This window comes from Carcharhinus amblyrhynchos, chromosome 35 (genome assembly GCF_965287045.1).
Source record: "Carcharhinus amblyrhynchos chromosome 35, sCarAmb.v2.hapA, whole genome shotgun sequence".
NCBI classification, from domain to species: Eukaryota; Metazoa; Chordata; class Chondrichthyes; order Carcharhiniformes; family Carcharhinidae; genus Carcharhinus; species Carcharhinus amblyrhynchos.
In genome coordinates this window covers 7,174,694-7,318,872 of record NC_137358.1, presented here as the reverse complement: position 1 = coordinate 7,318,872, position 144,179 = coordinate 7,174,694, and the positions used below count along the sequence as shown (strand labels likewise).

The window sequence follows — 144,179 nt, the reverse complement described above, 5'->3', positions numbered from 1 at the left end:
TTTTCCTTTTCTTAGTTGGCAAAGGGCTTTGTCAAATATGTATTGAATTAAAACATTTGGTCTCCTGTTGTTTTTCAGATATGGGAATGTAAATAGCAAAAAAAAAACCTGTAGAGACTGAATAAAAGCAAAACTATTTGATAGTCTGATGTAGTGCTGAGCCAAGCAGTGGGAAGTCCCTGGTTGGATTCCTAGCCTGATTTGAATGAGCAAATCACATCCACGGCAGCATGCGGGAATGCTGCATTTGGTTTCAGTGCCCTCTGGTTAGGCGAGGGATTTGGACTGCCATGCTCACGATAGCTGTCCACAACAAGAGCAGTCGATGCCTGAGCGTCCATGTGACAAATGGTTGCCTGGCTGCGCAAGTGGCAGGCGGCCCCCCCCCCCCCCCCCCCCCCCCCCCCCACTCCCCGTGTGGCATCACACACCTCCAGCAAGGAGTTGATAAGCGTCAGGAGAGGCAAAAGGAAGAAAGTCAGCTATCAAACACAAGTGGTCTGCCTAGAAAGCTAATGACATGCAGCAGTGATGTGATAAAGCATGCTCTTGGCTGACCTTGCCGGAAGTAAAGCTGCTTTACTATCCTCCTGATGAAATAGCCTGAGAAGACTTGATCCAAGAGCCTTTAAATATGATTATTTTGAGATGTATTTTATAGGGAGAAAAATGCCAAAGTAAGTTCAGTGCAGTTAGAATTTTCCTAACCGTAGCATTACCTGTCATTACAGAGAAGAGTTGCACAGTGTGCTGTGTTTGTTTAGGAAGAAAGAGCTTTAATTTATGCCGAATCTTTCGCAACCTCAGGGCACCCCAGAGTGCTTAACAGCAAATGAGGTTCATTTATTTTGAAGGGCACTTGGTGTAGTACAAAAGGGAAACACAACAGCCAACATGCGCACAGAAAGGTTTCAAACAGTGATGAGATAAATGGGCAGACGATTGTTTCTGGCAGCTTTGGAAGTGTTAACCGAGAAATGGCACCACGGGATCTTGGGTTAACATCACAACCAAAAGATGGCATCTCTTGATCAGCACTCAATGCCAGATTCTATTACATGCCAATATCCCTGGATTGAACCTGTGACCCCCTAACACAGGAGGCAACTGCTTCTCAGCCGAGGCTGACACTTTAGGAACTTTGGAATGCCATGGTTGGCACAGTGGTTAGCACTGCTACCTCACAGTGCCAGGGACCCGGGTTCAATTCCGGCCTTGGGCGACTGTCAGTATGGAGTTTCCACGTTCCCCCGTGTCTGTGTGGGTTTCCTCCGGGTGCTCTGGTTTCCTCCCACGGTTCAAAGCTGTGTGGGTCCGGTGGATTGGCCGTGCTAAATTGACCCTAATGTCAGGGGGATTAGCAAGGTAAATATGTGGGTGTTATGGAATAGGGCCTGGGTGGGATTGAGGTCGGTGCAAACTTGATAGGCTGAATGGCCTCCTTCTGCATTGTAGGGATTCTATGAATTTATGAAACTTGAACATAATGTTTTCACTACTAAGCTGTGACTTGCTTCATGATTGCTCTCACTCAGTTATTGCAGCATGTTTCCTTTCTTTTCCACGTTCATAATCAGCCTCTGGCTTTGTGTCCCTGACTTGTGACTCTGAATTCAAACCGACAGAAGGATCAGGCAGCATCTGGGACCCAACGTGGCCATGTATGGGGTATCACTGGGCAATGAATGTGGTTGTCGTGGGTTAATATCACAAAGTTAACACTGCATTACAATGAAGCTACTGCGAAAATCCCCTAGGTGCCTGTTCGGGTCACTGAAGGAAAATTTAGCACAACCAATGCACCTAACAGTGTCTTTCAGACTGTGGGCGGAAACTGGAGCACCCGGAGGAAACCCACACAGACATGGGGAGAATGTGCAAACAGTGACCCAAGCTGGGAATTGAACCCAGGCTAGCGCTGTGAGGCAGCAGTGCTAACCACTGGGCCACCAATGGGGGAGGAGGACAATGAAACCTGAGCCCTATTTTGTCCTGTCCTCAACCGGTGTCCATCTTGGTGATTTACTTTGGCCTTATCAAGGCTAATCATAACCTGCTGCCACCTTAACTGTACACAGCAGACTCTGTGTTGACCGTGAATGTGACATGGCACATTACTGGTAATTGTGGTTCAGTTCTAATCCTGACAATATATTTATCACCTGGACCATTGCTGGAGCTCTGGCGATCAAGCATTCAAACAGCACTATGTTTAAAGTAGGGAGTTGATCTAAAAATAAATCTCCCAAAAAGTGACTCCAATAAAATATACCTTTAGAAATGAAATGTTCCGATCTTTAATCTGGTGGTGGTCCAACTCAAATAGTGCTGAGTAGCATTTTTTTAAAATCCTGGTGCGTCCTTTATTTTAGAAAATGTCATCATTGAACAATGTGGCTTCACTGAATGATGTTTGCATTTGACTCTGTAGCACAAGAGTGGGAGAAGCAGCATTGTATAACACGTGAAGGTCACGTACCCACCTGAATTTCAGTCAAAAACCCTTTCACCACAAGAGAAACTGCTGCAAGATCTTTGCAGGTCTGGCAGCATCTGTAAGGAGAGAAAGAGCTGATGTTTTGAGTCAAAGCTAAAAGGCTGAGAAAATGGGAGATGTTTATACTGCAGGGTGAGAGAATATAAGATGAGTCATAGCCACAGAAACTGGGGGAAAAGACAGCTAACGGCTGTCCACAGTGAGAATAAAGGGTGTAAATGACCAAATGGCAGAGAAGCTGTAAACTGTGACAGATGTTGGGGGAGGCAGGGAGGAAGTGGGACAGAGGTGAAATGTCGAAAAGGGGAAGCAGGAGGAGAAAAGGTAAGGAAAGGGGAATAAAGCAGGGAGGGGAAGAAAATTGAAGAAAGGCAATAAAAAAATGAAAGGTAGGGAACAGTAAAAAAATTAGAGTGAAAACAACAAGGGTAGAGTGAATCATCTGAAATTGTTGAATTTGATGTTGAGACTGGAAGGCTGTAAAATGCCTAGCCGGAAAATGAGATGCTAACATAAGAACATAAGAAATAGGAGCAGGAGTAGGTCATCTAGCCCTTCGAGCCTGCCCCGCCATTCAACAAGATCATAGCTGATCTGAAGTGGCTCAGTTCCACTTTCCAGCTTTCTCCCCATAACCCTTAATCCCCTTGCCTACCAAAAACCTATCTACCCGCGTCTTAAATATATTTAGTGAGGAAGCCTCAACCACTTCAACAGACAGAGAATTCCAGAGATTCACCACCCTTTGAGTGAAGAAGTTCCTCTTCAACTCCGTTCTAAACTGCCCCCCCCCCCACCCAATCTTGAGGCTGTGCCCTCTAGTCCTGCTGTCCTTTCTGAGCGGGAAGAACCTCTCCACCTCTACCCTATCCATCCCTTTCATCATCTTATACGTCTCAATGAGATCTCCCCTCATCCTTCTAAACTTTAACGAGTACAAGCCCAGTTTATTCAGCCTCTCCTCATAGCTCAACCCCCTCAATTCCGGTATCAGCCTAGTGAACCTCCTCTGCACTCCCTCCAAGGCCAAAATATCCTTGCGCAGGTGCGGTGACCAAAACTGCACACAGTACTCCAGCTGCAGCCTCACCAGTGCCCTGTACAGTTGCAGCAAGACCTCCCTACTTTTATATTCAATCCCCCTCGCTATGAAGGCCAGCCCATTTGCCTTCCTGACCACCTGCTGCACCTGTAGGCTGGGTTTTTGTGACACATGCACAAGGACCCCTAGGTCCCTCTGCACTGTAGCATGCTGCAGCTTTTCGCCCTGTAAGTAGTAGTCCTTCCTACTATTATTTCTACCAAAGTGGATAACCTCGCACTTGCCAACATTGTATTCCATCTGCCAGGTCCTCACCCACTCGCTCAGCCTATCTAGATCCCTCTGCAGACTTTCCACACCCTCCGCACAATTTGCCGTTCCACCAATCTTTGTGTCATCAGCAAATTTCGACACCTTACACTCGGTTCCCTCCCCCAGATCATCTATATAAATGGTAAGTAGCTGAGGCCCCAGCACCGATCCCTGGGGCACTCAACTAGTCACCAACCGCCAATCCAAATAGATGCTGTTCCTCCAGTTTGCGTTGAGCTTCACTGGAACACTGCAGCAGACCAAGGACAGATATGTGGGCATGGGAGCAGGATCATGTATTAAAATGGCAAGGAACGGGAAGGTCAGGGTCCTGATTGCACACAGATCGAAGGTGCTCAGCAAAGCGATCACCCAGTATACGCTTGGTCTCTCCGATATAGAAGAGACCACGTTGGGAGCAGCAAATGCAATACACCAAATTGAAAGAGGTGCAAGTCAAACACTGCTTAACCTGGAATGAATGTTTTGGACCTTGGATGGCTGTTCCCAATGTGATCTTCTCTATATCGGAGAGACCAAGCGTAGAACCTCATCTTCTGGCTAGGCACTTTACAGCCTTCCAGTCTTAGCATCGAATTCAACAACTTCGCTCTACCCCCTTCGTTTTCATTCTATTTTATTTAATTTTTTTCTGTTCACTACCTTTTATTCCTTTATTGTCTGTCTTCAATTTTCTTCCCCCCCTCTCCCCCCTACTTCAACCCCCTTCCCTTACCTTCCCTTTTCTCCCCCCACTTCCCCTTTTCTGCATTCTACCTCTGTCTCATCTTCCCCCCCACCCCATCCCAACATCTCCGTCTGTCACAGCTTACAGTTTCTCTGCCATTTGGCCATTCACACTCAAGCTATGACTGTAACATTACATTCTGCACCCTCTCCTTTCCCTCTCTATGAATGGTATGCTTTGTCTGTATATCGTGCAAGGAACAATACTTTTCTCTGAATTTGAGAATTTGCCAATACTGTCAGTGTGGCTGTTTACGTTTTTGTTAGAAGGTTCCAGATTCTCAAGAACCAATTACGCCAGGTGCGAGGGCTAGGAAAAAAAACACAAACTTACTCTGAGACTTCAGTGAAATTGTGAAATCTTAATTGTCCTGATGTTCTTTAAAATCATAGAATCCTGTAGTGCAGAAAGAGGCCATTTGGCCCATTGCATCTGCACCAACCACAATCCCTATTCCCATAACCCCATGCATTTACCCTAGCTAGTCCCCCTGACACTGAGGGGCAATTTATTATGGCCAATCCACCTAACCTGCACATCTTTGGAGGAAACCAGAGGAAACCTGCTCAGACACTAGGAGAACGGGCAAACTCCACACAGACAGTGACCCAAGCTGGGAATCGAATCCGGGTCCTGGCGCCGTGAGGCTAACCACTGTGCAGCCCCATGTTCCTTGAAAGTCTTTGGACGCACTGAATTATAAACATTTGGGTCTTCCCATCTAACCCCAAGTGACGACTGGGCTGCAGTGACAACAAGGAGAACTTGAGGATTGATCAGGTGCATGGCCTGGTAATGGGGTGACTACCTGCCCACTAATCCTTGGAGCAGGGTCTGTATGTGTGGAGCAATAGCTCACTTGGCAGCAATCTTCCTTGGGACTGGTTTATTTGGTGGTGATGGGTGGGGTGAGGGAGGAAGAAGAGCGAGTGTTCTGGGAGAATTAGGAAAGAAATTCTTCGGGGTTCTTGGAAATGGCCTGATAGAAAAGATATGAAAGCCAAGAAAGGGGTTTCAGTTACTCGAGGGATTCAGGATAGACTCTGTTACTTGTCAGCAGCATCATAAATCCGCTGTTAGCCATTTACCCTGGGGATTACGGGCAAATGCAATTTGAAATAACCTCTGGAAGTACAGCATTTTGAGTGAAATCCACAAGTCGCAGCCGTGGTATGATTTGAACTGGGAGACTGATTTAACTTGTGTTTGTATTAACAAAATAGTGGTTAGCTCTGCAGATTTTCTCATTTATTGCCATATAATACTTTGTTCTTGGGTTTAAATTGTTGCCTTTATTAATTTTGTACCTACTCCTTTCCTACTCATATTGCTCAGAAGCTCGAGTTTCATTTCTGTTAACAGCCTAGACTATGTGACTCTGCTGTGGGTTAAAATGATTAGCTGACAGATTAACGGTAATACCACACAGCAAGGGAATGTCTAATAAACCATCTAATAACGCCATGTGTTAATGAATTTTAAAAAGCCTCTTGCCATTGGGATGATCTTATTAAGCAAGTTGCGAAGAGTCACCGTGTGCCCACTCTTGAAGGGCGAGTGCTTTTTTCTCGGAGCAGAATTGCTGGCTGCGAAGGGTTGATGTTCCTGACTCTGATGTAGAACTGTATTATATGTTCAACCGATGTTGGAGGATCCTTACTTTGATAATTACATCGTTCTGCTGATGCAAAATGGCTGATTTTCATCATTGACAGTAATGTGTTCAGGCTTTGCTGATATTGCCATCATGGTCTTTCAGTAAGAGAAGTTGAGTAATCGGAATGGGACGTTGGTGAGAATGCTGAGAAATTTCCCATGTAAGGCTGCCCCCAGCTCTCTCCCCACTGCCCTCAAACCCCCAATAACACAGAAACTAAAAGCAGTAGTAGGCCCTTCAAGTTTGCTCCGCCAGTCATTTTAATCATAGCTGATCGTCAAATTCAGTATCCTGATTTTTGCCCCCGCCCCCCCATATCCTTTAATCCCTTTAGCCCCAGGAGCTGTCTCTAATTTCATCTTGAAATCACACACTGTTTTGGCCTCAACTATATTCTATGGTATTGAATTCCACACACCCTCTGGGTGAAGAAATTTCTTCTTACCTCAGTTCTAAAAGATTTACCCCTTATCCTGAAACTATGACCCCTAGCTCTGGACTCCCCCACCATCAGGAACTTTCTTTCTGAATTACCCTGTCTAACTCTGTTAGAATTTTATAAGTTTCTATGAGATCCCCTCTCACTCTTCCAAACTCCAGTGAATATAATCCTAACCAACTTAGTCTCTCTTCATATGACAGACTCGCCATCCCAGTAATCAACCTGGTAAACCTTTGCTGGACTCCCTCTATAGCAAGGACACCCTTCTTCAGATGAGAACACCAAAACTGGCCTCTTCAACATCCTAAGTAACTGCAGCAAAGTATCCTTGTCCCTTTACTCACATCCCCTCACTATGAAGGCCAACATACCATTTGCCTTCTTTACTGCCTGCTGTACCTGCATGCTTACTTTCACAACTGATATATGAGAACTCCAAGGTCTTGTTGAGTATCCACCTCCCTCAATTTATACACATTCAAGTCATAATCTGTCTTCTATTATTGTTACCAAACTGGACAACCTCATATTTATCCACATTATACTGCATCTGCCATGCGGATGCCCATACAGCCTGTCCCAATCATGCTGAAGCATCTCTGCATCCTTTTCACAGCTCACCTTCCCACCCAACTTTGTATCGTCTGCAAACTTGGAGACAATACATTGTTTCCTCTTCCAAATCATTAATATATAATGTGAACAGTTGAGGTCCTAGCGAAGAACCCCACTAGTCACTGACTGCCAATCAAAAAAGACCCATTTATGCCAGCTCTTTGCTTCCTACCTGCTAACCGGTTTTCTATCCATCGCATGACATTACCTATAACCCCATGTGCTTTAACTTCACACAGTATTCTGTTATGTGAGACCTTGTCAAAAGCCTTCCGAAAGTCTAAATAAACCACATCTACTGGTTCTCCTCGGTCAACTCTATTAGTTACATCCTCAAAAATTCCAATAGATTCATCAAGCATGATTTCCCTTTTGTAAGTCCATGTCGACTTTGTCTGATTCTACCACTGCCTTCCAAATGCTGAGTTATGAAATCCTTGATAATAGACTCTACCAACTTCCCCAGTACTGACATTAGTCTCACTGGTTTATAGTTCCCTGTTTTCTCTCTGCCTCCCTTTTTGAATAGTGGGCTTACATTAGCTACCCTCCAATCTATGGGAACTATTCCTGAGTCCAAAGAATTTTGGAAAATAACCACCAATGGATCTATTATTTCCAGGGTCACTTCTTTAAGTACTGTGGGAAGTAATCTTTGTAGGCAATCACCACTCAGCACTGAGCCATACATAGCAGGAGGAACCAGGTGCGATCTCTGATCTGTGCTGGCAAATTGTTGAGACTTGCAGTTGGCCTTTATGCCCCTGGGTGATTAGTGAAGGCGAGGAGAAAATTAGCCAGGCTTCCTGCTCCATATTTCCATCTGGTTCCTCTTGTCATCAGAGGGCCTGTTTGAACAGTGCATGTGGGTCAGACTTGACATGACCCTGATAAAATCAGATAGACTGACAACAGTTGGGGCTGCTACTGCCATATGAATTTGTTTGGATGCAGAGCTGGAAGGAATACCAGGCGAGAGGATCAAATGCCAGGAAGGAAGCTTGCCTGATTTTCAGTCAATCACTGATTTAATTTAAAGAGAGGGAAAGCCATGCAGACTTGCTCTGGTGTATGACCATAGAATCTCTGCAATAAAGATGGAGGCCATTGGCCCATCGAAAACAATCCTACCTAAACCCTATCCCTGTAACCCTGTGCATCCCTTACTAATCCCCCTGATACTAAAGAGCAATTTAGCATGGCCAATCAACCTAACCCTTTGGAGTGTGGAAGGAACCAAGAAGACCTGGAGGAAATCCACAAAGACACGGGGAGAACAAGCGGACTCTGCACAGTCACCCAAGGCTGGAATTGAACGTGGGTCCCTGGCAACAGTGCCCGCCACTGGGCTGTGCCTGATTTTTTTTTTTCTTCCCTGTTCTTTTCTGTTCACATGATTGAAATCAGCTGGGATAGGAAGATCTGTCCTTTAATGTCTGGGCTTGTGTCTGCAGAATGGCGCCAGTTCCCCTGGGGCCCCTGCGCAACCAGTGCCCCATTTAACAATTCTCCTTCCGGGATTGAGCTGAGGACAATTCTCCTTCCGGGATTGAGTGAGGGCTCCTCACAAATGGGAGCTTTCTCACTCGTGACCACAGGACACAATGCATGCAGCATTGACCTTTGAATATTTAGTGGGCAGTGGAGGTCTACTTTTAGCTCAGAATTATTTGTTTGGTGTGGTAATTGGCATCAGGAAAAAGATACAGAAGTCTGAGGTCACCTACCGACCAACTCAAGAACAGCTTCTTCCTTGCTGCTGTCAGATTTTTGACTGGACTTACCTTGCGTTAAGTTGATCTTTCTCTACACCCTAGCTATGACTGTAACACTACATTCTGCACCCTCTCCTTTCCTTCTCTATGAACGGAATGCTTTGTCTGTACAACTCACAAGCAACAATACCTTTCACTGTATCCCAATACATGTGACAATAATAAATCAAATCAAATCAAAAATCTAGATGACTGAGTCAGGAAGGCTTACAGCATGTAAACAGGCCCTTCAGCCCAACTTGTTCAACTGGGTCCAGAGGGACAGTTTCTTCACTCAAGAGGGTGGTGAGTGTCTGGAACAAGTTGCCAGAGGTAGTAATAGAGACAGGTACAATGTTGCCTTTTAAAAGCATTTAGGTAGTTAGATGGATAAGATGGGTATAGAGGGATATGGACCAAATGTGGGCAATTGGGATTAGTTTAGGGGTTTAAAAGAAAGAGTGGCATGGACAAGTTGGGCTGAAGGGCCTGTTTTCATGCTGTAAACCTCTATGACTTTATGCCCAGTTTTTACTACTAAGCAAGTCCCAATTGCCTGCATTTGGCCCATATCCATCTGTATCCACCTTACCCGTGTAACTGCCTGAATGCCTTTTAAAAGACAAAATTGGACCCGCCTCAAATACTACCTTACTTAACCAGTAGCTGGGTCACAATTCCTGTCTCACCGTCTCTTGGCTGTAGTTACTGCCATGTCTTTAAGCTGAATCGTTGGAAAATGTGCTTGTTGCAGGTTACAAACGGACCCAGTGCTCGGGGTTACTTTAACTGTTGACTCACTAGTTGAAGGGGACATATGCTCTTTGTGTGTTTTTTGCAAAGCTTAGCGGTGACCTGTTTCCCTTCTTTCTCAGTGGATGTACATCGTCCCCATTGTGATTTTTCTGATGATGTCGGGTGCGCAGGATCCGAATGGAGGGGGAGGCGGCGGTGGATCAGCCGGAGGTGGAAGATGACATGCGCGGCCAAGAGAAAATCTCGACATCGACCTTTTCCGATTGACGGGAGAGGATAAGGAACGTCAAGTTGTAAATACAAATAAGATCGCCACATTTGCTGGACAAAGATTGAACTAACATTCGCAGGACTCCGAACTAACAGTCTCCAAACAACAAACGAACAAAGTGTGGTACGAATAGTTGAGATAAATATTGTTGATTTGCAAACAAAAACCCAGAATTGCCATGAGTTTGTTCACGCCTTGTTCATGCAGAACCCCAGTCCAGCCACTAGTTGCCAGCAGCATTCTATCATTTAAATCTGGCCAGGGAAAGAGAGGTTGAAGCTGTGCAGTCACTTGTGTAGATTGTCAGAGATAGGGAGCAAATCTATAGTGTCAGAAATGCTCACACATTATCACTAGCAGCAGCACGATGTCCACAGTGCGTTTGTATAAATGAACGCGGGAATCATTGCTTTCATTTTGGAGTCTGTTGTGATAATAAATGGAAAATGCTGATGGGCTGAGAGAGTGTGGATTTGTCTCACTGTTTTCCCCACCTGACAAATTATTCAATCTTTTTCATATTAGTCAAGTTCAAAGTTTTTTTTGGCTTTTTTCAGGCGGTACAGTGGTTAGCAATGCTGCCTCAAGGGAACCAGCTTCGATTCCAGCCATGGGTAACTGTGTGTCTGGAGTCTGCAGGTTCTCCCTGTATCTACGTGGGATTCCTCTGGGTGCTCTGGTTTCTGCCCACATTGCAAAAATATGTGGGTTTGGTGTTTGGCCATGCTAAATTTCCCCTTCGTGTCCAAAGGTATGCAGATCAGGTGGATTGGCTATGCTAACTTTTATTTATTCATTCATTTGTGGGACATGGACGTCACTGGCTGGCCAACATTTATTGTCCATCCCTAATTGTCCTTGGAGGCAGTTGAAAGCCAACCACATTGCTGTGGCTCTGGAGTTATATGTAGACCAGACCAGGTAAGGATGGCAGATTTCCTTCCCCAAAGGTACATTAGTGAACCAGATGGGTTTTTCCAACAATCGACAATGGGTCATCAATAGATTTTTAATTTCAGATATTTTTTATTGAATTCAAATTTCACCATGTGCCATGGGGGGATTCGAACCTCAGAATATTAGCTGCATTTCAGGATTAATAGTCTAGCAATAATGCCCCTCGGCCATTGCTTGCCCCTTAGTGTCCCAAGGTGTGTAGGTCAGGTGGATTGGCCATGCCAAGTTGTCCTTGGTTGACTCTGTGGAGTCTGCATGTTCTCCCTGTGTCTGCGTGGGTTTCCTCCAGGTGATCCGGTTTCCTCCCACAGTTCGAAAGACGTGTGGGTTAGGTAGATTGGCTGTGCTAAATTTCCCCTTATTGTCAGGGGGATTAGCAGGGTAAATATGTGGGGCTGCGGGGACAGGGCCTCGATGGGATTGTTGTTGGTGCAGACTCGATGGGCCAAGTAACTCCCTTCTGTACTCCAGGGCTTCTATAACTCCCCAAACCCATTAGGGAATCTGTCTGAAGATGACAGGACTATCATGGAACCTTAAATGAATAAACTGCTTCACCACATCCTACATGCTATTAACTTATAGTTCAGTTCTCCATGCAGTGGGCACCAAGCCACAATTGCATTTTTGAGGTTACATTTTAATTTTAGTGTTAGTATTTTGCCCCACACATTTGAATTGTTTCGGGTTGCTTCTTTTTTAAACCCGGAAATCCTTTTGGTAATGCACATCCATTTGGTAATGGAGTCAGCAGTTGCCTGTGTCCCAAGACTTTTTTATTTGTTCATGGGACATGGGTGTCACTGGCTGGCCAGCATTTATTGCCCCTCCCTAGTTGCCCCTTGAGAAGGTGGTGGTGAGCCGCCTTCTTGAAACGCTGCAATCCATATTCTGTGGATAGACCCACAATGCTGTTAGGGAATTCCAGGATTTTGACCCAGCGACTGCGAAGGAACAGCCGATATATTTCCAAGTCAGGATGGTGAGTGACTCAGAGGGGAACTTAACTTGCAGGTAGTGTTCCCGTGGAAATGGTCGTGCGTTTGGAAGATGCTGTCTAAGGATCTTTGGTGAATCCAAGTTAACTGGTCTCAACTGGGGTGGCAAGAGGGTTGCCACAGTTGAGCTCAGCCTCCTGAAGTGAGGTATTTGGAGAGGGGAAAAGGGGGAGCTGGAATTAGCTGATGTTCCCACCGCTCAGTGACATCCAATGAAACTGAATGTGGGTCAATATGCTGAGTGTTTGTCCTTACAGATTGCTAATTACCAGACTGCTTCTTGGTCCTATCCAGCTTACCTAGTCAGTTGAATTAAGCATTCTTCAGCACCTCAGACAATTCAAAGCTAATACTATTCAGTGGGCAAAGTGTCCGTTTAGCCATTTCAGCTAAATATAACTTTCAAGGTTTGGAGTGATTGCCAGGTGCTTTGATGCCGTTTTGTGTGACCCCATTTTAGCCACAATTTGCCATATTACCGCAGGTGCGAATGGAAGTGACTAAGTTTGTCATAGAATCCCTACATTGCAGGAGGAGGCCATTTGGCCCATGGAGACTACTCCGATGACAATCCCACCCAGGCCCTATCGCCGTAAACCCATGTATTTACCCTGCATTTCCACCGACATGAAGGGTCAATTTAGCATGGCCAGTCCATCTAACATGCCCATCTTTGGACAGTCGGGCAATTTAGCATGGCCAGTCGATCTAAACTGCACGTCTTCGGACACTGAGGCCCTGATTTTACCGGCACACTCATCCTGGAAGGAGGGCAGATGAGGCTCACAGAACAGCATTTTCTGTTAACCTCTTATAAGCCTTCGGCAGGCGTGCTTGTAAAATTCCGGCCTAAGGGTCAATTTAGCATAGCCAATCAGCCTAACCTACACATCTTTGGCTGAGCTAAATTGCCTCTTAGAACATAAGAACATAAGAACATAAGAAATAGGAGCAGGAGTAGGCCATCTAGCCCTTCGAGCCTGCCCCGCCATTCAATAAGATCATGGCTGATCTGTCGTGGCTCAGTTCCACTTTCCCGCCCTCTCCCCATAACCCTTAATCCCCTCTCTTATCAAGAACCCATCAACCTGCTTCTTAAAAATATTTAGCGAGGCAGCCTCCACCACTTCAACGGGCAGAGAATTCCAGAGATTCACCACCCTTTGAGTGAAGAAGTTCCTCCTCAACTCCGTTCTAAACCGCCTCCCCTTTATCTTGAGGCTGTGCCCCCTAGTCCTACTGTCTTTTTTGAGCGGGAAGAGTCTCTCCACCTCTATCCTATCCATCCCATTCATCATCTTATACGTCTCAATGAGATCTCCCCTCATTCTTCTAAACTCTAACGAGTACAAGCCTAGTTTATTCAGCCTCTCCTCATAGCTCAATCCCCTCAACTCCGGTATCAGCCTAGTAAACCTCCTCTGCACTCCCTCCAGGGCCAAAATATCCTTGCGCAGGTGCGGCGCCCAAAACTGCACACAGTACTCCAGCTGCGGCCTCACCAATGCCCTATACAGCTGCAGCAAGACCTCCCTACTTTTATATTCAATCCCCCTCGCTATGAAGGCCAGCATCCCATTTGCCTTCCTGACCACCTGCTGCACCTGCAAGCTGGGTTTTTGCGACTCATGCACAAGGACCCCGAGGTCCCTCTGCACCGTCGCCTGCTGCAGTTTTTCGCCACGTAAGTAATAGTCCTTCCTACCATTCTTCCTACCAAAGTGGACCACCTCACACTTGCCAACATTAAATTCCATTTGCCATTTCCTGGCCCATTCGCCCAGCCTATCTAGATCCTTCTGCAGACTCTCCACACCCTCCGCACAATTTGCCTTTCCCCCAATCTTGGTGTCATCAGCAAATTTCGACACCCTGCACTCGGTTCCCTCCTCCAGATCATCTATATAAATGGTAAATAGCTCTTAGTGTCCAATCAATCTAACTAGCACATTTTTTGGACACTAAGGGTCAACTTGCCATGGCCAATCCATCTAGCCTGCACATCTTTGGAGTGTGGGAGGAAACCCACACAGACATGGGGAGAATGTGCACAACACACATGCAGACACACGTGCACGCACACAGACACATACTGACCACACACACCCCATTGTGCCACCGGTTCCACAGCAAGGGCAATCCTTCCGTATTTCATACTATAAGGCCATAAGACATAGGAGCAGAATTAGGCCACACGACCCATCAAGTTCTGCTTCGCCATTCAATCATGGCTGATAGTTTTCTCATCCCCGTTCTTCTACCTTCTGTCCATAATCCCTGATCCCCTTATTAATCAAGAACTTATCTATTTCTGTCTTAAAGACACTCAATGAGCTGGCCTCCACCGTCTTCTGCGGCAGAGTTCCACAGATACTAGCAGTTGATACTCATGTGGGAGCCTAGAATGGTATATATTGCCAAGAATATCCAAGTGCATTACAAAGCAAATCTGAGTGTATCTATCTGACATCCATTTGCACATTGGCATTCAGGGACTCACTGGAGTAGTGAGAGCCTTGTATGGTTTCTTTCCCCTGCACGTTACCTAGGAGTACAAAAGCTGATAGCAACACCAAGTAAGTTGGCACAGGCATAGCACGGCTCTTCCAAATCTGAATGGCTTAGCCACTTAGGTTTAAACAGAGGGAGTAGCCGGGGAAGTGATGTAAACATGTCTTGCTTAACTGCTTTCTGCCAAATATACAGACGCAGCAGCAACTGGTCCTTGTTCAGCAGAATTCAAGCTAAATTGAAATTCTATTTGGATGCAACATTGAGATTTGTGTCTTGGTCTTCTTTGTTTCAATGATAACACCTTCAGAGTAATTATATTCTCATCAAATTGTGATAGTAATTATTTACACATAAAAAAGCACTTTAAGCTCATGCAATGCTGTCCCTTCAAACTTGAAATCATTAAAAAAAAATGCTAACTGTTGAAGAAGTTTCCCATTAATTTTTGCTTTCCAAATTTGTTTTACCTTTCATTTGGTTTAGATCAGACATTTTTACCCAGACTTTGAGATTTCAGACTATAACGCCCCCCCCCCCCCTTTAATTTGTAAATTTTTCTAGTTCGAGACTTCTTAAAAGATTGTTGTGCCTCTGATGATTCAGGGTAAGGCAAGACGATGACCTAGTGCTATTATTGCTAGACTGTTAATCCAGAAACTCAGCTGATGTCTGGTGTATCTGGTGGTCAACGCACCTAACCAGTATGTCTTTCGGATTGTGGGAGGAAACTGGAGCGCCTGGAGGAAACCCATGCAGACATGGGGAGAATATGAAGACTCCACAACAACAGTGACCCGAGGCCAGGAATTGAACTTGGGTCCCTGGCACTGTGGGGCAGCAGTGCTAACCACTGTGTCACCCTACGCTGTTTGGGAATCAAACCAATTTTTGGTGCACAAGTATGTATGCATGCCACCTTACCAAGTGATCCTGGGGAAGCAAACAATTTACAGGCTGGTGAGCCATTCGGTTGCTGTTTGTGAGGGTTTATAGCATAGCGTTGAATTGTGGGAGGAAACTGGAGCCCCCGGAGGAAACCCATGCAGACACGGGGAGAAGGTGCAGTCTCCACTCAGACAGTGACCCAAGGTGGCATTGAATGTGGGTTCCTAACGCTGTGAGGCAGTAGTGCTAACCACTGTGCCACCCCTAAGTCTAGTGGCCCCAGCAATGCTAACATACTTGTGTTGGAAGCAGAATTAACAGTAACTTTCAAAAGGAAATTGGGTAAATACTTAGATGAAAGAAATTGCAGGGCAGGGGAGGAAGAGCACCATGTGCATCTAATTGGATAATTCTCTCAAAAAGCTAGCACAGGAATGATGGGTCAGATGGCTTTCTGCACTGTGATTCTATGAAGTCCAGAGTTGGGGCTGAGTTTGAGGCTGGGTTGTTGTTACAGATATAGAATATAGAATCCCTACAATGCAGAAGGAGGCCATTCTGTCCATTGAGTAGACCGATCACAGTGCCACCCAGGCCCTATTCCCTTAACTCCACATATTTAATCTGCTAATCCCCACAAAACCAGGGTCAATTTATCGTGGCCAATCAACCTAACCTGCACATCATTGGACTGCTACAGGGTTACAGACACTGGCAAAGTGAAATGGGGTGCAGGGAGGAAGCAACACTCTATAATTACAGATAAAGGCAAAACTCTGCAGATGCTGGAATCTGAAACAAAAACAGAATGCTGGAAAGAAGTCTCAGCAGGTCTGACAGCATCTATGGAGAGAGAATCGAGCCGACATTTCCTCAGAGCTGACGAAGGGTCATCCCGAATCCAACCTTTGGCTCTATTCTCTCTCTCTACAGATGCTGTTGGATCTGCTGAGATTTTTCAGCATTCCCTATTTTTGTAGTCTATAATTGTAGAGAAGGCACTGCTCTGTCTGCTATCCATTGATCCCTCTGTGAAAGTGTGTAGATGGATGTGAGCTGGGATGGGGACTGGGATTAACGTGTTGCTCTTTGTGCATAGCCAGCTTGATCAGGGCCTAAGATCACATGCAAGGATAGGCACATGAGCGGAATACTGGAGGGGAGCTGGCGGATACAGAATTTACTCGAGCAGTCAGGGGTGAGAGTGATGTCCCACATTAACCTCACCTAACCCTAACCCTGCCCCAGAACGGCAAATGTGTAACCAAAAGGTCTGCGCCCTTTTATTTAATAGCTCCTTTATTTATTAGTCACAGATAAGGCTTAACACTGCAGTGAAGTTACTGTGAAAATCCTTTAGTTGCCACACTCTGCCGCCCATTCGCCAAGGTCTCAATGAGGAACAGATGCTCCATGCTGTCTCGGCAAAGCAGCCAGCGTAATTAAGGACCCTACGCACCCCGGACATTCTCTCTTCCACCACCTTCCATCAGGAAAAAGGTACAAAAGTCTGAGGTCACGTACCAACCGACTCACGAACAGTTTCTTCCCTGCTGCTGTCAGACTTTTGAATGGACTTACCGTGCATTAAGTTGTTCTTTCTCCACACCCTAGCTATGACTGTAACACTACATTCTGCACCCTCTCCTTTCCTTCTCTATGAACGGTATGCTTTGTACAACTCACAAAAAACAATAATTTTCACTAGATACTAATACATGTAACAATAATAAATCAAATATTTACTAGGATTAGAGAATCCTTACAATGCAGAAAAGGCCATTCAGTCCATCGAGTCTGCACTGATTCTCTAACTGAGAATCTTAGCTAGGCTCAACCCCTGCACTATCCCTGTAACCCCACACATTTTCTATGGCTAATCCCTCTAATTTACATTTCTTTGGACAATTTAGCATGACCAATCTCCCTAACCTTTAAGTTAAGTTTCAGTGTCACAAGTAAGCTCGCATTAACACTGCAATGAAGTTACTGTGAAAATCTCCTTGTCGCCACACTCCTGTGCCTGTTCAGGTACACTGACAGAAAATTTAGCATGGTCAGTGCACCTAATCAGCACATCTTTTGGACTGTGGGAGGAAACCCATGCCGACATGGGGAGAACATGCTAACTCCACATTGACAGTGACCCGAGCCAGGAATCAAACCTGGGTCCCTGATGCTGTGAGGCAGCGCTGCTAATCTCTAATGTCGTTCCCTTCATTATCACTCAAAAAACAAAATGTTAGTGGCAATGGTCCCACGCTCAAGTCCAAAGTTTGCAGGGACAGTCCCAGTGCGGAGAACTTTCCCAGTTTCCACCTCGAGGGAGTGCTGCACAGTCGGAGGAGCTGTTTCTCTCAAAAGGGTGTTAAATCCAGGTCCCACCTGACCTCTCAGGTGGATGTAAAAGATCCAGAGGAAGATTCACAGAAAGGTGAGAAGTTATCCCTCAACCTATATTGTAGCTAACAACATTATCAATTTAAAGTTTGTTTATTAGTGTCACAAATAGGCTTTCATTAACACTGCAATGAAGCTACTGTGAAATTCTTCTGGTCACCACACTCCAGTGCCTGTTCGGGTCAATGCACCTAACCAACGCATCTTTCAGACTGGGAGGAAACCGGAGTACACGGAGGAAACCCACATGGACGTGGGGAGAACGCTCAAACTCCACACAGGTCAGGAATTGAACCCGGGTCCCTGGTGCTGTGAGGGAGCAGTGCTAACCACTGTGCTGCCCTGAGAGCAAATTGCTGCAGATGCTGGAATCTGGAACAAAAGCAGAAGATAGCTGGACAAAAACACTCCCAGCAGGTCTGACAGCATCTGTGGAGAGAGAATAGAGCCAGCGTTTCGTGTCAGCATAACCCAAAGGTTCTGTTCTCTCTCCACAGACGCTGTCAGACCTGCTGAGATTTACCACCATTTTATGGCTTTGGTCCATTACCAGATGGTTGTCTGTGGGAGCTCTCTGTGCACAGATTGCTCGCAACACAGTCGCATGGACACATCCAAATAAAGCACTTAATTGGTTCTTTGGGACGCCCTGAGGGTGTGAAAGACATTAGATTTGTTCTTTACCTCCCCCACTCCTCCATCCTTCTCCAAACACCACTTCTATTAAATGCTTTGGGAAAAAAGGCAAGGACGAGGGTTGAGACTGTGCAAGCAAATAAGCACCTCTTGACTTCCCCACCGCATGAATGACATGTCTGCAGATCAAACTGTACAGCTGCACTGTTGGTCTGCGCGGCAAGGATTCCCTTGTGAGCCTCGCTCTCCTCGGCTAGCTCCAGAGTGTTGTGTTGAAAGGAGCTGCATAAAATGGAGACTGATAATCCCTTGCCCTCCCCCGACACCACCCCCCCCCGCAACCCACCCCACCATCCCTCCCCGGGGGCGAAAGCTGGTCAGGATGCGCTGGGGGTCAGATTGTTGTTTCAGTTTAATTAATTTAAGGAACGAAACACGCAGAGATGAGAAAGCAACGCTCGATTTCCCCCAGTCCGTGCAGTCGAGGGCTTCCTCTTGTCAATTGAGCTGTTTTGCTAGCCTCTTGACTTTCTCTTTATGTCACATTTCAAACTGGAAAAGGTGATGCCGGTGTTTCCGTGTCTCCCCCGAGGAAGTATAAAAGATTTCCACCCCGGCCTGAAATTTAGAAGCTGTGTTTGTTATGCTAATAGCTAACCTGTAGTACGTTGTGCTAATCTTGTATTTGGCACATTGATTCAGTTTCAAATTTGCAAGGATTTTCCCTACAATTCGAAACTGCGTGTTACACACTTATAAAACAGTGCAGGCTGTGTGTCAAAAGGGTGAATTGCCTGGAAAAATGCAGTACATTTTTTATTAACCGTTATTATTTTCTGCTACAATGGGTAAGGTGTTCCTTGACAGGGATTATCCCTGTGATAAATGGACTGTTCGATTTACTGAGTGTGGCGCTATGTGTGTGCGTGCGTTTATCAATGATGTTCTGCATAGAGAATTTTTTTTTGCAGGAGCATATTACACTGTGGGTTTGCTGCAGCGCCCAGTTTGCTCTTTTGTGGCCATGCAGTGACTTAAAGCCTAGCCATAGAAGCCCTACAGTGCAGAAGGAGGCCATTCAGCCCATCAAGTCTCCACCAACAACAATCTCAGCCAGGCCCTATCCCCATAACCCCCAGATATTTACCCTAGCTAATCCCCTAGACACTTTGGGGCAATTTGGCATGGCCAATCCACCTAACTGCACATCTTTGGACACTAAGGGTCAATTTAGCATGGCCAATCCATCTAACCCACACATCTCTAGACATGAAGGGGCAATTTAGCATGGCCAGTCCACCTAACCTATACACCTTTGGACACTAAAGCACGATTTAGCATGGTCAATCCACGTAACGTGCACATCTTTGGACACTAAGGGTCAATTTAGCATGGCCAATCCACCTAACCTGCACATCTTTGGACTATAAGAAGAAACCGGAACACCTAGGGGAAACCCACGCTCTCCAATGTTCTTTCTCCATACTCCACAGCCTGTTTTTCAATTGTTCAATCTCCAGAGCAGACAGTTTTATTTTCCTTAAAGAAAAAGATGCTCGGCAGGCCTGACAGTATCTGTGGAAAGAGAACAGAGCCAACGGATCGGTTCTTTTAGCGCAGCGGGCCTGGAGAATCACGCATTGGCTGATTCGTGGGATTCATGCGAACGCTTGCGCTGCACTTGCGACTCCCAGCCCTGGATTTCCAGTAGTGTCTGCTGTAAGCTATTAACAGTCTCAGGACTGAATTCTCTAGGCCCACTGGCATCTCCCACCCCACCAGAGTGTTTCACTCTAGAGGGGACTACAGCAGCTCCCCACTTTCGGAGAACTATCGGGACAATCTTGTTGGAGTGAAGTGTGTAGCAATCGGGGCCCTCCAAGGGGTCGGTGGGCGGCAAAGGGTGGTGCCCTCAAGGCATAGGCACCCTGTAAGTGCCAGCCTGTGCCACCCTGGCACTCCCTAAGGGGCAAAGTGCCAATGCCCAGGGGGCAGTTGGGAATGCCCACCAGGCATGGGGCAGTGCCAAAGGGGTGGGGCCTGCTGGGGGTGGGGCCTACATGCACAGAGTCCCACTGGTTTTAGCCTCCCGAGTTGGAATAGGCCCTGTTCCCCCCTCCCGAGCTTTTAATGATATTCACGCTGGTGGCCTCCGCAGCGCACAGAGTGTGGGAGATCCTTCTCTGAACTCCCACTGAAGCGTGAATTACTCCAGTTTTCCCACAAATTTGACACTTGGAATTTTTTTGGGAGAATTGTTTCGAGTCTGTATGACTCCTGGTCAGATCTCGCCCAATATGTCCCCCTCTATACATCCTGTCTGACATCTCTTTCCTTCTCCTCATGGAATGTCATTCCGGGCACTGAACAGATGTCCATCCATGATGGCCAGTTTCATGGGCCATCACTGGAGTTGAATTTTTTTAATCCCCAGTTCATCTCGGGGATGGACAATCCATCAATATTTTTCTTCGCTTTTTCCAGAAGGGACACATTTTCCAGCTACGCTAAAATCCTAACTGGAAGATGTTACAACTGTACAAAGCATTGGTAAGGCCACATTTGGAACACTGTGTACAGTTCTGGTCGCCCTGCTATAGGAAGGATGTTATTAAACTGGAAAGGATGCGAAAAGGATTTTCAAAGATGTGACTGGGACTGGAAGGTTTGAATTAAAAGGATAGGCTGGGACATTTTCCCTGGACTGTAGGAGAGGATACGCAAAAGATACAAAAGCCTGAGGTCACGTCCCAACCGACTGAAGAACAGCTTCTTCCCTCAGACTTTTGAATGGACCTACCTCGCATTAAGTTGATCTCTCTCTACACCCTAGCTATGACTGTAACACTACATTCTGCATTCTCTCCTTTCCCTCTCTATGTACTGTATGGTTTGTCTGTATAGCGTGCAAGAATCAATACTTTTCATTGTATCCCAATACATGTGAGAATAATAAATCCAAAGAATGAGGGGTGACCTGAAAGAGGTTTATAGAATCATGAGGGGCAGAGATAACGTCTTTTCCCCAGGGTAGGCAAGTCCAAAAATAGAGGGTACAGGTTTAAGGTGAGAGGATGAAAGATTTAAAAGGGACCTGAGGGGCAACGTTTTTACACGGTGGGTGGGGCATGTATGGAATGAGCTGGCAGAGGAGGTGGTAGAGGTGGGTACAATGCCAACATTTAAAAGACATTTGGACAGGCACATGGATGGGAAAGGTTTAGAGGGATATGGGCCACATGAAGGTAAATGGGACTAGTTCAGTTTTGGAAACCTGGGGTCAGCATGGACGAGTTGGGCTAAAGGGCCTGTTTCCACGCTGTGTATGAGGTTTGTTGCAGAAGCTTCTTCTGCCAGGCAAAATGTGCTGAGCTAAAGTTTATTTATTAATGTCCAAGTAGGCTTACATTAACACAGCAATGAAATTACTGTGAAAATCCCCTAGTCGCCTCACTCCGGTGCCTGTTCAGGTACACTGAGGGAGAATTTAACATGGCCAGTGCAACTAACCAGCATGTCTTTCGGACTGTGGGAGGAAACCGGAGCACCCAGAGGAAACCATGCAGACACAGTCGGGGAGGGGCAGGGTGGGAATGTGCAGACTCCACACAAACGGTGACCCAAGCCAGGAATTGAACTTGGGTCCCTGGCGCTGTGAGGCAGCAGTGCTAACCACCGTGCTGCCCTTCTCCATTTGAGAGTCAAACCCAATTTCTGGTATGTAAGTATGTGTGCACGCCACCTTACCAAGTGAACCTATGGGGAAGCAAGCAATGTGCAGGATGGCGAGCGATTTGCTTGCTGTTTGTGAGGAATTATAGCAGAGTGCTGAACTGAAAATTGTTGGCCTTGCGTTTAAGGGGCTGTGGGCTGATAAAGTGCAAAGTCGTTTGGGTTCTTAACAACTAGTTGCAGAGAGAGAGACTTGATTTGGCAGGTTGTCTGGTTAATTGGGAGCAATGTAACTCTGGCCTTAATGCTGAAATTATTTTGAGCCTTCTGTGAATTCTGCACATAGCTGGAATTATCTTCAGTGCTATATTTGCACTCAAATTCGCTGTAACATCATTAAATGCAGCTTTTTTAATAGTAGCCCTTGACATAATTGCTGATCCCTGCCCATGCCAACACTCAAGTTTCAGCAGAACTCTATATTTAGATTTGCTCTCTCAGAGAGATAGCGAGGCACTGTGTTTGTACATTCAGACCTACATGCTCTGTGTGGGTTGGTGAAAGGTCTGGGCGGCTGAGGGGTGAGAAGGTAGGTGGTGGGAGGCACTCTGGTTTGAAAGAAATCTGCTTTGCTGGCAACAGTTCAGCTGGCATAGCCTGGCAGGAAAGGTGTCACAAACATCAGGTTAAAGTCCAACAGGTTTATTTGGCAGCACAAGCTTTTGGAGTGTCGCTCCTTCATCAGGTGAAGAAACGAGACTCCGAAAGCTTGTGCTGCCAGCTATACCTGTTAAACTTTAATGTGGTGTTGTGAGATTTCTTACTGTGCGCATCCCAGTCCAATGCTGGCATTTCCACATCAAGAAAAGGTGTGACAGAGACTGGCTCTCCTCTGCTGCGGAGAGTCCAGAGCAGAATTTGTCAGAATCCCCTCAGTGCAAGGGGAGGCTATTCATCCAATCTGGTCGCCACACTACCAGTAGGATGTGGAGAGGGCACTGAAGAGGTTCACCAGAATGTTGCCTGGTCTGGAGGGTATTGTCTATGAGGACGGGCTGGATAAACTTAGTTGAAGGGTGATCTGATAGTGGTTTACAAGATTATGAGGGGCATGGACAGAGTGGTTGGCCAGGTGCTCTTTTGTAGGGTAGAAAAGTCAAGTACTCGGGGACATAGGTTCACAGCGTGTCGGTAGAAGTGTAGAGGCGATGTGTGAGGTACATTTTTTACAGAGGGGGTGAATGTCTGGAACGCGCTGCCCAGGGAGGTGGTGGGAGCAGGTACGATAGCGGCATTTAAGGGGCACCTAGAGGAATACATGAATAGGATGAGAATGGAAGGAAACAGACTCCGTAAGCGCATACAGTTTTAGTTTAGGCAGGCGTCATGATCGGCACAGGCTTGGAGGGCCACTGTTCCCGTGTTGTATTGTTCTTTGTTCTTTGGCCCATCGAGCTTGTACCGACTCTCCGAAGGAGCATCCCACCCAGGCCCACCTCTATCTCCGTAACCCCTGCTTCTGACCTGGGCCACTGACCGTTGGAGACGGCTGTTGGCGTTTTCCAAAAGCACTGGGAAAGAGAGCAGGGATGATCTGGCAGAGGAAGGAGGACAGGCTTGCATTTAACATAACACCTGTCATGATCACTTTCAAAAGCGCCTCACAACTCAGTCAAAGTGTTATCAATGTCGCGGTATTGGAACCGCAGCACATTGCGAACTCTCATCAACTGCAAAGTGATGATGACCAGCTGATTTGATTTTATTATGCTGGTTGAGGGATAAATATTTAACCAGAGCAGTGGGGATCTTTTTATTCATTCATGGGACATGGGTGTTGCTGGCTGGGCCAGCATGTATTGCCCATCCCAGGTTGCCCTTGAGAAGGTGAGGGTGAGCTGCTTTCTTGACAACAAAGTGTCTTGGCTCAGTCATTTCAGAGGGCAGTTGAGAGTCAACCACATTGCTGTGGCTCTGGAGTCACATGTAGGCCAGACCAGGTAAGGACAACAGATTTCCTTCCTTAAAGGGCATTAGTGAACCAGATGGGTTTTATCCGACAGTGCTTTCATGGTCATCAGTAGATTCTTAATTCCAGATTTTTTTTTATTGAATTCAAATTCCACCATCTGTCGTGGTGTGATTTGAACCCGGGCCCACAGAACAATAGCTGAACTGCTGGATTAATAGTCTAGCGATAATACCATTAGGCCATCGCCTCCTATGAGGAATTGGGCCCCAATTCCCTCATGCCGCTGATCCATGTTGGGGACTGGATGGGAATGCATGCCATCAATGGTGCGGGGGTGGGGGTGGGGGGGTGGTGTGTGGGGAGGGGGTGGTGTCCCAATGTCCATAGAGGAGGGAGGGCGTCTCCCAGGGAGCTCAGGGCGCTTTGCAAAATGGCACCTGATTGCTTTGCAGCTGGGCTCACCAACGCAGTTAGGCCCTGGCCTCCCAGAACTGCCACACAACTCACTGCTGTCCCAAAACATGACAGACAGGTGTGGACCATTGCAGTATGGTTCTCACCAAACAAACCGGCACATGTTGCTCTGGTTTTCTTGCCATTCTGACACTTATTTTGTTGTGAAATTTGCTACCATGGTGTTTTTCAGGCATTTATAGGGCATAAAGTTAAAGTTAATTTATTCGTCACAAGTAGGCTTACATTAACACTGCAATGAAGTTACTGTGAAAATCCCCTCGTAGCCACACTCCAGTGTCTGTTCGGGTACACTGAGGGAGAATTTAGCATGGCCAACACACCTAACTAGCATGTCTTTTGGACAGTGGGAGGAAATTGGAGCACCCGGAAGAAACTCATGCAGACACGGGGAGAATGTGTAAAGTGCACACAGACAGTGACCCAAGCTGGGAATGGAACCCAGGTCCCTGGCGCTGTGAGGCAGCAGTGTTAAACACTGCCACCAATGTATTTGTTCTGGATATCCAATATCGCAGTGTTCCTTTATCACAGTGTTCCTTTATCATAGTGTCCCTTTATCATAGAGTTTCCTTATCACAATGTTCCTTTTTCGTAGTGTTCCTTTATCGCAGTGTTCCTCTATCGCAGTGTTCCTCTATCGCAGTGTTCCTCTATCGCAGTGTTCCTCTATCGCAGTGTTCCTCTATCGCAGTGTTCCTCTATCGCAGTGTTCCTCTATCGCAGTGTTCTTTTATCACAACGTTTATCACAGTGTTTCTTTTGCGCATTTGTATTCTTTTTTTCCTTGGAGTCAGAAGTTGGTGAAGTCAAACCTCACTCTTTGCACCCCAGCTCAAGCTGTACATGAACCCAATGCATTGTGGCATTGTTTGGAAGACTTGGTTTAGAATTTACACTGGCCCTTGTCTGTTGGATGTAAAACATTCTGTGCCTTCAGTCAAAGAGAAGCTGAAGATATGCAAACCAAAATTCCTTCCTCAACCAATACAAAAGATGTTCAATGATCCCATAAGATACAGGAGCAGAATTAGGCCATTCGGCCCATTGAATCTGCACCACCATTCAATCATGGCTGAAAGTTTCTCAACCCCATTCTCCTGCCTTTTCCCCTTTGATCCCCTTACCAATCAAGAACCTGTCTGTCTCTGTTTTAAATACACTCAATGATCCAGCCTCCACAACCTTCTGTGGCAATGAATTCCACAGATTCAACACCCTCTGAATTGTAGAATCCCTCTAGTGCAGAAGGAGGCCATTCGGCCCATCAAATCTGCACCGACCACAATCCCACCCAGCCCCCTATACCCACAACCCCACGTATTCACCCTGCTAATCTCCCTGATGTTAAGGGGCAATTTAGCATGGCTAATCCACCTAACCTGCACATCTTTGGACTGTGGGAGGAAACCCGCGCAGACACGGGGAGGAAGTGATGACTCCGGACAGACAGTGACCCGAGGCCAGGATTAAATCCGGGTTCCTGGCACTGTGAGGCAGCAGTGCTAACCATTGTGCCACCACGCCACCCACTCTTCCTGAAGAAATTCTTCCTCATTTGCTAACCACGGGATCTTGCTGTAGAAAGGTTCACTGCTTCCAAGGCCTGCATAACATTTTTTGTATTGGTAGAGGAAGGAATTTTGGCTTGAATATCTTCTACTTCTATTTGATGAAGGCAAGAGACAATGTAAAGTCTAAACCAAGTCTTCTAATCCATGCCACAATGCATTGGATTCATGGATAGCTTGGGTTAGGGTCCAAGCTGGTTGTGAAGCATATTGAGAATTCTTATGGACCCAACATGGCATTAGACAAATGCAAATTCTTTTCCTCTCTAGGGATGAGGTGTATGGGTTATATGCTGGAAGTGGTGATGATGCTTAGCTTTTACACTGTGTCTTGCAGGGGATTGAAGTTTCAGCTCTGCGGAATTTGTGTCAAAGAACTGCATTAACCTCCCATAAAGGGCCCACGACCCTGTGAGTCTGACTAAGAGGAAGCTGATCTGAGGCTGAGGTGCATCATCAGATTAATGAAGAGCGAGTGATGAAAACGGCCGACTTAGGAAAGCCGAGAGACACATTTGTATTGCGCCTGTCAACTTTACTAACCGTTCAACTGAGCCTAAAGGACAGTGAGTGTTGTCACCAGTTTATTTCGTTTAGAGTGCCAATTTGCCGTGAGACAAATTGCACTTAGACCAGTGCACTTCTCGTGAATGATCTTAATTTGCCGCCTCAAATTGCTTTTGTTAATAGCATCAGTACCAGACCAGTGCACAGAACTACTCACAGAGCTCCTTCTGGCTTCTTCTGCATCCCCTTCTATCTGAGCCCTCGGCTGCAAAGTGCCATGTTTTGAATATCCCTCCCTGAGCTGCTGCACATCACAGGTCGCTCTCCATCTTCAAGGCTTTCCCCTTTCCTCATTGCAAAGATCAAAGGTCGGCGCAACGGTTAGCACTGCTGCATCACACCGCCAGGGAGCCGGGTTCAATTCCCGGCTTGGGCCATTGTCTGGTGGAGTCTGCATGTTCTCCCCGTGTCTGCGTGGGTTTTCTTGGGTGCTCCGGTTTTCTCCCACACTCCAAAGATGAGTGGGTTAGGTACATTGACCATGCTAAATTCTTCCTCAGTGTACTTGGGGTCAAAGTGTGATGACTAGGGGATTTTCACAGAAACTTCATTGCGGTGTTAATGTAAGCCTACTTGTGACAATAATTAAACTTAAACTGAATCTCTTTCCCTGCTGGTCCATCCCTATTCTCTATTTCCTGTCCTATGGGCCTTGCCCTACACCTAGGTTTCTCAATGAAAATTTTAAAATTCATCTGTGGGATGTGGGCATCGCGGACCATTTGAGAGGGTATTTGAGAGTCAATCACAAAGCATACCATTCATAGAGAAAGAAAGGAGAGTCTGCAGAATGTAGTATTACAGTCATAGCTAGGGTGTAGAGAAAGATCAACTTAATATAAAGTAGGTCCATTCAAAAGGCTGACAGCAGCAGGGAAGAAGCTGTTCTTGAGTCTTTTGTATCTTTTTCCCAATGGAAGAAGGTGGAAGAAAGAATATCCGGGGTGCTCGGGGTCCTTGATTGTGCCGGCTGCTTTGCCAAGTGGGAAGTGTAGGTGGAGTCAAATGGATGTGAGGCTGGTTTGTGTGAAGGACTGGGCTTCATTCACAACCCTGCGGTCTTGGACAGAGCAGGAACCATACCAAGCTGTGATGCATCCAGAAAGTCCGGACATGTAGGCCAGACCAGATAAGGACAGCAGATTTCCTTTTCTTAAGGGCATTAGATGGGTTTCAATGACAGTTGACAACGTTGATCATTGTTCAGCCTCTCAGTTGCAGTCCAGTAATAAAAGATAATACAAGTCCAGCTCCTTCCCATGCTCACTTTATTCTCTTTTGCTACTCCCCCCCCCACACACACACACACACACACACACACACACACACACACACACACACACACACACACCCTGTAACCCCTTTATTTATATATCCCAGTGAGTGCTGTTAAACAATTAATATACAAATTAGGTCCAAAGTGGAAGGTTAATCCATTCCTAATAATCATTTGACTTTCAATTCCAGATTTTTTTAAAAGTTGAATTCAAAATCTCACCATCTGCCACGATGGGATTCAAACCTGGGTCTCCTAGATCTTGCCCTGGGTCTCTGGATTACAATTTCAATGACAATACCACTGCACTACCACCTGCATACACTGTGCACTCAATTTTGTGTTGGGCACAGTTGCGACAAGATGTCATCATTGACAGTTCTCTTCTGCTTGTATGCTTGGAATCCTGGGGGTAAGTTTGCACAGTTGATGCAAAAGTTATGTGGCACAGTGGCAGAGTGGTTAGCATTACTGCCTCACAGCTCCAAGGATCCAGGTTTGATTCTGGCTCAGGTCACTGTATGTGTGGAGTTTGCACATTTTCCCGGTGTCTGTGTGGGTTTCCTCCGGGTGCTCCAATTTCCTCCTACAGTCCAAAGATTGTGCAGGTTAGGGTGGATTGACCATACTAAGTTGCCCCTTAGTGTCCAAAGATGTGTAGGTTAGGTGGACTGGCCATACTAAATTGTTCCTTAGTGTCAGGGGGATTAGCTAGGGTAAATGCATGGGGTTATGTGTATAGGACCTGGGTGGGATTGTGGTTGGTGCAGACTCAATGGGCTGAATGGCCTCCTTCAGCAGTGTAGAATTCTATGAAATCTTTAACGTTGGAAGTTCAGAAACTGTTATTTTCCCAAGCATGCCCGGGATCTAACTGACTGAGCCTTGGCCTTCTGGTGCATTCTTTCCTCTGCCTCGTGTATCCTTTCAGAAGGTAGGCGAGTTTAGAATATAGCGATCAACAAAGAGTGGAGTCGCACATGTACAACCAACCCTGCTAGCGGGTGGGGGGGCTTGGGGTTTAACACCATACTTAGACGGATTAGAGATTATTTTGCAAGTATTTATAAGTAAAACATCGTGCTGCCAGTTTGGGATGCCTGGGAGGATAGATTCTATGGATAGCGCAGGTCAGAGTTACACTAGAGAAGAGTTTCAATGCCACCATCACAGGCTGTGGACGAAATTGGATGCACGTTCCTGAGCTTATTGCTATGACCTTCACCTTCTGTGTGCAGGTTTTAATTAGCATGGATTAATTTCATGACTAATTCAGAGTTATTTAAATGATTGATGGGATGTGGGGGGTGTGGGGGGGGAAGGAATCCTCTATGTGTTCTGATATTTAACTCTCTGGCAACCAAACATCGTTAATACCCCTGACCATGCTTTCCACTGTGACTAACTAGATGATCACTTCATGGAGCTGTAGCCTTTTATTCAAGACCCAGTCCACACATGCATATTAAAATACAAGTCAGATGTGTTTTCATTTCTTGTTGCACAAGATAGAGGGCACAGAAATATAGAAGGAGGAGTGGTCCATTCGGCCCTTTGAGCCTACTCCACCGTTCATTTTGATCATGGAATTCAATATTCTGATCCCCCACTACCGCGCCCCCCCCCCCCAAAAAATGTTCCTTGATCCCTTTAGTCCCAGGAACTATAGAGTGGCTCAGTGGCACAGTGGTTAGCACTGCTGCCTCACAGTGTCAGGGACCCAGGTTCGATTTCGCACTCCATCACTGTGCGGAGTTTGCACGCTCTCCCTGTGTCTGCATGGGTTTCCTCCGGATGCTCCTGTTTCCTCTGACAGACCGAAAGATGTGCTGGTTAGGCTTATTGGCCATGCTAAATTCTTCCTCGGTTCACCCGAACAGGCGCTGGAGTGTGGCGACTAGGGGGATTTTCACAGTAACTGCATTACCACGTTAATGTAAGCCTACTTGTGACACTAAGAAATAAACTTAAACATAACTTTTTTACTGAAATCACACAACATTTTGGCCTACGTTTTACTTTCTGTGGTGGTGAATTCCTCACCTCAGCCCTAAAAGATTTACCCCTTATCCTCAAACTAGTTCTGGACTCTCCCACCATCGGGAACATTCTTTCTGTATCTACCCCTGTCTAATCCTACTAGAATTTTGCAAGTTTCTATGAGAACTCCTCTCACTCTTCTAAACTCCTATGAATATAATTCTAACCGACTTAATTTCTCCTCATGTGACAGACCTGCCATCCCAAGAAACAGCCTGGTAAACCTTTGCTGTGCTCCCTCGATAGCAAGGACATCTTTCTTCAGATAAGAAAACCAAAACTGCACACAATTCTCTCAATGCTGGGAATATTGGCATTTATGCTCCACTTGAGCCATCTTCTCTTTCTCTTCATCTGAATTTATCATTGCAACTTTATTCCCAAATCCCTCCTCTGCCTGTCTGGCTATCCCTTAAATTTATGCGATTCATTTCAATCACTCCCTGTGGTAGTGAGTTCCACATCCTCACCACTCTTTCAGTAAAAAAGTTTCTTATGAATTCCAAATTGGATTTTTTTTACGACTGTGTTACATCAAAGACCTCTAGTTATGATCTTCCTCACAAGATGAAACATTCTCTCTGTACCCACTCTATTAAAACATTTCATGATTTTAAAGACCTCTATTAGTTAACCCCTCAGCCTGCTTTTCTCCTGCCATTTATACATGCACACATTCTTGATATCACCCTTTTCAGAATCACTTTTCCTCCAATCCTGAAAGCCTCAGGTTTTCGTAGAATCATAGAATCCCTGCAGCACAGAAGGAGGCCATTCGACCCTTCGAGCCAGCACTGGGAACAATCCCAGCCAGGCCCTCTTCCCGTAACACCATGTATTTACCCTACTAATCCCCCTGACACTAAGGAGCAATTTAGCCTGGCCAATCCAAATAACCTGCACATCTTTGGACACCTAGTGACAATTTAGCATGGCCAGTCAACCTAACCTGCACATACAAGGATGTGTACAGGAATACTGTTAGAGTGCAGAGATACTGTTAGAGTGCAGAGATACTGTTAGAGTGCGGGGATACTGTTAGAGTGCAGAGATACTGTTAGAGTGCGGGGATACTGTTAGAGTGCGGGGATACTGTTAGAGTGCGGGGATACTGTTAGAGTGCAGGGATACTGTTAGAGTGTTTGACAGCACCTTCTAATCCTGAAATCCCCCCCCACCTCCTCCACCGATGCAGAGTGGCAGCAGTGTGTATCATCTAGAAGATTCACTGCAGCAACTCACCAAGGCTCCTTAGACAGCACCTTCCAAACTCACGACCTCTACAAGCTAGAAGGGCAAGGGCAGCTGACATATATAATTTCAGATTACAGCGCTGTGCTTGACCCTGAACTGCCCTCAGTTGTTTTGATTTGATTTATTATTGTCACATACATTAGTACACAGTGAGAAGTATTGTTTCTTGTGTGCTATACAGATAAAACATACCGTTTATACAGTGCATATGACTGTTCATAGAGCGCATAGTGGAGAAGGGATGGAGAGGGTGCAGAATGTAATGTCATAGCTAGGGTGTAGAGAAGGATCAGCTCAGTATAAGGTAGGTCCATTCAAAAGTCTGATAGCAGCAGGGAAGAAGCTGTTCTTGAGTCGGTTGGTACGTGATCCTGGACATTTGTATCTTTGTATTGACGGAAGAAGGTGGAGGAGAAAATGTCCGGAGTGTGTGGGGTCCTTAACTGTGTTGGCTGCTCTCCCGAGGCGGCAGGAAGTGCAGACAGAGTCATTGGATGGGAGGCTGGTTTGAGTGATAGACTGGGCTTCGTTCACAATCTTTTGTAGTTCCTTGCGGTCTTGATTAGAGCAGGAGCCCATACCAAGCTGTGATACAACCAGAAAGGCTGCTTTCTATGGTGCATCTGAGAAAGTTGGTTCAAGGACAGTAGTGATGGGGAATAAATGCTGGCCCAGCCGGTGATGCCCATGTCCCATAAATTAATCTAACAAAAAATTCTCACTGAAACAATGATAATTCTGACAGTGTGGTATTTCCAAGGCAAGGAACTCAATGATCCCTATTTTACCATTTTGATTTGAAGTGCTGGGTGGACTTGAAACTGGGAGTGTTTCAGGCCTGACCTTTAGACCCATTCTCAGGCGCCCAGATACGCACGCTACCTGAAAAAAATAGCGATTCCAAATAGTGCTACAAAAACCTATGGGCATGGCTTAACGTGCCCAAAATCCTGTAGCTCCAATCGGCACCTCCAACTGCGCATGCGCAGAGAAAGAAATGATAGAATGCGGCTCCCCTTCCACATCGCTCCTGAGCCAGATAATGCCCCCCTGTCCCCGCTGACATTGCCCCACTCCCACAACGTTACTGACCCCTCACTCCCCCTGCCACCCAGAATGATCACGGGCCCCTCCTCCCTTCTTTCTCACTGATCTCAGGCAGAGTGGCAGCGAACCCCCTTTCCCCCTCACTGATCTCAGGCAGAGTGGCAGCGGACCCTCCTTCACCCTCACTGATCTCAGGCAGAGTGGCAGCGGACCCTCCTTCACCCTCACTGATCACAGGCTGAGTGGCAGCGGACCCCCCTTCTCCCCCTCACTGATCTCAGGCAGAGTGGCAGCGAACCCCCTTTCCCCCTCACTGATCTCAGGCAGAGTGGCAGCGGACCCTCCTTCACCCTCACTGATCACGGGCTGAGTGGCAGCGGACCCCCCCTCTCCCCCTCACTGATCACGGGCTGAGTGGCAGCGGACCCCCCTTCTCCCCCTCACTGATCACAGGCTGAGTGGCAGCGGGGACCCCCTTCCCCCACCACCAATCTTAAGCAGAGAGCTGTCGGATGCTTGGCACTTACCTCCTCACTAACTGGAGCGCCTGAATCAGATTTTTGTGGAGCCTGTCTGACTCTGGATGGGCGAACGCGGTGGTAAAGGGGGAAGTAATGGTAAAGTTGGGCATGCAGCCCGTTAATTCAATTTAAATGCATGCAGATACATTTAAATAGCTGTCATGCCTGTTTTGGGCGCAGTCCTGATGGTGGCCATTTTCAGGCCTTGGTAAAGGGGGAACCAGCACAGTGCTGGGTGCGGATTGCGCTACTCACCTCACGCCCAACTTTACCAAGTTTTCTTGCCCGAAAACAGGCACACCCTGATGGTAAAATCAGGCCCAATATCTTAAAGTACCACAAGTAGGCTTACATTAACACTGCAATGAGGTTACTTCGAAAATCCCCTAGTCGCCACACCCCGGCGCCTGTTTGGGTACATTGACAGAGAATTTACATGGCTAACACAGCTAACCAGCACGTCTTTCGGATTGTGGGAGGAAACCAGAGCATCCGGAGGAAACCCCCTCAGACCCAGGAGAACGTGCAGACTCCATGCAGGCAGTGACCCAAGCCAGGAATCGAACCCGGGTCCCTGGAGCTGTGAGGCAGCAGTGCAGAGGCAGTGTGGGGAGCTGTGAGGCAGCAGCACTGTACCACCGTGCCGCCTATACCTGCTTGGATTAAGGGCTCAGGTCTTTTTATTAGAGGTCAGACCCTCAAACATCTGACTGAGGTGCTCTCAAAATGAGCTACAGATGACCCCTGTAGGTGGAGGTCAGGGCAGCTTGAGATTGCAAATGGTCGTTGTTTTCTTGCATTTCACAATTGCTAAAGCTGGCAGCGCTCCTTCTGTGAGTCAGAGGCCAACACCACTTACCGCTGGAGCTATAAGACTCACAACCATGTACAAATTTGTAATTATAAATCGCGTGACCTCAGTGACAGGTACGAGTTGCCTCATAATCTCCCAGAAATTGGTTTACCTTTGACAGCTGTGAATGGATTGGGTTCGAACACTGCCTGGAGGGTGGTTGGCAGCAGAGAACTGAGCTCCTAACCAACGCACTCAATTTCGAAAAACACAAAACTAATTTGTTGAGGAATGTTATGGTTGGATGAGGTTTCCTGCAAAGCACAGATTAAAACTAGCCAGTTGTTAGATCTTTGACCCGCAGCCCATTGCTTCAACCTAAGAAGAATCAGGAAACACTGAGGGGACTGGTGGAACAAAGGGATTTGTTTGTAAGAATGCAAAATTGAGTTGACATTTTGCCATGTGCCAACTGTATTTATCGATTTAGAAATGTGATCAATGCAATTTTACAGTTGTACCAGGAGTTAATGCACTTAATGCAATAATCAGGAAGGAGTTTGGAAATGGAAAGTAGGTCAAATCCATTAGAACAGTTAACAATGGCAATAATAACAGTAGCTTTGACATGTAAGAATTCTGTAAAACATGACTGATGGGAAAATGGATTTGGTCCATTGGAGTTCTCAACATTTGAACGAAGGACCAAGAAAATTACAGCACAGGAATAGGCCTTTCAGCCCTCCAAGCCTGCACTGACCATGCTGCCCCACTGAACTAAAACCCCCTACCTTTCCGGGGACCATATCTCTCTATTCCCATCCTATTCATGTATTTGTCAAGACGCCCCTTAAAAGTCACTATTGTATCCGCTTCCACTACCTCTCCCGGCAGTGAGTTCCAGGTACCCACTATCTCTGTAAAAAATCTGCCTTGTACGTCTCCTTTAAACCTTGCCCCTCAACCTTAAACCTGTGCCCCCTAGCAATTGACTCTTGCACACTGGGAAAAAGCTTCTGACTATCCACTCTGTCCATGCCTCTCATCATCTTGTAGACTTCTATCAGGTTGTCCCTCAACCTCCGTCATCCAGTGAGAACAAACCAAGTTTCTCCAACCTCTCCTCATAGCTAATGCCCTCCATACCATGCAACATCCTGGTAAATCTTTTCTGTACCCTCTCCAAAGCCTCCACATTCTTCTGGTAGCATGGGGACCTGAATTGAACACTATATTACAAGTGCGGCCAAACTAAGGTTCTATAAAGCTGCAGCCAAAGAAGGCAAGCATGCCGTATGCCTTTGTGACTACCTTCTCCACCTGTGTTGCCACTTTCAGTGACCTGTGTACCTGTACACCTAGATCCCGCTGCCTATCAATACTCTTAAGGGTATTGCCATTTACTGTATAATTCTTATCTGTATTAGACCTTCCAAAATGCATTATCTCACATTTGTCTGGATTAAACTCCATCTGTCATCTCTCTTCCCAAGTCTCCAATTGAACTATATCCTGCTGTATCCTCTGATGGTCCTCATCGCTATCCGCAAATCCACCAAACTTTCTGTTGTCCACAAACTTACTAATCAAACCAGTTACACTTTCCTCCAAATCATTTATATTTATTACAAACAGCAAAAGTCCCAGCACTGATTCCTGAGGAATGCCACTTGTCACAGCTCTCCATTCAGAAATGCACACTTCCATTGCTACCCTTTGTCTTCTTTGACCGAGCCAGTTTTTTATCCACCTTGCCAGCTCACCTCTGGTCCATGCGACTTCACCTTCTGCACCAGTCTGCCGTGTGGGACCTTGTCAAAGGCCCTCATGGCAAGGACTGAAGTCCATGTAGACAACATCCACTGCCGTACCCTCATTAATCATCTTCGTCACTTCCTCGAAAAACTTGATCAAGTTCGTGAGACACAACCTCCTCTTCACAGAACCATGTTGCCTCTCATTAATACGTTCACTTATTTCCAAGTGGGAATAATCCTCTCCAATAATTTCCTTACCACTGATGTAACCTGCACATCTTTGGACTGTGGGAGGAAACTGAAGCACCCAGAGGAAACCCATGCAGATACGTTCTCGCAAGTGTCTGCGTGGGTTTCCTCTGGGTGCTCCGGTTTCCTCTCACAGTCCACCGGCCTGTGATTACCTAGATTATTGTTGCCACCCTTCTTGAACAATATTGGCTTTTCTCCAATCCTCTGGGACTTGCCCTGTACAGTAAGAAGTCTCACAGTGCCAGGTTAAAGTCCAACAAGTTTATTTGGTAGCACAAGCCACTAGCTTTCAGAGCGCTGCTCCTTCATCAGGTGAATAGGAGTTCTGTTCACAAACAGGGCACCTCCCCTGTCGCCAGTGAGGATTCAAAGATTTCTCTCAAGGCCCCAGCAATTTCCTCCCTTGCCTCGCTCAGTATTCTGGGGTATATTCCATCAGGCCCTAGGGACTTGTCTACCTTAATGTTGCTTAAGAACCCCAATACCTCCTCCTTTTTGATTTCAACATGACTCAAATTATCTACAAATCCTTTCTAGACTCATTATCCACCAAGTCTTTCTCTTTGGTGAATATTGATGCAAAGCACTCATTTAGACCTCGCCCATTTCCTCTGGCTCCACACATAGATTCCCTCCCTTGTACTTGAATGGGCCAACCCTCTCCCTGGCTACCCTCTTGCTCTTTACATATGTGTAAAAAGCCTTGGGATTTTTCTTAATCCTGTTGGCCAATATTTTTTTGTGACTCCTTTTAGCCCTCCTTACTTCTTGCTTGAGTTTCTTTCTACTTTCCTTGTATTCTACACTTGCTTTGTGTGTTCCCAACCTCCTAGCTTTGACAAATGCTTCCTTTTTCTCTTTGATTAGGCTCACAATATCTGTCATTATCCAATGTTCCCAAAGCTTGCCATACTTATCTTTCATCCTTACAGGAATGTGCCAGCCTGAATCCCTATCAATTTAGACTTGAAAGCCTCCCACATGCCAGATGTTAATTTGCCCTCAAACATCTACCCTCAATCGACATTCTTCAGTTCTTGCCTAATATTGTTGTAATTAGCCTTCTCCCAGTTTAGCAGCTTAACTTGAGGACTACACTTATCTTTATCCATCAGTACCTTAAAGCTCACTGAATTGTGGTCACTGTTCCCGAACTGCTCCCCTACTGAAACATCAACCACCTGACTCAGCTCATTCCCCAATACCAGGCCCAGTATGGCCTCTTCCCTAATTGGACTATCTACTGATCTAATTTGATTTATTATTGTCACATGTATTAGCATACAGTGAAAAATATTGTTTATTTATTAGTCACAAGTAAGGCTTACATTAACACTGCAATGAAGTTACTGTGAAATTCCCCTAGTCGCCCCACTCCAGTGCCTATTCGAGTCAATGTACCTAGCCAGCACATCTTTCAGACTGTGGGAGGAAACTCATGCAGAAAAGGGAAGAAAGTGCAAACCCCACACAGACAGTGACCCAAGCCGGGAATTGAACCTGGGTCCCTGGCGCTGTGAGGCAGCAGTGCTAATCACTGTGCCACCATACCACCTAACCAGCATATCAACTGATTCAAAAGCAGCTTCTTCCCTGCTGCCATCAGACTTTTGCAGCCATCATGATGACTAAGAGAGAGGGAGAGATTTTGATTTGATTTGATTCGATGTATTTTTGTCATATGTATTAGCATACAGTGAAAAGTATTGGTTCTTGCATGCTATACAGACAAAGCATACCGTTCATAGAGAAGGAAAGGAGAAAGTGCAGAATGTAGTGTTACAGTCATAGCTAGGGTGTAGAGAAAGATCAACTTAATGCAGTAAGTCCATTCAAAAGTCTGACAGCAGCAGGAAAGAAGCCGTTCTTGAGTCAGTTGGTACATGACCTCAGACTTTTGTATCTTTTCCTGATGGAAGAAGGTGGAAGAGAGAATGTTCAGGGTGTGTGTGTAGTCCTTAATTATGCTGGCTCTTTGCAACTAATCAGCAGTCTATTGGAATTTGATACTGGAAAGAAAGAACTTTCACAATCTCAATGGGCACAGTGAAGTGTAGTCACCGTTGTAACATGGAAAACGCCAATATGTGTACAGCTGGATCCTACAAATGTGCTAACATGCCAAATAGTGCAGCACGGTGGCACAGTGGTTAGCACTGCTGCCTTACCGCGCCAAGGACCCAGGTTTGATTCCCAGCTCGAGTCACTGCCTGCACAGATTCTGCACGTTGGAATCCCTACAGTGCAGAAAAGGCCATTCAGCCCCCTTGAGTCTGTGCTGACAGTCTGACAGAGTAGCCTACCTAGGCCCTCTTTCACCACCTTATCTCCGTAACTCCCACACATTTCTCATGGTTAAGGGGCAATTTAGCATGGCCAATCCACCTTAACCTGCACATCTTTGGACTGTGGGAGGAAACTGAAGCACCCGGAGGAAACCCATGCAGATACGTTCTCGCAAGTGTCTGCATGGGTTTCCTCTGGGTGCTCCGGTTTCCTCCCACAGTCCAAAGATCTGTAAGTTAGGGGGATTGGCCATGGAAAATGCATGGGGTTACGGGGATAGGGCTGTGGGGTAGGTCTGGTTAAGACACTCTGTCAGAAAGTTGGTGCAGACTCGATGGGCTGAATAGCCTCTTTCTGCACTGTAGGGATTCTATGATTTCCTCAATGGACTGGGACTAATGGAGAGAGATTGCAGTGAAGTACAGAGGGATCTAGGTATTCTAGTGCATGAATCCCAAAATTCTAGTAAGCAGGTCCAACAAATAATTAAGAAGGCAAATGACATTTTGGCCTTTACTGCAAAGGAGTTGGGGCTTAAGAATAGGGAGGTTCAGTTGCAATTGTATAGGGTGTTGCTGAGGCTGTGCCTGGAATACTGCATACGGTTTTGGTCCCCTTACCTAAAGAAAAGATATAGTAACATTGGAGGCAGTCCAAAGTAGATTCACCACACTAATTCCTGGGATGAGGGTGTTGTCCTATCAAGAGAGACTAAATACTCTGCATTCCTTGGCGTTTAGAAGAGTGATTCAAATGTATAAGATCCTGAGGGAACTTGACAGAGTAGATGGTGAGACGTTTACACTAGTAGGGAAACCTCAAACATGGAGGCAGAGCTGCAAGATAAAAGGCTGGTCATTTAAAACTGAGGTGTGTAGAATTCTCTTCTCGCAGTGGGTGGTGAATCTCTGGAATTCTCTGTCCCAAAGGGTGGTGGAGGCTGGATCATTAGAAGTATTTAAAGTGGAGGTGGATAAATATTTGATAGATCGATAATAGAGAGCGACAGGGGAAATGCCCCTTAGTGTCCAGAGATGTACAGGTTAAGTGGATTGGCCGTGCTAAATTACCCCTTAGTGTCCAGAGATGTACAGGTTAGGTGGATTGGCTGTGCTAAATTGCCCCTTAGTGTCCAGAGATGTGCAGGTTAGGTGAATTGGCCATGCTAAATTGCTCCTTAGAAAAGGAGTTGAGGCTGGCATAGATCAGCTAGGCTGGAAGAACCTGGTGGCCAGTCCTGCTTTTATTTCTTGTTCTTGTGGTAGGGATCTGCTTCCTGAGACTTTGACACCATCTCCCTGTTAAAACACATTGAGATCTATGTTCTGTCAGGGAGAGAGGAGACAGAGGAAGGAAAACATGGCTAACTGAATATCACTCATGTGATGGGTGCTGCGGTGTACATGTGGGTGCATGTCATTAGCCGGGAGATCAGAGATTACTCCTTCGTTCTTCTTCAGAATGATGCCAAGGGATGTTTTACATCCAAATGAGGGATGGAATGTCCTGTCTAAAACAAAACACCTCCTACAGCTGAGCCCTCCCTGTGCTGGAGTGTTAGTCTTTGATTGATTATGCAAGTCCTTTGCGTGGGATTTAGAATTATAGCATCCTTACAGTGCAGAAGGAGGCCATTTAGCCCATTGAGCCTGCATTGACAACAATCCCACCCAAGGTTCTATCCCTGTAACTCCCATGTCTTTACCCTGCTAATCTCCTGACATTAAGGGCAATTTAGCATGGCCAATTCACCTAACCTACACATCTTTGGACTGTGGGAGGAAACCGGAGTACCCAGAGGAAACCCACGGAGACATGGGGAGAATGTGCAGATTCAAGGCCGGAATTGAACCTGGGCCCCTGATGTTATGAGACAGCAATGCTAACCCCTATGCCACCATGCTGTCCTCAATCTCAATTCTTCTGACTGGCAGATTACAATGTTACCCTCTGAGCCATGGCTGACACTGGAATAGTTGGGGAGAGGGGGTGAGTATTCCACTGCCTGAAGTCCACCCCCTCCCCCACTAATGGGAGCGAATGAATGGGCTTCAGTACAATGGGATTCCGCATAGAGGATGTATTGGCCGACCCGTCAAATCCACAGTATATAATCACTGGGGGCTGAGGACGGTGTTAGTGTAAGGAATTTGTTCGGAATAATCACAACTTTACAAGCCTGACAGCTAAAATATGCGCATTAAATGCCTAATAAAACAGTCCATTAAGGCAGGAGCAAACAACCAAGCTTATGAAAATAATCAGTTAATGAACAGGATAAAAATGTCGGCAAAACCAAATTTTGATCTATTTCATCCTGAGGGGAAGGGGGAAAGGAGCCGAGAGTGAATCCAAGTAAACAGGAGTGTGGTGGCAAGACATAAAGCTGATAAATTGATCCAGCAAAAACAGGACAACATGACCTCACCATCAGAAAATAGAAAGCCCCATATATAGAAGTGGGAAAGGCAGGCTTGCTCATCTTCACGGTTCTCCAGGCCTGTTTTAAAAAACCCTGACTTTGGAGTATTTTCAACTCAGCAAAAGCAGTTCCCTTTGTCAAGCCAAAGCACCATTTGGTAGAGGAATGTTCTAACAATGTCTGCATAACAAATGGTTGGCAGCGCTCGTAAATACTGAGGCTGTGTTCTGATCTTCTTAACGAAGGGCTATTCGCATTTATACGGGTGCCTTAAATTCAGGAATAACTCGGGACAGCGTGGTGGCACAGAGGTTAGCGCTGCTGCCTCTCAGCATCAGGGACTCGGGTTCAATTTAGACCTTGGGTGGCTGCCTGTGCGCAGTCTGCACATTCTCCCCCCGTGTCTGCATGGGTTTCCTCCAACACTCCAAAGACATGCAGGTTAGGTGAATAGGCTGTACTAAATTGCCCCTTAGTGTTCCAAAATGTGTGGGTTGGGGGGATTGGCCATGTTAAATTGCTCCTTAGTGTCCCAAGATATGTGGGTTGGGGGGATTATTCATTCTAAATTGCTCCTTAATGTTCCAAGATGTGTGGTTTGGGGGGATTGGCCATGCTAAATTGCTCCTTAGTGTCCAAAGATGTTTAGGTGGATTGGCCATGCTAAACTGTCCCTTAGTGCCAAAGATGTGCAGGTCAGGGGGATTAGCCATGCTAAATTGCCCTTTAATGTCCAAAGATGTGAAGGTTAGGTGGATTGTCCATGCTAAATTGCCCCTTAGTATCCCAAGACATGTAGATTAGGGGAATTGTCCATGCAAAGTTGCCCCTTAGTCTCCAAAGATGTATAGGTGAGGTGGATTGGCCATGCCAATTTGCCACTTAGTGTCCCATAATGTGCAGGTTTGGTGGATTGGCCATGCTAAATTGCACTTTAGTGTCCCAAGATGTGTAGGAAGAACATCTGAGCCAACGGAGGGAGAGAGCTGGGTGTGTCAGTGTCCATTTGCAGTTTGATACAGGTGATGTCACAGAGAGGTAGCATGTAGATGAGAAACAGGATGGAGCAAAGGTGGTTTCTCGGGGAACGTCACATGTGAGGGAAGGAACATGCAAGAGGAGAAGGCATTACTGGTGATTCTCTGCCTGTGAGTGCGAGGGTAGGGAACACAACAGGCAAGAGCTGTCCCAACCAGCTGGACATTGGAGGCTATGGAGAAGGATAACATTTTAAAAATTAATTTGTGGGACATGGGCATCACTGGCTGGCCATCATTTATTTCCTGAAGACAGTTAAGAGTCAACCACGTTGCTGTGGCTCTGGAGTCACAGGTAGGCCAGACCGGGTAAGGATAGCAGATTTCCTTCCCTAAAGAGCATTAGGTGAAACTAGATGGATGTTTTCACCAATCGACAATGGTTTCATGGTCATCAGTAGATTCCAAATTCCAGACTTTTTTTATTGAATTTAAATTTCCCCCATCTGCCATGGCAGGATTCGAATCCGGGTCCCCAGAATATTAGCTGAGTTTCTGGACTAATAGTCTGGCAATAATACCACTAGGCCATCACCTCCCACGTGATCAATGACATGGAGATGCCGGTGTTGGACTGAGATAGGCACTGTAAGCAGTCTCACAACACCAGGTTAAAACCCAACAGGTGAGTGGAGTGATGAAGGAGCAGCGCTCCGAAAGCTCGTGATACCAAACAAACCTGGTATGATCAAATTTCTGCAGGGAGGGCAGGATTTGGTTCAGCTCAGTTGGCTAGATGTCTGGTTTATGACATGGAGCGATGCCAATGGCATAGGTTCAATTCCCCTTCCAGCTGAGGTTATTCATGAAGACCGTGCCTTCACAACCTGGCCGTTGCCTGAGGTGTGGTGATCCCCAGGTTAAATCACCACCTGTCAGCTCTCCCCCATCAAAGAGCAACCTATATTAATCTGGGACTGTGGCGACATTAATTTTAATTGAAGGGCTACAGGAGGGAGCATGCGTTACGCTGACACCGGATGTTATTTTAGACTTCGACTGGGCCTGTGGCAGAGGTTGAAACCTTGTTGGAAATGTTGAGAGGGAGCGAGGACAAAAGCCTCGAGTGTATTATACTTACTGAAATCCTCTTGAACAAATCCTAGCTACAAGCCGTCCTCTGACTCACAGGGGAAAAAAGCCCTGGAAAGAAGTGTTGCAAAGCGGTGGAGTGAAATGTGTTTGCATCTCCTATTGCAGGTAACCTGGTACCAGAATGGATGCTTTACATTGCTGCAGCAGAGTTGGACTCGAAAGTAGATAGCACCATTGACGCTGATAACACAAGTCAGTGAAATCTTTACATTATTAGCATGAGGTTTTGTGGTGCAGTGGTGTTAACATCTCAGCCCACCCCCCGTGTCTGCATGGGTTTCCTCCCACACTCTAAAGATGTGCAGGCTAGGTGGATTGGCCGTGCTAACTTGCCCCTTAGTGTCCAAATATGTACAGGTTAGATGAATTGGCCGTGCTAAATTGCCCCTTAGTGTCCAAAGATGTTTGGGTTAGGTGGATTGGCCATTCTAAATTGCCCCTTAGTGTCCAAAGATGTTTGGGTTAGGCGGATTGGCCATTCTAAATTGCCCCTTAGTGTCCAAAGCTGTGTGGGTTAAATGGATTGCCATGCTAAATTGCCCCGTAATGTCAGGAGGATTAACAGAGTAAATACATTAAATTTTAAGTTTATTTATTAGTGTCACAGGACTTACATTAACACTGAAATGAAGATACCCTGAAAACGGGGTTGCGGGACTACAGTTTGGGTGTAGTCTCGATGGGCAGAATGGCCACTTTCTGCATTCTATGATTCTATGAAAGGGCCGAGCTAGACACTCAGTTCGAGGGTAATTAGGGATGGGCAACAAATGCCCATGCACATTCCATGAATGCAATTTAAAAAATTAGATGATGGTTGATGCATCTCCTGACTTTTTGCTGCGAAAAGGAGAGAAATAAAAAAAAGTTTATTTACTAGTCACAAGTAAGGCTTACATTAACACTGCAATGAAGTTATTATGAAATTCCCTTAGTCGCCACACTCTGGCACTTGTTCAGGTCAATGCGCCTAACCAGCACGTCTTTCAGACTGTGGGAGGAAACTGGAGCACCCGGAGGAAACCCATGCAGACATGGGGAGAATGTGCAGACTATGCAAGACAGTGACCCAAGCCGGGAATTGAACCTAGGTCCCTGGCGCACAGTTAACCACCGTGCCACTGTGCTGTCCCATATATCTGGAAATATATGGAGCCTAAATCCATTCTCAGGTTTAAAAAAACACTTTCACTTGTTGGGATATTAAACATCCTCTGCATATCCACATCTCATGATAAGCTGGTGCCACATTCCTGAGAGTGACCTCCGTAAAATATGCATTTCTATCCCGCGGAGTCTCAACTCTCGGACATGTTGTGAAGCCGGCTGTCACTCAGAGATGTGATGATATCTTGTTTTAAACAGTTTTAGCGTCTGACGTTGTCCTTCATGCATTTGTCATCTCGCTGAAGGGGAGCTGCTAATGTATCCTGAATGTCTCACATATGTGGAAAAAGCTTGAAGATTGCCAACTGTGGGTGAGGAGGGAAAGGGTTCGAATCCTCGGTTCTGGAGTCTGGGCATAGCTGTGAGCAGCAGGGTGATACTGACAGCCACCCACTGAACCATTTAACAAATGCCAGAAATTGAATGCCAAGGAAAATTCTTGACAATGTGGGCAGCAGGGTGGCAAGGTGGCACAGCACTACTGCCTCACAGCTCCAGGGACTCGGGTTCAATTCCAGCCTGGGTCACAGTCTGTATGGAGTTACATGTTCCCCTGTGTCTGTGTGGGTTTCCTCCCACAGTCCAAAGATGTGCAGGTTAGGTGGATTGGCCATGCTAAAATTGCCCCTCAATGTTCAAAGGTGTGCAGGTTAGGTGGATTGGCCATGCTAAAATTGCCCCTCAATGTTCAAAGATGTGCAGGTTAGGTGGATTGGCCATGCTAAAATTGCCCCTCAATGTTCAAAGATGTGCAGGTTAGGTGGATTGGCCATGCTAAAATTGCCCCTCAATGTTCAAAGTGTGCAGGTTAGGTGGATTGACCGTGCTAAATTGCCTCTTGGTGTTACAAGATGCGCAGGTTATGGGATTGGCCATGGGAATTATATGAGGTTCTGGGGATAGGGCAGGGAATGCACCAGGATAAGTTACTCTGTCAGAGAGTCAGTGCAGACTCAATGGGCTGAATGGTCTTCTTCTGCATTATAGGGATTGTATGATTGGTTTTTCCTTTTTCTCAATTACCTGCATGGTAACTTTTGTGAAACATGTGCTAGCACACTCACACCCCACTGTACTGTAGAGTTTACAGTCCTCTTTTTATTCACTCGTGGGACATGGGCGTTGATGGCTGTGCCAGCATTTATTGCGCATCCTTAGTTGGCCGAGGGCAGTTGAGAGCCAACCACATTGCTGTGGCCCTGGAGTCACATGTAGGCCAGATTGGGTAAGGATGGCAGATTTCCTTCCCTGAAGGACATTAGTGAATCAGATGGATTTTTCCGACAATAGACAATGGTTTAACGGTCACCAGTAGATTCTTAATTCCAGATTTTTAAAATTGAATTTAAATTCCACCATCTGGCAGGATTCCTGCCAAAGTGGACAAGCTCATGTTTCCTGTGTTATGGGAGGGGTTATGGCACAGTTAACCCGCTACGGGTTTTGTAACGGCAGAGGGCTACCCACCATTGGCCGCTGGGTTCTTCTGGTCCCGCCCTTGTCAATGGGGTTTCCCATCGAATGCACTCCTTGCCAGATGGTGGGTGTGTCACTGGGACCAGAGGATCCAGTCGGTGTGAATGGCTGGAAAATTCCGCCCTATATTCCCATCTGCTAAATTTTTGTCCGCTCACTTAACCTATCGATGTCCCTTTGCAGCCTCCTTACATCCTCTTCACAACTTACAGTCCCACCTGTCTTTGTTATATCAGCAAATTTCGGCCCCATACACTCTGGCCCTTCATGCATGGTTTGAGATCATTGAAATCTCAGCACTAAAGTTTATTTATTTTTCACAAGTAAGGTTTACATTAACACTGCAATGAAGTTACTATGAAATTTCCCTAGATGCCACGATCCAACGCCTGTTCGGGTCAATGCACCCTAATCAGGACGTGGGAGGAAACCGGAACACTTGGAGGAAATCCACGCAGATTTGGGGAGAATGTGAGACTTCATACAGACAGTGTCCCAAGCTGGGAATCGAACCTAGGTCCCTGGTGCTGTTAGGTAGCAGTGCTAACCACTGTGTCACTGTGCTGCCCTAGGGAGACCCATGATGTGGGGATGCTGGCGTTGGACTGGGGTGGGCAAAGTAAGAAGTCTCACAACACCAGGTTAAAGTCCAGCAGGTTTATTTGGAACCACGAGCTTTCGGAGTGCTGCCCTTTCATCAACTGACTCACCTATGCTCTGAAAGCTCATGATTCCAAATAAACCTGTTAGACTTTAACCTGGTGTTGTGAGACTTCTTATAGGGAAAGATCTAAGTAAACTTTTATGTAAGTTATATGTGTATGTGTGTCTGTTAGGAATAAGGTCTAGCTTTAAGTTTCATTTATAAAGTTAAAGTTTATTTATTAGTCACAAGTAAGCTTACAATAACACTGCAATGAGTTACTGTGAAAATCCCCTAGTTGCCACACTCGGGCACCTGCTTGGGTACACTGAGGGAGAATTTAGCATGGCCAATACACTCTAACCAGCACGTCTTTCGGACTGTGGGAGGAAACCCATGCAGTCACGGGGAGAACGTGCAAACTCCACATAGATGATGACCTGAGCCAGGAATCGAACCCAGGTACCTGGTCAAAACAAACACAAGGTAGGAAAAAAACATGCTTTTGCCTAGCAACAGGGGTCCAAAGAGAGGGATCCCCCCCCCCTGAGAAAAACAGAGAAGTAGTTTCAGTTCAGTTTGGAAGAAGGTACCAGGACATGAGAAGGACAGAGAAGCAGTCCCAGGCTGAAGTAGAAGGTTCCAGAAACTAGCGACTGGGACAGGAATGTTCCAAGGTGACAGAGAAGTCAGATTCCTGTGGCACTCCACTCGTTATAGCTTGCCAAACTGAAGATGACTCATTTATCTCTGCTCTCTGCTTCCTGTTAGCTAGCCAATCCTCTTTATATGCTTCCCTTTAAAGCGTGGGTTTATTTGAGTGGGATTATTTATAGAATTCCTACAGTGCAGAGTGAGGCAATTCAGCCCATCGAGTCTGCACTGACCACAATCTTACCTAGGCCCTATTCCCGTAACCCCCCCACATATTTATCCTGCCAATCCCTCTAACATACACATCCTGAGACACAAGGGGGCAATTTAGTATGGCCAATCAACCTAACCCTCACACCTTTGGACTGTGGGAGGAAACCGGAGCATCTGGAGGAAACCCATGCAGATACGGGGAGAAGGTGCAAACTCCACACAGACAGTGACCCAAGCTGGGAATTGAACCTGGGTCTTTGGTGCTGTGAGGCAGCAGTGCTAACCCCGTGCCACCGCGCCGCCCCTAATTGGATGACACTACCAAATATTCAGCAAAGATACGATGGGCTGAATGGCTCGCTTCTGAGCTGGAAGTTCTAGATTCCAAAAATATTGGGTGCATAAGATTGGAGGCAGATATTGGGTGCCATGCACCCTGGACATTCTCTCTTCCACCTTCTTCCGTTGGGTAAAAGATACAGAGCTCCCTCAATACATACCCCTCCACACATCCTACCTGATATCCCTTTCCTTCCCCTCATGGAATGTCATTCGAGGCACCGAATGGATGTCCATCCATGAGTACCAGTTTCATGGGCCATCACTGGAGTTGAATTTTTTTAACCTCCAGTTCATCTCGGGGATGGACAATCCATCAATACTTTTCTTCGCTGTTTCCAGAAGGGACACATTTTCCAGCTAAGCTAAAATCCTAACTGGAGAATGTTACAACTGTCCAAAAGCATTGGTGAGGCCACATTTAAAGGGTCAAGAGCTTCAATTTTTTAGGTGTCCAGATCACCAACAACCTGTCCTGGTCCTCCCATGCCAATACTGTAGTTACGAAAACCCCACCAATTCCTCTACTTCTCAGAAGACTAAGGAAATTTGGCATGTCAGGCACGACTCTCACCAACATTTATAGATGCACCATAGAAAGCATTCTTTCTGGTTGTATCACAGCTTGGTATGGCTTCTGTTCTGCCCAAGACTGCAAGGAACTACAAAAGGTTGTGAATGTAGCCCAAGCCATCACGCAAACTAACCTCCCATCCATTGATTCTGTCTACACTTCCCACTGCCTTGTCAAAGCAGCCAGCATAATCCCGGACATTGTCTCTTCCACCTTTGCCCTTCGGAAAAAAGATGCAAAAGTTTGAGGTCATGAACCATTCTACTGAAGAACAGCTTCTTCTCTGCTGATGTCAAACTTTTGAATGGACTTATCTCGCATTAAGTTGATCTTTCTCTGCACCCCAGCTATGACTGTAACACTGCATTCTCTCTCATTTCCTTCTCTATGAATGGTATGCTTTGTATAGCACGCAAGAAACAATACTTTTCACTGTATGTTAATACATGTGACAAAATCAAATCAAATCAGATTTGGAGTACTGCGTGCAATTCTGGTCTGTCTGCTATAGGAAGGATGTTATTAAACTGGAAAGGGTGCAAAAAAGATTTACAAGTATGTTACTGGGACTGGAAGATTTGAATTATAAGGAGAGGCTGGATGGGTTGGGATTTTTTCCCTGGAGTGTAGGAGAGGATACACAAAAGTATGAGGTCACGTACCAACCAACTCAAGAACAGCATCTTCCCTGCTGCCTTCAGACTTTTGAATGGACTTACCTCGCACTAAGTTGACCTTTCTCTACACCCTAGCTATGACTGTAACACTACACTCTGCACTCTCTCCTTCTCTATGAACATTATGCTTTGTCTGTATAATGCGCAAGAAACAATACTTTTCACTGAACCCCAATACACGTGAATGGTCCCACGCACTGATCTTAAAATACTATCTGCATAAGCGTGCACAAAGATAAGGAAATACATAAAAATATTGCCTCACTGATGGACCAAGAAAATGGTATTGTGATTTTGTCAATGTGGCTTTCATGTAATGCCTGAGTCACCAGATACAGAATGAAATAAATGTCAAGTACGTCTGATAAACTCCTAGAGGAACATATTGTGTGGCAATAAACCCTTCAGACTGGGCATGGTGCCCATATCTGGTATTCTCACAGAACGTAGAACATGCCAGCTTGTCTCATTTAGAAGTTGATTGTCCTAATCATTGCCTTAATTGATGATTTCAGCCAACCCATTGGGACTTGCTCATGTAGGCTGACTCTGCGATTGGTGGGAAGCGGTGCTGAAGGTGGTGCCACCATCAAAAATGCCACACCCCCAACACCAACAGTGGCTGATCGGAACCTGGCTTTGGGAGCAGTGGGCACCCAACTCGCGGGCTTTGCCAAATCAAATCTCACGGAAGGTTAGTTTCTGTGTCTCTCACCTACAATCCCTGACAACATAGCAGAATGTGGAGATGTCGGCGTTGGACTGGTCTCCAACACCAGGTTAAACTCCAACAGCTTTATGTGGTAACAAAAGCCACTAGCTTTCGGAGCACTGCCCCTTCATCAGGGGTGACTCACCTGATGAAGGGGCAGCACTCCGAAAGCTCGTGCTACCAAATAAACCTGTTGGACTTTACCCTGGTGCTGTGAGTCTCCCTATTGAACGTAGCAGAAATCTCACTCATTTTCTTTTTATTCAGTTGTGGGACATGGGCGTTGCTGGCTGGCCAGCATTTATTGTCCATCCCTTGAAGGGCAGTTGAGACCACTTGCGCCAGGGATCCGGGTTCGATTCTGGTCTTGGGTCACTGTCTGTGTAGAGTCTGCACGTTCTCCCCCGTGTCTGTGTGGGTTTCCTCCGGGTGCTCCGGTTTCCTCCCACACTCCAAAGATGTGCAGGTTAGAGTGCGTTGGTCATGCTAAATTCTCCCTCAGTGTACCCGAACAGGCGTCGGAGTGTGGCGACTCAGATTTTCACAGCGACTTCATTGCAGTGTAAATGTAAGCTACTTGTGACACGAAAAACTTTACATTGCAGTGGCTCTGGAGTCACATGTAGGCCAGACCGGGTAAGGACGGCAGATTTCCTTCCCTAAAGGGACATTAGTGAATCAGTTGAGTTGCTCCAACAATTGACAATGGTTTCATGGTCATCAGTAGATTCTTAATTCCAGAGGGGTGCACTGTCGCTGTGACCAGGGGACCCAATCTGTGTGAATGGCTGGAAAATTCCACTCTATATTCCCATAAATTGTTGTCCGCTCACTTAACCTATCGATGTGCCTTTGCAGCCTCCTTACATCCTCTTCACAACTTACTGTCCCACCTGTCTTTGTTATATCAGCAGATTTAGGTCCCATTCACTCTGGCCCTGCATCCAAGGTTCGAGATCATTAAAGCCTCAGCATTAGGGAGAGCCATGATGTGGAGATGCTGGTGTTGGACAAGGGTAGACAAAGTCAGAAGTCACACAACACCAGATTAAAGTCCAACAGGTTTATTTGGAATCACGAGCTTTCAGAGTGCTGCCCCTTCATCAGGTGACTCACCTGTGCTCCGAAAGCTCATGATTCCAAATAAACCTGTTGGACTTTAACCTGGTGTTGTGAGACTTCTCATTTGAGAAAGAACTATGTAGACTTTTATATACGTTATATGCGTGTCTGTCAGGAAAAAGGTCTAGCTTCAAGTTTCATTTATACAGTTTAAATTTTATTTATTAGTGTCAGAAGTAAGGCTTACATTAACACCACAATGAAGTTACTGTGAAAATCCCCTAGTCACCAGTCTCTGGCGCCTGTTTGGGTACACTGAGGGAGAATTTAGCACGGCCAACGCACTTAACCAGCATGTCCTTCGGCCTGTGGGAGGAAACCCACGCAGACACGGGGAGAATGTGCAGCCTCCGCACAGACAGTGACTGAAGCTGGGAATCGAACCCGGGTCCCCTGAAGCTGTGAGGCAGCAGTGCTAACCACTGTGCCGCCAAACCTCTGGCGACAGGCGAGACACTTGCTCCCGGTTTGCAAACTTTGTTATGGGAAGAGGTGAATGTCTACCTTGTGCACCATGAGGTGTGGGAACAGCAAGCAACTTCCCCACCATCCAACCACTAAACCCCTTCATTTATCAACATTTATGTTGCCTATTCATGCTGATAACACTGTTACCTTTAAAGATGCCTTGGTGGTCATTACTTTGAGTGGTCAGAAAATGTCCTAATTGAAGGGGGTTACGCTGCTACTACTTCCCCTTGGAGAGGGAGGTTGGAGATGAGGCTTTCTCATTTGTAATAAGGCCTTGCTAATCACACACCCACATTGAAAGGAGACCTGTAGAGAAGCTCTCATTAAAAAGGCGTCCTTGTTGCAAAAATGTCTTGTTAAAGGTGAGACTGTCTTGTAAAAGCTGTTCCTATTTGTGAAACGCCGTTGTTAAAAGCAGTCTTGAAGGCGAGGCTCCCCGTGTCAACAACTAGAGAATCGACAAAGGATTTGCTTTAAGTCACAGGTCAGGAAAGCTATTAAAAAAAAAGAAAATCCCAACTTTGCTGGAGGAAGTTTAACCTCATGAGAATGTGTGATATAAAGTCACGAAAATAAAGAGTTTTATACAGGACTTAGAATAGGCATCAGCCCCCACAAACCCATCTTTTTTGCAGTTAATAACCTTACCTTGTCCAGATCACCAACAATCTGTCCTGGTCCCTCCCCACACTATAGTTAAGGAATCCCACCAATGCCTGTACTTCATCAGGAGGCTAAAGAAATTTGGCATGTCAGCTACAGCCCTCACCAACTTTTACAGCTGCACCATTGAGAGCATTCTTTCTGGTTGTATTGCAGCTTGGAATGGCTCCTGCTCTTCCCAAGACTGCAAGGAACTACAAGGAGTTGTGAATGTAGCCCAATCCATCTTGCAAACCAGCCTTGAAAAAGCAGCCAGCATAATTAAGTACCCCACGCATCCCGGGCATTCTCTCTTCCATCTTCTTCTATTGGGAAAAAGATACAGAAGTCTGACATCACATACCAATTTACTCAAGAACGGCTGTCAGAATTGCCATTCTTTCTGTAGGAAGTTTCTTAAAAATTAATTCACGAGACGTGGGCATCACTGGCTGGAGTTATTTCCCCATCCTTGTTGTCCTTGAACCAACTTTTATAGGTGCACCTTAGAAAGCATTCTTTCCGGTTGTTTCACAGCTTGGTATGGCTCCTGCTCTGCCCAAGACTGCAAGAAACTACAGAGGGCCATGAATGTGGCCCATTCCATCACGTAAACCAACCTCCCATCCATTGACTCTGTCTACACTTCCCGCTGCCTTGGAAAAGCTGCCAGCATCATTAAGGACCCTATGCACCCCGGACATTTTCTCTTTCACCTTCTTCCATCCAAAAAAGATACAAAAATCTGAAGTCACGTACCAACCGACTCAAGAACAGCTTCTTCCCTGCTGCCAAATTGGACCTACCTTATATTACCCTAGCTATGATTGTAACACTACGCTCTGCACCCTCTCCTTTCCTTCTCTATGAACGGTATGCTTTGTCTGTATAGGGCACAAGAAACAATTCTTTTCACTGTATAAATAATAAATCAAATCAAATGAAAACAAATCTTCCCCCTCAAACACCTGCTCATATTCCTCTCCCTCATCAACTGTTCCGATTGTGTTCAGGATGAAAAAATTCTTATCTTTCTTTTGTTATTACTTATGTGATCTTGCTGTGCATAAAATGGCGCCAGTAATTGCCAGCAACCTTTTAAAGTTTATTTATTAGTGTCACAAGTAGGCTTACATTAACACTGTAATGAAGTTACTGTGAAAATTCCCTAGTTGCCACACTCTGGCGCCTGTTCGGGTGCACGGAGGGAGAATTTATCATGGCCAATGCACCCTAACCAGTACGCCTTTCAGACTGTGGGAGGAAACCGGAGCACCCGGAGGAAACCCACGCATTCACGGGAAGAAGGTCTAGGCTCTGCACAGACAGAGGGCAGAATTTTACTGGCACATCCGCCCCAGGTTGGTACGATGCTGACCGAGGCCAATGGAGAATGCCGTTCTCCGAGCCTCACCTGCCCCTGGAATTCAGGCCTCCCAGTAATATTCCAACTGGTGACCACCCCCCCGCAAGCCAGGAATCGAACCCAGGTCCCTGATGCTGTCAGGCAGCAGTGCTAACCACAGTCCTGCCCTGCTGCGTTTCGAATTAATTTAACCATAGCTGCAGCACTTTGTTTTGTTTCTCTCTGGGAGACATGCTGTCCTCTTGCTTTGATGTTTCTGGAACCCAGCGAATAATTTGCCTGGATTGGTTTTTTTTGCCATTTGCCTTCACGATATTGAAGAGGCGAGTGGGAGGCGAGGCAGTGTGTTTGTTGGGAAGGCAGCAGGGTGGGTTGAGTTGGGTAATGGTGTGTGGGGTGGTTGGTGGGTAGGTCTAGGAGTGTGTATGGGGTGGTTGATGGTGGGGGTGGGTATGCGTAGGGGTGTGTGCGGGTGTGGGGTGGTTGGTTGGTGGGGGGTGGGTAGGTCTAGGAGTGTGTGTGGGGTGGTTGATGGTGGGGGTGGGTATGCGTAGGGGTGTGCGTGTGTGGGGTGGTTGGTGGGGGGGTGGATAGGTCTAGGTGTGTGTGTTGGGGTGGGGTGTGTGGGGTGTTTGGTGGGGGGGGTTGGGTATGTGTAGGGGTGTGTGCGGGGGTGGGTGTGTGGGATGGTTGGTGGTGGGGGTGGGTAGGTCTAGGAGTGTGCATGGGGGTAGGGTGAGTGGGGTGTTTGGTGGTGGGGGGTGTTGGGTATGTGTAGGGGTGTGTGCGGGGGTGGGTGTGTGGGATGGTTGGTGGTGGGGGTGGGTAGGTCTAGGAGTGTGCATGGGGGTAGGGTGAGTGGGGTGTTTGGTGGTGGGGGGTGTTGGGTATGTGTAGGGGTGTGTGCGGGAGTGGGTGTGTGGGGTGGTTGGTGGGGAAGGGTGGGTGGGTCTAGGAGTGTGCGTGGGGGGGTGGGGTGTGTGGGGTGGTTTGTGGGGAAGGGTGGGTAGGTCTAGGAGTGTGCGTTGGGGGTGGGGTGTGTGGGGTGTTTGGTGGTGGGGGAGTTGGGTAAGTGTAGGGGTGTGTCCGGGAGTGGGGTGGTTGGTGGGGAAGGGTGGGTAGGTCTGGGAGTGGGCGTGGGGGGGGTGGGTGTGTGTGGGATGGTTGGTGGGGAGGCATGGGTAGGTCTAGGAGTGGGGTGTGTGGAGTGTTTGTTGGTTGGTGGGGGGGTGGGTATGTGTAGGGATGTGTGCGGGAGTAGGTGTGTGGGGTGGTTGGTGGGGGAGGGTGGGTAGTTCTAGGAGTGTGCGTGGGGGGTGGGGTACGTGGGGTGGTTGGTGGTGGGGGTGGGTGATATTAAGGCGGGATGCTGATAGGTGGAGTATAACTGGAGCGAATGATTCGCAAACTGAAGGTTATAATTTTCATTATCTTTCTTTGTTTAGGCTCCCTGCTCAGCTTGATGACTCGGTTGCATTCGTTCCTTGAATACTCTTGGTTGTTTTGACAAAACGTCTACCAGTTTGGAGATGAAGAAAGCGCAGAAAGAGAAAAGAGACTCTCTTTGTCCTCCCTGTCATAAATGCTCGCTGTATCAATGCAGATCTGTCACATTACATGCTGAAAACAATGTGTTTACTTCACAGTAAGTAACATCCTCGCTCCAAAAACACCTCAGAACACTGCATCATGCTTCAGTTGATGACTCGCTCTTTAACCCCATGTTGGTTTGGAGACAGTATCTCGGTGAAAACCCAATGTGTGTTTTTTTTTTACAGAATCCCACAGTGCAGAAGAGACCCTTTGGCCCATCGAGTCTGCACCAGCCCTGAGTTGCCCACCTACTCCTATTTGCCAACACTTGGCCCACAGCCCTGGACATTTTGGCGTGCCACAGTGCTCATCCAGGTACTTTTTAAAGGTTGTGAGGCATCCCGCCTCCACCACTCTCCCAGGCAGCACATTCCAGACCCTCACCACCCCCTGGGGAAAAAAGCTTTTCCTCAAATCCTCCCCTAACTTCTCCCACCCCTCACTTTTAACTTGTATCCCCTCGTAACTGACCCTTCAACAAAAGGGAACAGGTGCTCCCTATCCACCCTGTCCATGCCCCTCACTCTTGAACACCTCAATCAGGTCGCCCGTCAGTCTTCTCTGCTCCAGAGAAAACAACCCAAGCCTATCCAACCTCTCTTCATAACTTCAATGTTCCATCCCAGGCAGCATCCTGGTGAATCTCCTCTGCACCCCCTCCAGTGCATTCATGTACTTCCTACAATGTGGCGAGCAGAACGGCGCACAGTACTCCAGCAGAGGTTTTAGACCTATAGCCGGAATTCTCTGACCATTCATGCCAGCGGGATTCTCCAGTCCCGCCAGCAATGCATCTCCTCCCGTGGGGTTCCCTCCAGCGTGTGTTGACATCAGTGACACTTTCCATTGATGGCGACAGGACCAGAGAATCCTGCCACTCACAAACAACGCGCCACAACCCACTGGTGGGAAATACGTGGCACGACGGCACAGTGGTTAGCATTGCTGCTTCATAGCGCCAGGGACCCGGGTTAGATTCCAGCCTTGGGTCACTGTCTGTGTGGAGTTTTGCACGTTCTCCCCCTGTCTGCGTGGGTTTCCTCAGGGTGCTCCGGTTTCCTCCCAAAGATGTGCGGGTTAAGTTGATTGGCTGTGCTAAATTGACCCTAGTGTCAGGGGATTAGCAGGGTGAATAGTTGGAGTTGTGGGAATTGGGCTTGGGTGTGATTGTGAATGATGCAGACTCGATGGGCCAAATGGCCTCCTTCTGCACTGTTGGGATTCTATGATTCTGTGATGATGATGACGATACTGCAGTGTGGGGCAAGAGTGGGACAATGGAGTTAAGTTTGGATTGATACAGGGCTATGGGGAGAGAGTGGGGCAGTGGGATTAGTTCGGGGATTGATACAGGGCTATGGGGAGAGAGTGGGGCAGTGGGATTAGTTTGGGGACTGATACAGGGCTATGGGGAGAGAGTGGGGCAGTGGGATTAGTTTGGGGATTGATACAGGGCTATGGGGAGAGAGTGGGGCAGTGGGATTAGTTTAGGGATTGATACAGGGCTATGGGGAGAGAGTGGGGCAGTGGGATTAGTTTGGGGATTGATACAGGGCTATGGGGAGAGAGTGGGGCAGTGGGATTAGTTTAGGGATTGATACAGGGCTATGGGGAGAGAGTGGGGCAGTGGGATTAGTTTGGGGATTGATACAGGCCTATGGGGCGAGAGTGGGGCAGTGGGATTAGTTTGGGGATTGATACAGGGCGATGGGGTGAGAGTGGGGCAGTGGTATTAATGTGGGACTGATACCAGGCCATGGGGAGAGAGTGGGGCAGTGGTATTAATGTGGGATTGATACCAGGCCATGGGGAGAGAGTGGGGCAGTGGTATTAATGTGGGATTGATACCAGGCCATGGGGAGAGAGTAGCCCTAATTGAACATTAATTTTTGCCTTTTTTTCCAAAGAGATCATGTCCACAGTTTATAATCTGTACTTGTTCATGGTGATTGTTATAAATTGTTTTACGGGTCACTCATAGGCATAGGTTGAAAGGAACTTGTTCTGGCTTCCTTGACTTTGCAAATGATATCTGATTTAATCAGATTTCTAGGAACTTTCAGTTCTGGAGATATGCCAAGATCTGCTTCAGGTAAACAGATAAATGATGTTGTTGAACCTTGTCACTTTTAACCATGTGAGTGCTGTTTGCAAAAGTGACACCTGTAGGTGGGTGAGTCGGGAAAAGCTGTCCCCCTGGTTGAAGGGTCAATCACGGGGTGGGGGGAGCGCAGGTTTAGGGCGAAGGGCAGGAGATTTGGGGGATTTGAGTAAAAAACTTCACTCAGAGGGTGGTGGGATTCTGGGATGCACTGTCTGGGAAGGTACGGAGACTGGATACCTTACAACCTTTAAAAAATATTTGGGTGTGTGTGTGAGTGTGTGTTTGAGAGTGTGTGTGTGTGAGTGAGTGTGTGTGTGTATGAGTGTTAGTGTGAATATGAGAGTGAGTGTGTGTGTGAGTGTGTTTATGTCTGTGTGAGTGTGAGCATGTGTGTGAGTGTGGGTGTGAGCATGTGTGTATGTGAGTATGAGAGTGAGTGTGACTGTGTGTTTGTGTGTGTGAGTGTATGAGCATGAGAGTGAGTGAGTGTGTGTGTGTGTGTGGGAGTATGTGAGTGTGTGTGAATGTGAGTGTGTGAGTGTGTGTTTCTGTGAGAGTGTGTGTGTGTACAAGTGAATGTGCGAGTGTGTGTGTTTGTGTGAGAATGTGTGTGTGTATAAGTGAGTGTGAGTGTATGCATATGTGTATGAGAGTGAGTGTGTGTGCGAGTGTGTGTGTGTGCGTGTATGAGTGAGTGTGTGTGAGTGTGAATGTGCGAGTGTGCGTGAATGTGAGCGTGTGAGTATGGAACATGAACCTTGCCTCATGTTACTGTATGTCTGAAACACAGGCGCTAAAATCAGTAAAAGCCCTGGTATTATAACTCTGGCATTTAAAATTCTTGATGTCCTCGATTAAGTTTCTGCTCTTTGCCACTCCAGTTACAATGATTTCAGTAATTCCTGGAATGAGAGGGGTGAATTTGGAGAAGGTTCATGCTCCAGTCGCCCAGGAACAGAGTAGCAGTTTGGTAGGCAGTGAGTAAGAAGGATTAATTCTAATATTGATGATGATAGCAACTCCAAATTCTCAAACCACCGTGCCGAGATTAGATTTAACCTTTTCTGGATTTTGCAAAATTCTTCAACACAGTGTGGGCAGAGCTGGCAAGGCCAGTTTCTGTTGTCCATCCCTCATTGCCCTTAAACTGAGTGACCCGTTAGGCCAGTTAAAGACTAGGTAAGTGTCAACCACATTGTTGTAGGTCTGGAGTTACATAGAATCACAGAATGGAAACATAGAATCCCTACAGTGCAGAAGAAGGCTATTCGGCTCATCAACATTGCACCAACTTTCTGACAGAGTATCTCACCCAGGCCTCATTCCCACAACCCCACATAATTACCCAGCTAATCCACCTAACCTTGGGACACTAAGGGGCTATTTTGCATGGCCAACCCACCAAACCTGTACATCTTTGGACACTAAGGAGCAATTTAGCATGGCCAATCCACCAGTCCTGCACATCATTGGACACTAAGTAGCAATTCAGCATGGCCAATCCACCTAACCGTGGGACACTAAGGGGCTATTTAGCATGGCCAATCCACCTAACCTGCACATAATTTGACACTAAAGGGCAATTTTGCATGGCCAATCCACCTTACCTGCCCATCTTTGGACACTGAGAGGCAACTTAGCATGGCCAATCCAACAAACCTGCACAACATTGGACACGAAGGGACAATTTAGCATGGCCAATCTACCTAACATGCACATCTTTGAACTGAGGGAGGAAACCAGAGCACCCAGCGGAAACTCAATGCAGCCACTGGGAGAACGTGCAGACTCCACACAGACACCCACCCAAGGCTGGAATCAAACCCGGATCCATGGTGCAGTGAGGCAGCAGTGCTAACCACTATTGCCATTGTACTGCCCATGATGTAGGTCAGACCAAGTAAGGACAGCGGATTTCCTTTCCCAAAAGACATTAGTGAACCAGATGGGTTTTTTTGCAACAATTAATGATAGTTTGATGATCATTGTTACTGAATAATTACACAATTACATCACTGTCAATTCCAAATTTATTAATTATTAGCCAAGTACAATAAATGCTGGACAGTCATTTATTGTAACTTAAAGTTTGCAAAACCGCGTGCACACAAAAGTAAATTTCAATTTATTAAAGTGTTTTAAGGAAATTCCAAATATGACTTCAATGTAATACCTTGAATATGACCAATCTTCCTCATCACAACATTGTTTCCTCTTTGTCATTTTAGATAACAGTGTTTGGTATAGTGTATAATATGTCAACTGTGTCGGTGTTACAGTCAATTATATTGTGGTGTCTAAAGGCAAATTAGTTGCACAATTTCCACCCACCCTTCATTCACCCATTTCCTCTGCAACAGCATCAAAAGGAAATAACATAACACGCAGTTCTTTACAGACTGAAAGAACAGGGATACACATTGCACCTGTTTCAGCCAAATAAAATAAGTGACAGTCATTCCCTGGTTCATTTCTCGGGGCAGCGCCTTGACCAATCAGACTCGAGCTACCTTATATTTCAATAAGTTCTTGACAATTAACTATCAGTCACCCATCAGCTGGTGCATTCTCCATGGCAATGGCTCTACCAATAAAAGTCCACTGCTAAACAATTAACACCCTCTTGTCATACAGTATAAAGTTGATGTTCCCCTCCCACATTGGTATTCTTGCTATTGTCCTGAGGAGCGCAGGACAAAAAAACTTTGACAAAAGGACTTTCTTTTAGCAATTCAAAATGACTTTCATTTATATAGCACCTTCCATAATCTCAGGATCTCCTGCAGCACTTCACAGCCAATTAAGAACTTTGTAGGAAAGACAGCGACAAATCTGGGTGCAGCAAGCTCCGTCAAACGGCAAGGTGATAAATGACCAGACCTTGAACTTTTGGTGTTGGTTGAGGGATGAATGTTGGCCAGGACACCAGGAAGATCTCTGTTGCTTTTCTTTGAAAGAATGGCCACCAGAGCTTTTGTGTGTCCATCCGAGTGGGCAGCCAGGTCCTCAAATTAACATCTCAATCCAAAGACAACATCTCCAATAGTGCAGTTCACCCTTAGGATTGTACTGGAGTGTCAGCCTTGATTTATCTGTTTAAGTTGTGAGTATTGACCACACAATCTGTGGCGACAGAACCTCTAAACCTGCAATCATTTTACAGTGAAACCTCAATTTTACGTGCCCCGCTTTGGCGCGAATTTGGATATAACACGATGAATCAATGGACCTCTTTCCGGGGAAGTGAAAAGTCTTTGGTTATTGCAATCTATTTCTAAAATGAAAATAATCTGCCTTAGAAAGAAATTGTGAACAGAAGCATTTGCTCCCTACTTGCCCAGTTCAGATAAAAGGGGTTCTCACTTAGAGAAAAAAACTACATTAGACAGTTGAGAAGTACTTCACAGTTAATGGACCATGAACGTGTTTGTGTAAAGAAGCATCCCCACTGCCTGTTTTAAATTAGCCTGGACCTGCCAATCAAAAGGTTTGTAAAAGTTAATGAAGTGTGTAGTGATTGTATAAACAAACAGAGCTCTGATGGACGCCGACATCGTCCATAACGTAACTATAGCATCCCATTTAGCGCGACCCTGCTTCTTTCACAATAACATTTTATGGACCCCAACCATCGCGTTATAATGAGATCGCACTGTACTTCCCCCTTAGTTGAGAATCATTGTGCCTCAAAAATACTGTGGTTACAAGAGCAGGTCAGAGGCTGGGAATCCTGCGGCGAGTAACTCACCTCCTGTCTCCCCGAAGCCTGTCCACCATCTATGAGGCACAAGTCAGGAGTGTGATGGAATACTCTCCACTTGTCTGGACGAGTCTTGCAGCTCCAGCAACACTCAAGAAACCCAATATCAGGACAAAGCAACCCCACTTAATTAGCACGGTGGCACAGCAGTTAGCATTGCTACCTCACAGTGGCAGGGACCTGGGTTCGATTCTGGGCTTGAGTCACTGTCTGTGCAAAGTCTGCATGTTCTTCCCGTGTGTATGTAAGTTTTCTCTGGGAGCTCTAGCTTCCTCCCACAGTCCGAAAGACTTTTGATTTGATTTGATTTATTATTGGCACATGTATTAGCAGACAGTGAAAAGTATTGTTTCTTGTGCGCTATACAGACAAAAATACATACAGAAGGAAACAAGAGAGTGTAGATTGTAGTATTACAGTCATAGCTAGGGTGTAGAGAAAGATCAACTTAGTGCGAGGTAGGTCCATTCAAAAGTCTGATGGCAGCAGGGAAGAAGCTGCTCTTGTGTCAATTGGTACGTAACCTCAGACTTTTGTATCTTTTCTTCGAAGGTGGCAGAGAAAATGTCCGGGGTGCATGGGGTCCTTAATTATGCTGGCTACTTTGCTGAGGCAGTGGGAAGTGTAGACAGAGTCAATGGCTGTTTAGGTGCTTTGGCCAAGCTAAATTCTCTGAACAGGTGCCGGAGTGTGGCGTCTAGGGCATTTTTACAGTTACTTCATTTCCAGTGTTAATGTAAGCCGACTTGTGACATTAAAAAATGAACTTAAACTTAAACGTCCACCATCTCCAACATTCACTCCCTCTACTACCCTTGCTCAGCGGCAGCCACGCACCATCAACAAGAGGCACTGCAGCAGTTTGCCAAGACTCCTTCAACAGCACCTTCCAAACCCTTGGCCTCCATCACCTAGATGGGCAAGGGCATCAAGCACCTGGCAACACCACTACCTGGAGGTCCCCTTCCAAATCACGCACCATGCTGACTTGGAAATATGTCGCTGTTCTTTCACTGTCGTTGGTCGAACAGCGCTCTAACAGCACTGTGGGTGTACCTACATCACATGGACTGCCGTGTTCAAGAATGCGGCTCTCTTTCTGGCGCAACTAGGAATGCACAATAAATATGTTGACCTAGCCAGCGACAACCACGTCCCATGAAAGAATAAAAAAAAGTGGTATAAGAACAAATTTGGGGACCCTCATCTGTACATCAACTTCAATTAGCAGTCAAAGGATGGGCCAGTGCCCTCCTTGCTAAAGGACTGAAAACTAGTGCATAAGCAGAAAAATATTTGGATCTTTATCTCTAGGGGTTGGTCAGATCCAATCTTGAGTTATTTCAAGAAGAATATATTTTGTTTATTCACTTGTGGGACATGTGCATCGCTGGCTAGACCAGCATAGAGTTAAAGTTTATTTATTAGTGTCACAAGTAAGATTATATCAATACTGCAATGACGTTACTGTGAAAATCCCCTCGTCGCCACACTCTGGCATCTGTTCGTGTACATTGACGGAGAATTTAGCACAGCCAATGCACCTAACCAGCACGTCTTTCGGACTGTGGGAGGAAAACAGAGCACCCAGAGGAAACCCACGCAGACACGGGGAGAAGGTGCAGATTCCACACTGATAGTCACTCAAGCTGGGAATCGAACCCGGATCTCTGGCGTTGTGAGGCAGCATGCTAACCACTGTGCTACCCATTTATTGCCCATCTGTAGCTGCCCCTTGAGAGGGTGGTGGTGAAACGCTGATACAACTAAAAGACTTGTGATGCCCATATCAGAGGGCAGTTCAGATTCAACTGCATTGCTGTGGCTCTGGATTCACATGTAGGCCAGACCGGGTAAGGACGGCAGATTTCCTTCCCTAAAGGACATCAGTGAACCAGATGGGTTTTTTCAACAATCGACAGTGGTTTCATGGTCATCAGTAAATTCTTCATTCCAGATATTTTTGAGTGAATTCAAATTCCACCATCTGCCATGGCGGGATTTGAACCCGGGTCCACTGAACATTAGTTTCTGAATTAACAGTCTAGTGATAATACCACGAGGCCATCGCCTCCCCTGAATTCAGCACAACGGTCCCAGCCTTAATGGATTGGATTATGAGCACAAGTTGCATAAACATGTCTTGTGGCTCTTCTGACACAGATAGTTGAGGGGGGATCTAATCACGGTCTTGGAAATCAGGTTTCAGATGTTGTGGATTCAGGGCCATGCTCGTTAGTCTTGCCGGTACCTTCCAATGTGGTTAAGTCCCAATGTTCCCAGACTGTACTTTGGCTGAGGGATGTAGGAATTTCTTCATTCACGATCGACTGAGTGGGGTCACTTCATGTTATCATTGATGTTGGGGAAAGGGTTCATCGAAGGTCCCAGCCTTGCTCGTGTGTTTACAGACACCCAGGTTCCTTCCACCCATACGACTTTGCACCAAATTTGTACGTCAGTCTGCCATCCACGCGTTCCAGTATCCCGGTTTTGTAATAGTGTCTAAGGCAAAGGGGAGTGAAAAAAACATTACACTTGAACTCAGAATGAATGAGTCAAATTAATTTGGTTAAATCCTAAACACCTCGAATGAAAAACAAAATATTTACGTTCAAGCGGCATGGTGGCACACTGGTTAGTTCAGCTGCTTCACAGCGCCAGGGACGTAGGTTCAATTCTGGTCGTGGGTCACTGTCCGTTTGGAGGTTGCACATTCTCCCCATGTCTGTGTGGGTTTTCTCTGGGTGGTCCAGTTTCCTCCCACAGTACAGAGAAATGCAGGTCAGGTGGATTGGCCATGCTAAATTACCCCTTAGTATCCAAAGATGTGCAGGTTAGGTGAATTGGTCATGCTAAATTGTCCCTTAGTGTCCCAAAATGTACAGGTTAGGTGAATTGGCCATGCTAAATTGCTCCTTAGTGTCCAAAGATGTACAGGTTAAGGAGATTGGCCTTGCTAAATTGCCCCTTCGTGTCCAAAGATTTTTTAATTCATTGGTGGGACATGGGCATTGCTGGCTAGGCCAGCATTTATTGCCCATCCCTAGTTGCCCTTGGAGGGCAGTTGAGAGTCAACCACTTTGATGTGGCTCTGGAGTCACATGTCAGCCAGACTAGGTAAGGACCATAGATTTTCTTCCCTAAGGGGAATGAGATGGGTTTTTCTGACAATCGACAATGGTTTCACGGTCATCAGTAGATTCTTAATTCCAGATATATTTTATGGAATTCAAATTCCACCATCTGCTGTGGCAGGATTTGAACCCGTGTCCCCAGAACATTAGCTGAGTTTCTAGACTAATAGTCTGGCAATAATGCCATTAGGAAATCATCTCCCCATAGATGTGCAGGTAGGTGGATTGGCCGTGCTAATTGCCCCTTAATGTCCCAAGGTAAGTGAGTGAGATCAGGTTCTATTCACAAACAGGGCATATAAAGTCACAAACTCAATTTACAAAATAATGGTTGGAGTGTGAGTCTTTACAGGTAATCAAGTCTTAAAGGTTTGGACAGTGTGAGTGGAAAGAGGGTTAAACATAGATTAAAGAGATGTGTATTGTCTCCAGCCAGGACTTGCACCCACTTACCTGTGCAAGTCTTTGTACACCTGCTACACATCTTTGGACACTAAGGGACAATTTTACTACCAAATAATCTTTTGGACTTTAACCTGGTGTTGTGAGACTTCTTACTTGGATTACTAGCCCAGTTGCATGACCACTACACCATCCTGCCCCAGTGATAATTGGGGGATATGTGTTGGTGATCTAAGATTTCCAGTTTAATAACTTGCTTAATATTCAGTGAAAAGTCAATAGATTTGGATACCAATCCCACTCATTTTCTGCGACCTAGCTTGTATTTCCCTCTTTCTAAGTCAGGTAGAAAAGTGAAGGGACCTGTGGGGTAGAATGGAAGCTGGTTATTATTGGGAGAGGGTGGTGGAGAGGGGAGGTAAAATGTGGCTGAGTGTGTCCACTCAGAGATGGGGGGTTGGTGGGGGTGGGGCGCGATGAATCTGAACTTCTACCTTAATGCTCGACTCAGCTTCTCGTAGTTCATTCCTTTATTATTTTTCTTGTTTCCCCACAGCTGGGCAAAGACATTACTCTTGACGACGCGAAAGATTCCCGCTCGCCTGTCCTCCCATTGCAAGATGCCCTGGTTCTCCCTGGGACTCAGCAGCAGGTCGCGGACGAACTCCCACAGGTGAATGCTTTGCCCTGTTCGAGTTTTCGATGCAGAATGATTGAACGGATGGGAAGAAAACAAACTCCATTTTACTCATTAATGTGATTTCCTTCACACCCTCAGCAATCCTAATGGCCAATGAAACCTTTTAGAATCCGCAAGTGCCAAAGGAGGCCATTTGGCCCATTCGGTCTGCACCTTATCTGCAAAACAGCATTTTACTCAGGCCCATCCAAATCCTGTAAATCCCTGCATTTGCCCTGCTAATCCCCCTAACCTGCACATTTTTGGATACTAAGGGGCAATTTACCATGACCAATCCACCTAACCTGCACATTTTTGGATACTAAGGGGCAATTTACCATGGCCAAGCCACCTAACCTACACATCTTTGGACACTGAGGGACAATTTACCATGGCCAATCCACCTAACCTACACATCTTTGGACACTAAGGGGGCAACATACAATGGCCAATCCCCCTAATTTACACATCTCTGGACAGTAAGGGGAAATCTGGCATAGTCAATCTCCTACACATCTTTGGTGTATAGGAGGAAACTGCAGCACCTGGAGGGAACACATGCAGACACGGGGAGAATGTGCACAGACAGTCAATGAGGTCGGAATCAAACCCAGGTCCCTGGCACTGTGAGGCAGATAAGATAACTCTTCAAATCTCCAACCTGCTCAACCTTTCCTCATTAGAAAAACCCCTTCATCCCGGGAGTTAGCCCAGTGAAGCTTCTCTGATGGGTCTCTAATGCAGAGAGGCCGAGTGGTTTGGGGAGGGGAGCCCTCGGCAGCTGAAGACACGGCCATCAGCGATGGCGTGATCGGAGCTTTTGGGTGGGGCTGGGTGGTGCAAGAGGTTAGTTCTGATGAAGCATCAACTCATTTCTTCTCCTGCTCCCTGACTTGCTGAGTATTTCCTGCATTTTCTGTGCTTGGTTTTTATGTGAGATTGTATTTGCAGGATTGCAGAGAAGTGGAAGGAATGGGGACATAGGAAGCAATGAGACCTAGGGGGGTGTTTTGAGAATAGGAGTCAGAGATTGAGGCGTTAAAGTTCTCCTGAGACAGCACAGATCAGGAATGATCGGAGCATTTGCACTGGGGACTGTTGTGATTCTCTGGGTTCGAAGAAATCTGGATAATCGCCATGAACTCACTCCAACCTGATTTTTTTTTATTCATTCCTGGGACATGGGCGTTGCTGGCTGGGCGGCTTTTATTGCCCATCCCTAGTTACCTGAAGGCAGTTGAGAGTCAACCACATTGCTGTGGCTCTGGAGTCACATGTAGGCCAGACCCCATTTGGAGTATTGTGAGCAGTTTTGAGCCCCGTATCTAAGGAAGGATGTGCCGGCCTTGGAAAGGGTCCAGAGGAGGTTCACAAGAATGATCCCTGGAATGAAGAGCTTGTTGTATGAGGAACGGTTGAGGACTCTAGGTCTGTACTTGTTGGAGTTTAGAAGGATGAGGGGGATCTTATCTTGGTTAGAGTGGACGTGGAGAGGATGTTTCCACTCGTTGGAAAAACTAGAACCAGAGGGCACAACCTCAGGCTAAAGGGACGATCCTTTAAAACAGAGATGAGGAGGAGTTTCTTCAGCCAGAGAGTGGTGAATCTGTGGAACTCTTTGCCGCAGAAGGCTGTGGAGGCCAGGTCATTGAGTGTCTTTAAGACAGAGATAGATAGGTCATTGATTAATAAGAGGATCAGGGGTTATGGGGAAAAGGCAGGAGAATGGGGATGAGAAAGATATCAAGCATGATTGAATTGCAGAGCAGAGTCAAAGGGCTGAATAGCCTAATTCTGCTCCTATGTCTTATGGGTAAGGATGGCAGATTTCCTTCCCTAAAGGACATCAGTGAACCAGATGGGTTTTTACCAACAATCGACAATGGTTTCATAGCCATCAGTAGATTCTTAATTCCAGATATTTTTTATTGAATTCAAATTCCACCATCTGCCGAGGCGGGATTTGAACCTGGGTCCCCGGAACGTTAGTTGAGTTTCTGGATTAATAATCTCGTGATAATATCATTAGGCCATTACCTTCCCCTAACTTCGGCACTACGATCCCAGCCTTAATAGGTTGGATTATGAGGGCAAGTTGCGTAAACATGACTTGTGGGTCATATGATGTGGACAGTTGAGAGGGGAATCTAATCAAAGTCTTGAAAGTCATTAAGGAGCCGTTGGTGTAGATACAGAGGCGGAGATTTTCCGGCACTTGCCACTGGTGGGATCTTCCAGTCAGGGTTCCGCCCATGGTAATTTACCCTCTCCGCTGGCAGGCAAGACCCCGTGGACTTCTGTGGGACAGGAAGTCCCCTCCACCAACTAATTAGTGAACCAGAGGGGTTTTCTGACAATCGACAAGGCAGATGGTGAAATCTGAATTCAATAAAAAACATCTGGAATTAAGACTGGGTAAGGATTACAGATTTCCTTCCCTAAAGGACATTAGTGAACCAAATGGGTTTTTCTGACAATCGACAATGGGTCATCAGTAGATTCTTCCGGATATTTTTTACTGAATTCAAATTCTACCAGCTGCCAGGTCCCAGAACATTCGCTGAGTTATAGAATCATAGAGTCATAGAGGTTTACAGCAGGCCCTTCGGCCCAACTTGTCCATGCCTCCCTTTTTTTAAACCCCTAAAAGCTAATCCCAATTGCCTGCATTTGGCTCATATCCCTCTATACCCATTTTACCCATGTAACTATCTAAATGCTTTCTAAAAGACGAAATTGTACCGCCTCTACGACTACCTCTGGCAGCTCGTTCCAGACACTCACCACCCTCTGTGTGAAAAAATTGCCTCTCTGGACAGTTCTGTATCACTCACCTTAAACCTATGCCCTTTAGTTTTAGACTTTTGGGAAAAGATATTGACTATCGAGCTGATCTATGCCCCTCGTTATTTTGTAGACCTCTATAAGATCACCCCTTAGTCATCTACGGTCCAGAGGAAAAAATTAAACATTAGCTTTGGATTCCAGATCTTTTCAAATCTATTAACTGAATTTTAAAATTCACCAGCTGCTATGGTAGGATTTAAACCCATATCTCCAGATCACTAGCCTGGGCTTCTGGATTAGTAGTCCAGTGACGCTACCACTAGGCCACCCTCTTCCCTGTTTCTGGATTAATAGTCTGGCAATAATACCACCAGACCATCGCCTCCCCTCAATGGATCATTATCGAATCCGCTTACCTTGCTTGTGCCATCTCATCCTCTGGTTTGAAGGTTTCTCTTGAAGTTTCACATCTGTGTTGTATTTGATTTTACTGGGAGACATCACTGTCACATAGGTGAAAAAAATAAACACAGAGGCATCAATTAGTGATGAGGAAGGGTTTGATTTATCCTGTGTGCCAGTGATGGGCAACCTTGGCTAGTGAGAGGGCGGCATGAGTGGCCCTCCTCCATCTCAGTGGGACGTTAATGGGCTAACCATGACCCCGTGAGTTAGATAAAGTACAGGTCGAATATTTCATAATGACTTATAAAAAGTGCTTTATTGTTTCTATATTAATGGAACTCTCATCAACTTCAAGTGATAAAAACAAAAGAAATACTGACACTTTGGTCACAGTGGGGGGGCACGGCTCTCACAGTCAGTGTTGTGAGCAATCCACACACACCTCATTTCACTCGCCCATGCTTTATGTGCGAATCACTTCATTTGATTTATTACTGTCACATGAATTAGCATACAGTGAAAAGTATTGTTTCTTGCGCGCTACACAGACCAAGCATATCATTCGTGGAGAAGGAAAGGAGAGGATGCAGAATGTATGTTACAGTCATTGCTAGAGTGTAGAGAAAGATCAACTTAATGCAAGGTAGGTTCATTCAAGAGTCTGACGGCAGCAGGGAAGAAGCTGTTTCTGAGTCGGTTGGTACGTGACCTCAGACTTTTGTATCTTTTTCCTACTGGAAGAAGTTGGAAGAGCGTTGATGAAACTCTACCACCCTGCCTGCCATTGAATTGGAGCGGGCAAGGGGCCAATGATGGAAATGTCCGTTGACATCAGGCAGGACTTTCTGGTCTTGCTTGAGCAATGTCATAAAATCCCGCCCATAATGTCCGGGGGTGAAGGGGGGGGGGTCCTTAATTATGCTGGCTGCTTTTCTGAGGCAGCAGGAAGTGTAGACGGAATCAGTGGATGGGAGGCTGGTTTGTGTGATGGATTGGGCTTCGTTCATGACCCTTCAGTCACACCGGTGGGAAAAAAACTACATGGACGGGAACAGCAGAATGTGGCAACTCTGCGCATGGGTCAACAGTCAACAAAGTGTCTCGTGAGTCCACAGTCTGAACCCAGATGGGCCACATGTGGCTCCCTGGCCGCAGGTTACCCACTGCTGTTGTACGCCAGTGCCCATTAGTAGGAACTGGACTGGGGTCTGCCTGGATTGATTCCCAGGTCTGGGTGATGCAGGGGAGGAGATGAAGTGGAGGAGGTGGTGTGAGAAACACTGCGGGTTTTGGGTAATGTATGGGAGAAGCACAATGTGGGCGCTGTTACGTATGGCTGATCATCCAATTCAACAGCCTGATCCCACCCTGACCCCCATATCCTTTGATCCCCTGTGTCTCAAGTGCTATATCTAACTGCTTCTTGAAAACATTCAATATTTTGGCCTAATTACTTCCTGTGGTAGTGAAATCCACAGGCTCCCCACTCTCTGGGTGAAGAAATTTCTCCTGATCTCTGTCCTAAACATTCAGCCTTGTGTCCTTAGACTGTGACGCCTGGTTCTGAACACCCCCACCATCAGGAACATCCTTCCTGCATCTATCCTGTCTAGTCCTGTCGGAATTTTATAAGTCTCTATGAGATCTCTCACTATTCTTCTGAACTCCACGAAAACAATCCTAACCGGCTCAATTTCTCCTCATGTGTCAGTCCCGGCATCCCAGGAATCAGTCTAGTAAACCTCTGCTGCGCTCCATCTAGAGCAAGAACATCCTTCCTCAGGTAAGGAGACCAAAACTGCAGACTGTTGACTCTTGGCACAGTGGTTAGCATTGCTGCCTCTCAGTGCCAGGGACCCGGGTTCGATTCCTGGCTTGGGTCACTGTGTGGAGTTTGCACGTTCTCTCTGTGTCTGCATGGGTTTGCTCTGGTTTCCTCCCACAGTCCGAAAGACGTGCTGGTTAGGTGCATTAGCCATGCTAAATTACTCCTTAAGAGTAATGAGTAACTTATGTTCTTACGTTCCTCAGTGTACCTGAACAGGCGCTGGAGTGTGGTGACCAGTGGTTTTCAGAGCAACTTCATTGCAGTGTTAATGTAAGCCTACTTGTGACACTAATAAATAAACATAAAACTTGAACATAATTTCTTCTTGAAGTCACACAATGTTTTGGCCTCATCTATTTTCTGTGGTAGTGAATTCCACAGATTCACTACTTCTCACTTTGTCAGAGTGTGACAATTAGGGGATTTTCACAGTAATTTCATTGCAGTGTTTACAGAATATCTACAGTGCAGAAGGAGGCCATTCAGCCCATTGAGTCTGCACCGACAACAATTTTACCCAGGCCCTATCCCCGTAACCCCACATATAAAATTTTAAAGTTTAATTATTAGTCACAAGTAAGGTTCACATTAACACTGCAATGAAATTACTGCAAAATTCCCCTAGTCGCCACACTGTGGCGCCTGTTCGGGTCAGTGCAGCACGCCTAACCAGCACGCCTTTGGGACTGTGGGAGGAAACTGGAGCGCCCGGAAGAAACCCATGTAGACACGGGGAGCACGTGCAGACTCTGCACAGACAGTGACCCAAGCTGGGAATCAAACCCGGGTCTCTGGCGCTGTGAGGCAGCAGTGCTAACCATTGTGCCGCCCCTGCCACCGTGTCAATTTAAGCCTACTTGTGACACGAATAAATAAACTCTTAACTGCCCTCTGAAATGGCCCCCTGTTCAGGGGGCAGTTAGGGACGGGCACCAAGTGCTGGTCTTTCCCACACTGCATGAAAGCAGAGGGAAAAGGAACCGTAAGGGGCTGAACTCTGCGCTGGAGGTGACCACGCTTTGATTCCGGGTCGAAGCTCTTTTTAAAGCAGTGTAAATCCTGTATACTTACGAAAATCAATGCTGGGCAGAACTGGTTTAACAGGGAGGCCTGGTTGCTTGGTATTGCTGTCATATGTTGTCACGCTTGCTAGCAAGTCTGAAAATGAAGCAGGAAACAATGCAGGCGTCAAGTTACACTGCCAGCACCTTAACACTGACAGCCCAGTCCGGTACACACAATGTTGCAGATCCTGGAACTCCGAAATAATAAACAAGGACAACCCAGCAGGTGCGGCAGCCACTGTTGTGAGAGAAACAGAGTTAACGTCTCAGGTCCGTGTGACTTCTTCAGCAGAAGATTTTCTGAAAAAGAGTCATACGCACTCGAAATGTTAACTTTTTCTCTCATCGTTGACGCTGCCTGACCGGCTGAGGTTCCCCCCGCTGCTTTTTGTTTTAGTTTTGGTACACGTTCTCAGAGACACTGCAACAGTGCAGCACTGTACTGAGAATCATAGAATGCCTACAGTGCAGAAGGAGGCCATTTGACCCATCGAATCTGCACTGACTCTCCAACAGAGCATCTTATCCAGGCTCTATCCCCACAATCTCATGTATTTCCCCCGCTAATTCCCTTGACCTATATATCTTGGACACTAAGGGGTAATTTAGCATGCCCACTCCACCTAACTGCACATCTTTGGATACTAAGGGCAATTTAGCATGGCCAATCCACCGAACTGCACATCTTTGAGCACTAAGGGGCAATTTCACATGGCCAATCCACCTAACTGCACATCTTTGGACACTAAGGGGCAATTTAGCGTGGCCAATCCACCTAATCTACACCTCTTTGGACACTAAGGGGCAATTTAGCATGCCCATTCCACCTAACTGCACATCTTTGAGCACTAAGGGGCAATTTAACATGGCCAATCCACCTAACTGCACATCTTTGAACACTAAGGGGCAATTTCACATGGCCAATCCACCTAACTGTGCATCTTTGGACACTAATGGACAATTTAGCGTGGCCAATCCACCTAATCTACACCTCTTTGGACATTAAGGGGCAATTTAGCATGGCTACTCCACCTAACTGCACATCTTTGGATACTAAGGGCAATTTAGCGTGGCCAATCCACCTAAGCTGCACATCTTTGGATTGTGGGAGAAAACTGGAACACTCAGAGGAAACCCAAGCATGGAAAATGTGCAGACTCCACACAGTCACCAAACCCTGGACTCAAAGCCAAGTAACTATGTGTGCGGAGTTTGCACGTTCTCCTGTGTCGGCGTGGGTTTCCTCTGGTTTCCTCCAACAGTTCAAAAGACGTCCTGGTTAGGTGTATTGGCTGTGCTAAATTCTCCCTCAGTGCACCCGAACAGGCAGCGGAGTGTGGCGACTAGGAGGATCTTCATTGCGGCATTAACGTAAGCCTACTAGTGACAATAATAAATAAACTGTCTCCCCACGAGTAGAATTAAATACCTTTAATGCAGTTTGAATATTTCACAGCGAGTTTTGGAAAATGCTTAATCACTCATATATTCAGAGAAATGTTATTAAAGTCAAATGGCTGAAAACAAGGTAAATATTTACCCTTACCTTACTCCCCGCAGAGGGAGTGTGTGGAGCACACAGTTAGTGTTGTGTGTAATTAGCACGCATCACACATCTCAATTTATACGCCCTTGCTTCATGTGCACATTGCCTAAGTAACGCTGGTGGGAAATAAACCACGCGGATGGAAACCAGCAGAATCCGGCAACACTGAGCTTGGGCAATGAACTATCTCGTAGGCCTGACTCAGAACCCGGATGGGCCACATGTGATCTCCCCCTCGTCCCCTGGAGTCCCAGGTCACCCCAACACTCCCCTGGCTCTTCAACACGAAAGGTTTCCTCACCTCATTTTTGGATCCATTGTAGACTCTTCACTAAGGGACTGTATTGACTTTTCATTGGCATAATCCTACAGTGCAGAAGGAGGCCGTTCGGCCCATCATGCCTGCACCAACCCTCTGACGGAGCACATTGCCCAGGTTCTAACCCCGTAACCCCACTTATTTATCCCGTTAATCCACCTGATGTGCACATTTTTGGACACCAAGGGGCAATTTAGCATGACCAATCCTAACCTGCACATCTTTGGACATGAAGGGGCAATTTAGCATAGCCAATCCACCTAACCTGCACATCTTTTGGACTGTGGGAAGAAAGCAGAGCACCCGGAGGAAACTCACGCAGACACGGGGAGAATGTACAAACCCCAAACAAGCAGTCGCCCAAGGCCGGAATTGAACCTGGGTCCTCAGAGCTGTGAGGCAGCAATGCTATCCACCGTTCTATCTACAAAGTGTCACTGTGCCTCCCTCCAATGCAAGATAGCTGTGCAAATGGCCGCTGATTTCTGGTCTGCGCAGGCACATTGGGGTCCATGCATCCACAGTAAACCAATGTCATTGCTCTGCTACATGCGGCACCAGCCTATCAGTATCCCTGTGTGTATGCGCCACTTGTATCATCGCGAACACGCACAGTGATGCCAGTATGCCCACGTGTAATGGCGTGCCATTAATGGTGCTGTCCAGGAGCTGGTACTTGTGAGATCCCCATTTATCTTTTCACTAGTCACTGGGGTTGATTGAAAACCTGCCACAATGCATCCACTTATTCCACGTGGACCAGTGACACACTTTGTCCAGAGCACCCCACGCACTGCAAGACAATCACGGTGGCAGAGAGGTTAGCTCTGCTGCCTCACAGCGCCAGGGACCTGGGTTCGATTCTGGCCCGCGTCACCATCTGTGCCGAGTCTGCACATTCTCCCCGTGTCTGTGTGGGTTTCCTCCGGGTGCTCTGGTTTCTTCCCACAGTCTGAAAGAAGTGCTGGTTAGAGCACATTGGCCATGCTAAATTTTCCCCCAGTGTACCCGAACAGGCACCGGGTGTGGCGACTAGGGGACTTTCACAGTAACTTCAGGGCAGCACAGTGGTTAGTGCTGTTGCCTTACAGCACCGAGGACTTGGGTTCGACTCCTGGCCTCGGGTCACCATTAGTGCAGAGTCTGCATGTTCTCCCTGTGTCTGCATGGGTTTCTCCTGGGTGCTCCGGTTTCCTCTGACAGCCTGAAAGGCATGCTGGTTAGGTGCATTGACCCGAACAGGCGCCGTAGTGTGGCGACTAGGGGATTTTCACAGTAACTTCATTGTGGTGTGAACGTGAACCTCCTTGTGACTAATAAATAAACTTTACCTTTGAAGGTGTTGTGTTCTGTGGAAAGATGACAATCCCTCATTTCCAGTGAATCTTGTTCCATTGCAGGATGAAAAGGAGTGGGGATGAATGGGAAGAAGAATTCTGTGTCGCCAACTCCATGGAAAATATCGGGCCGTTCATACACCATAGGTTTGGACAGGACAGTGAACACTGTGGAGAAGAGACAGCAGGAGGAATCAGGTGGGATATCATTGTCTTTGCCCTCTGGATCTTCTCTCTTATTCAAAATACTGGCTTGTGCTGGAGTACTGTGTACAGTTTTGGTCTCCTTACTTGATATGATTTGATGTGATTTATTATTCTCACATGTATTAACACACAAGTGTTTCTTGCACACTATACAGACAAAGCATATTCATAGAGAAGGAAAGGAGAGGGTGCAGAATGTAGTGTTACAGTCATAGCTAGGGTGTAGAGAAAGATCAACTTAATGCAAGGTAAGTCCATTCAAAGGTCTGATGGCAGCAGGGAAGAAGCTGTTCTTGAGTCGATTGGTGCATGATCTCAGACTTTCCCGACGGAAGAAGGTGGAAGAGACAATGTCTGGAGTGGTTGGGTTCTTAATTATGCTGGCTGCTTTGCCGAGGCAGCAGGAAGTGTGGACAGAGTCGATGGATGGGAGGCTGGTTTGCATGATGGATTGGGCTACATTCACAACTCTTTGTAGTTCCTTGTGGTCTTGGGCCTCTAAATAAGGGGGAGTAGATATGGGACTGAGTTGAGGATGAACTTCTTCATCCAAAGGGTCGTGAATCTGTGGAATTCCCTGCCCAGTGAAGCAGTTGAGGCCACCTCATTGTATGTTTTTAAGGCAAAGATAGATAAATGTTTGAATAGTAAAGGAATTAAGGGTTATGGTGAGCGGGCGGATAAGTGGAGCTGAGGTCACAAACAGATCAGCCATGATCTTACTGAATGGCGGAGCAGGCTTGAGGGTCCAGATGGCCTACTCCTGCTCTGAGTTTTTATGTTCTTATATGATCCCAAGATTCTCCTAAGTGGCCACCTTTCATATTTTGGGAAACATTGTTAAGCCGATTCTGCTGCCTAACTCTCTCCTAGGCCAACAGACCAGCAATCTAACACGGGATCTTTCAGTGTGTACAGTGCCTTATCCACTAATCCATCTGGGTGCCATAATACAAAATCTTTACATTACAGAAATGGACCATTTGGCCCATGTGGTCTACCCTGGTCTTCATGCTGTACACAAGCTTCCTCCCACCTCTCTGCACTTAGCCCTGGTTAGGTGCATTGACCCGAACAGGCACCAGAATGTGGCAACTCGGGGAATTTCACAGTAACTCCATTGCAGTGTTAATGTAAGACTTACTTGTGACAATAATACACATGCTTTGAACATTTAAAAGACATTTGGACAGGTAGATGGATGGGAAAGGTTTAGAGGGAAATGGGCCAAATGCAAGAAAATGGGACTAGTTCAGCTTCGGAAACTATGTACATGGGTAAGATGGATATAAAGGGGTATGGGCCAAACATGGGCAATTGGGACTAGCTCAGTGGTTAAAATAAAGGGGCAGCATGGACAAGTTGGGCCGAAGGGCCTGTTTCCATGCTCTGTGACACTGCAAAAGGAATTATTAAAAGAAATACTAGTTGGTTTACCTGTTCCATTGGCAGCGGTGGTTATGTTGCTATGATTATCCAGTGTGCAGTGACTGGAGAACGCTGAAGGTCGCTGGCAATACATTTCACCTCCTCATGTGTCCCAGTCTGTGGATCCGTAAGGTCCAGCAACGCGACCGACAGAATTACAAATCTCGCCTCCAGATGCCAGAGAATTGAGCCGCTGGGAGACAATAGCTGACCCCTGGGTGGCAACCTTTGGGAATATCCCTACTTGTGATTACTTGTGGGTGTGACAGTGAGAGAGAGAGAAAAAAAGAATGCGTATGCTCTGGCTTTAGCAGATTCTTTCCCTGCGAGGCTGAGGTTTTCTCTGGACTGAAGCCAACTCACCTGTACGGAGAACGGGTTTAACATCTCACTCATTCTTGTGGTGGCAACATGATGCCGACAATGGGCATTCTAATCTCACGCTGGGGTCACTTGGGGAAGGGGGCTAGCAACGCACACCCACTGTCAGGGGAAGAAACTGGGAGGGAACATTGGAAAGGGGAACTACATATTTAATTATTCTGACCTTCTTCTTGGGCTTTGAGTGGTGGTGACAATGCTTCCTGAGGGTGGGGCTGGCTGCACCTTCCAACAGAAAGACATCTTGATTGGGTTGCCAAAATAAACACTGGTCTATTCGGTCCATCACACTAGCTCCTTCCTCATACCATGTATAATGGACCGTATAATTGGCTCTACCCACTCATTTCTCTCCTAGAATGGAAACCTGTACAAAAATAGGCGACCAAAAAAATTCATTAAGTGAAGCTACTGGTTATTCCCTCTCCCCTAGCCCTTCGTGAAAGTGGGACTGAGGGTTACAGAGATCTTTAACAAAACTGATTTTGAGGCAAAGTTGTTTATTTATTTATTAGTGTCACAAATCGGCTTACATTAACACTACAATGAAGTTACTGTGAAAAATCCCCCACGTCGCCACACTCTGGCACCTGTTCGGGTACACTGAGATAGAATTTAGCACGGCCAATGCACCCTAATTAGCACGTCTTTCAGACTATGGGTGGAAACCAGAGCACCCGGAGGAAACACACGAATGCACGGGAAGAATGTGCAAATTCCGCACAGACAGTAACTCAAGTTGGGAATCGAACCCGGGTCCCTGCCGCTGTGAGGCAGCAGTACTAATCGCTGTGCCACCATGCCATCCAGTTTGAGGAGAAGCTCAACTGCATTCCTGCAATTCACAGAATCCCTACAGTGCAGAAGGAGGCCATTTGGTCCATCAAGTCTGCACCGACAACAATCCCACATAGGTCCTACCTCTGTAACCCCATGCATTTATCCAGCTGGTACCCCTGACACTAATGGGCAATTTAGCACAGCCAATGCACCTAACCCACACGTCTGTGGACTATGAGAATGAACCAGAGCACCTGGGGGAAACCCATGCAGACATGGGGAGAATGTGCAGACTCCACAGAGATGGTGACCCAAGGCTGGAATTGAACCGGGTCCCTGGCACTGTGAGGCAGCAGTGTTAACCACTGTGTCATTGTGCCATTGGGGAGGACTGCCCGCCACTGGAGTCATAGCAGGTTGGGGAGGGGTGAGGGGGTCAGGGGGGGAATCATGCAAAGGTCTGTTGACCTTGGATGCAAGTTTTTGGTTTTAGGGAGAGGGCGGCTGGTAAACACCCCTGGGGTCAACAAACAGCACGGAGGGAAATTCCACATGGACACTATGTAGGTGCATAGCTGATGGGCTGAATGGACGTTGTTTGCTTCACATTTTCTTACCTCAACTTCACTGTGTTTCCCCCCAGTCTTCTTCAATATGGCAAGTATTTTTCCCACCAGAAAAGGGGCGGCATGGTGGCACAATGGTTAGCACTGCTGCCTCACAATGCCAGGGACCCAGTTCAATACCCAGCTTGGGTCACTGTCTGTGCATAATTTGCACATTCTCCCCGTGTCTGCGTGGGTTTCCTCCAGGGCTCTGTTTCCTCCCAGTGTCTGAAAAATGTGTTGGTTAGGGTGCATTGGCCATGCTAAATTCTCCCTCAGTGTACCCGAACAGGCGTGTGGCATCCAGAATATTTTCAGAGTAACTTCATTGCAGTGTTGATGTAAGCCTACTTGTGACAATAATAAACTTTAAAACTTAAACTTAATTGTTGGAAAAAACCCATCTGGTTCATTAGTGTCCCTTTAGGGAAGGAAATCTGCCGTCCCTTGCCTGGTCTAACCTACATGTGACTCCACAGCTACTGCAATGTGGTTGACTCTCAACTGCCCTCTGTACAAGGGCAACTAGGGATGGGCAATAAATGCAGCCCAGCCAGTGACACCCATGTCCCATGAATGAATAAAAAACTGTTTTGATCTCCATATATATTTACATAGGAGGTGTTATAGTGAATGTTTACTACATTCGTCCCTGAGCTTATCCTATGATGAAATGTTAATGTGAAGGAGAATGTTATTTTAAAACTAGTTTTGGGGTTTATTGTGAAATTTTGTGAAGCAGGCTTGTGGCTGTGTATTTACATGTGTGTGTGTTTATGAGTGTGTGTTTGTGTGTGTGTGTGTGTGTAAAATTTAATTAGACTGAGAACAATTGGGCTGCAAGATTTAGACCATCAAAGAGGTATAGGTGTGAAACTCTTGCGCCTTAAATAAATGTGGCCAAATTGAATTTTCTGCAAGTAAGTAAGCTAAGGACCGAAATTTGCATGAGGAGATAAAGAAGGTTTTTTGTGTTCAGATGTTAAACTTTATAGGGAAATGAAAAGGAGCTTACAACTTAGAAAAGGTCAAAAGGCAAGATTAGAAAAATTATTTTACCCAAAGGTTGAAGCAGCAGAGAGAACATAAAATATTTTAATAAAGTGGGTTTCAAGGAAGCATAAAAACAATGGAATGAAGCTGATCAGGAAAAAGAAATAATTTAGAGAAGATGTGAGAGATGTGTATGGAGTGGCCATGTAAGAGTTCCTGGTGTGGTTCTCTGTGCTGGGAAAAGAACTGTGAAGAAGCAAAGAGAGGCATGGTGGGCACAGTGCCTAGTACTGTGCCTCATAGCGCCAGGGACCTGGGTCTGAATCCCAGTTTGGGTCACTGTCTTTGTGGAGTTTGCATGTTCTCCCTGTGTCTGCGTGAGTTTCCTTCAGGTGCTCTGGTTCCCTCCCACAGTCTGAAAGACTGTGCAGGTTAGGTGGGCTGACCATACTGAATTGCCCCTTAGTGTCAGGGCGATTAGCAGTATTTATGGGGATAGGGCCTGAGTGGGATTGTTGTTGGTGCAGGCTCGATGGGCTGAATGGCCTCCTGCTGCACTGTAGGGATTCTATGATTCCCAGCTCATCCAAAAGTGTCTGCTTTTCAGATTGTTTTCAAATTTCTTGAACTTCAGTGGCAGAGTGGGAGTGGGTGAGAAGACCTCTGACCTACTTTCCATATTGTGGAGATGCTGGCATTGGACCAGGGTGGGCACAGTAAGTAGTCTCACAACACCAGGTTAAAGTCCAACAGGTTTATTTGGTAGCATGAACTTTCGGAGCACTTCTCCTTCATCAGGTGAGAGTCGTACCCCCTGTATGACTCACTCCTGATGAAGGAGCAGCACTCTGAAAGCTCGTGCTACCAAATAAACCTGTTGGAATTTAACCTGGTGCTGTGAGGCTTCTTACTATACTTTCTGTAGAACAACAGTGAGTTTGCCTTGTGGTTATATTCCTGGATTTTATTGGAGGGATGTTTAGCAAGAGGGGATGAGTTGGGAGAAAGGATGGGGGGAGGGTGAGTAGGTGATGGGGGAGGGGTTGGGGCAAGGGGCTGAGGGAGGAGAGGGGCATGAAGGGAGGGGTTAGATTAGGAAAAGGGTGTGAGCGAGGTTTTGGGGGAGTGGGTGGGACTGAGATACATCAAGGCGTAAAATGGGGGAGGAGGTGGGAAATGGGAGTTAAAGTTTATTAGTCACAAGTAGGCTTACTGTAACACTGCAATGAAGTTACAGTGAAAATCCCCCAGTCGCCACACTCCGGCGCCTGTTTAGATACACTGAGGGAGAATGTAGCATGACCAATGCACCCTAACCAGCATGCCTTTCGGATTGTGGGAGGAAACTGGAGCATCCGGAGGAAACCCACGTAGAACACAGGGAGAACGTACAAACTCCACACAGCCAGTGACTCAAGCTGGGAATTCAACTGTGAGGCAGCAATGCCAAGGGGCAGAGGGGTGGGGGTTATGGAAATGGTGTGCGCAGTTGGGTTGGGGAGAGTGTAAGAGGAAGAGATGGAGTTGGAGGTAGGGGGAAAGTGGGAAAAGGGGTATGGAGAGTGTGTGTGGGAGGGGGTGGGTTAAGGGGAGGGAGAAGGGGCTGGGGGAAGGGATGGGGGTGTGGAGAGAGTGGGGAAAGGGGAGGAGATGGGGAAGGGGATGCAAAGAAGGGTGTGCGGGTGGGGGTATGGAAGGGTGGTGGGAATGGGGGCAGAGAGATGGGGGTAAGGAGGTGGGGGAGTGACAGGGATAAGGGGAGATGAGGCAGGGGTGGGGAAAGAACAAGGATTGGGGGAGGGGACATGGAGGGGTGAGTATGGGAGCAGGGGGATGGGGGTAAGGAGCTGGGGAGTGGGAGGGGGAGAGGGAGGGGGCATGGAGGGTTGGGTAAGGGGCCAGGAGATAGGGGTAAGGAAGTGGGGGAGTTGGAGGGAGTGGGGGACGGGAAATGGAGGGGTGAGTATGGGAGAGGAGTGGGTATGGGGGAGGGGTGAGTATGGGGGCAGGGAGATGGGGGTAAGGAGGTGGGATAGTGAGATGGATAAGGGGAAGAGATGGGGGTGGGGGAGTGGGTGGTCTGGCGACGGGTGGGTACTGGGGCAGGGAGGTGGGAGGAGAAGGGGTGAGGGTGGGGAGGAGTTTATGGAAATGGGGTTGGGCCAGACCCTCCCACACGTGCGATCCTCTCATCCAATCGGCTCCTGCCACTTGGCCCCGCCTCTTCCACCGGATGGACCAATCACCGGCGGCCGCTGGAGGCATGCCGCGCGGCAGCGCCGCCGATTGGTGGGGCGGGCCGCCAATCCTTGCCAGGAGGGCGGGGCCAGGTGACAGTTTCCCACTCGCCATTGGCTGGGAGGCGGCGTCCATCAGGCGGCGGACGGCCAATCGGAGCGGCGGGGGGCGGGGAAGAGGGGGCGGGACCGGAGAGGGAAAGAATCGCGATTCGAGGCGGAATGGAGAGAGAGTGAGCGGAGAATCGCGCCGGGGGCCGCCTCCCGACTGCCCAGGTAAACCGGCCGTCCACACCCACACCGATACCCGTATCGATACTCATACCGATACCCGTATCGATACCCACACCGAAAGCTGCACCGATACCCATACTCACTCTGACACCTGTATCGATACCCACACCGATACCGATATTTGCACCGATACCCCATGAGAACCTCGGTTCCGTTCCCGATTATCGCCGATTTTCACAGTCCGCGGGAAGGAACCGAATCGATGCTTCCCCGCCGCCGTTTCGGGCCGATTTTTATTTCTTCGCCGGAACAATCGGTGCACTAATCGCTGGGTGGGAGAAACCGATTTGTTTCGATTATTCGCTCGGTATCGGTTTCTGGGGCGGGGTTGGGGTTTAAAATGGATCACAGGAGCAAAACTCGACAATATCCGTCTTTTCCATCATGAAGAGAAGCCCCAGAGCGCGAGTAATCGATAAACCGATTATCCAGAATCATCACATTGATTTATTAATATAATCAATTTTATAGTTGATTTATTAATATCGAATTATTATAATCAATTTAATATAATCGAATTTATTAGAAATATAATCGATTTAATGCTTTAATCAATTTAATATAATCGAATTTATAATATTGCTTTAATCGATTTATTAATAAAATAATCGGTTTTATAACATTGAATTTATTAATTATGTTGATTTATTATAATCGATTTTATTAATATTTAATCAATTTATTGATATCAAATTTATTGTAATTGATTTAATGTAATTGTATTAATAAAATAATCAATTTAATATAATCAAATTTTAATATTGATTTTTTAATATTACTAATACGATTATTAATGATTTTAATAAAATAATGAATTATTAATATAATTTAATATTAAATTTTATTAATATAATTTTAATATAATTGATTTTTAATACATTTGATTTTATATTCAATTTTAATAATATATTCAATTTAACAATTTGTTTTAAAATTCGATTTTAAAAATATAATCAGTTTAATAATGTAATTGATTTAACCTATAATATTAATTTAATGATTTAGTGAGAAAATGGGAATCAGGATTCCCAGTTTGACCGCTTCCCCTCCTTGTTTGGTGCTAAGAGGGAGGAATGTTTAAAATAGTAAATAAAATAGTCAAACTTGCCTCATATTGGAAATCATTTAACAACGAAACTTTATTTCTGGAGTGGCCGAGGTTGACCATCAGTTTGTCAAAGATCTGGTTAATTGCCGCGTGATTGGAAGCAGCAACCTAAAAGATTCAGGCAGGAATTGAACCAGTGAACCCCAGCCTCGGTTCTGTTATTATCGCATCCAAGGAAAGATCCGCCAAGGAAATCTGCATATCCGCTATGACTCTCTCCAATGTTTGCAGATACACCATAGAAAGCGTTCTTTCTGGTTATATCACAGCTTGGTTTGGGCTTCTGCTCTGCCCAAGACTGCAAGGAACTACAAAAGGTCGCAATCGTAGCCCAGCCCATCACGCAAACCAGCCTCCCATCCATTGATTCTGTCTACACTTCCCGCTACCTCAGTAAAACAGCCAGCATAATTTAAAACCCTACACACCCTGGATGTTCTCTCTTCCACCTTCTTCTGTCGGGGAAAAGATACAAAAGTCTGTGATTACGCACCATCCTCATTTGTGGAACTGGGGCGTCACTGGCTGGCCAACATTAATTGCCCATCCCTAGTTACCCTTGGAGGGCAGTTGAGTCTCAACCACATGGCTGTGGAGTCACATGTAGGCCAGAATGGGTAAAGGCGGCAGATGTCCTTCCCTGAAAGAGATTAGTGAACCAGATGGGTTTCTCTGACAACCGACTATGGGTCCTCAGTAGATGCTTAATTCCAGACATTTTTTATTGAATTAAAATTTCACCATCTGCTGTGGCGGGATCCGAACCTGGGTCCCCATTACGTTAGCTGGGTTGCTAGATTAATAGTCTAGCGATAAAACCACCAGGCTATAATCCAGCTTGTTCCCTGCTGCCCTCAGACTTTTTAATGGACCTAACTTATATTAAGCTGACTGTTCCCTCCCCGCTAGCTATGACTGTAACACTACATTCTGCACCCTCTCCTCCTCCCCAAGTACTCTATGAACGGTATGTTTTGTCTGTGTAGCGTGCAAGAAACAATACTTTTCACTGTATCCCAATACATGTGACAATAATAAATCAAGAAAAAATTACTGAGAAGATGTTGGGTGAAGCCACTCCCAGTGGTTAAGAGTAATGTGCAAGACACCACCGCAGTGGGTCGGATCTCAAACAATGACAAGACAGAGTACAGGAATGAGATAGAGAATCTGGTGAACTGGTGCGGCAACAATAATCTCTCCCTCAATGTCAACAAAATGAAGGAGAATGTCATCGACTTCAGGAAATGTAGTGGAGAATGTGCCTCTTTTCTACATCAATGGGTAGGAAATAGAAAGGGTCGAGAGCTTCAAGTTTTTAGGTGTCCAGATCACCAACAATCTGTCCTGGTTCCTCCCACGCCGACACTATAGTTAAGAAAGGCCACCAACACCCCTAGTTTCTCAGAAGACTAAGGAAATTTGGCATGTCAGTTACGACTCTCACCAACTTCCACAGATGCACCATAGAAAGCATGCTTCTGGTTGTATCACAGCTTGGTATGGCTCCTCTGCCCAAGACCGCAAGAAACTACAAAAGGTCGTGAATGTAGCCCAGTCCATCACGCAGACCGACCTTCCGGCCATTGACTCTGTCTACACACTTCCTGCTGCCTCGGCAAAGCAATCAGCATAATTAGGGACCCCATGCATCCCGGACATTCTCTTTTCCATCTTCTTCCTTCGGGAAAAAGATACAAAAGCTTGAGGTTGCGTACCAACCGACTCAAAAACAGCTTCTTCCCTGTTGCTGTCAGACTTTTGAGTGGGCTTACCTCGCATTAAGTTGATCTTTCTCTACACTCTAGCTATGACAGTAGTACTACATTTTGCATATTCTCATTTCCTCTCTATGAGCGGTTTGCTTTGTCTGTATAGTGTGCAAGAAATAATACTTTTCACTGTATGTTAATACATGTGAAAATAATAAATCAAATCACATCCTAAGTTAGGAAACACGTTGACATATGGAGAGTGATTGAAGTTTGGAATCCTTTTCCCTGAACTGCAACTTATGTTCGGTCATTCGTTAATTTTAAGTTGGAGATTCATAGGTTAATTTTAGATATTAGAGGGCTAAATGAAGTTGGATTGCAGGTCAGCCATGAGCTCATCGAATGGCAGAACTGAGTCAATGGGCCAAATGACTTGTGACACGAAGATCTCTTTCCTCCCTAAGCCATTTCCTGTTGGTTAGGTTTTGTCATTTTGCCCCACTACTGGGAGTTGTCTTCTTAAGGTCCAACTGTCAAGCAGTTTGGAAGGCATTTGGGCGGTATAGAAGGTCAAGGATAGATCAGAATTAAGGAGGGATTGACAAAGATGTCTTGGGTTCAAGACAAAGTGGGTGTCAATGGTAGCATTAAGGACTAAAGAAGATAGTGGTATTAAAGTATTATAGCAGAATGTGTTAATAGGACAACAAAGGTGAGAGAACTGGTAGTCCAGGCACCACTTTAGCATTGGACAACTACAGGCAACCAGCATCCAGAACACCAGCGACAATCTTGGAGCTAGACTACCTAACCCTTGATGCTGATTAGGCTTTGGGATAAGAGTGCCTCAACTGCCCCTTCACTCCTCCCTCTTCACCATCCAAGGGCTCCAGCACTCTTTTTTCAGCTGAGGCAGTGTTTTACTTGCAGGCTGCACGGCGGCACAGTGGTTAGCACTGCTGCCTCACGGCATCAGGGACCCAGGTTCATTTCCTGGCTTGGGTCACTGTCTGTGTGGAGTCTGCACATTCTCTCTGTGTCTGCATGGGTTTCCTCGGTGCTCCAGTTTCCTCCCAAAGAAATGCTGGTTAGGGTGCATTGACCCAAACAGTTGCCAGAGTGTGGCGACTATCTTCATTGCAGTGATAATGTAAGCCTTACTTCTGCCTGATACAATAAACTTTAAACTATTTGATTTGGTTTATTGTATTTGCTGCCCCCAGTGTGGTCTCCTCTACACTGGGGAAACTGAACATAGGCTGGGTGACAGCTTTGCGGAACACCTTTGCTCAGTCTGCAAGCATGACCTCCACTCTGTTTGCTGCCACTTTCACTCAGCATCTTGCTCTCTTGCCCATGTGACTGTCCTTGGGCCTGCTGCAATGCTCAGGGGAAGCCCAACGCAAACTAAAAAGCAACAGCATCTCATCTTCTGATCATAGCCTTCTGGACTGAACGTCGCTTTCAACAACTTGAGACTGAACTTTCTCCTCTTTCTTGACCCCTTTTTGTGCCTTCTTTCCTTGGTTTGTTCCAATGCAAACACTCCCACCCTCCCCCACTGGGCCATCTGTCACTTGTTCTTCAATTTTGCTTTCACTGACCTCTGTCCTGTATGAACACATTTTGCTACCTTACCTTTCTTCCACTGTCAGCACCTTCTTTAGTCTTTAATGCTTAGCCATTAACACCGCCGCGGTCTTGATTCCAAGACATCTTTGTCAGTCTCTCCTTAATTCTGACCTATCCTTGAACTTCTATTCTCTCCCCTCCACCCCCAACCCTGCTCTCCAACTATACAAACAATCATATTTCTCTCTCTTTTCAGTTATGAAGAAGGGTCATACAGACTCAAAGGGCCTGATTTTACCATTGCATTGCGCCTATTTCCGGGTGCGGACACTTGGTAAAGTCGGACGTGAGGTGAGTAGTGTACTCTGCGCTGATTCCCCCTTTACCAAGGACCAAAAATCCGACCACGCCCGAAATGAACATGATGGCCATTTAGATGTATCTGCATGCATTTAAATTGACTTAATAGGTGCACGCCTAATCTTACTGGCACTCCCCCCTTTACTAACGCATTCGCACAAATCAGATATGCTCCATAAAAGTCTGATTTGGGCGCTCCAGTTAGTGAGGAGGTAAGTGCTGAGTCTCTGGTGGCTCTCTGCTTGTGACCGATATGGGGGGGGGGAGGGGGTGGGGAGGTGGGTCTGCTGCCACTCTGCTTGAGATCCGTGAGGGAGGGGGGAGAGGGGTTCTGCTATCACTTCACCTGAGATCAGTGGGGGGGGAAAGGGAGGCCCACTGCCACACTGCCTGAGACCAGTGGGGCAGAAGGGGGAACGTGGATCACTCTGCCTGAGATCGGGGCAAAGGTTTGGGGGGGGGGGGGGGAGGAGTCTGCGATCGGTCTGGATAGCGAGGGTGGGAGGATAAGGGGTCAGTAATGTTGTGGGGATGGGGCAATGTCTGAGGGGCCCAGGGGGTGGCATTATGCAGCCCAGGAGCGATGTGGCAGGGGAGTAGCATTTTTTTTTGTGCGCGTGCAGTTGGAGGCTCCGATCGGAGCTGCAGGATTTCGGGAGCGTTAAGCCACGCCCACAGGCTTGTGCAGACTCGGAATTACTGGTAGAGGCAGAGTGTGTCTGGGGGTGCCTAACGACGGGTCTAAATGTCAGATCTGAAACACTCCCAGTTTCTAGCCCACCCAGCACTTAGAATCAAGATGGTAAAATAGGGTTTGAATTGTTAATTCTGTTTCTCCACAGAGATGCTGGGCGTATCCAGCAATTTCTGTTTTGATTTCAGATTTCCAGCATCTGCAGTATTTTGATTTTATACAGGCTGTGGGACAAATCTTGCTGCACTTGTTGCCAGTAGAATTTTAGTCTTTACATTTTAATTCCATGCCTATTGACATGTATTTGGAGATAGACCATTACTTGACCTGTTCCACGGTGTTGATAGCCATTTTCTGCTTGTGAACTCCGAGGGGACTCTCGCGATGATAATGGTCCTGAATTGCCAGCCTGGCCCTCTGGCACTGTCCACTGGGCAGTGCCAAGAGCAGGGTAAAGAGGAGGGGGCAGGACCTGAAGAGGAGGCAGCGCATGGTGAGATGTGCAGTCTGCAATCAGGGATTGGCAGGGTGGCAACTGACCAGTAGGGCTGGGTGGTAGGGGTGAGCAAGGATGGTGAACGACTGGGATGGTGGGGGGTGATGAATGGGGGCAGTGATCGGTGGGGGAGTGGGTTGAATGAGGGCATCTTCTATCAGTCAGCAGCTGGCTTCCTGGCGTGAATGAACTCCATCCACTCCCCCTACTGGCTAGAATCACACTTTGCCTCAATTGTTTTCTCAAGGTGGCACAAGATGGCATCTGAGAGCTTGCTCAAAAAATGGATATGATTCCCGTTTTCACACTCACTTGGCACTTAGAATTTTTTTTTGCTTTGATGCCTCCCCCTACACTCTGCCCAAACTTTTCAATTTCCTTCCAATTCTACCAATATTAATCTGTGATAATTGAATTGGATCCATTCAAGTACAAGTGTTAACATCCTCCTCACTCCTTTAGGAATTCTGCCTTAAGAGGGTATTGATGACCGTGGACTTTCATTGGATTGGTCCATTATGATGGTTGCTGCAGGGGTTTGCCATTACCTTCTGCAGTATGGCTGACCAGACCAGGGAACTCTATCACTCTTCCTGCTTGCCACCAGGTGTATTGGAATGATTTTCAGACTGATAATCGATTTGTTTGGCCACATTCTAGACACACTTTCTGCGGCCAACAAGTCCCAGATTGGGACCTGAATCTGGCACTCTAACCCAGAGACAGGGCTGCTACTCAGTGCACTACAAGGCCAAAGTGTAACGTGAGCTTTTCAAATCAACCTGAGGTTGGGGGACTGAAGCTATGGCTTTTGGTCCCCATCCCAAACTCCGTTGCCTAGTTACCAATTCCACCCTTTCCTAGGTAACAGATGCAGACTAATCCAGTCTGTTTGCATCTTTGATGTCATGTTTGCTTTTTGAGATGAATTAGAAACCTCATGTTCTCACCAATATTAAGATCGCTTCTTTCCCTTGCATGGCTTCATCTTTTTCTCAGTTCATCTGATGTAACTGTTGTTCTTGTCTTTGCTGCCTCTAGACTTGACCATTCTGGTGCCCTCTTGCTAGGTCACCTACATTCTACCTTTCATGACCTTGAGACCATCCAAATCTTTGCTGCCTGTGTCTTGCACCAAATCTTGTGCCCCACCCCCCCTTGTCAAACAAGAAGATAATGTTGGTCGAGAGGCCTCCTCCCCAAGATGTTAACACAGAGGTGGGAATCTTACCTCTGTTCACACCGGTAGGATTTTCCCATCCCACCGCAGCGAATGGAGGTTTGGCCGGCCGCCAAACTCTCTGACTTCACTGCAGTGGGAATGTAGTGTGAACGGCCAGTTAAGATCATGGCCAGAGGCTAAAAGTACATCACCAGTAAGGTCTTGCAGAGTTTGGAGAGGTGTTAGAACTCGTCAGAGTTCATGGTGTGTCATGCACAGTATAGATTCCGATTAATAGTCCCGTCCAGTAATGATGCATCAATATCAAGCTTAGTGTGGAATATATTGTAGAGTCCTACAGTGCCATTCGGCCCATTGAGTCTGCACCATAATCCCACCCAGTCCACATCCCCATAACCCCAAGCATTTACCCTAGCTAGTTCCCCTGACACAGGGGAAATTTAGCCTGGTCAATCCACCTAACCCGCACATCAGGAGTGTAGGAGGAAACCCAAGAATCCGGAGGAAACCCACGGGGGGAATATGCAAACTGCACACAGTCCCCCATGCTGGGAGTTGAACCCGGGTCCTTGGCGCTGTGAGGCAGCAGTGCTAACCACTGTGCCACCTAACTGCCCCATATGGCAAAGCATATTGCAGCCTCATACGTTGCATGACACCTAAAATACGCAGCGTTCGAGGTATATTGAAAGCCGAATAATGGGAGTTGGAGTGCATTATGTACAGGATTATGCAGAGCTGGGTGGAATGTGGTATGTTTAAGGCTACAGAGCGATGGGGGATGGATAATGGAGAGCTGTGGCTCTATGCCACGTAGCGGTGCAGAGGTAGGAGTGTTTGAACAATAACATGTTGGATGGAGAGAATTAGTAGCTCTACAGCAGAGAGGTGTACTGTGAGGTAGTGGGCTGGAAAGATCCATCTGTAAAGGAGAATTTCCCAAAATAAATATCTCTAATTCCAGAGGGGAGCATTGTATGGTGGGACATGGCCATCTAGTGGAAGGAGTAAGGAGTGGGTATTCTGGTCCAGAAGATTTGGGGACCCACTTACTTCCATTAATGGAAAAGTTCCCCTGTCAGGTCTTCTGATGCAGCAGGTAAGGGACACTGCCTTTGAGCTAGAAGCTCAGGGTTTGAGTCCCATCCCAGGACTTGATGGCTGAGGAAGAGAACAGGGCATAACAGGGCCAAACTGGTGGAGTGTCAACCTGCAAAATCTTTCCAATATATTATCTTACCAGGCATATGATGGAAAGAAAATTGGAGCATCTACCATCGCTATCCATAGCTCTGGGCTACAACATGTTTGTAAAAGTGCATGTAGCCTCAGCATATTGGAGAGGGGGCAGGGGGTTGGCTGGAAAGCCAGTGTAAATCAGATTGATACCAACAGCATGGGATTCTGTTCTCTTTCTGGCACAGGGTGGATTTGGGATTCCTGTCTCCCTGCCCTACCTGTGGTGGAAGTTTTGGTGCTGTGGGTCGGAATGCCCTAGGGCGGAGAAGTCCAGTAGAAGATTCCTCCAGTTGCTGTCGTTGACGTGGTGACTTCCAAGTCTCAGAGCTCCCATCTTGCACTGCTGCCATGGGTTTGAACTCTTTGCAGGTGTAGTCAGACAGGCTGTAGGACAGGTCATGTTCTGTGGTACAATGGCATAGACAGGGTGGATAGACAGAGGCTTTTTCCCAGGGTGGAAGTGTCAATTACAAGGGGACACAGGTTCAAGGTGAGAGGGGGAAAGTTTAAGGGAGATGTGCGGGGGAGGTTTTTCATGCAGAGAGTGGTGGGTGCCTGGAACACGCTGCCGGAGGAGGTGGTGGAAGCAGGCACATGAGCAACATTTAAGAGGCATCTGGCTGGGTACATGAATAGAGAGGAAGTAGAGGGAAACGGACTGAGAAAGGGCAGAAGGGGTTTTTTTTAGGGCATCATGATTGGCACAGGCTTGGAGGGCCGAAGGGCCTGTTCCAGTGCTATACTCTTCTTTGTTTCCCTCACCCTTACTGCACTCATACTATACATCCTTGTTGTGTTCTTGCACTGACCTCACCGCTCAGTCCCTGCACCGTGCAACCTTTGAGCCACTGGCCGATGTGGCGGAGAGTTGTTTCACGTTGTTCTCCTGTGTTTCAGCTGGTGGATTGAGGCTCGGTGTGGGGAGGAGATGCAGGTCGCCGAAGAGGCCTGTGCCCAACTCGAGGATGAGCTACTCTGTAAGTCAGCACAGCGATCCGCTTCATCAGCCTGCGTGGCAGAATGAGCCGTCACAGCAACAGCACGGCCTGACCGTGGAACCTGCCTTGTTTGTCCTGCAGTACAGGGACAATTGATATTTTTTTTAAAATTAAGATGCAGCCTCAGTCATCCTTCCTGGCACTGTGGCACCTTGGTAAGCACTGCTGCCTCACAGTGCCAGTGACCCGGGTTCGACTCCCAGCTTGGATCACTGTCTGTGTGGAGTTTGCACATTCTCCCCGTGCCTGCGTGGGTTTCCTCCGGGTGCTCCACTTTATCCCACAGACCAAAGATGTGCTGGTTAGGTGCATTAGCCATGCTAAAAATTCTCCCTCAGTGTACCCAAACAGGTGCTGGACTGTGACGACTAGGCGACTTTTACAGTAATCTTGTTGCAGTGTTAATGTAAGCCTACTTGTGACACTAATAAATAAACCTTTTTTTCACCATAGAGTCATAGAGGTTTACAGCATGGAAACATGCCCTTCAGCCCAACTTGTCCATGCTGCCCCTTTTTTTATACATCTAAGCTAGTTCCAATCGCTTGCATTTGGCCCAAATCCCTCTGTACTCATTTTACCCATGTAACGTCTAAACACTGTTTAAAAAAAACTACTACCTCTTGAATCTACTACTACCTCTGGCAGCTTGTTCCAGACACTACCCTCTATATGAAACAATTGCCCCTCTGGACCCTTTTGTATTTTGCCCCTCTCACCTTATACCCATGCCCTCTAGTTTTAGATTTCCCTACCTTTGAGAAAAGATATTGAATTCTAGCTGATCTATGCCCCTCATTATTTTATAGAACTCTGTAAGATCACCTCTCAGCCTTCTTTGCTCCAGAGAAAAAAGTTCCAGTCTATCCAGCCTGCCCTTATAATTCAAACTATCAAGACCTGGTAGCATTCTAGTGAATATTTTCTGCACTCTTTCGAGTCTAATAATATCCTTTCTATAACAGGGTGTCCAGAACTGTACACAATATTGGAAATGCCAAACTTCAACAAGATGTCCAAACTCCTGTATTCAATGTTCTTGAACCCATGTGGGTTCAAGTTCCACTTAAGAGACTTGAGTGCAGTGTCTAAGTTAACACTCCACTGCGGGTCTGTCAAAGGTGCCATCTTTCAGAAGCAGTGTTAAACTGATGCCCCTTCTGCCCTTCCATGCAAAAGCTCGCATGACCATTGTTTCGAAGAACAGGGGAGTTCGCTCTTAAACATCCGGCCAATATTTATCCCTCAATTAGTATCACGAAAATGCATCATCTAGTCTTATATCTCCGTGTTGTCTGTTGGAACTTGCTGTGTGCATAAAACACTTAGTTTGTTTCAACTGGAGAATCGCATCCAGTTCCAGGCAACACACTTTGGGAAGGATGGGAAGGCATTAGAGAGTGCTGAAAAGAGCCACAAGAATGGTTCCAGGATTGAGGAACTTCAGTTCAGGGGCAGCACAGTGGTTAGCACTACTGCCTTACAGCGCCAGGGATCCAGGTTCGATTCCCAGCTTGGGTCACTGTCTGTGTGGAGTCTGTATGTTCTCCCTCGTGTCTGCGTAGGTTTCCTCCCAGAGTCTGAAAGATGTATTGGTTAGGGTGCATTGACCCGAACAGGTGCTGGGGTGTGGCGATTAGGGGAGTTTCACTGTAGCTTCATTGCAGCGTTAATGTTTAAGGCTGGGTAATAAATGCTGGTCTGAATAAAATGCTGAATGAATAAAAGAAGAGTGCTGTAAAGGAGGGAGTCCCCAGAGTATTGACTAAGTTTGAAAGCCTGCACTTTTCAACTGACCCCCGCTTTTTGTTGCTCTTCTAGTCTGCGAGGATTGCCGGCTCTACTTCCGAGATTCCTGCCCGCACCATGGAGCGCCGACGTTTGTGTCCGACAGGCTGGTGCCGGAGCGTATGCCATCCCGGGCCCTGCTGACCCTGCCGGAAGGCCTCGCCATCAAAGAGCGGCCGCAGGGCGGGCTGGGAATCTGGTGCACCTCGTCAGCGATCCCACGGGGATGCATCTTCGGCCCTTTTGATGGGGATATCTTGACGGACAAGAACGACTGTACCGTGTTCTCCTGGGCGGTAAGAGTATATCTGTTTTTCCTTGCGATCCCTTTGCCTTTAAACCAAATACTGGATGGTGTAATGGACCGATATACACAGAAGGAAGCCATTGGGCCCATCGTGGCTGTGCCAGCTCCTAGGAAGAGCTATTCATTCTGTCTCACTTCTCCTGCTCTTTTCCCATTGCCCTGCAAATGTTCCCATTTCAATTATTTAGCCAAATTCCTTTTGAAAGAATAATTTACTTCCACCTTTCAGGCATTGGATTGCAGATCATGAGGCAGGGCTGGGAGGGACGCAGTGGCTCAGTGGTTAACACTGCTGCCTCAGGGGCCTGGGTTCAATTCCAATCCTGGGTGACTGTCTATATGGAGTTTGCACGTTTCCCCCATATCTGCATGAGTTTCCTCTGGTGCTCTGGTTTTCCTCCCACAGCCCAGAGGTGTGCAGGTGAGGCCATGCTAAATTGCCCCTTAGTGTCCAGTGAAGCGCAGGTCAGGTGGGTTGGCCATTCAGCCCATCGAGCCTGCACTGACACCAATCCCACCCAGGTCCTATTCCCGTGACCCCAAGTATTTACCCAAAAAACTCCCCCAACACTACGGGTCATTTTAGCAAAATCCCCTAGTCGCCACACTCTGGCGCCTGTTCGGGTACACTGCGAGAGAATTTAACACAGTCAATGCACCCTAACCAGCACGTCTTTGGAGTGTGGGAGGAAACCCACACAGATACGGAGGAAACGTGCAAGCTCCACAGACAGTGTCCCAAGCCGGGAATCGAACCCCAGGTCTCTGGCGCTGTGAGGCAGCAGTGCTAACCACTGTGTCACCGTGCCGATTTTTCCCCTTTCACAAAACAGGTGCGAAACTTTCTCAGTCGACGTTTTCTTCTGTTGCAGCTGCGAGAAAATGGATCCTATTATTACGTGGACGCGTCCGATGTGTCGAAGGCCAACTGGATGAGGTATCGTGGAGGAGACGGGATTACTGCCAAATAACCAATCCCCCCCTCCCCATTCTAAACAGCCAATGCCTTACCCCTGAGCCCTCATTCCAGCCTCTCCGGGGGAAACAGAATGGAGGGATCAAGGAAAATAACAGGCAGAGAGAACGAAGGCAGGAATAAGACAGGGAGGTGGAAGTGAATAGTTAAAAGTGGGCATTGTGAAACCACCTTGGGATGCTGTTACATCTGGAGATGGCAGCTAACCTGCAGACCAATCTGAGACCTATTGTTCATCGCTCAGGGTATGCAAATCTAATTTTATGACAAAACGGTTTAATCCTGGGTGGCGCCTGACTGCAGTGATATGTCACTGTGCGCCTTGTTTTGCTGAATTATCTTGCCGATAATTTAATCCAATAATATTTTTTGACAGGCAGATTATTCTAGAGTTAAAGATGACTGACCTGTTCAGTGCAGCAGAATGTTTTGTGCCTTTGGGTTGACAGTGCAGTGTCTAGGCTTGTCGTGCTGCTGAATGCAAACCATGTTCCAGAACGCTTCGCGGATGCGCAATATACACTCGTACGTCTACAAGCACTGCCTGCCTAAAACTCAGTTCTCCTTGTTTTGTCACCTTGCCCATTACAAATTCTTAGGTCCCTATTACTAACAGTAAATCTCTATGTAAACATGTCACACTGTCATGGTACCCTCCCATCAGTGGTGGCGCTGCATTTTCTTTTGCCTTTTGTATGCCACAGAGAAACTTCTGCATTCTCACAACTCTAAAGAAATTTTGCTAAGTAACTATATATATTTAGATATTTGTATTTTATGGATGTGGGTGTCACTGGCAAGGCCAGCATTTATTGCCTATCCCTAATTGCCCTTGAAGTGAGTGGCTTGCTAGGCCCATTTCAGAGGGCAAGTAAGAGTCAACCACATTGCGGTGGCTCTGGAGGACAGACTGGATAGGAACGGCAGATTTCCTTCCCTAAAGGCCTAGAGATCCAGGTGGGTTTGGATGACAATTGATGGTCATTTCAAGGTCACTATTACTGAGACTAAATTTCCATTCCAGTTCTTATTGAATTGAAAATTCCAACGGCTTCTGTGATGAGATTTGATCCCTTGTCCCTTGACAAGGATAACTGAAAAATCTAAAAACCTTGGTGATGTCCAGTGACATTACCAAGGTGCCACCATCTTCCCATAATACCAAATCTCAGTTGTGAATAGAGGCATTAAGCTGGACACTGAGTTACGTCTGAATGTCCTGATCCAATTATCCTTGTCTTCTGCCCATTTGAAGGTTACCTTTGGCCCTGAGTCTCCCAGGGTCATTTTATACTGACCACCCGTTCCGCAGAACTGATTTTAAACTAATGGAAGGGGCCAGGGATAGGTGTAAAATGGGCAGCCAGTTCTTTTTGGGTCTGTATATCATTAGTTTTTAGTTGATGTTTGAACTGGCTGAAGAACTCTGTGCAGCATGAACCGACTGTACAACGATACCCTTGCCCTTTCTCTACAGGTACGTGGCGTGTGCCTCAAGCGAAGAGGAACACAACCTGACGGTCTTTCAGTACCGCAGTAAAATCTACTACCGGGCGAGTCAGCCGATTGCCGTTGGAGCAGAGCTGCTGGTGTGGATTGGAGAAGAGTACGCCAGGACACTTGGGTTAAAATTAGGTAGGAACCCTATCTGTGCTGGTGAAATCTCCACGCTAGAAAATAGTAAAGCTGATTGTGTCTCGATTATGCTGGCCTTGGGCGGCACAGTGGTTAACACTGCTGCCTCACAGCACCAGGGACCTGGGTCGATTCCCAGCTTGGGTCACTGTGTGTGTGAAGTCTGCATGTTCTCCCTGTGTCTGCGTGGGTTTCCTCTCACAGTCTGAAAGACGTGCTAGTTAGGTCATGCTAAATTCTTCCTCAGTGTACCCGAACAGGCGCCGGAGTGTGGTGACCAAAGGAATTGCCAGTGTATCTAACTAGCACATCTTTCAGACTGTGGGAGGAAACCCATGCAGACACAGGGAGAACGTGCAGACTCCACACAGACAGTGATCCAAGCCGGGAATCGAACCCAGGTCTATGATATTGTGAGCCAGCAGTGCTAACCACTGTGCCACACTGCCGCCGTCCTGTTGGTTGGAGGGTCCAGAATCAGAGGTCACAGTCTGAGGATTCAGGGTAGACCAATTAGGACGGAGATGAGGAGACATTTCTTCACCAAAAGAGTGGTGAGCCTGTGAAATTCGTTACCACAGGAAGTAGTTGATGCCAAAACATTGAATGTATTCAAGAGGCGGCTGGATATAGCACTTGGTGCGAACGGGATCGAAGGTTATGGGGAGAAAGCAGGATTAGGCTATTGAGTTAGATGATCAACCATGATGGTAGTGAATGGTGGAGCAGGCTCGAAGGGCCGAATGGCCTCCTTCTACTCCTATCTTGTATGAGATAAGTGTTATCGCCTTCAAGTTAAAAGGCGATAGATACAGAGGGTTGCTAATCTTTGGAACTCTATCCCAGTGAGTTCACTGGCAGTGTGGACTATTGAAACCATAGTGTCTACAGCCTCATAATTGACCTCAGTATGAACTCTTCAAGTGGCTTGTGCAGCATCTATTAGCCTTTGTGGCCTTAAAAAGGTATCCACACGTTCCTGATGTGTCACAGTGCCTCCTGTAAATAACAGTGTACAGCACCACAAGGCATGAGTCACTTGGGAAAATGTTAGGGTCCGTTGTAAAGAATAATATCAGAGCATTTAGATTTAGGTAATATAATCAAACAGAGTCAGCATGGCTTCATGATGGGGAAAGTATGCCTGGTAAATCTATTATAATTCTTTGAGGTGATGACAAACAGGATAGACAAAGGAGAATCAGTAGATGTAATATACTTGAATTTCCTAAGGATGTTCGATAAGGTAAAGCACAATAGGATAAGAGCCCTTGTGTTGGGGTAACATATTAGCAAGAGTAGAGCATTGGCAGAGAGTGACCCAAGCCAGGAATCGAACCCGGGTCCCTAGCGCTGTGAGGTAGCAATGCTAACCACCGTACTGCCCCTTTAAGACAGAGATGAGGAGGAATGTCTTCTCTTGGTGGATAGTGAATCTTTGCCGCAGAGAGCTGTTGTTCAGTATGTTCAGGACTGAGACAGACAGATATTTAATCTTAGAGTTGTAGAGGTTTACAGCATGAAAACAGGCCCTTCGGCCCAATTTGTCCATGCCGCCCTTTTTTTTAAACCCTTAGTCTAGTCCCAAATGCCTGCGTTTGGGCCATATCCCTCTATACCCATCATACCCATGTAACTGTGTAAATGCTTTTTAAAAGACAAAATTGTGCCCGCCTCTACTATTACTTCTGGCAGCTCATTCCAGGCATGCAACACCTTCTGAGTGAAAAAATTGCCCCTCTGGACACTTTTGTATCTCTCCCCTCTCACCTTAAACCTATCAGTAAGGGAGTCAATTGGATAAGGTGGGAACGTAGAGTTGAGAATTATCACATCAAATCAGCCATGATCCCATTCAATAGTGGAGCAAGACTCGATGGGCCGAATGGCCTGTGTCTGATGTACCAACAGTTATGGGAAAGCTGATGCTGGTTATCTTTTTCTTAGGTGAACACTTCAAGTATGAGTTTGGTGAGAAGGAGTTGCTGATGAAGCTGTTTCAAGACCTCCAGAGCAAAGTTCCCAATGGGATCTCCAGCCACATGAACCCCCCTGACCAGTACAACTGCAGCGACCTGGTGGCCTCCATCATCCATGCACACAAGGCCAACCTGCAGAGCGGTGGCGGTGGCAGCATCTGCCACGTGGGCAGGGATGCCCCAGGCACCCTGCTGGAAGGAACTCAGAACCTGGTGAGCCTCGGCCGGGCGCAGAGCCGCTATTGGACCTTCTTTGGCTTCCAGGGAGACGCTTTGGGGCGCATCCTGGACAAGACAAAAATCATCTGCAAGCTGTGTGGGGTCCGGTTGTCGTACAGCGGCAACACGACCAACCTGAGGCAGCACCTCATCTACAAGCACAGGCATGAATACAACGAGCTGGTTGGCGGCACCTCTGTGCCAACGCCCAAGGGAGTAGATGCCTACCCCCAAGACTTTTCATCCCGAACCACGACGGGGGTGACGCCCCCTGTCGGGAGAACGACCAAGGCGATCTCGGAGTTCATTGTAGCGGATCTCCTGCCCCTGAAGACCATCGAGGGAGAGGGCTTTGTCCAGATGATGAGTGTGCTGGAGCCCACCTACAAGATCCCCAGCGTAAGCTTCTTTGCGCAGGCTGTCCTGCAGGACATGCACGCCCAGGCGAAGTCGAGGGTGATGGACTCCATGAAGTTGCTGCAACACTGCGCGGTTAGCATCGACCTCTGGAGGCATAAATGCTCGCGGTCCTACGTCACGGTCATCGTCCACTACGTCGACGGCTCCTTCGACTTCAAGCATCGGGTGCTTTCCACCCGTCCTGTGATGGAGGAGACCACAGCTGAGAATGTCAAGGCGGCCCTCTTGGAGATCGCCGACGAGTGGGGAATCAGGGAGAGGACATCTCACTCCGTCATGATGAGCAATGTCGATGTCCGGCTGGCAGCTTCCAAAGTAGGATGGAAGGCACTGCCCTGCATTGGCCATGTGCTGCAGAACTGTGTCGACTCGGCATTGCAGCAACCCTCAGTGCTCAGGGTGCTAACTCGCTGCAAGCGGCTGATGGAGTGCGTCTTCTCCTCACCCGGGTTACGCGACAAACTGGGCTCCAGCGAGTCGCTTTTGAAGGTCCAGTCCAAGATGTTCCTCGCTGGAGGCTCAGAGTGGTACAGCACACACAGCCTGCTGCAGAGCCTGCTGGAGCACCGGCACTTTCTCGATAGCCTTAGCGAGGGCCTCCAGGACAAAGGGCTGAGGCCAGACGACTGGCAAGTGGTCAGCGAGATTGTGGACATCCTGAAGCCTCTGGCTATTGCGACCTCCACCTTCGCCAAGGAGCATTTCTCCAGCTTGTCTCTGGTGAAGCCTGTGATCACCAGCCTGGTGTACAAGCATTTGGCCGCCAACGAGAGTGACTCGGAGATGGCCCATGACATCAAGCGCACCATCTGTGCCGACCTCAACCAGTGGTACTCCGACCAGGAGGTCAACCAGATCCTCAACCTGGCCTGCGCGCTGGACCCGCGTTTCCGAGGTCTGGATTTCCTCAGCCAGGCGGAGCGGGTGGAGACACTCCACGCCCTCAAGCGCGAGGCAGCCGAGCTGGCGCAGCTGCACCTGCCGGCGGTGGGCAGGCCGGGCCCGGAGCTGCCCAGCGCCAGCCCCGATGCAGCCAAGAGGCCCAAGCATGATTCGGGCATCGAGTTCCTCCTGGGCGACCTCTGCAACGTCCGGAGCGCGTCGGCCAACTCGGTCAACCAGCAGGCCGAGCAGGAGATCAGCAACTTCCAGACCAGCGAGGCCTCCTCCCTCTGCCAAGACCCCCTCCAGTGGTGGAAGACTCACCACACCCAGTACCCGCTCCTCGCCCATGCTGCAAGGAAGCTGCTTGCTGTGCCCGCGACTGTGGTGCCAGCCAACTGGATATTCACGGAGGCAGGGCATAACATTTATAGCAAGCGGTCGGCCCTTGCTCCAGAACATGTGGACATGCTTGTGTTCATGCATGGAAATCATAAAACTGCTTAACGTGTGTGCATGTGCGTGTGTGCATGCATGAGTGCGTGTGTGTATGCGTATACATATATAGAAGAGACATCTAATATATTCCTGAACCTTCCTCCTCTTCTGTCTATGAGGGGTAGGGAGAAGAAATCTACCTGTGTAACTTGGTCTGCTTTCAAGACCATACAACATGAAGGCAGCATGGGGGCACCCAGTCATACTCACCATTTGCAATGTGACCCCTGTACTGGGCAGTTCCAGCAATCACACAAAAGAGATGCAGGTTGCCAAAGCTTTTTGCCTTGCACTCATCAGGACAAATGCCAAATTTCAAACGAACACACCAGTTCTTTATGGCAGAAGAAAATGATGCTGATTGGTTCGTATGCTCACTCTGGCCGAGGCGTCGCCATGGAGAAGACGATAAGGATCTAACCTTTCCAAACTCCCAAGTAATTCAGAAAATGCACAAGGCTTGCACGTCTGATTGCAGTGAAAGGGTCCCTATGTCCGAGTTTGTGTGTCACTTGCAGCAAATATAAATGAGCCACATCACGAGCTGAATGGATGACCTTAAATTGGTCGTTAGTGTAGCTATTAACACACTCAGGAGTGTTCAACAAGTGCTGCCCAATTATAGAATCACATTGAAGAGTAGACAACAAGCTTAGGCAACATGTATGTTTTTCTTTTTGCTTTGCAACATGTGAGCTCTGTACACATTCTGGTTCCTGGACCCAGCTGCAGTGGGTCCATCTGTCCCCTCCACTCATTTAGACCATAAGACATAGGAGCAGAGTTAGGCCACTCGGCCCATCGAGTCTGCTCCGCCATTCAATCATGACAGATACTTTTCTCATCCCCATTCTCCTGCCTTTTCCCCATAACCGCTGATCTTCTTATTAATCAAGAATCTATCTATCTCTGTCTTAAAAACACTTAATGACCTGGTCTCCAAACCTTATGTTGCAAAGAGTTCCAAGATTCACCACTCTCTAGTTGAAGAAATTCCTCCTGATCTCTGTTTTAAAGGATCGTCCCTTCAGTTTGTAGTTGTGCCCTCTGGTTCTAATATTTCCTACTAGTGGAAACATCCTTTCCACATCCACTCTATCCAGGCCTCACAATACCCTGTAAGTTTCAATAAGGCCCCCCTCTTATTCTTCTACACTCTGATGAGTACAGACCAAGTTCTCAACCGTTCCTCATATGACAAGCTGTTCATTCCAGGGATCATTCTTGTGAACCTCCTCGGAACCTTTTTCAAGGCCAGTACATCCTTGCTTAGATACGGGGGCCCAAAACTGCTCAGTGTATTCCAAATGGGGTCTGACCAGAACCTTACATGGCCTCAGAAGTACATCCCTGCTCTTGTATTCTAGCCCTCTCGACATGAATGCTGACATTGAGTCTGCCTTCCTAACTGCTGACTGGGCCTGCACACTCAGGCTAAAGGGACAATCTTTTAAAACCGAGATGAGGAGGAATTTCGGCTGGGGTGGGTCTGCTCCCGGTACCTGCCTGCCTCCCGGTTAAGGCAAGTCTGGCCGCCTGCATTAGTTTTGCCGCAGTGATACACCTCCCTCATTCCAGTAACGCAGGTCACCCCTTGATCCCTAACCTGTTCCAGTAATGCAGGTGTCACAGCTCTTCCTGATCTGCAGCCAACTCCATTCTCTCCTTGTTCTCTGGCCAAATTTAAAATGAATCAGGTTTTTATTTAAAATGAAGCATTTAACAGTGGACCAGACTGGTGCAAGTTACCCTCTGGCTCTTTCCAAAGATAACGGCACTTTGCTCACTTAGAATCTAATATATTCTATTTATTTATCTCATTTATTAAATGTATTTATGTACTGGAGATTAAACTCCGAGTAGTATGGTGATTATTGAAGATCCAGCAAAGGGGACCTGTGCGGGAACAGCACAAAACGTTTCCAATTTAGGAATTAAAATCTGGAGTGAGCAGCAATTGAGTGAGAAGGGACCGCAGTAATCCAAATGGCTGAAGCTGAGGGCAGGATTTTCCAGACACGCTGGCCCCAGAACTGGAAAATCCCATCCGAGGTCAACGGCCCTTTTTGTGGTGTGCCCCACCACCCGCTACGGGAGGGATGACAAAATTCCCTTCCCACCCCGGGTCATCCTTTATGTTCAGTATCTTTTATTAGTGTCTACATTGACACTGTAATGAAGTTACTGTGATAATCCCCCAGTCGTCACACTCCGATGCCTGTTCGGGTACACTGAGGGAGAATTTAGCATGGTCAGTGCACCTAACCAGCGCGTCTTTCAGACTGTGGGAGGAAATAGGAGCACCCGGAGAAAACCCACACAGAAACGTGCAGATCCCACACCGACAGTGACCTAAGCTGGGAATGGAACCCCAGTCCCTGGCCCTGTGAGGCGGCAGTGCTAACCACAATGCCACCATACCGCTGCAGAGTGTTGGAAAATAAAGGGGAAAACATTTTGGTATGGTTGTACAAAGCCCTGGTTAAAGCAATTCTGGATTACTGAGCGCAGTTCTGGGCATTGCAGTTGGAAAATTATACATTGGGCAGGAAGGTAGCAATGCTCCCAGGATTGGATTAGGATGTGGATTTACACAAAAAATACTGCTGTTCCTTGAAGATAGATTGGTTATGGGGTGATTTGATTTAGGTTTCCAAGACTTTGAAAGGGATAGGACATAGGAACATTTCTGCTGCTGGGGGGAGTCTTGGATGGGTGGCATAGTGGTTAGCGCTGCTGCCTCACAACACTAGGTCCTGGGTTTGATTCCCGCCTTGGATCACTGTGTGGAGTCTGCACGTTCTCCCCCATGTCTACATGGGTTTCCTCTGGATGCTCCGCTTTCCTGCCACACTCCAAGGATGTGCGGGTTAGGTGGATTGGCCATGCTAAAATGTCCTGTAGCGGTAGGGTGACTTGCAGGGTAAATACATGGGGTTACGGGGATAGGGCCTGAGTGGGATTGTTGTTGGTGCAGAATTGAAGGGGCGAATGACCTCTGTCTGCACTGTAGGAATTCTGTGGATTCTAACACTTGTAAGTTGGAGCCTGGGCAATCAGGAGGGAACATCAGAAGAAGGAATAGGGTCGTTTATAGAAACAAAAAAACAGGAATAAGCTATTTGGTCCTTCGAGCCTACTTTGCCGTTAATCACGATCCTGGCTGATTGTCCATGTGGCCCCTTGTGCCTGCTCTGCCATTTAATAAGATTGTGGCTGGTGCTGTCGTGGCCCGTCAGTGGTTAATCGAAAATCTGCCTACCTCAGCCTTGAATATCTTCAGTGACCCTGCCTCCTCCGCTGGCTGAGGAAGTGAAAACTTAAAAAAAGCTCCGCTCATTGCCTTCATAAAAGGGTGACCCATTATTCTTAAATGCTGTCCCCTTAGTTTCTTGGGGGTCCACCGGGGGGTGGGGGGGGGGTCTCATCGGGAGGGTCCTGATGCCACTGTTGGGAGAGGGAGAGGGGTGACAAGGCTACTGTGGGGGGTGGGGGCCTCATGTCCTTTGGGGTTGGTGGAGGTGGTGGGGAGAAGCCTCCCAGTCCAGTAGAAATTGGGGTGCTGTGCACGCTGGCACCCGAGTGCTCTAAAGGTGGCTATCCCGGCGCACCGAGCCTCTGCCTACCCCGTCACAGCACAAAGCTCCCAACTGCCAGAAAAACTGACGAGTGCGGAGAGACTGGCAGTGCCGAGTTCACCCAAAAGGCCGGCGTGGAACGCTCCCATTTTCCCGCTGTTATGACACGTAGATTTTCTGGCTGTATTCGCCCCAAGACCGGAAAATCCCACACAAGGTCAACGGACCTTTGCTTAGTCCGTGTCCCGTCCACTGCAATTCCCATGGTGGATGGAATGGGAAAACTCCAGCCAGATGTTTTGGGGGAAAATTCCACCCTCTATCTTTCAAAAAGTTCACCTCTCACTCTTCTGAGCTCCAACAACAAAGCCCTTCTTCCCTGGAATCAGACCAGTGAACCCTGTCCAAACTGCACCCAGTGTGAGTGTAAGGAGACCAAAACTGTACGCAGCACCCCAGGTGCATTCTCACCAAATTCCTGGCATTGGATTGGGGTGGGCACAGGAAGAAATCTGACAACACCAGGTTAAAGTGCACGAGTTTTCAGGGGGCTTCCCTTTCATCAGGCGACTCAACTGGCGAAGGAGCAGCACTCGAAAAGCTCGTGATTCCAGATAAACCTATTGGACTTTAACCTGGTGTTGTCAGACTTCTAACTGTGACCAATTTCCTGCACAGTTGTAGCAAGACATCCCTATTTTTATACCTTTTGCCTCAGGCCCACAGTCAATTTGCGTTGCAGAATTTTTGTACCTGCTTGCTGTTGTTTTGTGATTCATGTATACGGACACTCAAATCCCACTTGGAAATTGGGAAACACTTCTACATGAAAAGGGTAATAGAGGTGTGGAACTCCAGGGAATACTAGTTGCTAATATAATTATTTTAAATCGGAGATCTAAGCATTTTGTTCCCCCTTGACTGGGATATAGAACTAAGACAGGTGGATAAGACCATGAGGTATAGGAATAGAATTAGGCCATTCTGCCCATTGAATCTGCTCCGCTATTCAACTATGGCTGATAAGTTTCTCAACCCCATTCTCCCACTTTTCCCCCCTGGAACCTTTGATCCCCTTACCAATCAAGAACCTATCTATCTCCCTCTTAAATAGATTCAATAACCTGGCTTGCACAGCCTTCTGTGGCAATGAATTCCACAGATTCACCGCCCTCTGGCTGAAGAATGCACATTATCCCTATCTCTGTGTGGGTTTTCTACGGGCGCTCCGGTTTCCTTCCACAGAGTAAATATGTGCAAGTTAGGTGGATTGGCCATGCTAAATTGCCCCTTAGTGTCCCAAGGTGTGCAGGTTTGGTAGATTGACCATGTTAAATTGACCCTTAGTGCCCAAAGATGTGTAGGTTAGTTGGATTGGTCATGCTAGGTTGCCCCTTAGAGTCCCAAGATGTGTAGGTTAGATGGATTAGCCATAATAAAGTGCCCCTTAGTGTCCAAAGATGTGTAAGGTTGATTGGCCATGCTAAAGTGCCCCTTAAGTGTCCCAAAATGTGTAGGTTGGGTGGATTGGCCACGTTAAATGGCATGTCAGTGTGGAGGGATGAGCTGAGTAAATATGTGGGGTTACAGGGATAGGGCTTGTGTGGGATTGTCATTGGTGCAGGTTCAGTGGGCCAAATGGCCTCCTGCACTGTAGGGATTCTGTGAAGAATTTCCTCCTCATCTCGGTTCTAAGGGTCATCCCTTTACTCTGAGGCCGTGCCCTCAGATCCGAGTCTCTCTCAGTAATGGAAACATCTTCCCACGTCCATTCTATCCAGGCCTATCAGAGTTCTGTAAGTTTCGATGAGATTTCCACACCCACCCTCCTCCCCCTCATTGTTTAAAGTCCATTGAATACAGACAAGATCTTACTGGTGGAATAGCCTCAAAATGGGCTGAAAGGCTTATTCCTGTACCTGTAGTCAGCATAGACTGCTTTGGGTGTGAACATAAGTCCTTTAGTGATTGATGTTCTGCTGTGCCTGTCCTTTTGCTGTTAGATGCAGCTCATAAATATCCCAGGAGCTGCTCATGGAGGCAATATTAGGAGAGGCAACATTCGCAGATGAGACTTTCTGAGTAACTTATACTCTGAATGGAGGGACAGTTTGCTGGTTGACATTGCTTCTCCAAGTGAGGCAGATCAGAAAGGTCCATGTGAGCTTTGGTCTTAAGAAAATTCTGTTAAGAGACCTTGAAGCTTCATTCGACTTGGTTCCTGGAATTATGTAGCGAGGAAAGATTGAGCATTGTAATTTTGAGAGATGATTTTATCATAGAATCATCATAGTGCAGAAGGAGGCCATTCACCCCATTGAGTCTACTGATGACAATCTTACCCAGGCTCTACTTTTATAACCTCGCATTTACCCTGCTAAGTCCGTCTGACATTAAGGGTTAATTTGGCCAATCCACCTAACCCGCACATCTTTGGATGCTAAGGGGCAACTTAGCATGGCCAATCCACCTAACCTACACATCTTTGGATGCTAAGGGGCAACTTAGCACGGCCAATCCACCTAACCTACACATCTTTGGATGCTAAGGGGCAACTTAGCATGGCCAATCCACCTAACCTACACATCTTTGGATGCTAAGGGGCAACTTAGCATGGCCAATCCACCTAACCTACACATCTTTGGATGCTAAGGGGCAACTTAGCATGGCCAATCCACCTAACCTACACATCTTTGGATGTTAAGGGGCAACTTAGCATGGCCAATCCACCTAACCCGTATATAGATATGGGGAGAATGTGCAAACTCCACACCGACAGTGATCCAAGCCGGGAATCGAACCCGGGTCCCTGGCGCTGTGAGGCAACAGTGCCACTGTGCCACCTTCTAACCTTATGAGACAGGATGGATGTTGAGAGGGTGTTTCCCCTCAAGGGGCAGTCCAGAATTAAGGGACTGTTTAAAAATGAGTTTCCCATTTAAGACTTAGCTGAGGAGATTTTTAAAGATATATTATTGTCACGTGTATTGGGAGTAAGTGAAAAGTATTATTTCTTGCGAGTTATTCAGACAAAGCATACCACTCATAGAGAAGGAAAGGAGACGGTGCAGAATATAGTGTTACAGTCATAGCTAGAGTATGGAGGAAGATCAACTTAATGCGAGGTAGGTCCATTCAAAAGTCTAATGGCAGCAAGGAAGAAACTATTCTTGGGTTGGTTAGTACATTGTCCTCAGAATTTTGTATCTTTTTCCCAACAGAAGAAAGTGGAAAAGAAAATGTCCAGGGTGTGTGGGGTCCTTAATTACGCTGGCTGCTTTTCCAAGGCAGCAGGAAGGGTAGACAGAGTCAATGGATGGGAGACTGGTTTGTGTGATGGATTGGGCTTCGTTCATAACCTTTTGTAGTTTTTTGCCGTCTTGGTCAAAGCAGGTGCCATATGAAGCTGCGATAGACCGGAAATAATTTTCTCTGGAATGTTCTTTAGCCAGCAGTGGAGGCTGGGACATTGACTTGAACAGATATTTGATCAACAAGAGTGAGTAAGAGAGACAGGAAAGTGGATCTGAGGCCACAATTCAGTTAACCATCATGGTGGCACAGTGGTTAGCACTGCTGTCTCACAGTGCCAGGGATCCGGGTTTGATTCTTGGCTTGCGTCACTGTGTGGAATCTGCACATTCTCTCCATGTCTGCGTTGGTTTCCATGCCTGCATTGGTGCTGCAGTTTCCTCCCACTCCGAAAGATGTGCTGGTTAGGGTGCATTGACCGTGCTAAATTCACCCTCAATGTACCCGATCAGGTGCCGGAGTGTGGTGAATGGGGGATTTTCACAGTAACTTTTTTGCAGTGTTAATGAAAGCCTACTTGTGATGCTGCCAAATAAACTTTACTGACCTTAGCTCCATATTCCTTGATATCCTCACCTCACAAAATCCGTCTTAGTCTTGAAAAACCTTCAGTTGACCCTCACGGAGAGAGTTCTGGATTTCCACTCATTAATGTTGTTAGTGTGTGCCTTTTGCCTTAATGGCCTGGCTCTCACCTGAAGATGTGTTTCCCACTTGCTTTTTACTCCCCCAGCAGAATAGTTTTTATTCCCATTATCAACCTCCTGAATGCCTTTTATAAATTCAAGGACCTCAATTAGATCACCTTTTCAGCCTTCTAACCTCAAGGAAATAGAAGCCAGTTGTCCTTAGGTGGCACGGTGGTGCAGTGGTTAGCACAGCTGCCTTACAGTGCCAGAGATCAGGGTTCAATTCCCAGCTTGGGTCTGTGCAAAGTCTGCACATTTTCCCCATGTCTGCACGGGTTTCCTCCGAGTGCTCCCGCAGTCCAAAAGACGTGCTGGTTAGGGTGCATTGGCCATGCTAAATTCTCCCTCAGTGTACCCGAACAGGTGCCGGAGTGTGGCGACTAGGGGAATTTCACAGTGACTTCATTGCAGTGTTAATGTAAGCCTACTTGTGACAATAAATAAATAAACTTGTGACCATTCTTCACCATGTGAACATGGGCAGGCTATTTCCTTGTCCCCCTCCCCCTCCCCCACTAAGCAAAGATCCTGTTGTCCAGCCATGCCAGGGAGAAGGAGCTGGAAGGTTGGATGATGTCCTTTGCACCTTTCCTTCTCGCTGTCTCTTCCAGCACAATAGCGCTGGTGGGAAAATCGAACCTCCTGCTGCTCCTGTCTTTTTCACCTTGTTACCTGCCTTGCTGGTTATGGTGCCAGATCATGCATGGCTCCTTCTACACTGTACCCATGATGATTGTAAACCAGTTGCACTTTAAGGGTTAACGGAACTGAAGTTTCTGGTCTGGTTGAACAGTGGGGTAGGGGAAGGGGCTTGGCGCACACAACAGGGCACAAAAAAATGTTTATGAAATGTCCTCTTTTTAACCATTTAATAAACCAAACACCAAAAATACAAGTGTCAGTATTTTCTTGCAGCCCTGTGGCTGTATCTCTGTTGTTCATTCTGAATAAAACTCACTCTGCCATAGGACTGTTTGGCCTTAGGGTCATCCCCTACATCGGGGCACTTTATTGAATTAGTGTATGGATGTACCTACAAGGGTTTTAACAGCAGTTGGGCCACAATTGGATGTGGTACTGGTGCCTCACAGCATCAGGGACCCAGGTTCGATTCACAGGATAGAATCACGGTCCCTCCCAGATCCCTATTCCTGTAACCCCACAGATTTATCCTGCTAATCCCCCTGACACTAAGATCAATTTAGCATTGCTGATCAACCTAACCTGCACATCTTTGGACTGTGGGAGGAAACCGGAGCAGTCGGAGGAAACCCACGCAGACACGGGGAGAACATGCAGACTGCACACAGACAGTGACCCGAGGCTGGAATTGAACCCAGGTCCTTGGGTCTGTGAGGCAGCAGTGTTAACCACTGTGCCGGGTTCAATTCCAGCCTTGTCTGCATGGAGTCTGCATGTTTTCCCCATGTCCGCGTGGGTTTCCTACAGGTGCTCTGGTTTCCTCCTACAGTCCAGAGATATGCAGGTTAGGTTGATTGGCCATGCTAAATTGTATCGTTGTGGCAGTGAGATTAGCTGGGTAAATAGGTGGGGTTATATAAGGATAGCGTCTGGGTGGGATTGTTGTCAGTGCAGACTCGAATGGGCCGAATGGCCCCTTCTGCACTTTGGGGATTGTATAAATCTATGAAATACCTCCAAGGATAAAAATAAACAAAAGAAAAATTATTATCACATGTATTGGAATACAGTGAAAAGTGCTGTCTCTTGCGTGTTATCCAGACAAAGCATATTATTCCTAGAGTACATAGGGGAGAAGGAAAGAAGGGGATGCAGAATGTAGTGTTACTGTTATAGCTAGGGTCTAGAGAAAGCTCAACATAATGTGAGGTCAGTCCATTCAAAAGTCTGATGGCAGCAGGGAAGAAGCAGTTGATGTGTGCCCTCAGACATTTGTATCTTTTTTTCCAGTGGAAGAAGGTGAAAGAACGTCTGGGGTCCATGATGTCCTTAATTATGTTGGCTGCTGTTCCGAGGCAGTGGTAAGTTTAGACAGAGTCAATGGGTGGGAGGCTGGTTTGCGTGATGGATTGGGCTACATTCACGACCCTTGTTAGTTCCTTATGGTCTTGGGCAGAGCAGGGTCCATACCAAGCTGTGATACAACCCAGAAAGAATGCTTTCTATGGTGCATCTGTAAAAGTTGGTGACAGACATAGCTGACATACCAAATTTCCTTCATCTTCTGAGAAAGTAGGGGCTTTGATGGGCTTTCTTAACTATAGTGTTGGCACGGTGGTGGGGGGGGGGACCAGGACAGGTTATTGGTGATCTGGACACCTAAAAACTTGGAGACCTTGACTATTTCTAATTCGTCCCCATTGATGTAGAGTGGGGCATGTCCTCTACTACTCTTCCTGAAGTTGATGACGAGCTGCTTTGTTAACATTGAGGAAGAGAGGATTGTCTTCGCACCAGTTCACCAGATTCTCTTTCTCTTTCCTGTACTCCTGTGATTCGGAGTCTTTTACATGTGTTTGAAGAGCAGCCTTTATTGTCGGAATTCTATGTGGCATGTGTATAACAGCTTTGTTTTGACATCAAACACCCACATTACAACCTGACCTGGGAGTGCTTGTTGAGACTAATCAGCAACTCGTATTTATTTAGCACCTTCAATGTCGGGAAAAACAGCGCAGCGAGAAATGGACACTGAGCCAAAGAAGAAAAGCAAAGTGTTACCAGAATTCTTGCTAACAAAGTGGCTTCTAAAAAGGGTATTAAAGTCGGAGACAAAGACATAGGGGTAAGTAAGGGAATTCCAGTGGGGAGGACCTTAGTGACTGAAGGTGGGACAATGGTGGGATAGGCGGATGGATGGAGGTGGAGGAATTAGGAGGCCGGATCCAAAGGAGTTCTGAGGGGCAGAAGGTGACAGTCGCTGAGGAGGTTACAAAGACAGGGAAGGGTGCAATCAGAGCGAGAGATAGAGGCATGTGAGCTGGAAGTATGCAGTCTGCATGACAGGAAGGACCTGGGTATGGAAACTCCACTTAGTTTCCCGTAAGATGTTGAAGTTACAGTAAGAGACATTGTCCAGGGAGGAACATTGAATCAGCGGCAAGTGTATAGAGTAGTGGGTGCCAAAGGCAATGGTTTTAGTTTTTCCGGTGATTACTATGGCTGGTGTTGAAAATTTGAATTCAATAAAGAAAAATCTAGAATGAAATGTCTTAACGATGACCATGAAACCATTGCCAATTATCATAAAAACCCACCTGGTTTACTCATGTCCCTTTTGGTTTGGCCGAGATGTGACTCACATCAATGCAGTTGACTCTTAAATGGAATGGCCGAGCAAGCCACTTAGTTCAAGAGCGGCATGGTGGTACAGCGGTGAGCATTTCTGCCTCACAGTGCCAAGGACCTGGATTCGATTCCTGGCTTGTGTCACTGCCTGTGCGGAGTTTTCACATTCTCCCCGTGTCTCTGTGGGTTTCATCCGAGTGCTCCGCTTTCCTCCCACAGTCCGAAAGACGTGATGGTTAGGGTGCATTGGCCGTGCTAAATTCTTCCTCAGTGTGACCCGAACAGGGGCCAGAGTGTGGTGACTTGAGCGCTTTCACAATAACTTCAGGGCAGCATGGTGGCACAGTGGGTTAGCACTGCTGCCTCACAGCTCCAGGGACCCGGCTTCGATTCCCGGCTCGGGTGACTGCCTGAGATGAGTTTGCACATTCTCCCCGTGTCTGCGTGGGTTTCCTCCCACAGTCTGAGAGACGTGCTGGTTAGGGTGCATTGGCCGTGCTAAATTCTCCCTCAGTGTGACCCGAACAGGCGATGGAGTATGGGCAATGAGGGGATTTTCACCGTAACTTCATTGCAATGTTAGTGTAAGCTGACTTGTGACACTTTATAAGACCCTTGTCAGACCCCACTTGGAGTACTGTGCACAGTTCTGGTCACCTCACTACAGGAAGGATGTGGAAGCTATTGAGAGGGTGCAGAGGAGATTTACAAGGATGTCGCCTGGATTGGGAGGCATGCCTTATGAAGATAGGTTGAGGGAGCTAGGTCTTTTCTCCCTGGAGAGAAGAAGGTTGAGAGGCGACCTGATAGAGGTTTATAAAACGTTGAGAGGTATAGACAGGGTGGATTCTCAGAGGCTATTTCCCAGGGCTGAAATGGTTGCTACGAGAGGACACAGGGTTAAGGTGCTGGGAAGCAGGTACAGAGGAGATGTTAGGGGTAAGCTTTTCACTCAGAGGGTGGTGAGCGAGTGGAATCGGCTGCCATCGGTGGTGGTAGAGGTGAACTCGCTGGGGTCTTTTAAAAGACTTCTGGATAAGTATATGGGATCTAATGGCATTGTGAGTTACAAATAGTTCTATGGCTTGGTAGGCATAGATGTGATCGGTGCAACTTGTGGGCCGAAGGGCCTGTTTGTGCTGTAGTGTTCTATGTTCTAATAAATGAACCTTAAAACATCCTCTGAGTGAATAGATGTAAGTTTCAGCTTGTCTAAGTCTAGGTGTCAGACAACACGAGGATGTGTTGAAGGGGCAAGTTGAAGAAAAGTAATGGAGAGGTAAAGCTTGTCATGTTCAGTATGGGAAGATGTACCCATTAATGATATTGTCAAGAGAGAGAGGGATCATGTTAAGACCCTTAGGGGTCTCTATAGGTCAAGGTAAGGATTAAGAGAAGTGATACCTTTCCGATAATCAATTGGAGAATGTAGAAGGGCCGACCCAGTGAGCTGGGTGTCAGAGGAAGGGTGGTGGAGGGGGAAGGTGTGATCGACGCGGGGGTGGCTACAGTGTGACTCACGGTTGCACGGTGCTGAAAGCTGGCAACTATAAATAGCACACTCGCCACACGTCCCTCACACTGAGGAAAGCAGAACTGACACAGCTCCAGCTGAAATGAAACGCTTGCTTCCTACAGAATGACTTGTGGAAGCACAGTTGCGTTCCCCGTAAGACTGGAGAAACGGCACTGACACTCAATGAGGCTTGACTGATCTGGAGCTGTGGTGACGGCAGGAGAGGTAGCGACAGGCCCCTTCCAGCATTTAAGTAACGGCAGACACCGCGGTGCTTGGGTTTTCCAGCTGCTTGCACTGACTCCTTTGGCATTGGTTACACCTAACCGGTTCACCTCCATCAATTACCTCATTCTGTGCTTGCGCGTAATTTTGGGTAATCACTCTCCAGTAACAGCACAGGATAAAACCTCCTTACCTCATCCTGTCAAGCAGTTCTAGTTTGGGACCAGCACGCGTGGGACGGCACGGTGGCACAGTGGTTAGCGCTGCTGCCTCACAGCGCCGGGGACCCTGGCTCGGGTCACTGTCTGTGCAGAGTTTGCACATTCTCCCCGTGTCTGCATGGGTTTCCTCCGGTTTCCACCCACAGTCCAAAGATGTGCGGGTTAGGATGACTGGCCATGCTAAATTGGCCCTAGTGTCAGGTGGTTTGTAGGTTAAGTAAGTAGGGTTATGGGGATTGGGTGCTATTCGGATTGGCGGTTGGTGACTAGTGGGGTGCCCCAGGGGTCGGTGCTGGGGCCTCAGCTATTTACCATTTATATAGATGATCTGGAGGAGGGAACCGAGTGCAGGGTGTCGAAATTTGCTGATGACACCAAGATTGGGGGAAAGGCAAATTGTGCGGAGGGTGTGGAGAGTCTGCAGAAGGATCTAGATAGGCTGGGCGAATGGGCCAGGAAATGGCAAATGGAATTTAATGTTGGCAAGTGTGAGGTGGTCCACTTTGGTAGGAAGAATGGTAGGAAGGACTATTACTTACGTGGCGAAAAACTGCAGCAGGCGACGGTGCAGAGGGACCTCGGGGTCCTTGTGCATGAGTCGCAAAAACCCAGCTTGCAGGTGCAGCAGGTGGTCAGGAAGGCGAATGGGATGCTGGACTTCATAGCGAGGGGGATTGAATATAAAAGTAGGGAGGTCTTGCTGCAGCTGTATAGGGCATTGGTGAGGCCGCGGCTGGAGTACTGTGTGCAGTTTTGGGCGCCGCACCTGCGCAAGGATATTTTGGCCCTGGAGGGAGTGCAGAGGAGGTTTACTAGGCTGATACCGGAGTTGAGGGGATTGAGCTATGAGGAGAGGCTGAATAAACTAGGCTTGTACTCGTTAGAGTTTAGAAGAATGAGGGGAGATCTCATTGAGACGTATAAGATGATGAATGGGATGGATAGGATAGAGGTGGAGAGACTCTTCCCGCTCAAAAAAGACAGTAGGACTAGGGGGCACAGCCTCAAGATAAAGGGGAGGCGGTTTAGAACGGAGTTGAGGAGGAACTTCTTCACTCAAAGGGTGGTGAATCTCTGGAATTCTCTGCCCGTTGAAGTGGTGGAGGCTGCCTCGCTAAATATTTTTAAGAAGCGGGTTGATGGGTTCTTGATAAGAGAGGGGATTAAGGGTTATGGGGAGAGGGCGGGAATGTGGAACTGAGCCACAACAGATCAACCATGATCTTATTGAATGGCGGGGCAGGCTCGAAGGGCTAGATGGCCTACTCCTGCTCCTATTTCTTATGTTCTTATGTTCTTATGATTGTGGTCGGTGCAGACTTGATGGGCCAAATGGCCTCCTTCTACACTGTAGGGATTCTATGAGATGCAAAGCAAAGTTTGCAAACAAAGTCACTTGTCAGGTGCAGGGGTGCCCATCACTCCTTTCCCCTACAGGAATCATAGAATCATAGAATCCCTACAGTGCAGAAGGAGGCCATTCAGCCCATTGAGTCTGTACTGACCACAATCCCACCCAGATCCTATTCCTGTAACCCCACATATTTACTCCCCAATCCCCCTGACCCTGTGTCTGTTTCCACTGGGTGTTCCAGTTTCCATCCACGACTCCAAACATCTGCGGGTTAGCTGTGCTAAATTAACCCGTGGTGTGGAGGGGGTTAGCAGGGCAAGTAAATAGGGTTATGGGAATATGGCCTGGATGGGATTGTGGTCGGTGCAGGTTCGATGGGCCGAACGGTCTCCTATGGTAGGGGGTCTATGATTCTATGACACTGAGGGGCAATTTAGCACGGCCAGTCAACCTAACCCTCGGATCTTTGAGGGAGGAAATCGGAGCAACTGGGGGGGAAACCCACGCAGACACGGGGAGAATGTGCAGACTCTGCACAGACAGTGACCCAAGCCGGGAATCGGACCCGGGACCCTGGCGCTGTGAGGCAGCAATGCTTCCCTTCGAGAACTTGTATCGTCTCTTGACTTTCAACTTTCAACTATCCATCCTCACCCTGCTCCAGTGAAGGCAGCCTTCCCTCATGTATGGCTGAGGTATACACCAGGCTGGAGCATTTCTACTCAGAGTCAATTAACCACATTAAAGGGTAGTTATTGTGATGTGGAACCCAGTGAAACATTCCAAGGTAGGCTCAAGTTATTTATAATATATTTTGCAAATGACACTCTTTTCTGGAAACGCCTCATTTTCTCTTTTTATGCTGATTACGCCCACACACAACAGGGAAACCAAGAAGGCTATCATTTTATGTCTTTCTTTCTACCTTGCTTACCGTGGTAAGATCCTGGGAACATATTCCCATTCAGCTCCAAGTGTGTAGGTGGAAAAAAACAAAATGTTTCGCCAAGTAATAGCGTTTATCAAGTAAACGCAAAACGCAGCAGACGCGAGAGATATTAAATAAAGAACAGAAGCTGCTGGAAATGTTCAGCAGGTCAATGAGCTTTCAGCAGAACTGGAGGAATCTGTGGGCAGCGCAGTGGCACGATGGTTAGCACCGCTGCCTCAGAGCACCAGGGACCCCGGTTCGATTCCCGGCTTGGGTCACACTCTGTGGGGAGTCTGCACGTTCTCCCTGTGTCTGTGTGGGTTTCCTCTGGGTTCCTCCTACAGTCTGAAAGACGTGCTGGTTAGGGTGCATTGGCTGTGCTCAATTCTCCTCAGGCACTGGAGTGTAGGGGATTTTCACAGTAACTTCATTGCTGTGTTAATGTAAGCCTACTTGTGACAATAATAAATAGACTTTATAAACTTCAAATTATCGATGAGCATCAAATGATGACCTTGTCAGTGACAGTCACATCCCGTGAAAATATTTAATAAGTTGGGTCTTGTGCTATTAACAGTCTCCCAGAGAATCATTAAGGTGCTGATAGTTACTTAAATTGCCTGCTACCACTCATTAAATGTTACTGCACAATATTCACGTGGTTAGAATTTGAACTAATTCTAACAATGACCATTGGGAGTAGACTTCTTTTTAAATTCATTCATGGGATGCGGGCATCATTGGCATTTATTGCCCATCCCTAATTGTCCTTCAGCTAGGCCACTTCAGAGACAATCACATCATAGCCCAGTCCCATCTTACACAATCCAACCTCCCATCCATTGACTCTGTCTACACTTCCCGCTGCCTCGCATAATTAAGGACCCCACGCACCCCGGACATTCTCTCTTCCACCTTCTTCCATCGGGAAAAAGATACAAAAGTCTGAGGTCACATACCAAACGACTCAAAAACAGCTTCTTCCCTGCTGCTGTCAGACTTTTGAATGGACTTACCTCACATTCAGTTGATCTTTCCCTACACCCTAGCTATGACTGTAACACTACATTCTGTACTTTCTCGTTCCCTTCTCAATGAACGGTATGCTTTGTCTGTATTAGATCATAAGACCATAAGATGTAGGAACAGAATTAGGCCATTCGGCCCATCGAGTCTGCTCCACCATTCAATCATGGCTGATATTTTTCTCATCCCCATTCTCCTGCCTTTTCCCCATAACCCCGATCCCCTTATTAAGAATGTGGAACTCACTCCCACAGGGAGTGGGGAGAAATGGGACTCACTCCCACAGGGAGTGGGGGAGAGTGTGGGACTCACTCCCACAGGGAGTGGGGGAGAGTGTGGAACTCACTCCCACAGGGAGTGGGGAGAATGTGGGACTCACTCCCACAGGGAGTGGGGAGAATGTGGGACTCACTCCCACAGGGAGTAGGGGAGAGTGTGGAACTCACTCCCACAGGGAGTGGGGAGAATGTGGGACTCACTCCCACAGGGAGTGGGGGAGAGTGTGGAACTCACACACAGGGAGTGGGGGAGAGTGTGGAACTCGGTCCCACAGGGAGTAGGGGAGAGTGTGGAACTCACTCCCACAGGGAGTGGGGGAGAGTGTGGGACTCACTCCCACAGGGAGTGGGGAGAATGTGGAACTCGCTCCCACAGGGAGTGGGGGAGAGTGTGGGACTCACTCCCACAGGGAGTGGGGAGAGTGTGGAACTCACTCACACAGGGAGTGGGGGAGAGTGTGGGACTCACTCACACAGGGAGTGGGGGAGAGTGTGGGACTCACTCACACAGGGAGTGGGGGAGAGTGTGGGACTCACTCCCACAGGGAGTGGGGGAGAGTGTGGAACTCACTCACACAGGGAGTGGGGGAGAGTGTGGGACTCACTCCCACAGGGAGTGGGGGAGAGTGTGGAACTCACTCACACACGGAGCGGTCAAAGTGAATCGTTCAGATGAAAATATCCTTTTTTGGTCATCATGAAGTTGGCTTCATTGTCGAAAGTATGTTAACAACAAGTCTTTGGTTAATAACCTGGGGGTGGCAGGGTGGCACAGTGGTTAGAACTGCTGCCTCACAGCACCAGGGACCTGGGTTCAATTCCAGCTTGGGTCACTGTCTGCACATTCTCCCTGTGTCAGCGTGGGTTTCCTCTGGTTGCTCTGGTTTCCTCCCACGCTCCAGATTAGGTGGATTGGCCATGGTAAATTGTCCCTTAGTGTCCCAAGATGTGCAGGCTAGATGGATTGGTCATGGTAAATTTCCCCTTAGTGTCCAAAGATGTGTAGGTTAGGTAGATTGGCCATGCTATATTGTCCCTTGGTGTCCCAAGGTATGCAGATTGGGGGGGGTGGGGGGAGAGGAGGAGGGGGAGCAATGAATTCCATTGGCTCTTATCTGCCCTGGAAGGAATTCCATCTTATCAGAGCAAAAGCTGATTAAGGAAACTGATCACCACTTTTTAAGGACAATAAAATCTGGCCTTGCCAGCAAAGCCCACATCCCAAAAATGAATAATAATAACAGAAATGAGGGAACTCGGATGAAATTGAGTCTGTCCCCTTCGGTGAAATAATTTTTTTTTCACAATTAAGGTTTTTAATTGTTTTTTACAATTCATTATAATACACATCATGCATTTTTAATGCAATCCATTAAGAAGGATTAGAATGTACCTTCATCTTTTCCAATAATTAACACAAACCTTGTCTTGTAACTGTGCATTAATAGACAAACATGCCATTTCAATGCATAATTTATTCCGCAAATTCTAGCTCTTAGCTACATCAGGTCCAGACAGAATTCTCATCTTCCCTTCTGCCACTTGCAAGGATCCCTTCAAGAAGGATGTGGAGAGGGTGCAGAAGAGGACGATGCCTGGGTTAGAGGGCATGAGCTAGAAGGAGACATCACAGCAGTGTGGGCCGAAGGGCCTCTCCCTGTGCTGTGCTACGAATGAGTTAAGTTGGTTCCAATCCCATTAACAACAGGGTGGCGGTTTACCCAACAGAACAGATCCCGATCCCAAAAAAAAAACAGATTTGCACTAAATTTCTTCCAGGACAAAGTAGGTTTGTTTTCTCTGGAGTGACGGAGGCTGAGGGGAGACCCAAGATAGATGGGGCAAACTGACCCATTCCGCCCATCACGGGAATCGGAGCAGGTGACGGGAGGACCACAGAAAGGTGTGTTGACTTTGGGTGGGATTTTCCAGATACAAGCTGGAAAATCCCACCCGACAGGATTGTGAGAGGCAGGGATCATGTTGACTGTTAAGAGGGTGGGATTTTGCAATCACGCTCGCCCCAAGGCTGGAAAATCTTGAGGTCAATGGACCTTTGCGTTGTTGGCCCCCCCATCCCCCTCCGCCATCCCCCCCCCTCCCCGACCCCCCCTATCATTTCAACTCCTGTGGCAGGCGGGACAGGAAAATTCTTCCCAAAATCTTTTTCCCAGAGTTGAGATGTCTAATACTAGGGCACACGTACTTAAGGAGGGAGGGGGAAAGTTCGAAGGAGATGTGAGGGGCGAGGTGTTTTTAGGCAAAGAGTGGTAGGTGTTTGGAACTCGCCGCCAGGGGTGGTGATGGAAGCAGGTACGATAGGGGCATTTAAGGGGCTTTTAGATAAGGACATGAATATGCAATGAATAGAGGGATTTGGAACAAGGGCAGGCAGGAGGGATTAGTTTAATTTGGCATCATGCTTGGCACAACATTGTGGGCCAAAGGGCCTGTCCTGTGCTGTACTGTTCTATGTTCCGTGAATGAGTTGAGTTGGTTTCAACCCAGTTAACAACAGGACACGGCTCACCCAACACAACACATCCTTCTTCCAAACGGATTTGCGCTAAGTCTCTTTCAGGAAGCGAGGAAGATGTTCACTCAGCTCCCTTGAGCCTCTATTCAATCGGATAAAAGAACATAAGAACAAAGGAATTTGGAGCAGGAGTGGGCCATCCAGCCCCTCGAGCCTGCCCCGCCGTTCATGGCCGAGCTTTCCGTGGACTCAGTTCCACTTACCCGCCCACTCACCAGAACCCTTAACTCCTTTACTGTTCAAAAATTTATCTAACCTTGCCTTAAAAACATTCAATGAGGTGGCTTCAACTGCTTCACTGGGCAGAGAATTCCACAGATTCACGACCCTTTGGGTGACAAAGTTCCTCCTCAACTCAGTCCTAAATCTGCTTTCTCTTATTTTGAGGCCATGCCCCCTAGTTCTAGTTTCACCCACCAGTGGAAATATCCTCCCTGTTTCCATCTTATCTATCCCCTTCATAATCTTATATGTTTCTATAACATCTCCCCTCATTCTTCTGAATTCCAATGAGTATAGCCCCAGTCTACTCAGTTTCTCCTCGTAAGCCAACCCTCTCAACTCTGGAATCAACCTAGTGAATCTCCACTGCACCCCCTCCAGTGCCAGTATATCCTTTCTCAAGGAAGGAGACCAAAACTGTATACAGTTATGTACACGGGGATGGCACAGTGGTACTGTTGCCGGGGAACTGGGTTTAATTCCCAGCCTCGGATCACCGTCTGTGTGAAATTTGCACATTTTCCCCGTGTCTGCATGGATTTCGGAGTCAGTGGATGGGAGGCTGGTTTGTGTGATGGGCTGGGCTTCGGTCATGACCCTTTGTGGTTTCTGTTTGCGGTCTTGGTCAGAGCAGGAGCCATACCAACTGGAAAGGATTTCCTCTGAGGTTCCGTTAGACTGGAATGTTCTTCTTCAGCAAGCAGTGGAGGCTGGGACATTGACTTGAGCAGATATTTGATCAACAAGGGTGAGTAAGAGAGACAGGAAAGTGGATCTGAGGCCACAATTCAGTTAACCATCACGGTGGCACAGTGGTGGGCTTCTTAACTATAGCGTCAGTGTGGAGGGACCAGGACAGGTGGTCTGAACGCCTGGAAACATAATCTAGTGTTCTAAGTGATTTTACAATTGGGCAGCGCTCTCTGAACATCCCTGAGTGTGCTAACAGTTACACTAACAACCAGTTTAAGATAATCCGTCATGGTTTCGATGTGCTCAGAGTGATATAATTTCAAATGCCACTGCTGTTCTCCGCAAGCAAAAGGAATATGATCAAACCTTGCACCAGTTTGAATTACCAGGGAATCCCCAGGAGCCTGTGTTCCCTTTACTTTCTCCATGTCAACATCTAGGCCAGCCATGAGGGGGGTGAAAGCCTAGTGGTATGATAGTTAGACTATTAATCCAAAAACTCAGCTAATGCTCTGGGGGACCCAAGTTCGAACCCCGCCACAGCAGATGGTGGAATTTAAATTCAATAAAATATGCCTGGGATTGAGAATCTACTGATGACCATGAAACCATTATGTAAAATTGGCAGCACACAGTCGTTAGACCACCTCTACAGTAGGAAAACTCTTGTGGCCTTGGGAAAGTGTAAAATATTCGACACCGAGAACTAAGAGGTGATATTCATCAGGAGAAGCGGAAATCTTTCTTCCACCTTCAGGTGCCAAAGCTACATGATTGATGGAATATTTCACAGCGTCAGGGACCTGGGCTCGATTCTCGGCTTGGGCCACTGTGTGGAGTCTGCATGTTCTCCCCATGTCTGCGTGGGTTTCCTCCGGTACTCCGCTTTCCTCCCGTAGTCTGAAAGACGTGCTGGTTAGGCTGCACTGGCCGTGCTAAATTCTCCCTCGGTGTACCCGAACAGGCGCCGGAGTGTGGCGACGAGGGAATTTTCACAGTGTTAAGTTAAGCCTCATTGTGACTAATAAATAAACTTTAACTTTTTTGGATAATTGTAGACCTGTATATCTCTGTCTACCTGCCTTGGTTCTGTTACACTTGTTTGGTGAAAAATCTATCAACCTCAGTTTTGAAATATTCCATCAATCGTGTTGCCTTGGCATGTAAAGGTGGAAGAAAGATTTCCGCTTCTCCTGATGAATATCACCTCTTAGTTCTCGGTGTCAAACTCTTTTACACTTTCCCAAGGTCGCGAGAATTTTTCTACTCTAGAGGCCAGTGAATGTGGTCTAACTGCTGTGTGCTGCCAACTTTACATAATTGCTCGCTACGATTCCAGTGGCAGGCGGGATGGGAAAATTCCACCCTCATCTACCATGGCCAATTCATCCATCGTTGGCGTGCGTGGACTGTGGGAGGAAACCGGAGCACCCGGAGGAAACCCACGCAGACACGGGGAGAATGTGCAAAACTCTGCACAGACAGTGACCCCAAGCCGGGAATCGAACCCGGGTCCCTGGCGCAGTGAGGCGGCAGTGCTAACCACCGTGCCCACCGTGCTTATCCGGGGAGATGCCTTCCTACCCAAATTCACCCTCCTGACTCCACCCCCTCCCTCAGATACGATTAGCTGAATGGATGTGGAATTGAGCTCAGGATGGAGGGTGTAATTTTGGGGTGGGGGGGAAGGGGGGGCCGGGGGGAGGGGGAGAAGCCCCCCAGCGCCCGCGCACCCGAGGGCACGGACTATTTACTCACTGAGGGTACTGCTTGTATGTGGAGGCTGACTTGATGGACTGAAATTAAAATATCATTGCAATCAGCAATGTTTTGGTGTTGATTAATTATTCATGATGACTTCTGCGGAAATCGTCCTCATTAAAAAAAAAATAAAATTTTTGAAAATCCTTCCGTGAGTAACCTACTTTTTATCGATATTTTGTTTGGCGGGGCATTCAGTGCGTTTGCAAGTTGGGGGGGGGGGGGGGGGACGGGAGTCGAGAGTGAGAGGCCGGAGAGCTGGAACTCCCTTTTCCAGAGCTTGTCACGTCCCTAAAGCTTTCCATTCAACCCAGCCCCTCATCCTCCTCTCCTCGAGCCTCCTGCTCTGCCCAAGACCGCAAGGAACTACAAAAGGTTGTGAATGTAGCCCAATCCATCACACAAACCAGCCTCCCATCCATCGACTCTGTCTACACTTCCTGATGTCTCGGAAAAGCAGCCAGCATCATTAAGGACCCCACGCACCCCGGACATTCTCTCTTCCACCTTCTTCTGTCGGAAAAAGATACAAAGGTCTGAGGTCACGTACCAACTGACTCAAGAACAGTTTCTTCCCTGCTACTGTCAGGCTTTTGAATGGACCTACCTTGCGTTAAGTTGATCTTTCTCTGCACCCTAGCTATGACTGTAACATTACATTCTGCGCTATCTCCTTTCCTTCTCTATGAACGGTATGTTTATATAGCGCACGAGGAACAATACTTTTCGCTGTATATTAACACATGTGACAATAATAAATCAAATCAAATCAAATGATCCCAACTGGGACTCAATCCTATGGACGTAGATTAGCAATGAGTAGCTTACCTTAATGGCTGTTCCTCATTTGTTTGTCTGGGTGTATGGTAGCCATGATGTGGAGATGCCAGCGTTAGACTGGGGTGAGGCACAGTAAGAAGTCTCTCAACACCAGGTTAAAGTCCAACAGGTTTATCTGGTAGCATGAGCTTTCGGAGCGCTGCTCCTTCATCGCCCTGTGTCAGTAGTCCTCGTGATATTAGAGGACAGTATGTCCTGGTGGGTTTTTTGTATTGAGCAATAGACTTGAATACTCTGATTTAGGTGAGGTGATGGCCTTGTGGTATTATCGCTAGATTTTTAATTGAGAAACTCAGCAAATGTTCTGGGGACCTGGGTTCGAATCCCGCCAAAGTAGCCAGTGGAATGTGGATTCAATATAAAATATCTGGAATTAAGAATCTACTGATGATCTATTGTCGATTGTTGGAAAAATCCACCTGGTTTCACTAATGTCCCTTTAAGGAAGGAAATCTGCTATCCTTACCCGGTCTGGCCTACACATGTCTCCAGAGTCACAGCAATGTGGTTGACTCTCAGCTGCCCTCCAAGGGCAACTAGGGATGGGTAATAAATGCTGTCCCAGCCAACAAAGCCCATGTCACAGGATTAAATTAAATAAAACTCTGTATTTTGTGACGATGTGTCGGTTAGGTGGATTAGCCATGGGAAATATGTGGGGTTCCGGGGATAGAGGGGGGGGGGGGGGCCTGGGTAAGCTGCTGGGCCCTGGGTAAGGGGTGGCAAGGTGGCACAGTGGTTAGCACTGCTGCCTCACAGCGCCAGGGAACCAGTCTGATTTGTGACTTGGGTCAGTGTGGAGTTTGCACATTCTCCCCATGTCTGCGTGGGTTTCCTCCGGGTGCTCTGGTTTCCTCCCACAATCAAAAGATGCGTAGGTTAGGTGGATTGCCCCTTAGTGTCAGGGGGACTAGCTAGGGTAAATGCATGGGTTTTGGGGATCGGGCCAGGGTGGGATTGTGGTTGGTGTAGACTTGATGGACCCAGAATGGCCTCCTTCTGCACTGCAGGATTCTATACTCTGTCAGACAGTCAGTGCTGACTCGATGGGCCAAATGACCTCTTCTGCACTGCAGGGATTCTATAATTCCATCGGATGTGGTTGGACTTGGCTGGAGTCTATAGTTGTTGTAACGCATTGAGGTCATTTTCCACAGTGTGCCAACAGAGGGGGCTCTCTATGAATTCTGAGCCGCTGTTCCCAGCCCAGAAGAGCTTTGGAAATTAATTTTATGAATTAGACATTAGCTAAACAGCTCTGCAATATAAGCTGACGTCAGCAGTAACTGCACAGGGGACTAAGTGAGAAAATTGGGAATAAAACTGCTTAAAAATATTTAACTCACATTGGAGGGGGAGGGGGGTACTTGGGAGGAAGAATTATGACCAGTTTCATGCAGGAAAACTGTTGATACAGTCACCCCTTAAATTTTCACTCACCTGATGAAGGAGCAGTGCTCCGAAAGCTCGTGATTTCCAAATAAACCTGTTGGATTTTAACCTGGTGTTGTGAGACTTCTTACTGTACCCACCCCCAGTCCAATGCCTGGCATCTCCACATTGAAATATTTGAAGAGAAGAGAAGAGAAGGTGACACGGTGGCGCAGTGGTGAGCACTGCTGCCTCACAGTGCCAGGGACCCGGATTCCAATCCAGCCTTGGGGCACTGCCTGTGTGGAGTTTGCATGTTCTCCCTGTGTCTGCGTGGGTTTCCTCCGGGTGCTCCAGTTTTTTCCCACAGTCCAAAGATGTGCAGGTTAGGTGGTTTGGCCATGCCAAATTGCCCCTTAGTGCCTAAGGATGTACAGGTTAGGTGGATTGGTCATGCTAAATTGCCCTTTAGTGGCTAAAGATGTGTAGGTTAGGTGGATTGGCCATGCTAAATTGCCCCTTAGTGTCCAAAGATGTGCTGGTTAGAGGGATTGGCCATGCTAAATTGCCCCTTAGTGCCTAAGGATGTGTAGGTTAGGTGGATTGGTCATGATAAATTACCCCTTAGTGTCCAAAGATGTGCAGGTTAGAGGGATTGGCCATGCTAAATTGCCCCTTAGTGCCTAAGGATGTGTAGGTTAGGTGGATTGGTCATGATAAATTACCCCTTAGTGTCCAAAGATGTGCTGGTTAGAGGGATTGGCCATGCTAAATTGCCCCTTAGTGCCTAAGGATGTGTAGGTTAGGTGGATTGGTCATGATAAATTACCCCTTAGTGTCCAAAGATGTGCAGGTTAGAGGGATTGGCCATGGGAAATGCACTGGGCTATGGGGATGGGTTGGAGGGGATGGCCTGAGTGAGGGAATTACCACCAGTTTCTTTAGATTGACTCCATTTCTTCCCAATAATATATGGAAAAATTTGATAAAGGCACCCCTTAACTTCTTAAGTTCCAAAGGGTGATAAGGCGATGAAGTGGTCTCAACATCAATTTCAATAACTTCAGATGATTCGCTCTACCCCATCTTGACCCCTTTGTTTTCACTTTATTTAATTTTTAACTGTTCCTGACCTTTTATTTCTTTATTGTCTTTCTTCATTTTTCTTTCTCCCCCCAATTTTTCCCCCTATTTTATCCTCCTTTCCCTACCCTTTCTCCCCTTTGTTTCCCCTTTCCTCCTTTTTTCTTGAGATAACGGGGGAAAGGGGGAGAAAGGGTAAGAAGGGGGGATAAAATAGGAGGAAAGAGTGGGGGGGGTGGGGAAAACAAATGAAGAAAGAACTGCTCAAAACATCAATAAAACTTCAACTGTCAAATCGAGATTTGACTAATCACACATTCCACTCCCTGCGGTGCCCAGCGAGCACAGAAGGCCCGTGGACACCACATGCTCCCTCTCCGGGGACACCCAGTGCGAATGTAGCAGCGATAGATGGGCCAACAGCCGGCCCACTCGGCGCCAGGAGCGGGTTCATCAGGAGGTCATTCCATCTCCCCCGCCCCTCTCCCCACCTGGTAAAATCTTTTAGTTATGGAGGACATTTTACATCGGGCTTCTACATAAATGCAAGTGGTTGTCATGTTTACCACAGGAATTATTACTGACGGGTTTAGAGTGTGGACAGAGAAAGAACAGTTACAATAATGATTTAACAACAGTAGTGATTTTAGAATGGCGAACCTGAGAGCTAAGCATGCTGGGATTTTTGGTCAATTTACAGATTAAAACCAGCTGCAGGTCATTAAGGAGCTCTGATCTGAGGCTTCCTGTGTTGGCCCAGATAAGGGAAGTTGTTTTCATTAACTGAGACACCATGGCTCTGATTTTTATGGCTGCCCTGATTGGGACATGTCAAATGAACTAAGTGTAATGGTGTAGAGTAATTTCATTGGGTGTTTGAGTCATGTGATCGATTTCTGGTTGCACAATTGGCTGGAGACTAGAGAATTTTCCAGGAGCGAGTGTGGAGAATAGTGGATAAAAGACACTGCAATCCTTTGTTTGGCAGTGGTAATGCAAAGAGACCAACTATTGCAACAAGACTTGTGCCCTGAAGGATGCTTCAGAGAAGAAGAAGATAGATTCTACACCGAGGATATTTCTTGGCTAAGGTTTTTCTAAATTTGGTAATATCTATTTTCAGTTAAAGTTGATGTTCATTTAGAGTTAAAGTGCAGTTTAAGAGTTAAAGTTCAGTTGAAAGTTGATGTTCAGTAAAGAGTTAATGAGTGGCAGCTGTCTATGTTTGAGTTGGTACCAGATGTGTTAAATGAACAGATACATGGATTACTATCCTTGTCTGTCTTATTAAACTGGAATGCTTGGAAGGTGTTTAAATTAAAGCTGTATAACAAAGAGAAAGGTGGTAAATTTTTTAAAAAGATTATGATTGTGGCCCAGGCTAGCATTTATGGCCCACCTGGAATTACCTCTTGAGAGGGTATTAAAGAGAACCAGACCCAGTGTTGTGACTTTGGACTCACATGTAGGCCCAGGCCAGATGGCAGATTTCCTTCCTTATGAAATGTGTGAACCAGACAGGTTTTCACGATTTTTAATTTTTATTGAATCAAATTTCACCATCTGCTGTGGTGGGATTTGAACCCAGGTCCCAAGAACATTAACCCAGGGTTTCTGGATTACTCATTCAATGAGAATACCACTGCTCCCCTACCTCGCCCATCTCCAATGTTCCTCTTCAACTATGACTTTGGATGGCTCACCCACATGCAATGTTAGCGTTCCATTCGAGAATACAAGAGTAGGGATGTACCGCTGAGTACGTCAGACTCTGGTCAGACCACATTTGGAATATTGTGAGCAATTTTGGGCCCTGTTTCTAAGGACGATGTGCTGCCCTTGGAAAGGGCCCAGAGGAGGTCCATGAGAATGATCCGGGGAATAAAAGGCTAGACGTATGAGGAACGACTGAAGATTCAGGGTCTGTACTTGATGGAGTTTAGAAGGATGGGGGAGGGACCTCTTGAAACTTACAGAACGCTGAAAGGCCTGGGTAGAGCGGACATGGGGAAGATGTCTGTATTAACGGCACTCAGGTTGATAAGGTTGTTAAGAAGGCGTACGGTGTGTTAGCTTTTATTGGTAAAGGGATTGAGTTTCGGAGCTGTGAGATCATGTTGCAGCTGTACAAAACTCTGGTGTGGCCGCACTTGGAGTATTGCGTACAGTTCTGGTCGCCGCATTATAGGAAAGATGTGGAAGCATTGGAAAGGGTGCAGAGGTGGTTTACCAGGATGTTGCCTGGTATGGTGGGAAGGTCTTATGAGGAAAGGCTGAGGGACTTGAGGCTGTTTTTGTTAGAGAGAAGAATGTTGAGAGGTGACCTAATTGAGGCATACAAGATGATCAGAGGGTTAGATAGAGTGGACAGTGAGAGCCTTTCACCTCGGATGGTGATGGCTAACACGAGGGGACATAGCTTTAAGTTAAGGGGTGGTAATTATAGGACGGATGTCAGAGGTAGGTTCTTTACTCAGAGTAGTAAAGGCATGGAATGCCCTGCCTGCAGCAGTTGTGGACTCGCCAACTTTAAGGGTGTTCAAATGGTCAGTGGATAGGCATATGGATAACATTGGAATAGTTTAGGTTAGAGGGTCATTAGATTGGTTCCACTGGTCGGTGCAACATTGAGGGCCGAAGGGCCTGTACTGAGCTGTAATGTTCTATTAATGGATGAGACTAGGATGTGAGGGGCACAGCCTCAGAGTAAAGGGATGGCCCTTTAGAACTGAGATAAGGAGGAATTCCTTGAGCCAGAGGGTGGTGAATCTGTGGAACTCATTGTCACAGAGGAGGCCGGGTCATTGAGTGTATTTAAGGCAGAGATAGAAAGGTTCTTGATTGGTTAGGGGATCAAAGCTTACTGGGAAAAGGCAGGAGAATGGGATTGAGAAACTTATCAGCCATGGTTGCATGACGGAGCAGGTTCAATGGGCCGAATGGCCTGATTCTATTCCTGTATCCTATGGTCTTATCCACCTGTCTCAGTTCCATATCCTCGTCAAGGGGGAAACAAGATCTTTAGATGGTGAGGCCGAGTTTAGGGCATTGTGTACAGCTTTGGTCACCTAGTTACAGGAAGGATGTAAATAAGGTTGAAAGAGTGCAGAGAAGGTTCACAAGGGATGTTGCCGGGAATTGAGAAACTGAGTTAGAGAGAGAGATTGAATAGGTTAGGACTTTATTCCCCGGAGTGTAGAAGAATGAGGGGAGATTTGATAGAGGTGTATAAGATTTTGATGGGTATAGATAGAGTGAATGCAAGCAGGCTTTTTCCACTGAGGCTGGGGGAGAAAAAAAACCAGAGGGCATGGGTTAAGGGGAAAAGTTTAAAGGGAACATTAGGGGGGGATTCTTCATGCAGAGAGAGGTGGGAGTGTGGAATGAGCTGCCGGATAAAGTGGTAAATGTTACTTTTAACACTTAAGAAAAACTTGGACGGGTTCGTGGATGAGAGGGGTGCGGAGGGATATGGTCCAAGTGCGGGTCAGTGGGACTAGGCAAAAAATGGTTCGGCCCAGACAAGAAGGGCCAAAAGGCCTGTTTCTGAGCTGTAATTGTCTATGGTTCTATCTCCGATGGGCCAAATAGCCTAATTCTGCTCCTATATCTTACGTCCTTATGGATCCAAACAGCAGGAGAGGACAATAGAGTGTAAATCAAATTTAAAGGGGTGGGGCCCAATTAAAGGGGAATGTCACAATGGGGGTTGAGGGGGGACAAAAATTGTTGAAGTCTTTGCTGCATCTCGGTGATAGAAACCTGGGCCCCTGTGCGGGGGTGGGGGGAGGGGAGGGGGGGGGGAGGGGGACAGTCTCCAGGAGGAGGGTAATTTAAGAGAAAGATTGGAGCCAAGATCGATTACAAAGCCTCGCTGCAGTTGTTGGTGTCAAGATTTAAATACACATCATCAACTTTATTCTTTTTGCAGGGAAAACATCTTCAGAAAGGCGACAAAGATATTTCTACGGGGAGGTAATATCGCTGAAACTTTAAGCATCAGTTTTAGTATATGCACGAAAGCTTTGTCATCCATACTGATGGCCACATTAATATTTTTGGGTGTCACATGAATTATTTAAGCTGTAGGAGGCAATAGCACAGTGGTTCCGTTATCGGCCGTGCGTTCCAGAGGCCTGGCATGAACAATCCAGAGACACGGGTTTGAATCTCACCACCGCTGTTAAATTTCAGCTAATTAAGTAAATCCAGAATTTATTTAAAAAGAAACAGTTCCAGGGAAGGTTTGTCTGACTAATACCTGGAGAAATGTAGAAGGTAGGAGATGGAGGAGGCCATTTGGCCCTTTGAGTCCACTCCGCCATTCATCACGATCATGGCTAATCATCCAACTCAATAGCCTAATCCTGCTTTCTCCCCATACTATGGAATCATAGAATCCCTACAGTGCAGAGAGAGGCCATTCAGCCCATCAAGTCTGTACTGATCACAATCCCACCTGGGCCTTAGAACATAGAACATTACAGCGCAGAACAGGCCCTTCGGCCCACGATGTTGCGCCGACCAGTTACAAAAACAATGACCCACTAGCCTATACCAATCCCTTTTCGTCCATAAACCTATCCAGAGATCTCTTAAACGCCCCCAAACTAGACGCATCTACAACTGCAGCAGGCAGGGCATTCCAATCCCTCACCACCCGCTGGGTAAAGAACCTACCCCTGACATCCGTCCTGTAGCTACCCCCCCTTAATTTAAAGTCATGCCCCCTCGTGCTAGCTTTCTCCATCCGAGGAAAAAGGCTATCACTATCCACCCTATCTAAACCTCTAATCATCTTATATGTTTCAATAAGATCCCCTCTTAGCCGCCTTCTTCCCAACGAAAACAACCCTAGATCCCTCAGTCTCTCCTCATAGGACCTCCCCACCATACCAGGCAACATCCTAGTAAACCTCCTCTGCACCCTCTCCAACGCCTCCACATCCTTCTTGTAATGCGGGGACCAGAACTGCACACAGTACTCCAAGTGCGGCCGCACTAGAGTAGTGTACAGTTGCAACATTACACTGCGACTCCTAAATTCAATCCCCCTACCAATAAACGCCAAGACACCGTACGCCTTCTTGACAACCTTATCTACTTGATTCCCAACTTTCAGGGATCTATGTACACACACACCTAGATCCCTCTGTTCATCCACACTATTCAAAGTCCTCCCGTTAGCCCTATACTCGACACATCTGTTGCTCCTACCAAAGTGAATTACCTCACACTTCTCCGCATTAAATTCCATCCGCCACCTCTCGGCCCAGCTCTGCAACCTATCTAAGTCTCCCTGCAGACTATGACACCCTTCCTCACAATCTACCACACCTCCAACTTTGGTGTCATCAGCAAATTTACTAATCCACCCAACTATACCCTCATCCAGATCATTAATAAAAATTACAAACAACAGTGGCCCCAAAACAGATCCCTGAGGCACACCACTCGTAACTGCACTCCATGATGAATATTTACCATCCACCACCACCCTCTGTCTCCTATCTGATAGCCAATTCCTGATCCAACTTCCTAGATTACCCACAATCCCATACATCTGCATTTTCTGCAGAAGCCTACCATGGTGAACCTTATCGAACGCCTTACTAAAATCCATGTATACCACGTCAACTGCCTTACCCCCATCCACCTCTTTGGTCACCTTCTCAAAAAACTCAATAAGGTTAGTAAGGCACGACCTACCTGCTACAAAACCATGCTGACTATTTCTAATCAATTCATTACACTCCAAATAACTATAAATCCTATCCCTAATAATTTTTTCTAAGACCTTGCCCACAACAGAAGTAAGACTCACCGGTCTATAATTCCCGGCAAAGTCTCTGTTCCCCTTCTTAAACAATGGGACAACATTCGCTATCCTCCAATCCTCCGGGACTACACCAGAGACCAATGACGACCTGAAGATCTGAGCCAGAGGCTCTGCAATCACCTCTCTAGCCTCCCAGAGAATCCTAGGGTAGATCCCATCCGGACCAGGGGACTTATCTATTTTCAGCCCCTCAAGAATTTCCAGCACATCCTCTTTATCAACCGTAATACTGTCTATTTTACACCCCTGCAACCCAATGTCCTCCTCAGCTATATTCATGTCCCCCTGCGTGAACACCGAAGAGAAATATTGGTTCAATACTTCTCCAATCTCCTCCGGTTCCACACACAACTTCCCCCTGCTGTCTGTAACTGGCCCTAATCTTGCCCTGACCAACCTTCTGTTCTTGACATACTTATAGAACGCCTTAGGATTCTCCTTAATCCTATCAGCCAAAGTCTTCTCATGTCCTCTTTTAGCCCTTCTCAACTCACTCTTCAACTCCCTCCTAGCCAATCTAAAGCTTTCTAGTGCACTATCTGAGCCCTATCTTATCCCCATAACTCCATGCATTCACCCTAGCTGAAACAAAAGCGCAATTTAGCACGGCCAATCCACCTAACCAGCACGTCTTTCAGGCTGTGGAAGGAAACCAGAGCACCCGGAGGAAACCCATGCAGACACGGGGAGAACATGCAGTCTCCACATGTGACTCAAACTGGGAATTGGAACCTGGCACTGTGAGGTAACAGTGCTAACCACTGCACCACCGTGCTGCCCTAGTGAACCAGACGGGTTTTTCCAACAGTTGACAATTCGTAGATTCTTAATTCCAGATTTTTAAAAATTGAATTCAGATTCCACCAAGTGCTGTGGCAGGATTCAAACCCAGAACATTAGCTGAGCTTCTGGATTAATAATCTGAGCGATAATACCACTAGACCATCACCTCTCCTTATACAGGAAGTCTGGACAGGCCAGGACTGTGCTGGAGTTTAGAAGAGTGAGAGCTATCGCTGGGTCAAAATCCTGGAACTCCCTCCCTCATGACACTGTGGGTGTACCTACGACACTGTGGGTGTACCTACACCACGTGGGATGCAGTGGTTCAAGAAGGCAGCTCACCAACACCTTGTCAAGGGATAGGCAATAAATACTGGTCCCAGCCAGCGACACCCACCAATTTTTGTCCCCCCTCAACCCCCATTGTGACAGACCCCTTTAATTGGGCTCTACCCCTTTAAATTTGATTTGCACTCCATTGTCCTCTCCTGCTGTTTGGATGAATAAAAATAAAACTTGATTGAAATAGGTGAGACCCTGAGGGGGTATTGACAATGTTAGATGTGGAGAGGTTGCTTCTTCTTGTGGGGGAATCTAGAACCAGGCGTGACTGCTTAAAAATAAAAGGTTGTTCATTTAAGACAAAACTGAGAAGAGATATTTTCTCTGAGGTTCGTGTGTCCTTGGACTTCTCTTGCTGAAAAGGCAGTGGGAGTAGAACCTTTGAGTATTCTTAAGGCAGAACCAGATAGAGTCCTAGAACAAAGAAAATAACAGCACAGGACAGGGCCCTCCAAGCCTGCACCGACCATGCTGCCCAACTGAACTAAAACCCCCTATCCTTCCGGGAACCATATCCCTGTAAAGAACAAAATATCCCTCTGAAGAATTTTAATTAACAAGGGGTGGGGTGGGGTGAAAGGTTATTGGGGGTTGGTGGGAATGTGGGATTGGGGTTATAATCAGATCGGCCATTATCTTAGAGAATGGCGGAACAGGCTTGAGGGGCCAAGTGGCCTTACTCCTGCTCCTGATCCATATGTTGGTATGTTCATTCCACTGTTAATGGTGACCATGGCACCACTGATGGAAAAACCCATCTGGTTCACTAATGTCCCTTTAGGAAAGGAAATCTGCCGTCCTTACCCAGTCTGGCCTACAGAGATACAGCAGTGTGGCTGACTCTCTCAACTGCCCTCTGAAATGGCCTAGTGGTATTATCACTAGAATATTAATCCAGGAACTCAGCTAATGTTCTGGGGGACCCAAGTTCGAATCCCATCACAGCAGATGGTGGAATTTGAGTTCAATTAAAAAAAAATCTGGAATTAAGAATCTACTAATGATCGATTGTCAGAAAGATCCATCTGGTTCACTAATCTCCCTTTAGGGAAGGAGATCTGCTGTCCTTACCCGGTCTGGCCTACATGTGACTCCAGAGCCACAGCAATGTGGTCAACTTTTAAATGGACCTGGAAGTCACTCAGTTATAGTTGAGAAGGTGATTCAAGGGTATTTAGGGATGGGAGCCTTGGCAGCGATGCCCACATTCTGTAAATAAAGTTTCAATAAGATGGACATAAAAGATTACTCTGCACTATCTCTACGTAGAGCAATGGGAGCGTCGCCAAGGTTAATCATTAAAGCAGATTGCCTGATCTTCATCTCATTTCCTTTATAAAAAAAATCATTCAAGAGACATTGGCATTGTTGGCAAGACCAGGACTTATTACCCATCCCTACTTGCCCCTTGAGAAGGTGGTGCTGAGCTGTCTTGAATCCATTGCATCCATGTGTTTTTTAGGATTAAGTATATTTATTATTGTTGTAAGTAGGTTCACATTAACACTGCAATCATAGAATCCCTACATACAGAGGGAGGCCATTTGGCCCATTGACCCATGTACCGACCTTAATCAGGCCAGGTCCTATTCCCATAACACCACACACTTACCCTGCTAATCCCCTGACACTAGGGTCAGTTTAGCATTTAGACTAACCTGAGTGAAGTCACTGTGAAAATCCCCAAGTCGCCACACCCCTGTTCGGGTACACTGAGGGAGAATTTAGCACGGCCAATGCACCCTAACCAGCATGTCTTTCGGACCATGGGAGGAAACCAGAGCACCTGAGGGAAACCCACGCAGACATGGGGAGAACGTGCAGACTCCCCACAGACAGTGACCCGAACAAGGAGTGGAACCTGGGTCCCTGGCGCTGTGAGACAGCAGTGCTAACCACCGCGCCACCGTGATGTTACCCAGAAGGGGAAGAAAGCAGCAAAATACCAATCTCCTCTGTTTCTTTCCTATCGGATGGCAATGGATTCTCGGACTTTGGTCCACTGGCAACAAAGGAGCTTGTGGGATCTTGCTGTGCATGAATTGGCAGCCATGCTTTCTACATGGCAACATTCCAAAAAGTACTCGATTGGATACAAAGCAATATGAAACAACAAGTCTCCACACTGCATTGCTCCATTTGTTATTCCCTGGGCTTTATTTATAGTTTAGGATCATAGATTAGACTCTCAACAGTCCTGAAGGAGGCCATTTGGCCCATCAGACCTGCACTGACTCTCCGATGGAGCAGCTCCCTCAGGCCTTATCCCCATAACTCTGTATTGTACCACTAACCAAACCAAAGATGTGCAGGTTGGATGGATTGGCCATGCTAAATCGCCCCATTTGAGTCCAAAGTAAAGTTTAAAGTTTATTGATTAATGTCACAAGTAGGTTTACATTAACACTGCAATGAACTTACTGTGAAAATCCTCTTGTCGCCACACTCCAGCGCCTGTTCGGGTACACTGAGGGAGGATTTAGCACGGCCAATGCACCCTAACCAGCACGTCTTTTGGACTGTGGGAGGAAACCGGAGCACCCGGATGAAACCCACGCAGACACGGGGAGAACGTGTAAAACGCCACACAAACAGTGACTCAAGCCGGGAATGGAACCCGGGTCCTGGATTAAGTGGATTGGCCATCCTAAATTGCCCCTTAGTGTCCAAAGACATGCAGATTAGGTGGATTGGCCATGGGAAATGTGTGGGGTTAGAGGGATAGGACTGGAAAGAGGACCTGGGTTAGATACTCTATATGGGCCGAATGGCCTCACCAGCCTGGTGGGAATTCTAGGATTCTAAGGGACATCCATTAAAAGGATCTGTGGCTGGAGTTATTGAAGAGTGTTGAATGGGATTCTCATACAGAATGGGCTTAGTATCTCCTCAGATCCACTCATGCCAACCGTATGAAACAGAAACAATGAAGAGAAATGATGTGGGCGAGTGGGGGAAGGTAAAATAAGGTTTGCCACTGGTACGGATTCCTGTTGGAAAGCAGTAACAGGATCTTTAAGGAGTGAGTGTTGCTGGCAGCCAGAGAGACTGCAGCTGCTGTACCTGGAGCAAGGTCATAATTCACCTTCACCATATATAAACATCATTGCCAGTGAATGAAATAGTGATAAATTTCCCACTGATGTTTTAAACATGATGTAAAAGGCTGACATTTATAATTTAAATTGATTGTGCTGCCTTCAATCTCCTTTCAGTTCCCTAGGAGCTCCTCCGCAGCAGTGCGGAGGGGCAGAAGTGTGCCATTCAGCCCCTCGAACCCTGCTATTCTTGCCATTCAGTTAGATCACAGCTGATCGTACAATCCCTGCAGTGCAGAAGGAGGCCATTCAGCCCATCCTGACATTGATGTTATAACCCCACCGAGTGGGGTTAGTGACAATGGCCAAAGGGTTGTCACAATCATAAAATCCCTACAATGCAGAAGGAGGCCATTTTGCCCATCGAATCTGCACCGACCTGACCACAATCTCACTCAGATCCTATCCCATCCATCCACTGACTCCATCTCCATTTCCTGCTGCTGCGGCATATCAGCGAGTGTAATTAAGGACCCTACGCACCTGGACATTCTCTCTTCTACCTTCTTCCATTGGGGAAAAGATAGAAAAGTCCGAGGTCGCATACCAACCGACTCAAGAACAGCTTTTTCCCTGCTGCCATCAGACTTTTGAAAGGATCTACCTCACACTAAGTTGATCTTTCTCTACACCGTAGCTATGACTGTAACACTACATTCTGCACTCTCTCATTTCCTTCTCTATGGACGGTATGTTTTGAGTGTATAGCGCACAAGAAACAATACTCTTCATTGTATCCCAATACACATGACAATAATAAATCAAACCAGGGAACAGTTGGAGAATTCCGGCCAATGGAATTAGAATTTATAGAACAGAAGCAGGCCATTCAGCCCTTATAGTCCGTGCTAGCATTTGTGTCCCCATCTGCCGTACCTCAACCATCCCTAACAGCAGATGGTCCCCGACTGGGGATATCTTCCGGGACTATCCATTCTCGCATTCAAACAAGGTGACTTAGCATTCAGGAAATCATGCAGATGAGGGGATGTTTGTTCTCTGTGTAATCAACAACGTTGTACAGCTCTGAAACGGTGGGGAGAAAGAAAATTGCAGTGTGCTCTTGTCTGCATTTCCTGAATATTATTATCTTACAATCGTAATTAATCTCTGCCCTGACTCTTCAGAGCTAATTATTGCTTCTGCACTCTTACTGATAATGAGTCCAGTTTGGCTTCTAATGCTTTGGAGGGCTTTGCTGAATGAGGCTGAGTACTATTCTCAGTTAAACTGGAGGGGCCTTGTCGAGTCTCAGCTGAGAGATGTGAGCAGACACTGATATAAATCACAGAGAGGGAGCGAGAGAGATTCATGGATACCTGGGTGATGGATCCGCCATTTCCTCTCCGGTCTCAGAGAGTTAGGGAACATTGGAACTGGGAGGGAGGCCATGGGGTGGCACGGTGGCTAGCACTGCTGCCTCACAATGCCAGGGATCCAGGTTTGATTCCCAGCTTGGGTCACTGTCTGTGTGGAGTTTGCACATTCACCCCATGTCTGTGGGGGGTTCCTCCGGGCGCTCTGGTTTCCTCCCAAAGGACATTATAATAACTCCACAGAGGTGAAAGTCCCATCACCAAGTTACTTTGTTTACATCATACATCTGTACACAGCCAGCTCTCCAGTTGCTCCCTGCTGAATGTCGGCTGGGAGTCTAACACACCGCAGCTATGACATTCTGCACTCTCTCCTTTCTTTCTCTCCTATGCAGTCTCTCATTTCCTTCTCTATGAACAGTATGCTTTGTCGGTATAGCACACAAGAAACAATACTTTTCACTATATGTTAATACATGTGACAATAATAAATCAAATCAAAGTGATAGTTAAGCTTTGTATAGCGCACAAGAAACACTGGGTTATGAGGAAAGATTGGGTAAATTGGGGCTGTTTTCCTTAGAAAGACGGAGATTAAGGGGGGAACTGATAGAGGTGTATAAGATAATGAAGGGTATAGATAGAGTAAACAGTGGCAGGCTTTTTCCTAGATTGGAGACAAATATCACGAGGGGCCATGGGCTTAAGATGAGGGGAGAGAGGTATAATTTGGATGCTAGAGGGAGGTTTTTCACAGAGGGTTGTGGGGGTATGGAATGCACTGCCAAGTAAGGTGGTGGAGGCAGGCTTAAGGTTTACTTAGAGACATGAGCGAAATAGGGATGGAGGGATATAGGAGACTGTTTTAAATAAGGATCAGAGCCTTGGGACATTCCTGGAAATCAACTTTTACATGTGTTGATGTTATTCTCTTTTACTCCGCAGGTGCTTTGGTCCACCTTGTTGTCTAACGAGGGGCACTCACACGGTGGGTCGTGCGAGGGCTGCTCTTGGATGTTTTGAGAGTAGCCTAGTACTTTGTGTCGTTTGTGTATGCTTAAAACTGGACCAGCAGATGGGCACCGTGACAGCTCAGTGACTATCACCGCTAGCTGTGCAGATACATGGATTTGGGCCTGTGTCTGTGGGAGTTTGCGCATTCTCCCTGTGGTTGCGTGGGTTTCCTCCGGGTGCTCCGGTTTCCTCCCACACCCCAAAGATGTGCTCTTAGGCTGATTGGTGTCACAAATTGTCCCTAAGTTATTCTCCCCTTAATCTGGTTTCCAATGGGGGGACCATAAGCATAGACATGGGTCAAGGGTGGAGGAGGAAAAGCACATTGTTAACATGGTGGCGTGGGCTCGTTGGGACAAAGGGCCTGTTTCCCGTGCTGTGTTGTTCGTTGTTCTTTGTTGAAACGAGAGCGTGCGCAGGGGAGAAAGAAAGGGGAGGGTGCAGAATGTAATGTTACAGAGAACAACTGGAGAGCTGCTTCAAACAGCGAGCATGAGACTCCCTGATTTAACTATTAATTAGGAATCATCATCTTTTACGTACCTAACCAGAACTCAAATTAACTTGGGGGCAAATTAAAAAGGGCAGCCCTCCAAAAGGAAGGGAACAGAAACCAAAGTCCAAAGGAAACTGAAAACATCAAATCATAATGTGATTATCAGGGTTTATAATGCACCCCAGCCCCTGTGGCACCCAGTGGGCACGGAAAAGAATCACCAGGCTGTTTATACTCTGGAAGCCCAACCTCAGTAGCCTGGCTGAAATCATCACAGATTTGCAGGTTAGGGTGCATTGGCTGTGCTAAATTCCCCCTCAGTGTACCCGAACAGGTGCCGGAGTGTGGTGACTAGGGGGCTTTCACAATAACTTCATTGCGGTGTTAATGTAAGATGACTTGTGAGACTAATAAATAAACTTTATTCAGCCCCTCAAGCCGTTCAATAAGATGTTGGCTGATTTGTAAGCTGACACCTTTTGTCTCTTAATACCTGTGCCTAAGAATCAGCGAATCCTACAGTGCAGAAGGAGGCCATTCGGCCCATCGGGTCTGCACTGACCACAATCCCACAGAGCCCCTATCCCCATAACCCCCTGCTAATCCCCCTGACACTAAGGGGAAATTTATCACGGCCAATTCACCTAACCTACACATCTTTGGACTATGGGAGGAAACTGGAGTGCCCAGAGGAAACATATGCAGATTAAATTTTATTTATAAGTGTCACAAGTAGGCTTACATAAACACTGCAATGAAGTTACTGTGAAAATCCCACATTTCGACGCCTGCTCAGATACACTGAGGGAGAATTTAGCACGGCCAATGCGCCCTAACCTCTTTTGAACTGTGGGAGGAAACCAGAGCACCCGGAGGAAGCCCATGCAGACACGGGGAGAACGTGCAAACTCCACACAGACAGTGACCCCAGCTGGGAATTGAACCTGGGTCTCTGGCGCTGTGATGCAGCAGTGCTCACCACTGTGCCATTGTGCTGACCTGTTAAAAGCTAGCCTTGATAATAGTGAACATGAAACCATTGTTGATTGCTGTAAAAAAAAACCTCATCCGGTTCACTGATGTACTTTAGGGAAGGAAATCTGCCTCCTTACCTGGTCTGGCCTACATGTGACTCCAGACCCCTGGCAATGTGGTGAAATGGCCTTTTTTAGTGACCCTCTGCCAAATCTCTGTCCATCGCAGTGGGACCAGAAAATCCTGCCCTTGATGTTGATTGATAATATTAGTTGAGTTGCTGGATGATGTCTAATTGAAGGTCCTTGCACAGGGGTTGATGGGATTTATGGTAATTATGCGTGCGAGAATCTACATACATTAATACACAGGATCCTGTTCTTTGTAGGCAGAAAGGACAGGTACACACATTGCACCTGTTTCACCTAACCACTATAGACAACTGCCATTCTCTGGATCATTCTCCAGGGCAATGCCTTGACCAATCACAATCAACCTGCCTGATTTGAATTTAAACAACCTTGGGTGTTAACTGTCAGTCTTCAATCAACTGGTGCATTCTCCTCTACCAATCAGAGCCACTTGCCAACCAATCAGCACTCTTCTTCTGAATTGTTGTGTCCTTTATGTTCTTGTGAATGTCCTGAAGGGTGTAAGGAGAAAAAACTTTTACATGGTGTTTCTTCCAATGCTACTCGAGTATCAGATATTTTGGAGTTATAAGCTGGAATCTAATCCAAGTGCTCGTGTGCATTATGTAAGGGATAGCAGGTACCTGATCCAGAGTTGCAGATTGAGATTTAATGGAAATACCAAGGACTGCATATTGTCAAGGCACTAGGGTGATTACATAGACAATAATAGATACTCAGGTGTGAGTTGAAGGCTTGAAGTGACTCCAGCAGTTTGGGTGTTTTATACAGAGAATAAAAAGTCTCTGGGTTGTGTTACAGATGGGAGTCTTTGGAGCATCAGGGATCCAGGTTCAATTACCAGCTCACTGCCTGTGTGGAGTTTGCACATTCTCCTCGTGTCTGTCTGGGTTTCTTCCGGGTGTTCTGGTTTCCTCCCACAGTCCAAATATGTGTACGCTAGAGGGATTGGCCATGCTAAATTGCTCCTTAGTGTCCCAAGATGTGTAGGTTAGGTGGATTGGCCATGCTAAATTGCCCCTTAGTGTGCAGGTTGGGTGGATTAATATGATGGATATACTGTGTTGTGGGATGGGGCAGGGGGGTGAGGCTGTGCTGGATGCCCTTTGGAGGGTCGGTGCAGACCCGATGGGCCAAATGGCCTCATTTTGCACTTCAGGCATTCTGTGCTTCTACAAGAATCATGTTGTGAAAGACAAATTGGCAGAGGCAGTTTTGAATGTAGAATAGCAGATAGCCGGGAGTGAATTACAGGCTGGAACCTAATTGAATGGTTTGGCAGTTTATATATAGAATAACAGCTACCTGGGAATGAATTACGGGCTGATTGAATGGCTCGGTTGGTTTATAAATACATAATGGACCCCTGGGTGAGAATTACAGTTTCGAATGGAACCGCGGATTTGGTTTATATACAGAATAAGAGATCCCTGAGAGTGAGAGGCTGAAGTCTTCCAGAAGAGCATCATCGAATCTTACAGGTTTACAACATGGAAACAAGTCTTTTGGCCCAACTTGTCCATGCTGCCCTTCTTTTTAACCACAAAACAGGTCCCAATTGCCCACGTTTGGCCCTCTATGCCCATCTTACCCATAGAACAAAGGAGAAAGAAGAGGTCAGCTTAGGAATGGACCCTCCAAGCCTGCACCGACCACGCTGCCTGCCTAAACTAGAATTGTATGTGCTTACGGAGTCTGTATCCCTCCATTCCCATCCTATTCATGTAATCCTCTAGTTGCCCCTTAAATGCCACTTTCGCACCTGCCCCCCGCCACCTCTCCAGAGAGCGCGTTCCAGACACTCACCACCCTCTGTTTAGAAAAACCTGCCTCGCACATCTCCCCTAACCTTTTCCCCCATGCATCTTAAACCTATGCAGCTTAGGAAAGAGCCTCTGACTAACAATGTAGTTGTCTCTTTGACTTTTCGTCCTTTTGCTTTTATTCAATGTAACCGTCTACATGCTTCTTAAAAGGCAAAATTGTACCCGCCTCTACTACTGCCTCTGGCAGCTCATTCCAGACATTCAACACCCTCTGTGTGAAAAAATTGCTCCTCTGGACCCTTTTGTATCTCTCCACTCTCACCTTCAATCTATACCCTCTAATTTTAGACTCCCCTAACTTTGGGAAAAGATATTGACTATCTAGCTGATCTACGCCCCTCATTATTTTATAGACCTCTAAGACCACCTCTAAGCCTCCTACACTGCAGAGGACAATAGTCCCAGTCTATCTAGCCTCTCCTTATAACTCTCACCATCAAGTCCTGGTAGCATCCTGGTAAATCTTTCCTGCGCTCTTTCTGGTTTAATAATACCCTTTCTATAATAGGGTGACCAGAACTGTACACAATATTCCAAGTGTGGCCTTACCAATGTCTTGTACAACTTCAACAAGTTGTGAAATATTAGATACCTGGGGATTAAACTATCAGTGTGGTTTTATGGTTCAGATATAGAACCACAAATAATTAGTAACGAGAAGCCGGCTGGAATGTAATCCGGTGGTATTGATAATTTAGATACAGAACCTCTATAGAATATAAAAGCTTGGTTAACAAAATTGAGGCGGATAAAATTGGAAGGTCAGTGTGACCTTAGGGCTAAGTAAGAACAACACCAGGTTAAAGTCCAACATGTTTATTTGCTAGTAAACCCATTTATTTGATAGATTACTATCAAATAAACTTGTTGGACTTTAACCTGGTGTTGTGAAACTTCTTACTGTGTTTACTCCAGTCCAACGCCGGCATCTCCACCATAAGACTAAGGGCAGGGAATGGGGAGCTGTGGTAAATGATTGATTTACAGGCTGTATAGTGGTTGGTGACGATGTGCCACAAGAGTCAGTGCTAAAGTTATTGCTTTCTTTAGTATATATATATAACATATGGCTTGAATCCTGGAACATAGAGTCAAATTTCATGACTTGCCAGCTCTATCAAACTTGGAGGTGTGCAAAGAGTGGCGCAGTGCTTAGCACTGCTGCCTCACAGCGCCAGGGACCCAGGTTTGATTCCGGTCTTAGGTGACTGTGTGGAGTTTGCACATTCTTCCTGTGTCTGCGTGGGTTTCCTCTGGGTGCTCAGGTTTTCTCCCACAGTCCAAAGATGTGCAGGTTGGGTGGATTGGCCATGCTAAATAGCCCCTTAGTGTCTAAAGTGGCAACTTAGCTTTGCCAATTCATCGAACCTGCACATCTTTGGAGTGTGGGCAGAAACCCATGCAGACACGGGGAGAATGTGCAAACTCCACAACAACAGTTACCGAGGCCGGAATTGAACGCAGGTCCCTGGCGCTGTGAGGCCCGTGCATATTTAGAGGTACAGTAAGTAATCTCACAACATCAAGTTAAAGTCCAACAGATTTATTTGGTAGCACGAGCTTTTGGAGCGCTGCCTCTTCATCATGAAGGAGCAGTGCTTCGAAAGCTCGTGATACCAAATCAACCTGTTGGGCTTTAATCTGGTGTGGTGAGGCTACTTACTGTGACCACCCAAGTCCAACTTCGGCAACTCCACATCATTGCATTTAGAGGTGACATGGTGGTTAGCACTGCTGCCTGACAGTGCCAGGGACCCGGGTTTAATTCCAGCCCCGGGTCGCTGACTGCACAGAGTCTGCATGTTCTCCCTGTGTCTGCATGGGTTTCCTCCCTCACTCCAAAAATGTGTGGGTTAGCTGGATTGGCCATGCTAAATTGCTCCTTCGTGTCGAAAGATGTGTGGGTTAGGTAGATTAGCCACATTAAATTGCCCCTGAGTGTCCAAAATCATATAGGTTAGGTAGATTAGCCATGCCAAATTGCCACTTGGTGACCAAAGATGTGCAGGCTTGGTGGGGAGACCAAAACAAGTAGACTTACATTAACACTGCAATGAAGTTACTGTGAAAATCCCCCTGGTTGCCGCACTCCAGCACCTGTTCGGGTACACTGAGGAAGAATTTAGTATGGCCAATGCATCTAATCAGCATGTCCTTCAGACATGAAGAGAACATGCACTGCTGCCTCACAGCGCCAGGGACCAGGGTTCGATTCCCGGCTTGGCTCGCTGTCTGTGTGGAGCCTGCACGTTCTCCCTGTGTCTGCATGGGTTTCCTCCGGTTTCCTCCCACAGTCCGAAAGACGTGCTGGTTAGCGTGCATTGGCCGTGCTAAATTCTCCCTCGGTGTACCCCAACAGGCACTGGAGTGTGGCGACTGGGGGATTTTAACAGTGACTTCATTACGGTGTTAATGTAAGCTTTACTTGTGACATGAATAAATAAACTTACAGGGTCTACGGCGGTAGAGGAGGGGAAGGTACTGATAGAATTATTCCACAGAGAGCCAGCAAGGACTCAATGGGCCAAATGGTCTCCCTCTGTGCTATCATGACTTTATGAGGACACTTGCAACCTGCGATTGAGTTATTTTCAGTACGGCCATTTGTGTCAATCTGCTGACTTGCCTTTTGTATAATGAGCATTCCCAGATGTTATTACAGGTGTCCGACAGTACAAAGGCGATGTGAATTATTCCCTTGCCAACGTCACAGTGAGGAATGGAAGCTCCAGATAAATTCAATAGGATTAGAGGCTTCTTACAATGCAGAAACAGCCATTCAGCCCATCGAGTCTGCACTGACTCTCTGACAGGAAACTTTACCCACGCCCAACCCCTGCTATCCCTGTAACCCTGCATATTTTCCACGGCTAATCCCTCTCCTTTACATTTCTTAGCACACTAAGGGACAATTTAGCATGGCCAATCCCCCTACCCTTTAAGTTAAGTTTATTAATGCCATAAGTAAGGCTTACATTAACACCGCAATGAAGTTACTGTGAAAATCCCTTAGTTGCCACACTCTGGCGCCTGTTCGGGAACACTGAGGGAGAATTTAGCATAGCCAATCACCCTAACCTACATGTCTCTCAGACTGTGGGAAGAAATCGGAGCTCCCAGAGGAAACTCACGTAGACACGGGTCGACTCCACGCAGACAGTGACCCAAGCGGGAATCGAACCTGGGTCATTGGCGTTGTGAGGCAGCAGTGCTAACTGCTAATCTGTATAATGCAGTGAGTTACGTGCTGATTGCTCACAACATTGACTGTGAGAAGTGTGCTCCCCCTCTGTGTCCAAAGTGTCGGTACTTCCTCTGTTTTTACCACTTGAAGTTGCTGAGTGTTCCATTAATAAATAAACAAAGAAACATTTTCTATAACTCAGTATGAAATGTTTGGCGTGTATTAATCTTGATGAAGGAGAACTGCTCAATGCACAAGGAGGCCATTTGGCCCATGGAGTTTACACTGACCCTTCAAAAGAGGATTTTCCCCAGGCCGTCCCCTCTGCTTTATTCCTGTAACCCTATCCATTTAGCATGGCCAATCAACACAACCTACAAATCTTTGGGTAACGAGGGGCAATTTAGCATGGTCAATCCACCTAACCTGCACATCTTTGGACACTAAGCGGGGAATTTAGCATGGCCAATGCACCTAACTTATACATTGTTGGACACTAAGGGGTAATTTAGGGTGACGAATCTATCTAACCGACACATCTTTGGACACTAAGGGACAATACAGCATGGCCAATCCAACTAACCTACACAGCTTTGATCATTAAAGGGCAATTTAGCATGGCCAATCCACCTAACCTGCACATCTTTGGACACTAAGGGACAATTTAGCATGGCTGATCCATCTGATCTGTACATCTTTGGAGTGTGAGAGGAAACCGGAGAACCTGGAGGAAACCCACGCAGACACAGGGAGAATGTGCAGACTCCACGCAGACAGTGACCCGAGGCCAGAATTGAACCCAGGTCCCTGGCGCTTGTAGTAACACTAACCACTGTGCCACCGTGCATGTTCTCAACTGCCCATCGCTGCCCTAAGCTCTGGAATACTGGCCCCATCTCTCCCCCTCTTTAAGGGGCTGTTTAAAATCTGCCTCTTTGACCAAGATTTGTGTTATCTGCCCGGATATCTCCTCAAGATGGCATAGTGGCACAGTGGTTGGCACTGTGGCCTCACAGTGCCAGAGACCCGGGTTTGATTCCCGGCGTGGGTCACTGCCTGTGCGGAGTTCGTACATTCTCCCCGTGTCTGCGTGGGTTTCCTCCGGGTGACCCAATTTTCTCCCACGTGCTGGTTAAGTGCATTGGCCGTGCTACATTCTCCCTCCAAACAGGAGCGTGGCGAGGAGAGGATTTTCACAGTAACTTCATTGCAGTGTCAATGTAAGCCTTACTTGTGACGTGGACAGATAAAGAAAACAGTTCTGCGTCACGTTTATATCTGGTGAAACTTATAGGGGAGGAGTGGGGTGTGGTGGCAGGGGGAATGACGTTGGATTTCTACACGGAAAGCTGGTTAGAAAGCTGCTTCCTGGGGTTAGTCTGACGGAAACGTATTACAATCTCACAGACAGACACACCATCCTTACACTCAACCCAATAAAGCCATTGCCGGAGGGGACTCTTCCTTTCGTTGCTAGGCGATGCAGTGATGCCATGGTGAGGCGATTCCTGTTGCCGTGCTCTTGTTAGCCACAGGCCATTCCTGTTGCTAGGCTGGTGATCACGCTTGCCCTTGTTGCTAAGCAGCTGTTGCCGCCATAGATCCTTCCCTGTTGCTGAATAGGCGTTGCCATTGGCCACCCCACACTGACCGAGCCTCATTATGAGATGCTAAGCTGACGACATCGCAACAAGTTCCGGCGTGTTTGGCACAATCC

At 47.0% G+C, this 144,179-nt stretch overlaps 3 protein-coding genes across 3 annotated transcripts in view; 2 read left to right on the top strand and 1 right to left on the bottom strand.

The window, feature by feature from the left end:
* The window catches only part of emc10 (ER membrane protein complex subunit 10), a 59,107-nt gene extending 48,550 nt beyond the window's left edge, over positions 1-10,557 (top strand). The window contains exon 7 of the mRNA XM_080217670.1: positions 9,943-10,557. Within this exon, the coding sequence (XP_080073796.1) occupies positions 9,943-10,044 (102 nt within the window). The 3' untranslated portion in view covers positions 10,045-10,557. The remainder of the gene's footprint in view (positions 1-9,942) is intronic.
* A 51,177-nt stretch (positions 10,558-61,734) lies between these two features.
* LOC145361725 (ETS homologous factor-like) lies at positions 61,735-75,725 on the bottom strand. The gene is made up of 6 exons (XM_080217651.1): positions 75,536-75,725; positions 73,532-73,705; positions 70,343-70,429; positions 67,455-67,541; positions 64,067-64,259; positions 61,735-62,538 (listed from the first exon to the last, which is right to left on the bottom strand). Exons 2-6 carry the CDS (start codon positions 73,680-73,682, stop codon positions 62,439-62,441), a joined length of 618 nt encoding a protein of 205 aa, XP_080073777.1. The 5' UTR covers positions 73,683-73,705; positions 75,536-75,725; the 3' UTR covers positions 61,735-62,438.
* A 4,648-nt stretch (positions 75,726-80,373) lies between these two features.
* Positions 80,374-100,599, top strand: zbed4l1 (zinc finger BED-type containing 4-like 1). Its single transcript, XM_080217656.1, has 7 exons — positions 80,374-80,444; positions 85,114-85,208; positions 89,727-89,806; positions 91,649-91,911; positions 92,795-92,859; positions 94,376-94,533; positions 96,481-100,599. Exons 3-7 carry the CDS (start codon positions 89,758-89,760, stop codon positions 98,538-98,540), a joined length of 2,595 nt encoding a protein of 864 aa, XP_080073782.1. The 5' UTR covers positions 80,374-80,444; positions 85,114-85,208; positions 89,727-89,757; the 3' UTR covers positions 98,541-100,599.
* The last annotated feature ends 43,580 nt before the right edge of the window (positions 100,600-144,179 follow it).

What these genes read in the sequence shown, in the direction of transcription:
- LOC145361725 (XM_080217651.1), bottom strand. Translation starts at nt 73,682, where the DNA reads ATGGTGTATGAACGGCCCGATATTTTCCATGGAGTTGGCGACACAGAA. An exon ending in GATGAGATGGCACAAGCAAG is followed by an intron (nt 64,260 to 67,454) that starts GTAAGCGGATTC and finishes AAACTCGAACAG; the next exon opens with GGCAAAGCATTCACCTGTGG. An exon ending in AAGCTGAGTCGAGCATTAAG is followed by an intron (nt 62,539 to 64,066) that starts GTAGAAGTTCAG and finishes CCTTTGCCTTAG; the next exon opens with ACACTATTACAAAACCGGGA.
- zbed4l1 (XM_080217656.1), top strand. Translation starts at nt 89,758, where the DNA reads ATGCAGGTCGCCGAAGAGGCCTGTGCCCAACTCGAGGATGAGCTACTC. An exon ending in ACTCGAGGATGAGCTACTCT is followed by an intron (nt 89,807 to 91,648) that starts GTAAGTCAGCAC and finishes TTGCTCTTCTAG; the next exon opens with TCTGCGAGGATTGCCGGCTC. An exon ending in TCGAAGGCCAACTGGATGAG is followed by an intron (nt 92,860 to 94,375) that starts GTATCGTGGAGG and finishes CTTTCTCTACAG; the next exon opens with GTACGTGGCGTGTGCCTCAA.